Raw genomic sequence first — 139,838 nt, 5'->3', positions numbered from 1 at the left:
AATGATGTATACATGAAAGTGCCCCTCCCACTTCTTGTGTCCTCACATGCCGGCAGGGCAGTTGAAATAGCAGCCACAGGTCTGCAAGGTCACACAGGCATGCCTACAAGGTCACACAGGTCATGCAGGGGACCCCTCCGCAACAGCAACCTCTGCCTCCTAGGATTTGGGCCTGGGTGTAAGGCCATGCTTTCCGTGTGACTTGGACCTAAGGATTGCTTCATAATATAATGCAGTAGAGGATGAAATGTCACTTTCAAAATTAGGCTACAAACAGGTTGTGGCTTCTACTGGACTCTACCACAAACTTGTCCCTCACCCCATCCCTAGAAGTAAGCCTCCATGTTGTGGTGAAGCTATAAAGATATTCACATAGCAAAGAACAAATATATCTGCTAACAGTCTGCTAGGACCCAAGGAAAGCTTACCGACAATAAATATGCCAGCCCACTGCACACAGGGTATTCAATACATGGCCTTTTGTAGTGAACACACTGGATTTTGGAAGGTCTTTGAAAAATATCATGGGAATATGTTTTCATTTTAATCCAGGATATGAAGCTGCTTCAGATTGTTCACAGCAGACTATGATTTGCCTCATGCTCTAGCACGGGCATGATTTTGCCAGCTGCAGACAGTTTCTGCGATTGTGTGCTGTTTGGAATTCCAGGACTTCTTAGGGGGAATATAAATGTTGAGGCCCCTGAGAGGTGGGGGGTTGTTGTTGGTCTCAGTTAAGTAGTAGTAGTAGTGCATGAAGAAGAAACAAGAGGGAAGAAAAGGAGAAGAAACAATTAGATGACTACAAAGATCAAATTTGCCCAAAGGAACTCAATGCCCCTAATCAGCAGGGAGTAGTCTAAGGATGCCTTTGCCCCCTTTCCGATCCTGACTTTATTCAGGGATCTCTTTCCTTTCCTCTCAACCTCTTTTTTCTCTCTCTCTTTCCTATTTAGTGTTAGTGGATTGAAAGGGAGGAAGAAGAGGGGTAGAGAAGGGTGGAAGAAAGAAGAACCCACAAAGTAGCAAAAGACAGCCACAGTCTCTGCTTGGATACCGAGTGGAATCTATCAGCATTTGTAAAAGACAGTTTGGGGTGAATTAGGTACTGACTAAGAAAAGATAAAATTAAAATTAAAAAATGTAAAACATAATTGAATGAAAAAAGGCAAATTTCAAACAGCATTTCATTATGATCCCATTTTTCTTAAAAAAATTTTTGTCTAAGGGTATGAAAAGGGATACATCTTATCCTATAATTCCATTTCTAAGTATATACCCAGAAGAAACAAGTTCATTTGATTGCCAAAAGACATATTCAGAATGTTCATAGGAATTTTATTTATTATAGACAAAATTGGAATCATCCTTAGCAGAAGAATGAAGAGTGGAGAGATTAAATTGTGGGATAGTCTAAGAATAGTCTACTGCAGGGTAGTGGAAAACTCCAAAAAGCCAAGGAAGACCAGTGGAGAGAGGACTCAGCAGGTGGAGAGAGGACTCAGCAGGTGGAGAGAGGACTCAGCAGGTGGAGAGAGAACTCAGCAGGTGGAGAGAGGACTCAGCAGGTGGGAGCACTTGCTGCTCTTGCAGAGGGCCCATGTTCAGTGCCCAGCAGCCTTTGGGTGGCTCACAAACTGTAACTCCAGCTTCAGGAGATCCGACACCCTCTTCTGACCTCTGCAGATATCCATACATATATAGCATGTCCCCTCCCACCCGTGCATATATAAGTCATAAAAATGTAAACCTTAAAATAGAATCCTGTACAGTCTGGACATCCATCACTGTTATACAAAGTTCAAGTATGTGCAAGTGGAATCTGTAATGGTGTCTGCATCGTCATGCCCATGGTAGGACAGATGCCAACCAGGAAAGGAATAGAAGGAGGCTTTTCATGTGAGGTGGATGCCTAAATATTGACGTGGTTACACAGAGCTAGATCCGTATACATAAACGCAGAAAGCCATCCAATTGTAGATCTAGTATTTGTGGTTTCGGCAATTCGGTTATATCTCATTCCATACTTAAAAAAAAAAAAAAGAAAGAAAGAAAATCCAGAGGCCAGAGGTGTAGGTCAGCAGCGGATAGTTTAGTGTGTAGCATTGCAAGAAGAGAAAAAAAAAATCTAGCCAGAATGCAGACATATTAGCAGTCCTTGTTCTTAGGTGATGGGAGTATAATGTTTTGATTTGTTTTATTCCTGATCTTTCTTGTGTGTGTGTGTGTGTGTGTGTGTGTGTGTAACAAGATCCCACTCTAGCCCTGGCTGACCTGAAACCCATTATTTAGTCCAGGCCAGCCTTGGACTTGCGGGCAGCCACTAACTCAGCTTCCCATTGTCAATCCAGATTATGGCTATAAACTATCCCACCTAGCTTCTAAACTTTATTTTCCTTTTGTGACTTATAGGCAACACTTCTATAATAATAATCAAAGGTTATTTTGAGAACTGCATTCCAAATATTTGATTCATGCTGCCTCCGGGGAAGTCAAGAAACCCTACTGCACCAGTTTGAAGGAGAGGGGGGTGTGGCCTCACATACTAGGGATGGAAATGCTAAGCGCCCTGGTTTCTGGTTGGGGGTTGGGGGACAGGGACGGGGGTTGGGGGACGGGGACGGGGAGGGGGGATGGCGGCGTGGCTTTTCAGGGGAAGTCTCAAATGCTGGACGTGAGGAAAGTCCCAGTGGGCATGCGCAGTATGGAAACTAGCTGGGATCCCCACATGAGAAGATTCAACTATTGGTTAGCTGAGGCATTTAAAAGTCATTTAATCTCAGAAGTCCCTCGGTGGCTTAGGCACAGAGCAGGGCCTAAAAGCCCCAACTCTAACCCTGCACCGCTTCTTCCACTCTGTGCCGCTTTGCTGGTTTCTAGGATTCCGGGTCCTACCTCTGCCAGAGCAGTTTACACGTGGTGAACCACAGACTTTCCCGTTCTCACAGAGCTTTGTGACAAGAGGGTACTTCCTGTTCTTTCCTGTCTTTCTCCTTCTGTGGGCTGTTTCTTGTTTGGTTTTGAGACAAGGTCTCCCTCTGTTGCCTAGGCTGCCTTCCCACTCTCAAGCCGCCTGATCGGACTTCTTAACTGCTGGAGTAGCCGGTGTGTGCCATTGGGCCCAATTTTATTCTTTTCCTTTAATTTCCCCCTAGTTTTGTGTTTTGCCTACATATATGACTGTGAGCTTTGTGCACCTGGAGGGGAGTCAGATCCCCTAGAACTGGACTTAAAGATGGTTGAGAGCCACCATGTGGGTACTGAAAACCAAACTTCAGTCTTCAGAAGATCATCAGTTCTCTCTCTCTCTCTCTCTCTCTCTCTCTCTCTCTGTGTGTGTCTGTCTGTCTGATGGTTTATTTTTATTTTATGCGAGTTGGCGTTCTGTCTGCATATGTGTCCGTGTGCGGGTGTTGGATCTCTGGAAGCTGGAATTACAGTTGTGAGCTGCCACATGGTGCTGGGAACGGCACCCAGGACCTATGGAAGAACTCTGAACTGCTGTTCTTCTAACTGCTGAGCCATCTCTCCAGGCCCCCTTTCCTTTTTTATTTAAAAAAGTATTTATTTATTTGTTTATTATATGTAAGTACAGTGTCGCTGAAGAGGGATCAGATCTTGTTACAGATCTTGTTACAGATAGTTGAGAGCCACCATGTGGTTGCTGGGAATTGAACTCAGGACCTGTGGAAGAGCAGTCGGTGCTCTTAACCGCTGAGCCATCTCTCCAGGCCCCTTTTCCTTTTTCAGATAGGGTCTCCTGTGGGACAGACGGGCCTCCCTGTACAGCTGGTGATGGTTTTGACCTTCTGGTTATAGGCATGTGCCTCCCTGCTTGGATTATTCGGGGCTGAGAATTTACCCCAGGGCTTCAGGCTTCCTGTGCACTCTGCCAGCTGGGCTGCCCCCACCGTCAGCCCCTTTCGTCCCCTCCTCTTAAAAGATTTATTTTATGTGTCTGTGTGCTTTGTGTGAATATATATGTCTGTGTATCATGTACACACTTGGTACCGAAGAAGTCAAAAGGGGGTGCCACACCCCCTGAAACTGGAGTTACAGACAGGTGTGAGCTGCTGTTTGGGGGCCAGGAATCAAACCCAGATCCCCTGGAAGAGCAGACAGTGCTCCCAACCGTCTCTCTGCTTGGCCCTTCTTTCCTTTCCCTTAATAACAACAACCCTTTTTCCTTTTTCTTTCTTCTTCCTTTTTAAACATACACTGGTGTGTTGCTTGTCAGTGTGAGGATCCCCTGGAACTGGAATTACACACAGCTGAGTGTTGCCACATGGGTGCTGGAAATTGAACCCAGGACCTGGAAGAGCAGCCAGTGTGCTCTTAACCGCTGAACCCCAGCCCCCTTCTTTCTGTTTTTTTTTTTTAATATTTATTTATTTTTAGGTATATGAGTACACTGTAGCTGTACAGATGGTTGTGAGGCACCATGTGGTTGCTGGGACTTGAACTCAGGACCTTTGAAAGAGCAGTCAGTGCTCTTAACCAATGAGCTATCTCTCCCACCCACTTCTTTCTATTTTTAAACAGCAGTTTCTGAGGCAATAAATACTACACACAAGTAGTAACTCTGTAGAATCAGGCCCTCCCTCTGGTCTTCAGACTCCAAATGCTGCCTTCTTTCCAAGATTTTCTAGGTGACCTTTCAGAACCCCAAGGCTTACCTACCCATTCTCCACCCCTGCCCCCTACAGAGTCCTGTGTGTAGGGAGGTGCCAGGCTCACCCTCAATGTCCTCTCCCTGAGCTACTTTCATGTCATTCAAAAATCCAAACGTTTGCCTCTACAACCCCAGAGATCTAGAGGAATCCAAACCTGCAACTTCCAGCAGCTGCTTGGCGCAAGGGTCTTCCGTTCCCAGTCCCTGGTCTGCTTCAAAGGCGAGTGTCAGCTCTCTATCCTAAGAGCAGCCTCCACGCCCGCCCGGACATTCCGCTACCAGCCGCCCACCTCCTTTCTTTGCAGGAGGGTCCTCTCCAAACCCAGCAGCCCACCCTCCACCTCCATACAGGTGCAGCTCGCTCTCCCTAATATCCTTCCCAAGGCCACAAAGCCCCTCACAGCGGTGAGAACCTCAGAGTGACAGGCAATGCCTGGGCCCAGGAGCCAGCAGCCGTGAGCAGCCAGCACTACGCCCTCTTCAATAATTCATCTTCCAGCAGGCTGCAGGCACCATGCCCTCATTCTGAGCCAGAGATGGCTGCCACAGCTCTGTGGGTTCGGAGAGGGAGTCGGAGGTGCCCAACGTCCAAGCCTGCGCTGCACACAGCCCGGCCCGGCCCGGCCCGGCCCGGCCCGCTATTCCTTGTGAAAAGGGTTTCAGGCTGGCCTGATACTTGGGGCCCAGACCCGGAAGGATCTCAGCGCCTGCACTCAGCTCCCTGCCGTGCATATACCAGGCTCAGCCTCATGCCCTGGCCGAGCCTCTGCAGGCTACTTTCCTAATGATGTCCACAGCCCTCTGTCCCCTGACGCGTCCGTCTCAGCTGTCCCCGCTTCAGGAGTCCTGCTCTGCTGGAGCTCCCATCACTTAGACGACGTCCCCAAACCTCTTCTTGACTCTGCCGGTCCTGGTCCTCCCCTTCTCTTCAACCCCAGCCTCTCTGGGTAAGAGTTGATATTTATGGAGCTTGGAGACCGTGGGGGTGGAGGACCTGAACTGACCCCACGGGTGGCAAGAGGAGGGATTCAGAGTGTGCCAACCAGTTCTTTGTCTATAGTGTGGAGCAATGGTGGTAAAGTCTAAGCCATGTCAGGGACTTCGCCTTCTCAGTGTCCCAGCCTTCAGGAACAGCCTGAATCCTGTTCCTATGCTAGCCCTGTTCCTACTGAAATCCAGTCTTTGCATCTGGTACCCAATGGTTAGAGGGGAAACTGAGATGAAAGACTAAAGCAAACGCTTACAGAGCGCCTCGTCTGCACCGGGCTGCGCCGGGCTGCGCCAGGCTGACCAGCAGAAGCCCGAGAGCCGAGCATGTCTGGCTCCTCATTTTCCTCTTTCAAGTGAAGAGGGATTCCTCAAATGGTCAAAGCAGACCCACTGTCTGCCCCAGAGTGGGCAAGAAATCGCTGGTCTGGAAGCCGGAGTTGACGCCTCACTCCCTCTGGGGCCTGGCTTCCGCAGGGAAGGTGCTATCACTCTGGGCACTGTCAGCAAGAAACTCTTCAGACATATTTATAGCAAATGCTGCATCAGGGAGATGGAGCCTGAGAGAGACTCAAAGCATCAAATAATTCTATAGGCCCAGAGGTGGAGCCCAGGAAGAGAGTACTGATTGCAGCAGGAGAGACTGAAGTTTGATGTTGGAGGAACTTCCCAAAGTAACCTTTGGAGGTTGTTTTTTTTTTTTTTTAAGACAGGATTTCTCTGTGTAGCCCTGGCTGTCCTGGAACTCACTCTGTAGACCAGGCTGGCCTCCAACCAACTCAGAAATCCGCCTGCCTCTGCCTCCCAAGTGCTGGGATTAAAGGCGTGCGTCACCACTGCCTGGCTACATTTGGAGTTGACAATGGAAATTTCCTGAAGAAGTTACTTCCAAAGAATTTTCTCGGAGGGATAAAGCATCATGTTTTGGTCTAGTAGATTAAAAAAAAAAAGGATGTGGTGGGCCACAGATTATGTCCTGGTAATGCCCAGACTACCAAATACCAGGGCCGATAAACAGAGTTGTCCGGATTCTGACATTCTGAGGAGGCAAGTGCGGACTGAGGGGTGAGATAATGAAGCCTCTTGGCTCTCTTGGTGCTGTGTGGGAGCCTAGGGTTTGGTAGGTCTGCACAGACCCAGCTGGGGCAGAGCCCCCAAACAGGTATCCAGTAGGGGCCTCTCCTAAGTAACCTGGCCAGAGACTCAAGTCCCAAGTGCAAAGCAGGAACTGAAAGACCTTAAGTGGAGAGGCGGAGCGTAGGGGACCTGCCGATCACCTCGCTGGGGGGAGGGCCTTGGACAGGGAGTCCTGGGGTCCAGGACCCTGTCTGAAGTGGAGACCTGGTATGCAGTCCAGGTCACACAGCCTGAGTGAAAATGAACTAACCGGGATGTGGGCTCCCCCTTTGCATCCCAGATTCCCTCTGATAAACTCGGAGAACTGATAGTTATGTTTCAAAGGGGCGGAGATGGCTTCAGGGGTGCAGGCTCAGGGAGAGGGCGGAGGGAAGCCAGGGACAATCGCTTCTCCTGTGAAAACTGAAGCGCCCCAAGGCCCAGAGGAGCTAGTCCATTAGCTGTGGTCAGCAGGGGAGGCAGGGAGGGGGGAGGGGGATACAGCTCTCCCTCCAGGTCTTACTGCCTAGGCAAAACTTTAGCTCCCTCCATGACACCCCCCAACAAGACAAAAGGAAAAGAATTAATATCCTCCCTACTCCCCCACCCCGTCCGCAAGCCCGTGTCTCCTCTTCAGAGTTGAAGCTGGGTGTGTAGGGGTGGCAGAAAAGAAACCATCTCTGTGGCAGGAACAGACCACAGAGGAAGGGGGGCAGTGCCCTCCCCAGGCACTTTCCAGGTTAAAGCCAGCCCAGGAATGGAGCGTTCTGAGGATGGACGCTCTTCTACCTTAGCTCTCTCTGGAATGGGACCAGTGGAAAGTGAGCAGAGTAGAGACAGTCTCCGGAGACCTTCAGAGAACAGGGAGGTGGAGTGGAGGGGTTCCAAGCCCCCTCCACCCGGAGAAAGTGGGTTCGAAGAAGGGCTGAGAAAGGGAGTTTTCCCGTTGGGAAACCCGGAGGTGAAGTTGGAGGCTCGCCCAGGTCATTAGATCTCTCAGTTCCGTCTCCATGAGGGGGTCTGCTCCCACCTGCCCCAGGATCGGGAGCAGTCACTGCCTTAAGAACAGAAAAGGGTCCGGTTCGGTATGGAAGGACCAATGAGAGGTCAGTCCGCTTAGAAGGATGTAGGAAGCGAGCGGACTGGGATTACACCCTCGCTCCCCCCTCCCACGCCAGAACTTGGGCTTGTCCGCTTTGACGTGCCCGCCGGAGGGGACGAGAAGGGGTACTGACCCGAGAAGCGGTCCTGCGACTTTGTGCTCTCTGCTGCCCAGACAGAGCTGGGATGCAGTCCGGCTTGCCTGGGCTCGCCCTGAGACCGGGATGGAGGTAAGAGCGGTCTAGGGCTCTGGAGGGGACAAGCGTGCCTCTAAAGAACCCCCCATGGGTGGGGACAGAATGTGACCTGGGGTTCTCTCCTGGGGCTCTCGGAGGGGGAGAGGCTTCAGCAGGGTCTGGATCCAGGCTGCGCCCTCCCCGGCAGCGCCTCCTGCTGGCAGGAGACAGCAGTGCGGCCGATGCAGTCACCTGGAGGGTGGGTGCGGACACCCCGCCATAGGGGTGTCCTAGGGGGCACTACAGCAGGTAGGGAAGCGGCCGCCTCACCTCGCCTTGACCTTTCCTTTGGCGGATCTGAGACCTGCAGAGCCCTAGCGGACACAGGAAGCGTCCGTGCTGGGCTGTCTCCTAAAGAATTCCGCAGAAGTCACAGTACCGGGACCTGGACGGGGTGGGTGGTCGTGGCTTCCCCAGAACTCAGAGGGGCGGGCGTCTTGAGGCTTGGTCAAGCGGACTGAACATCCGATTCTTGAACCTTCTCGGTCTGTTACCCGGCTGAGGTGGGGACTCAGTAGGGCTTTTCTTCCTAGGGCGCTGGGGGTGAGATATTAGATGCGCTGAACTGGGGCCTGGGGGGAGCCGAACACAGCCTCCCCTGGAGCCTGCCTTTGAACCTTTCCCGCCCTCACCTGCGGTGGCAGAGCTCCACAGACCCTGTCTTTTCTGGAGACCTGGTGGAGGGGGAGGGGGAGGGGGGCTGGGTGGGAAAGAGGGGTGGGGATGGAAGGACAGTAGGAGACACTAGATGAATAGGGAACTAGGGTGGTAAAGAGGCAAGACTGAAGTGGAGGCACACTAGACTGAAAGACGAGGGAAGAGCGAGAGAAATTGAAGGAGGAGGCTAGAAAGGAAGGGAGGAGGGAGGAGGGAGGAGGAGGAAAAGGGGTGGAACCAGGAGCGAGGAGAGGGAGCGGGCGGCTGGAGCTGGGCGGGCGTGGGGCGAGGCCAGGCGTGCAGGCTGGAGCGGTGTGCAGAGCCGCGGCTGGGGCCCGCTCCCGCCTCGGAGCCCCTGGCCCGGGGGAGGGAGAGAGGCCGCTAACCCGGTCTATGTCTTTTTCTGACTCCAGTGCAACCTTCCTGCTGAACGAGGTAACCACTGGGGCCCCCTCCCCAGAAGGGTGGGAGGAAAGCAACGGCGTTTGGGGGAAACTGCAGCCTGGGGAGGGAGCGAAAACAGGAGTTGGGAGCTTTGGGTAAGAGGAAGGGAGGGCTGGACCTGGCACCTCCTGCAAAATATGCAGAGAGGTCTGACTGGGGAGCTGAGAAAGGGGCTCTATTGAAAGGAGGGCTGTGCCAGGCTCCCTCAGCGATCCTCTCTGAGTTCCGGGGAGGGGGCATCCTAATAGCTAGAATGTGAGGGGCCTCCATCTGGAGTAGAATTCCCAGTTCCTGCCTCAGTTTCCCCACTTGCTGCCCAGTTAGAGTTTTCTGGAGGGTTTCAGCTCCCAAACCTGGTCGTCTAAGGCTTTCCTCCTCTATCCTGCTTCCACAGCTGGATTAGCAGGAGAACTGGGCTAGGCAGGTGTGGCTGGAGTGAGAACTGGGGTGGCCACGCAGGGGCAGCTCGGAGGTACAGGAGGAGGGAGGGAGGGAGGGAGGATCAAGCGCCTCAGGACCCGGGGGATAACCTAACCGTAGGTATGAGGAACCGTCTCCTGGGGAGGTGGTTGGCATAGCAATGAATCTCTCAAAGGCAGACTTAGACACCATTGTCCCAGCTGGGGATGAAGACAACAAGGTGTGATCCGATCCGTGTGAGGCGGGTGGCAAATCTGCTGCCTCCTGTCCAGGGACCCCCGTGGGTGGACAGTCCCCAAATGAGAGGACATCCCAGATGGGACCCTCTTCCAGGAGAAGAGAGCCGGAAGGGTCTTACTCTTTGACACTTCTCCACCCTCTGGGAGGAGAGAGGACTAAAGAGACAAAGGAGCGGAAGCGCAGGGCAAGGCACACAGGATGCACCTTACTAACCCTAAACACGCAGGGTTGCAGCTGTGGAAGCCGCCTCCCCCAGTCGCCGCTAGTGTCCTCAGACACAAGGGCTCCGATAAAGTTTCCTGCCAATCCTTCAGTCAGAGGACAAACTAGGATGTCATAAGATGAGACCCTCACCATCTCTTTCTTATCAAGGGAACAGGGAGATGAGGCATAGCTGGGAAGCCAGTTGGCTTGGGTGGGTGGTCTTCCTGTCTCCCACACAGAACCTTCTATAGATCTGATGAACCCTTCCCAGTTGTGGCAGGAAGGGTCAAAGATGGACAGGGCCTTGAACGTCTCACACACACACACACACACACACACACACACACACACACACACACACACCGTCCCCCGGGTTTCAGGAGCTAGTAAGTGGCAAAGGGCTGACTTGAGAAAGCGAGACACCAGGCATGGCTGCCGTCTGCCTCACATCCTCTTGGGATGCCCAAGCAGGAGGTCAAAATGCAAAAGGAAAATTCTGGGGAGGGGGGATGTAAAAAGGGACGGAGCTTCAAATGATGAGAGCCGTTGGAAGATCTCTTCCGAGAGTAAGACTCTGCTCTTTCCTCGAATGGCAGGGTGGGGGTGGGGGCGCTGACTGGTGCGGGATGACTTAGTACCAGCACCCTGCACACCATAATCCTGGCCTTTTGCAAAGCGGTAGGCTTTACCCTTTTTCCTTCTCAACCTCAGCGTCAGGATCTCACCTTCTGCTCCCCCTACAGCCACCCCCTTGCCTCCATCCTTTTAGGCTCACCTAAAACAGCCCCTTTCTGCCCCAGTTGCCGCGGATGCCTTGCCAATGTCTGGCACAATCCTTGGCAGGGAAATGAGGAAGAGAATCTCCATTTCAGCTTAACTTGGATGAAATCTGCCGGTGCAACAGGTGTGGGAGGCCTAGCCAGCGTCCCCGAACTCCCCCCCCCCCCAAGGGTCGGCTCTTTACTGCAGCCCGGAACCGAGAGGGCCGGGCACCTGTTGGGGCAGGAGCTGCTGAAAACCATTCCTCTCCAGTACCACTGCGGGGTTTGCTCTGGGTGTCTCCAGGACTTGCAGGGAGCCAACATTGCCGGATCACCTGAGACCTCTCCCCATCTGCTGCCCGTCCTCCTTTAGGTCTCCATTTTCCTGTCTCCGCGTTCTCCCTGCCTCCAGTCCTCTGTTCTCTCCAGCCATCCTCCCCGCCGCCCGCACCCTCTCCATTCTCCACCGGGGTCGCGTCTTGTCGCCGCCGCGTCTCTCCCCTTCCCCTCCCCCGCGCCAGCCCTTTGTTTCCCGGCGGAGCAGTTCCTGGGTTGCGAGAGTCCCTGTCTCCGCATCTCTCCTCGCCCCGCCTCCTCCCCGCCGGGATCCGCCCCGCCTGCAGCCTCTCCGCCCTTCTTCCCCGCCGCCCCGGCCCCGGAGGTGCCGGGGACCCACCTTCCCGACTCGCGTGCGCCCGGTTCCGCGGCCCCGGCGGATCCCCCGGCCGCCGCGCCCCCCGCCGCCCGCGTCTTCCCGGGAGGGGGTCAGGTGGGCGGGCACTATTGTTGTGGGAGCCGGCGGCAGATTCCTCAGCCGCGCTGGCGCGCTCGGGGTGGGACCGGCTGGGCTGGGGGGTGGGGAGGGGAGCGGTGATCTGAGCTGCGAGCAGCTGGTCTTCGAGCAGCTGGTCTTCGCGGCTCGCTCCTTCCTTCGCGCTCGCGCTCTCCGCCGCCGCCCGCAGGGCTGCGCGGCTCGGTGGCATCTCGGGCGCGGCCCGCCGTCCTCGCCCCCGGCGCCGCTCGCTCCCCCCACCCCACCCCGGACTCCCCCATGTATGACGACTCCTACGTGCCCGGGTTTGAGGACTCGGAGGCGGTGAGTGCCCACGGGGGAGGGTGGGGGTGGGGGAGTTGGAATGACACCTCTCTCTTCAACCCTTCCCCCAGTTCTGCACTTTAAAAAACGTCTTGGCAGCGGGGCAGCGCGCGTAAGCTGGCGGGGGGCTCTCTAGGAAAGTGGGGAGATGGTCTCTCATAGCCAGGTATCCCAGGTACTCCGGTGTGTACACAGAGGGAGGGGGATGGCTCGAGCAGGTGGCCCCACAGCTCAGGTTGAGGACGGTAGGACAGAAGGCCCTGGCACCGAGGTCTTAGAGGGATCATGGAACGTTTGGAGTTCCATACCCCGGGTTCATGGGGTCTGAACACAACAGGGAAAGCTAAGCTCTGGGGGAGACACTCTGAACCTGTGTCTCAAATAAACGACAAATTAGGGAGCTGGAAGAACATTAGCGAGTGGGGTACCAGCCTCTGCAGACAGGAATTCTAGAACTTGAGGTCCTTTATTCCTCTCTGCCCACCCCCGTGCGCATGGCCTTGACTCCACCACGGCCTCTAGCCCAGCTTCTCGGAAAGGCCACCCACCACAGGGCTAAGCCTTCCAACAGAGTTCAGCCTAGCCCCCTGCTGAGGTTTCCTCTGAGCTCCTGCTCACCGCGGAGGGCTTGGAGGTGAGGGCGGAGGAGCTCAGGGCATGGGGCTGGCGAGGAAGCTCTTTGCTCAGAGAACCAGGCAACCAATAAATATTTAATTCTCCTCTTTGCTTTTATCTCCTGACCCACTGAGACAAATCAGCTCATTAGGCAGTGATTCCCGGAGCTCAAGAGCAGAGAGACTGCCTGGAAAGATGGGACAAGAGCTTCAGAGCCCCTTGGAGTCGCGGGTCTCCCCCAGACATCCCACACGAAGTACCACTAACAGGGCTTGAAAGGGGCCCCTGACAGGATCGGGTAGAGCCTTCTGTCTCAGGCCCAGGAAAGATATGTAGTGAACCTCAGAGCAAGCATGGTGTCAGTTGATTCTGGGACCAGGCTCCTTCTGGGCCCAATTTTCCATGGGGCACTGGGGCTAATTACATTGCAAGGGAGAGAAGAGAGATGGTTCTGAGGGCTCTGGTGGGCACCTCTTTCTGACAGTTGAAGGGACAGCTGGTGTAGCCCAGGGAGTCAGGAGGAGCTGGAGGAGAGACCTCTCTGCGGGGCTGCGGGGCTGCAGGGCCTGAGGCGCTTCCTTCTCATCCCTGGTGAGAAGTCGGGGCTGTTGCAGGAGACTGACGGATGTTATTCGAGGGCAGCCTGCTGACCCATCGCCCCCTCCTGACCCTTCCTGGTTCTTGGATCTCTTTCCCTTCCTCCACTAGTTCCCTGCTCTCCCTGAGGCCCCCTCTGAAGCAGTAGGAGGGAGATCAGGCTCTAAATAAATCCACTGGGCTCATCTCCCTCCTCTTCTTCCCCCGTGCCAGGCAAGAGAGGAGCTGCAGCCTGCCCACACACTCACCAGGCAAGGGGGGCACCACCGGGGCACTGTGCCAACTCCAGCAGCTCCAGAGTACTGAGACTCTGGCTTTTGGGGGCATAGTAGGTAGGGAAGTAAGACCCTATCATTCTTATTCCTTTTTTTTTTTTTGTTTTGTTTTGTTTGTTTGTTTTGAGACAGGGTTTCTCTGTGTAGAGAAGGCTGTCCTGGAACTCACTCTGTAGACCAGGCTGGCCTCTAACTCAGAAATCTGCCTGCCTCTTCCTCCCAAGTACTGGGATTAAAGGCGTGTGCCAACGCGGGCTAGACACCACCATTCTACGGAGTAGAATGTTATTGGTACCAGACTGAGCATAGGCAACCCCCAAGGCTTCCATTTGATCGCATTGAAGAATTTAGGGAGAGATCCTGCCATTCTCTAGGGTTAAGAGGTTACCTAGCTTTAAAGCCTGAATTAGGCTGAGAACTTGGATCAGGGGAGGTCAAAGCTACACTTCTCTAACACCCGCTGGGCACTAAGGAAGTGTGGGATAGATGCGCTGTAGGCTCGCAGTCGGTGGTCTTCCTGCCTGGCCTCCCTCCTGCCCTTTTCACCTGCTGGTCTCTATCCCTTCAGCCAGCCAGCACAGCGAGCACTTTCTCATCCTGGGAGTGAAGTCCCTCACCCCATGTCAAGGTTTTTTCTGGGTCTTAGCCTCGTTCTCCCTTGGCAGGAGGTGGGGGTGGGGGAGCAGACAGCTTCTACTTCTGCAAAACAAAAGGCTTCCTCCCTCCCTCCCCAGTTCTGGGGCTGCCTCGAGCCATTCGGTTTACAATAGACACAGCCTTTAGCTTAGATTCCAAGATGACCCTCTTGCTTATGCAGGGCTGTTCCCTAGGCCTGGTTGACCGCAGAGTGTCTGTTTGCTTTTTCCAAAGAGAGTCTGGCCTCTGCTGCTTGTAGGTAGGTAGGTAGCCTTAGCCAGTGGCTTTGAGAGTCTGTTCTTCAACCTCAACATTCTGAAACCTTTCCTCACACACATCCTTTTACCTAGCCTCTTAAGCTTTTCTGTGCTGCAGCTGACATCTCAAAATACAGGGAAGAATTTCTCCAGGCTCCTGCACACAAGAAGGAGAAACTGAGTCAGAAAAGATGTCTTTTTCCCTAATCCAGTTATCTTACCGCTGCTCGTCTCAAAGTTGAACTTCCCTTATTTGTCTAGCCCTGAAGGTGAACTCTGTAACCCTCCAAATGTCTGCCTCTGCCCCAAGACCCTACCGTGGGCTGGGCTCAGTGACTACCCCTTCACGTTACCAAAGGCATCCCCAAGGTCCTGTATCTTGGGCGGGTTGCCTGGCACCGGCACAGACTCCCTCCAGGCCCTGATCTCCCGTGGGCCCTAGGAGAGGATGGAGAGATGCAGGCCAGGTGGCAGGCGTGCCGGCCTCGCCTGTGCTCAGGGAGACAGCCGCAGAGTGCTTTCTCCATGTCTCCCTACTGCTTCCACCTGCCCTGCTCCCTGTCCTCACAGGGGTGGGAAGGAAAGAAAGTGGGTGCGGGGAGCAAAGGAGTGACTCCAGGAGTCCGGGCTTTGGCCCCCACTTCACACAAGGTGAAGTACTCGTCCACTGTACAGCTTTCAAAACTTGGAAGCCTGCTGTGCGAGTACACCTCACCTGGGAGACAGGCAGGCAACACACACTCTCTCTCTCCCCCTCCCTCCTCTCTCTTTCTCTCTCTCTTTCCCTCCCTCCTCACTCTCTCTCTCTCTCTCTTCTCTCTCTGTTTCTCCATCTGTCTCTCTCTCCCTCTCTCCCTCCCTCCTCTCTCTCTCTCTCTCTCTCTCTCTCTGTGTGTGTGTGTGTGTGTATGTGTGTGTTTGGTTTGGATTTCAAGACCAGTTTCTCTGTGTAGCCCTGGCTGTCCTGAAAATAACTCTGTAGGCCAGGCACTACCACAATCTAACTCGTGTGTGTGTGTGTGTGTGTGTGGTATGTGTGTGTGTAAGCTCAGACACACATGCCACGTTGTGTATGTTTTAATTTATTGTTTATACATGTGTGTGTGTAAGCTCAGACAACACATGCTGCTGCTGCTGTATGTGTATAAGCTCAGACACACACACATGCCACTGTGTATGTTGTGTATGTTTTAATTTACTGTTTATACATGTGTGTGTAAGCTCAGACACACACATGCTGCTGCTGCTGGTGTGTGTGTGTAGATCAGAGGACAACTTTCAGAGATGGGTTCTACCTCTGTTTGTTCCCCAGAGTAACCTAGGTCACCGTGTTTGAACAGCAAATGCCTTTACACCATCCTGCTTTTGGGGGGGCAGAGGGGGAGGTCTCATATAGCCCAGAAAGTCTTTAACTCTCCAGCTACTAACCTTGACCTCCGGGTGCTGAGTGCACTGCAACACCAACTCCCAGCTGCAGCCGGCACCTCTTACCTGGCTGTACTCTTTACAGTCATCTTAAAGGGATAACAATGTCCAGGCTGCTTTGGCTCTCGTGGAGCTAAGAGGGCATGTCCCCTGGATTTAACACCATCAGGGCTAGGAGGAGGCCTGTATGGCCCCTTTTACACAGCCTCTCCCGTCCCAGGGTTCAGCCGACTCCTACACCAGCCGCCCCTCTCTGGACTCTGACGTCTCCCTGGAGGAGGACCGGGAGAGTGCCCGACGGGAAGTGGAGAGTCAGGCTCAGCAGCAGCTGGAAAGAGCCAAGGTACGCCTGCTGGTGGGAGGCAGCTGGGTACAACTCTGTACGGGAGCTTAGGACCCCAGGGTCATGCCAGGCTGTACTTATGTCTGGAAAAGTGTATGCCTGTAGCAGGCAATAGCCTTCTCTGGGGTTTCTGCCTTCCCATGAGGCACGCTGAGGTGTTTTGTCTCTCACTGTCCTGATGATCAATTCCCCAGCACAAACCTGTGGCATTTGCTGTGAGGACCAATGTCAGCTACTGTGGAGTTCTGGATGAGGAGTGCCCAGTCCAGGGCTCTGGAGTCAACTTTGAGGCCAAAGATTTTCTGCACATTAAAGAGGTAATGAACCTTATTGTCCCCAGAAGCCTACTCTAACTAACACTTAACTCTCCTGTTTGCTGTCCCAGGTCCCAGTGGCTCTTCGGTTCTCTATCTAAAAGTAATTCCCAGATCCTCCCGTTTCATCTGTGTACACACCTGTATGCCCCTCACTCAGGACCTGACTCCAAGGTTCCCGCCATTCCCAGACCTGCCTTGGTCCTGAGTTTGGCTTCTAAGTGGGAGGGTAGAGTAACTAACTCAGCAGCGGCCTGGTCTCCCGTGACATCCGGGGTTCCGAAGTGCAACAGCTCGTGGCTTGAACCTGGCTGCCCTGCTCCGTGGTGCCATTCCACACCCCTTGGCCCTTCCTCTGTCTTCCTCTCACACGGCTCCTCCCCCTCACACGGCTCCTCCCTCTTCTCATTCCCTCCCAGAAGTACAGCAATGACTGGTGGATCGGGAGGCTAGTGAAAGAGGGCGGAGACATCGCCTTTATCCCCAGCCCCCAACGCCTGGAGAGCATCCGGCTCAAACAGGAACAGAAGGCCAGGTGCGAACTCTGCTGAGACTCAGTGCACACACACACACACACACACACACACACACACACACAAACACTTAACACTGCACCCACAGAACACAGCTACACATTTACATACACACGCTCAGCTGTCATAAATGTAGTTACTAATTTGTCAAATGTTAATGTATAGAACTGTATTGACCGTTTTACCATCCCCCTTTCTGTCAGGAGATCTGGGAACCCTTCGAGCCTGGGTGACATTGGCAACCGACGCTCTCCTCCTCCGTCTCTAGGTAGCCTCCCCTCAGCTTATCCACCCTGGGTAGGCGAATAAGGGGACGGGGCTCCTTTCCAGTGAACTGTGTGGGAGGGGCTGGAAGAGGGGTCAGAACCGCAGGGAGAGCCCGGCACCTCCCCTGGGAGGGACTCCCAAGCCTCCAGGGCATTTTCCCTTCACCAACTTTAATCTTCTATTTCCTTTTCCAAAAAGCCAAGCAGAAGCAAAAGCAGGTGAGTGAAAGGGACCTGGGCCGGGGGAGGGGGGGTGTCATCCATTTTTGGCTCTGGGGACCCTCTTGGTCAGCCACTTCTGACATCTACAGAACCAGAGGGGAGGGCGCCCAGAACTCTCCACTCTGCCCCCAGAGCAGTCAGGCCTAATGTAGGCACGGAGACCTAGATTTTGTCTGACCTCCTGGCGGTTCTGCAGGCGGAACATGTTCCCCCGTATGATGTGGTGCCCTCCATGCGGCCCGTGGTGCTGGTGGGACCCTCTCTGAAAGGTTATGAGGTGAGGAAGTTCCCAAGCCCAGAGTTACCCCTACCAAAGCTGCCACGGTGGTGCCGAGGGTGTGAACTCTACTCTGGGGCACTGTCCCTTTGCCTGGGGGCCCTCTGTCAGTGCCACGCTGTCCCCTCCAGGTCACAGACATGATGCAGAAGGCTCTCTTCGACTTCCTTAAGCACAGGTTTGATGGCAGGTAAGCTGCCCTGACCTGGAACGGGATGATAATCGGGAGGAAAGTAATTTCCCCCTCATGCATGCCCAGAGCTAATCTCTCAAGGAGAACTAGGGAGCGGGGTAAGGAACCCTTGGCTTAGACGGCGGTGTGCGATCCTCCTCCACACTAGGATCTCCATCACCCGTGTCACGGCCGACCTCTCACTGGCTAAGCGGTCTGTGCTCAACAATCCCGGCAAGAGGACCATCATCGAGCGCTCCTCTGCCCGCTCCAGCATCGGTGAGGAGCCCTTTGCCCCTGGTTCTCTGCCTACTTGATGCTAGTGAAAACCTTTAGCTCCTTGTCTTCTTGCCCAAGCCCGGCCACCTGCCCCAGTTACTGCCCTCCCTGCCTGTCCTTCCTGTCCATCCGCCATGTAGCGCTCTGGAAGCCGGCAATGGCCAGAGCCCCTGGTGAGCCGCTCCCCTTCCTTAGCTGAAGTACAGAGTGAGATTGAGCGCATATTCGAGCTGGCCAAATCCCTGCAGCTAGTGGTGTTGGACGCCGACACCATCAACCACCCGGCACAGCTCGCCAAGACCTCGCTCGCTCCCATCATCGTCTTCGTCAAGGTGTCCTCGCCGAAGGTAAGCGGACTGGGTCCCTGGGGTCCCCCAGAAGATGTCCCCCAGAATACAGTGCACCTCTGCTTGGGTCCTGCCTCGGGTGACCGACTCCTTTCCCTGCCATCCTTAACCCTCTGAGTCCTCCTCCCTTGGTACTAATGTCTATCACAAGTTGGGAATCGTGCCTAGTTCCTAGGCCTGGCTCTCACCAGAGCCGCGAGACGCCCACCTCTGCCCTTCCTTCTCTGTCAGGTTCTGCAGCGACTGATCCGCTCCAGGGGGAAGTCGCAGATGAAGCACCTCACTGTGCAGATGATGGCGTACGATAAGCTGGTTCAGTGCCCACCAGTGAGTGCTTGGGGTCAGGCCCAGCCATGCTATTCCCGGGTGCAGCAGCAGGGCTGCAGCACAAGCCAACCTCCCCGTGCCCCTCTCTCCCCAGGAGTCATTCGATGTGATTCTGGACGAGAACCAGTTGGATGACGCCTGTGAGCACCTGGCCGAATACTTGGAGGTTTACTGGCGAGCTACCCACCACCCAGCGCCTGGCCCTGGACTGCTGGGTCCACCCAGTGCCATCCCAGGACTTCAGGTAACTGCTTCTAGTGTGCAGGCTTCTCCAGTCAAGGCAGAGCTCCTGTCCCGACCGAGGACCGAGGACTGTTCTTGGTCTGTTTGTGACGCCAAGGGATTGCTGAGAGTATGCGCTCTGCCTGCTCCACAGACCTAGGGCACACAGGTCAAGGGACTTCCTGATTGGACAGCCACAGTAACGGAGATCAGAGAGGACCTAGGGTTAAAGGATACAGGCTCTCCACACCTTTCTCCCGGGCACTTTTTAAGGAAGCGCCTGAATTTGTTTTGTTTTGTTTTGTTTGTTTGTTTGGATTTGGTTTTTTTTTTTTTTCAAGACAGGGTTTCTCTGTGTAGCCTTGGCTGTCCTGGAGCTCACTCTGTAGACCAGGCTGGCCCCGCCTGCCTCTACCTCCTGAAGTGCTGGGATTACAGGCGTGCGCCACCCCCCTCCCCACCCCCGGCCAAGCCTGAATTTGTATGGAGCTAAAATTCTGCTTTCTTCATCTGGCCTGCAAAATGCCCCAGCTTACTGCTTCCTTGCACTGCTTGCTCTTTTAAAAACCCTGGACTTGAGAGTAGGAGAGGAAGAGCCCCTCCTGCCTGCCAGAGTCCTAGGAGGAACAAAGGCCAGCCTCCCCTTACCTTACTTAGAGCTGTTGTGTGGCCCCCAGAACCAGCAGCTGCTGGGAGAACGAGGGGAGGAGCATTCGCCCCTGGAGCGGGACAGCTTGATGCCCTCAGATGAGGCCAGCGAGAGCTCCCGCCAGGCCTGGACCGGATCTTCACAGCGCAGCTCCCGCCATCTGGAGGACGACTATGCAGATGCCTACCAGGACCTGTACCAGCCTCACCGCCAACACACCTCGGGGCTGCCCAGTGCTAACGGGCATGACCCCCAAGACCGGCTCCTAGCCCAGGACTCGGAGCACGACCACAATGACCGGAACTGGCAGCGTAACCGGCCTTGGCCTAAGGACAGCTACTGACCACCTCCTGCCCTACCCTGGCAGGCACAGGCACAGCAGCTGGGGTGTCCACCTCAGGCAGGCTGGAGTTAGATTGGCATTAGGCTGCCGTTAGGTTCAGCTCACACAACCCTCTGCCCAGCCCCAGGTCCAGGGCTGACTGTGGTCCCAAGGTTCTGAGAGAAGCAAGGGGCCCCCTCACCTCCTGGGCACAGTGACCCCGTAGGTTCTCATCCAGGTACTAGCCGTGTTCTGCATCCTTGGCGCCTTCCCCTGCATAAGAAGCTGCCTCAGTGGGCAATGACCTCAGGCCAGGATCACTTAGCGGGGGTGTCTTCCAGCTAGAATGGATACTCCTCTAAATAGCAAGAGGGAGTGAGTGCGGGCAACACAGCATGAGGAAGAAACGCTGTTCCTAAGCTGGCGTAAACCCTAAGCGAAGGGACTCCATTCATGTCACTGCCACACATCGGAAAGGAAGCATCAGTGCTCAGGGCGGCACTTCTGTTCCATCAGCTGAGGTGGGTGCTTACACCTAAGGCAGGAGCAGTACAGGTGAGGCAGGACAGACAGACAGGCTCACAGCTGTAGCTGTTAGAAAATGGCCCCCTCACCAAACCAGGAAGCTTAGCATCTGGCAAGACTAGGGAACTGGGGCACAGTGAAGCCAGAGCCAGCCTGGACCACAGGGGAGGCGGGACAGCTTCCTGCGTCCCCTGCTTTCCTCGCTCTTCGCCCTTGCATCTGTCATTTCTGTTCTTTCCTTCCATGCCTCCTGCAAGATAGGGGCTCCCTGACTCATAGCTGCCACTAAGTTAGGGTTAGACGAGAGGGAGGGACACAGTGAACAGTCCCCAGAGGCTGGCCGCCTGGCCGCCCTTGCCTTATGGCTCTAGCGCGCGACCTACAGAGCATGCTCCATGAAGAACCCGCCCCACCTCATTGTCATCTCCAATAAAACACCATGCACAGTCCCTCTGCTGCCTCTGGTCTGTCCGCTCGTGTGGCTCTTGGGAAGTCTGCAGAGGGGACGTATTCTGGCCCCTTCTCTCCAAGAGTTCACGACTGGGGATGGGAACCAGCAAGAGGCACGGTGTTTACGGGCACACCGCACCCCAGGCCTGACGACTGGAGGAGGCAGCTGGCAGTACACAAGGGATTTGCTCCGAGAATCGAGGAAGCTACAGGGTCAGACATAGTCAAAGCTTCCCACTGCCCACCTCTGGCTAGAGGGCTCCACAAGTGGCCGCAACTTGAATTCCCATACTTGCCTCCCTTTGTGCCTGGGACGGAGGACCCCACTCAGCTGAGCCCACCCCATGACTGAGGGAAGCCAGGATGGGGCGCTTGTTGGCTCAAGTGAGGTCCCAGCCTTTCTCACCTGTTACACAGAAAAGCAGGGGAGGAGAGATACACACTGCCGTCCCGCTGCCGTGTCCCATCTGCCCCCAAGTGCCACCTACAGATAAACAGCCTAGGTGAGAGGCTAGGCCTTCCGTGCAATGCTGCGGACCTGACTTCTGTGTCCCAGAGAGGAGATGGAGCTAGAGATGGACACAACTTTAATATTCATGTGTTTATTCTCAGAACATACAAACATCTCAGAGAATAGAAAACAGAAATTTCACTGACTTAATGATGGACACAGCCAGCTCCTCCTGTCCCCCCATCTAAAATAAAATTCCCTGGGGGGCGGGTCGCCTGAGTGCACAGCACCCGCGGCGTAGGGCTGCACAACTCCAAAGGCGCCAACCTGCTTGAAACTCCGAATGGGAAACCAGCTGTCAGAGTGACAGAGTCCAAGGTCCACAGTCCTCACAATCCAGATCCCCTGGGTCACTCAGGGCAACTACTGCAGTACAGTCACACACGTGCTAAGGAAGGAAGTGCCCTCCAGGTGACCAGGTGTTTGCTCAGGCTGGGGAGAGTGCTAGACAGCCGCCCCACAGCCAGGACAACGGCTGCAAGGGGCAGAGCTGAGCTGAACCTGAAGAGATTCTGTTCCTCCTGCCTCCTACACCTTCCTGTCCCCATGGACCCACCTCACGGGTGGGCTCCAGACCAGGGAATGTGACTGCTTCCTAAGCCCTAGGCCGGAACAGGAGCCTGCACAGGGACATGGGGGCTTGAGAGCAGGCACCGGCTTTAGAGCATGGCTTCAAATCCATTCAGGTGCTGCGTCAAGCAAAGATGGTCTCTTCCCTGCGTTTCTTGGTGAGGATGGTGCCCGGCTTGTGCTGGGCATCTGGGTGGTTTGCCAGCTCTGGAGGACAAGATGACACCGGGCTCTCCAGGATGGCTTGCTTCAGCTCATAGAACACGGCTGAGTCCTCTTTGGTGAGGAAGGTGATAGCTACACCACTCTTGCCCGCTCTTCCCGTGCGGCCAATTCGGTGAATGTAATCTGGGGAACAGAAGGATGTCACTCAGGACTGAGCCAGCTGTCCTGGTGAGTGGTACCCACTCTTACAGGAAGCCTCCACCCCACTGACCTCCATGGGCAAGCCACCCAACTCCTGCTGTCTACACCTGGTGAAGCCAGAGTTCTCTCCGCTCTGCCCACCCCTACCCCACTGCCAACTTGTCGCACAAAACAGGAAGACTCTCCTAGCCAGTGCCACTCTTCACACACCATCAAGTGTCATCTGAGACACTGGGATGTCACGCAGACTAAAGTGGAGGTTTTCTCTCCTAACCCTCACGTGAAGCCACCTTCGTGGGCACTCACCTTCAATGTTTTTGGCCATATCGTAGTTGACAACCATAGACACATCTTGGATATCAATACCACGACCAGCCACATCTGTAGCCACCAAAATATCCTTGGCTCCAGCCTTGAGGTTGGACAATGCAAATTCTCGCTGCTCCTGGCCTTTGCCGCCGTGCAGTGTACAGGCATTGTACTGCAGGGTAGAAAGCAACAGGCTCAGGCAGAGGAATGGGAACAGGAAGAGCTGGAGGGAGGGAGGGAGGGAGGGAGGGAGGGAGGGAGGGAGAGAGAGAGAGCACAGGAGCCAGAGAAGGGGTTCAGTGAAGGGAGGGAAGAACATGGAGACTAGAGCAGGAAAGGAAACACATTCTGTGGCGGGCAGGCGGGCGGGCGGGCAGGCGGGCCAGGGCCAGGGCCAGGGCCCAGTGTGCTGAGATAAAGAGCCAGCAGATGACAGGTCAGGGGAGGTAATGGGCTAGGAAGGCTAGGGATATCAGCAGCAGAGAGGAGAGGACAGTCCTCTACCTGAGAGCACTACAGACCTGGTCATCAGCCCCCCCTCCATCCTCACAGTGCTCATCTGAGCACACACTGCTGTCTACAGCCTCACACTCTGCCATGCCAGGGCCCGCCTCCCCGGCCACCTGTTAGCAGCCCTGTTAGACAGAGACTCGATCTGGACTGGAAGGGATTCCTAGCAGCTGATGAGTTCTCTTTTCTCTCTGGCCCTGGCTTGTTAGACGGTGTAGAGATTAACCATGAGTGGAGCCAACCCCCCACTCCATCCCTAGTTTCGGAGAACTTAGGGTTGGCTTTGCTCTGCCTGTCAGACGTACCCCCATCTTCTCCAGAGACTTGGCCAACACATCACAACCCTTCTTCTGGTTGACAAAAATGATGATGGGCGGATCAAAACCTTGTTCCAAGATTGCCAACAGCTTTTTCCTGGAGGCAGAGGGAGGAGAATGAGGTACACAATATCGCCCCCACCCCCTAGACTTAGTAAACCCAACACTCAACCCCAGCAATGAACAAACTCCAAGATCCTCAACAGAGACCTTGCAAAGAAGGAAACGGCAAAGCCACCACCTGACAGCCGCCCCACAAAGAAGGAAAAGTGTCAGACAAAAGCCTCAGGTTTCCCAGCTCGGCCGCCCCCATACCTCTTCTCTGATTCCGACATGAGGAAGACCTTCTGTTCCACCCGCTCATGAGGCTTGCCCGCAGAGCCAATGTACACCACAGCGGGTCGCCGAAGATAGCTCCTGGCTAGACGCTCCACTGCTGGGGGCATGGTAGCCGTGAACATGACGGTCTATAAAACACGAGGTTCAGCCCTGGGCCAGGCAAACGGAACTGCATACCCTACTGTCAGCACAAGCAGCCCAACTTAGGCTAAAAAACATTAAATGAGTCCTGCTATAAATCTAACAATCACCCTGGGGTCTCACGCTAGGAAGGACTGGGAGGTTTTACCCGCTCTGATCTGGGTAGCAGCATAATTCCTTACATCATCCTCACCATTACTATTATGACTGGTTTTTCAAAATCGGGTCTCTCTGCATAGGCTGTCCCTGAACTCGCTCTGCAGACTGGGCTCGCCAGCCTCGCATGAGCGCTCTCTGCATTACACCTACACAACAGAAGAGGGCACCAGATCCCTTTCTAGATGCTCTCGAGCCACCACGTAGTTGCTGGGAATTGAACTATGTAGATCTGACTGGCCGGGAACTCACATATAAGACAAGCTGGCCTCAGTCTCGGCAGTCTTTCTGCCTCCCCCAATGCAGGGCTTTAGGCAGAAGCCACGGTGCCCGGCACTTTTGCTTCCTCTTAAGTAGCATGGTTCTCTAGAATGGCTCTACACCGTGGACTGTCAGAGGACAGTACACAGGCACCGCTAGCACGCCAGACACATGTGCTCCCTGGGCAAGGAAGGTCTGAAAACAAGACTTATTCAGCTTCTCCCAAGAAAGCTGCCTTACTTGTCGGTACTTGTGTTTTCCTGATTCAAAGTTGGCCAACATCTTCTCCGGGTCCTCAGCCTCATCTGTGTCTGGCTTCTGGTTGCTGACAGGCATGTGTTCCAGGATCTTCTGCACATCTGGTTCAAAGCCCATGTCAATCATCCTATCTGCCTCATCCAGAACCACATAGGTACAACGACTCAGCACCAGGTAACGGTTCTCTAGCACATCAATCAGACGTCCTGGGGTGGCGATCACAATCTGGAAGACACAGAGTAATCATATATGGCCTTAGCAGACAACTCCCTTCTTTTTTTCTCCGTTGTGAATTATCTACCCACCTATACACCAGACCCTCAATGCTAAGGAATGTGGACCTCAACCTCCAGCCAGATTTGGTACTTAAGGTCCCATAGAATGGACATGAAACCATCTGGTACCTTCTGCTTCCTTCAGGAATGGATCGGGTTTCTAAATAAGATCCAGGGTTAGACAGTGAGAGAATCAGGAGGAACTACCTTAGATGGAAAAAAGGCTGGGGAACACCATGGAAGGAGAGAGGCTGGGGAGCACTGTGGAAGGAGAGGGGCTGGGGAGCACCGTGTAAGGAGAGAGGCTAGGGAGCACACTGGAAGGAGAGAAGCTGGGGAGCACTGTGGAAGGAGGGGCTGGGGAGCACCTTGGAAGGAGAGGGGCTGGGGAGCACTGTGGAAGGAGAGAGGCTGGGGAGCACCGTGGAAGGAGAGGGGCTGGGGAGCACTGTGGAAGGAGAGAGGCTGGGGAGCACCGTGGAAGGAGAGGGGCTAGGGATCCCTGTGGAAGGAGAGGGGCTGGGGAGTCCTGTGGAAGGAGAGAAGCTGGGGAGCACTGTGGAAGGAGAGGCTGGGGAGCACCATGGAAGGAGAGAGGCTACGGAGCACTGTGGAAGGAGAGGGGCTGGGGAGCCCTGTGGAAGGAGAGGGGCTGGGGAGCACCACGGAAGGAATGGGGCTGGGGAGCACCACGGAAGGAATGGGGCTGGGGAGCACCACGGAAGGAATGGGGCTGGGGAGCACCACGGAAGGAATGGGGCTGGGGAGCCCTGTGGAAGAAGCTGCATGCAGGGATTACATTGAGAGGTTTACACGAGAATACTCTCAGATCCTGACAGGATCTCTCCATGCATGCCAACAACATGTTTTAGTAAGAGCACAGGCTTTGGTATGAACTATTCCCTCCTTCACAGGGCCCACTGACAGCCTGACAGCCATGTTGACTGCAAACGAGTTATTAAGTTCCACCTCCATCTATAAAACGAGTTATTAAGTTCCACCTCCATCTATAAAACAGAGTGCACTCCCTATCACTAGCTGCTTCCATATGGCTGTTGTAATGCCCACTAATTATTAGCATTATTACCAGTATATATTAATGTAATTAACTAAAGCTCATTTGAGAAACACACCTCACAACCCATGCGCAGCCTGAAGCCTTGGTCTTCTCTGGAGATACCACCAATGACAGCCACGGTGCGGATTCCTAGTGGCTTCCCAAACTTAATGGTTTCTTCCTCAATCTGCTGAGCCAACTCACGGGTGGGAGCCAGGATGATGGCGTAAGGGCCCTGGTCTGACTCTTCGATCCTGTGGGAAACGGGGTATCCCACAACTCCATAAGCTGTGGTCTCATCAACCACAAGCAGGAAGAAGACAAAGTCACTCTTCAGAGCATCCGAGGGAATGGGCAGGTTGGTGAGCCCATGGAAAAATCAGACAAGATAACCAAGGGTACACAAGGCCTCTCTCAACAGACAACCAACTGGTTCTAGTCGGCCTCATCTGTTGTGCCCAGCACCCACCCACTGATAACCCGCTGAGCCTACCTGTCGATTTTGGGAAGTGTGGTGATCCAGACCAGTAACGGGATGAGGAAGGCCGCCGTCTTGCCACTGCCAGTCTCAGCTACACCAATGATGTCACGATTCTGTAGCCCAATGGGAATGGCCTGACGCTGGATAGGTGTTGGCTCCTATGGTGACCCAGAGCAAAAGTAATGGGTAGAGAGTCACATGATCTGGGACAGTGCTAACACAGTGGGTAAAACATATGGTAGTATGCCATACACCTGAGTCACATAGGAAAGGGGCCCAGGGAAAAACACAAGCCCTAAAGGCCCAGACTTCGACCACAGTGACAGGCATAGTTTGGTGCCGTGGGCAGAGAAGACACTAAATAGCGAAGGAACAAAGTTCTCCGGTCCTAACTACATTCCAGTCCTAGAATGTAGGAGCTGGCAGATGCTCTGGGCCGGTCTGCCCCCTTACCTTATAGCCACACTTATCAATGACTTCCAAGATATGTGGGGGCAGAGACGAGTCTTTCCAGGACCGGATGGGATTGGGGATCTTGCCACCTTTGGTGGTGATACTATAGTCTTCACGGAAGATCCGCCAGTCCCTGTCTGTCATCTCATCTAACTTCTTCTGGGACCAATGGCGATCATCCCAGCGTTGCTTGGCTTCCTTCTTACGAAGTTTGCGGAGTCTTGCTCTGAAGAAGACATGATGGAGGTTAAGCAGCATCAGTACACCCCTTTCGTAGACTCTGGGCTCCGCCCAACCACCCACAGCCAATCACTCACTCCTCCTGCTCCTTTTCTTCCAGGGTTCGCCTCTTTTCCATTAGGTCTCCATAGAAGCGCGACTGTTCCCGCTTCTGCTGCTTTAGGTCGATGCCTGCAATGAAGCCTCGGCCCAGCAGCTGCACCTGGTGCCGTTCTTTGTACCTGGGATGGAGACAGAGGGAGGTAAATGAGCTATTCAAGGCAAGGGCAGATGGCCAACACCACCAGTTCCCCAGCCAGCAGCTTCTCCTGCTCAGGAAGATGGCAGAGTGCTGCTCCATCACTTCCTCAAACTAGCCCTGGCTTTTTCTGTCGCCAGCTCTTCAGGACCACCCAGTGTCCAAGCCCCAGGACTCGGGCACAGAGCCACTCACAGCGGGTTGTAGTCAATGGAGGTGTCTTCAGACGCGTCCCACTCAAACACAAACTTTCGGTCATTGAGATGCCTTGTTCGGCGCCGTTTTTTGATGCCACCCAGGTAACGCTCCTGCCAAGGGAAGAGCACAAAGCCGTCAGCCTTGAGGCCCTGACCTGAGACCCGAGAAGTGACTCCGCCAGGCTGTGGCGTCTCAGCGCACCTTGATGGCGTGTAGCTCCTTGCTCTTGTCCTTTTCTTCCCGGATCTTCTGCCGCCCTTCCTCGTCCTCGTTTCCGTTGGTCTCCCGCTCCATCCTTTCCCTCCGTTCCCTCCGTTCCCTTTCCTGAGGATCTTCTGCAGACAAAGGAGGACAGCTGCAGAAAGCTCAGTGGGAGGAGGTCACGGGAGAAATGCGCTCAACGGGCACGAGTGAGGAAGGCGAGCGAGGGCGCGAGGTGGAAAGGGGCCTGACAGATATTTCCATGAGCTTTCACTATTCCAAACTCTGGAACCAACAAGTCCCACCCTCTGCCTCCCGTTCTTTCTGCGGTGGTTGGAGGTCAGGCCCAGGGCCTTCTGAGTGGCAAGCAGGTCCACCATGAGCTCCAGGCTAGGGTCTGCCTCTAAGTTCACCCCATCCTTTCTACACAGGACAGAAGACAAACCCAGCATCTTCCTGCCCAAATCCTGGAACTGTTTCCTTTTCTTCCTCTCTTCTTCGAGCATCTTCTGGCGCTCCTCCACCTCCTGCTGCCGCCGCTTCAGAGCTTCAGCCTCCCGCTCTGCTTTGGAGAGGAATTTGGGCTTCAAAACAGAAGGGAATGGTTAACAGCGTCCAGCCACATCACCTCTAGAGAGACCCGGGAAGGCCCTAAACACTCACTTAAGGTGTAAACATTCTGATAAAAACACATAGAGGCCTAGGACTCTGCTATGGACTAAAGCTTTTGCTCATCAGAAACAGGGCTGCAGGTATAGCCGGGCATCATGGTAGTAACACAGCAAGTCAGTCAGGTGTCATGGCGCTAACACAGCAGTAGCCCAGCATGGTAGTTCCATGAAAAAATAACAGATCAATACTCTGAAGAGATGAGTGCCCACAGAGGTGACTGTAAGGACAGTCTACCACTGGGAAAGGGGCCTCAGCAGACTGCTGCTGACACTGCAGCCAAGGCCTCACTCCTAGAACTAAGCGGTGAGGCCGCCCAGTCTGTGGCGTTGCTATGGCAGCCAGAGCGTATTAATCCCGACGCCATGGTCTTACCTTAGCTTCAGCTTCTTCCTCAGCCTTTTTCTTGGCCAGAAGTTCCTCCAGGGACAGTGGCTGGATCTGAGCATAAAACACAGGGACTTGGTGTATAAAGATTCTCCCTCGTGGAACTAGAGACATGGCTCAGAGGTTAAGAGCACTATCTGCTCTTCCAGAGGACCCAGAAAAATTCCCAGTACCCATATGGAAGCTTACGACTGTCTGTAACTCTAGTTCTAGGGGATCTGACACCCTCACACAGATATACATGCAAACAAAACATCAATGCATGTAAAAAAATATAAAGGAATCATTAAAAAAAAAAAAAGATTCTCTTCCTTAGCTGGACACTGGTAGTAGTGGCAGTGGCCCACACCTTTAAGCCCCGCACTGGGGAGGCAGAGGCAGGTGGATCATGAGGCAGAGGCAGAGGAACGTGCGTTCCAGGCCATCCTGGGCTTCAGAGAGACCCTGTCTTGGGCGGGGGCAGGGTGGACGTTATGTCCCTTGAAGGAGACAGACACATCAGCCTACCTTACCTTAGGTCTCTTGTCCCCATGCTCATCCTCGTCACCCTTCTTAGAATCTCTGTCCTTCCGAGACTTGAAATCTTTTCCTCGACCAGGAGACAAGCTTTAAGGATAAAGAAGAAAGGTCCGAGGCTGAGGCTGAGCCTCCCTCATAAAGAACAGACGTTTTCCTATTGCTCAAGACTAGCATGGTCATCCATCATGTCCTAGAGCGTTCTTCAGCAAGGCCTGGTCCCCTGCCTGCTCTGAACCCTAGTTATGCCCATCTTGGCCCCATTCTACCGGAACCTCCTCACTAACCCTTTCAGGAAAGTGGACCTTCACTACCATTATCAAAAGTCCCAAACAAGCCAGGGTGTGACGGCGCATACCTTTAGTTCTAGCACCTAGGAGGCAGACATAGCTCTGTGAGTTTGGGGCCAGTCTGGTCTACACAGTTTCAGGACATCCATGGCTACACAGAAAGTCTTTGTCTTAGGAAAGAAAAATGACACCCATCAAGTCTCACCAACATGCCGGGCGGTGGTGGCACATGCCTATAATCCCAGGAGGCAGAGGCAGGCGGATTTCTAAGTTCAAGGCCAGCCTGGTCTACAGAGTGAGTTCCAGGACAGCCAGGACTATACAGAGAAACCCTGTCTCTAAAAACCATATCCAAAACAAACAAACAAACAAACAAACAAACAAACAAACAAGTCTCACCAGCATGACCGCTTAAACATGGGTTGAGCGAGAGCCACACGGGACGTGCAGCCAGCCATGCACGGGGAAGCTGTCCTTAACCTTACACAAGAACTACAGGCAGCTCAGGAAGACTGAGCTCAAGAGAAATGGTGTTCTCCAGGAACAAGCACATCGACTAGTTATCAATACCAAGTGGCCAGTACTAAAAACATACACACAAGCCAGGCGGTGGTGACGCACACCTGTAATCCCAGCACTCTGGGAGGCAGAGGCAGGCGGACTTCTGAGTTTAAGGCCAGCCTGGTCTACAGAGTAAGTTCCAGGACAGCCAGGGCTATGCAGAGAAACCCTGTCTTGAAAACACCAAATCCAACCCCCTTTTCCCCTCCCCTCCAAAAAAGCAAAAACATACACACAAGTAGTAGTATATGTATGGAGCAGATTGTATTTCTGTATTTTAGAATACATAGGCACATACGCACAATACTTACATGAAAATGAAAGAGGAGATCATGAATTTGAGAGAGAGGGAGGGGAATACAAGAGGCTTTTGAGTGGGGAATAAAAGGGGAAATTATATGATCTCAAAATATAAAAGATACTTTTTTTTAAATTTAAAATTAAGACAAAACCCGGGCAGTGGTGGCACACACCTATAATCCCAGCACTCTAGGGGGCAGAGGCAGGCAGATTTCTGAGTTCGAGGCCAGCCTGGTCTACAGAGTGAATTCCAGGACAGCCAGAGCTACACAGAGAAACCCTGTCTGGAAAAAACCAAATCCGAAAAAACAAACAAACAAACAAACAAAAAACAAACAAACAAAAAAACAAAAACAAAAACAAAAAAAAGACAAAAAAAATCTAAACAGTAAGCACGACAGGCCCAACAGCTCAGCTCCCACATGTACCTCCAGCCTTTAGTCCACTGACTTTCATCGGGGGTGTGGGGATCTGAACCCCACTTTACTTTCTTTTCTTATTTTTCCTTTTCTTTTTCAAAAAAATGTATTTGCATTTATTTTATGCTGAATTAATTCCTGTCCCATAAATTCTTGTTTCCTGTATTTTTCTGAGATATCTTTTCCTTTTGTTCAGCCTTTCCTGGCTTAGAAAACAGTGTGTTCCTCTTCCATGAGGCCATCCTACGCGGAGGGAAGCTCACAGAGGAGCTGACCTGAGCACAGGCTCTGCAGTCACCTCCTCACCTGGCTGCTCGGTGACGAGACCCCTGGGGCAGCAGCACTCTGCATTTTTCAGCACAAGCACAGTTTTGGGACCACTGATGCTATGTGTAGCCCTGGTGGCTTGGCACACCTACAGACTCTATCATTTTCATTATACTGCTGGGGTGCTGCACGTTGCTTTTTTTAAAAGGACATTTTTCAGATACCTGGTGGCTTTTCAAATATGCCTACCTAATGACACAGGGGTTAAATGAGTGCAAAGACTTGACCTTCTTGATTTACTTCCTTTTGCAAGGTTTTCTGGGACAAGACAGGAGCTAATCATTTCACAGGTCACAGGCTGCTTTAAGGAAGAGGCACTTCACCCTCTGAGGAAGACACACACTGGGCTGAGCACAGAGGCTCACACCTGCAACCCCAGCACTTCCAAGGCTGAGGCAGGAGGAGCGAGCGCTCAAGGCCATCTGTAACTGGTCTGTCTACACAGGAAGTTGTGGGCCACCCAGGGCTACGTAAGAAGACACTGATTAATCAAACAAATGAATGGAAAAGGCATACACTTTCCAAGAAAAACGATTCTGTAGAAACTAATGGGTCTGCTGAGAGAAACCTCTTTCCTCCCATGAAGCCAGGCTGTGGAGCAGGCAAGCTGGACGCATCCCCTAAACCCCAGGCACTCCTCACCTGGATCTTTTGCGGTCCTTGTCCCGGCGGTGGCCATCCTTGTCCCGCTCCCTCTCTTTCTTACTCCGGTCCCGTTCCTTATCTCGCTCCCGCTCTTTGTGCCGTCGGTCCCTGAAAGGAAGAAAACTGAAGAAATCCTTGGCTGGTTCTAGAGTTTCTTACCTCACTGAGGCCTGGGAAGGTTCCCATGCCCCTTCTCCTTAAAGTAACGGTTATCAAATTGAAGAATGTACTTCTCAGGATAACTCTGAGGAAATTCTAGTAAGATCTGAGAGAGAGAGTGTGTGCGCGCGTGTGTGGGCACACATGCACGTGCGCACGTGTATGGTGCATGTGTGCACGGTGAATGCATGGTAATGTGCAGGTACAAGCAGGATGTCAGATGACTTCTATAGCTCTCAGCATTAGAGACAAGATCTCTACGACGGCTAACTTGGTTGTAAACTTGACTACGTCTAGAACTAAAACCTAAAAATGGAGGGTACATCTGTGAGGGATTTTTGCTTAGTCTGAAATAGGGAGAGCCACTTCTAATCTGAATCTCTGAGGCTGGAAGACATGCCTTTAATCCACACCTAATCTGACCACACCTCCTGCCGGAAGCTCACTCAAGGGCAAGTGAGAAGAGAGCCTCTGCTCTGCGCCCTCCCTCGCCTAGCTAAGTCCACTCCTTCACAGAGTCTAGAAAGCCGACTGACAGTCTCTTACTGAGCTGGAAGCTCACCACTGTGGCTAACTGGCCATGGATCTCGTGGAGTCTCCCTGTCTCCTGGGATTACAGGCAGTCATAGCCGTTTACTTGGGTGCTGGGGATTTGAATTTAGGTCCTTATGCTTACCACCAAGTGATCTCTCTACTCCTTCCACTTAAAAAAACTACAAACAAAAAAAAACCCCTTATATGTGTTTTCCCACATGTATGTCTGTTGCCTACAAGTACCACATCTGTGCCTACTTCCCAAAGAGGCCAGAGGGCACTGGATCCTCCTGAACTGGAGTCACAGACAGATGTGAGCCACCATGTGGGTGTTCAGATTCCTAGAAATTGAGCCTGGGTCCTAGAAGGGCAGTCAGTGCTCTGACTGTTCTGCCATCTCCGTCTTTCTTTTCTTTTCAACAGGATCACTCAGGGAGCCTGGAGCTTACGGGTTGGCTAGTATGGCTGCAGCTGAGGCAAGTTCCTCCACAGCTGGGACTGCAGCTACAGGCTACCACATACAACTTCTCACCTGTGTGCTCAGGCTCCTAACTCAGGTCCTCACTCACAGAGAGCGCTTTCCCACTGAGCCCAGGCTTGACCCTTAACAGCATAGATCCTGATCACAAGAGGATCTTCCAGAATGCTGTCGTCATACTATGTTTAAGTAGCAAGGGCAGATCAAGAGCTGTGAGAACAGGTGAGCCATCTGCAACTTCCCCTTACAAGCTCATTTTCAATCTTCAGGAACTGTTTACTCAGCAGGGTAACATGGGGTACCTGTAACCACAGCCTCAGGAGGTGGGGCAGAGGAACCATAACTTCTGGTCCACCTGGGCTACACAGCGAGATTGCACTCCAGAAAACCAGAGGAAAAAGGAAAGGAGGTCACCCCAGATGCAGGAGGCTCGTCTATGAAACGCTGTTGCTTAGCTTAACACTGCAGGTGTCAAAGTCCTCCCTCCCCTCGTGTAACAGACTACGAAGCCACTTTACCTCTCTGTGGACTTGGAACGGGACCGAGAGCGAGAACGGCTCCCTGCTCTACGCCTATCCCGTGAGCGATGCCGCTTCCTGTCTTTAGACGGGGAGGACTTCCGATCCCGGTCTCTATCGCGATCTCTCTCAGGAGTCCGTGATCGCTTCCTTTCCTCCTTGGGTGATGCGTCTCGGTCCTTTTTGTCAGCCAGTTCTCCGGCCATCTGGGTGAAAAAGACAAGTACTCATCATTGTGTACAGTTCAGCAAATCTCAGAGCTGGTATGTATATTAGTATACCCGCTTCACAGATGAAGAAACTGAGGCACAGGTACATACACACTAACTTGCTTGAGGTAACGTAAGTTCTAAATAGCAAAGCCCTGGTAGTTTATCTTGAAAAGCCCATCCTTATTCATTACACTACATTGTCTCCCTGAGTTGTTCTTACAGATGCACCATTCCACTGCTGAGATGGGGCTAGCTGGGATAATTATCTCAAAAACAAAAAGTAATCAACACCATTTAAAAAACAAAGTATCAGAGGAGAAACAAAATACTTTTACTCAGCTCTGGGGAAACAGCTCAGTCTGAACGGTGCCCACTGCACAAACATGCAGGCTACAGCCTGGACCCCAGTGCAGTGCATGCACCTGTAGCCTCAGTGCAACTTGGGCAGACAGATGCTCCCTGAAGCCCAGCGGCCAGCCTCACCAAGTTGCTCTGGATTCAGTGAAACTTTTGATTCAAAAGACAGTGCAGAGGGCCATTGCGAAGGTTATGTGGGTGAAGGCACTCGATGCCCAGTCTGAAGGACTGAGCCTGATTCCCAGAACTATGTGGTAGAAGGAAGAACTGACTCCTAAAACTCATCCTCTGACCTCCACACGAGCACCATAGCAAGTGAGTGTGCACGCACACACAAAATATGGTAGACAGTGAACCCTGTGTCAACTTCTGAACTACCTACCTATACAACACACACACACACAGATACATCGTACCTCTAATTAAGCAATGGAAAAAATGTGAAGGGTGCACAGGAGCTCCAAGCACATTTTTTTCAGGGGCCTGGGAAAGGACAATTATTTCAATAGAACAAATTAAGCAATGGGAAGTATCTCAACTAGAAGTCTCAGAGGTAACTGACAGGCTAACAATCTCTCCTCAGGTCTCACAGTCTGGTGGCCTGTCTTCTTCAGGCAGACAGGGCTATCTACTGTCCCAAGAAGTTTGAGTCGGATTCTGATCTATCCCCTTCCTCTCAGGGGTACACTCCTCAGCACACCACACTGCCAACTATTCTCGAACTATAAAAACTAATAATGATTTCATCCCCAAAGGACTCTGCTGGAATATCGGTGCCCTAAGCGTTTTGTTACAATCCTCCTCTTCCATGCCAGTAACTGCCAGATACCTAAGAAGGGAAAATGTTAAGGATGAAAAAACCAAAATGAATAGCATTTTCTGAAGGTGAAGACAACCTAATTTTATCTCACACTTAACTAAAAAAAATGAGAATAGTCTAAATCAGTATATCATGTATTTCACAGTATGTCTCTCCTACTTATAGGCCTAAGAGAAAGCCCAAAAGAAAAACATGCTTTCTCTATATATAGCATCTTGGGTTTTTTGGTTGGTTGGTTTTTTGTTTTGTTTTGTTTTGGAACATCACCTTTCTATGTGGCCCTTGGCTTTCCTGGAACTCACTATGTAGACAGACCAGGGTGGCCTCAAATTCACAAAGATCTGCCTCAATTTGGGATTAAAAGTGCACACACCACATCTGGCCTCATTCTTTCAACAAGTAGGTATTGAACACCCTCTAGTGCCAGGAGCTGTTCTGGGTCCTGGAGATCCAGACTGCAACTAACACAAATTCTCCAATTTCATGAAGCATGAATTCAGTGTGGCACATTAGTTCAGACGCTCAGAGTGAGCTCCAAAAGGGGAACCAGACAGAGTAATATGTTATGGAGAAATGAAGAAGCGGCTCCCAGGAAAAACTTCTTAGGTTGACATGTACACTGAGATCTGACGGTGGAGGAAACAGCCAGGGAATGATCAGGACAGAGAGCTTACAGATAGAGCGAGCAGGCACTGAGGGAACAGCCAGCTCAGCATGACGCTCTCCAGGAGACTTGTGGGGAAGCTGATTGTCAGTGGGAAACCATGCCTGCTACCTAGCAAACCTGACCATCAGAGATTGATCCCTGGGACCCACACCAAAGAGAGCCCACTGACCTCCACAAGTTGCACACACACCTCCTACAGCCAAACAATAAAATAAATAAGGAATGATTTTCTAAAATGACAAGGTCAGGGGCTGCAGAGATCGGTCCGTGGTTGAGAGCACTGGCTGCTCTACTAGAGGACCTGGGTTGGGAGCCCAGCACCCACATGATGGCTGGGAAGCAAGCACCTATAATTCCAGGGGACCCGAGGCCTTGCTCTGACCTCCCCAGACACCAGGCACTCAAGAGATGCACAGACATAAATGCGTGGAAAACACCCGTACATACCAAAAAGATAAAATAAAATAAATGCTAGAAAGCCAAGAGTAGGAACTAGAGATTTGGGGGGAAGTGGAAGTTACTGGTGGCTTTCACTACAGCTGTAGGGAAAAAAAGTAACTAGAGGGGCTGGTGAGATGGTTCAGTGGGTTAAGAACACTGACTGCTCTTCCAGAGAGGTTCTGAGTTCAATTCCCAGCAACCACACGGTGGCTCACAACCATCTGTAATGGGATCTGACACCCTCTGCTGGTGTGTCTAAAGACAACTACAATGTGTTCATATACATTAAACAAGAAAGGAAGGAAGAAGAGAGAGAGAGAGAGAGAGAGAGAGAGAGAGAGAGAGAGAGAGAGAGAGAAAGCCGTAAGTTTGAATGAACGTTTGTCTGGGAAAGAATGGGAAGTGGCAATAAAAGCAAAATACACTGTTAGGGGCCAGGGCAAGTCACCTGAATTTCAACTTAATTCAAAGAGAACATTAGAAGAACTTAATTAGAAGAGTATAATACAACCAAAAATTACATTAGAAAAGAATTACTCTGGTGACCTACAACAAAATATGTAGACTTTTTTTTAATTACGGAAAATGCTTAGTAGTTCACAACTGTAATCACAGCAGTAGGAAGGTGAAGGCAGTACTGAGGTCCGAAGACAGAAGACACTAAGCTGCGTACTGAATTCAAGGCCAGCACAAGCTACAAAAGACCTGGTCTCCAAAAGACCCTGCCCGTGCTTCCCAGTTCTCTGTAGGGCAAAGGCCAATTATTTTCATTTAATTGTTAATCAAGTGCTATTATATATGCAAGATTCAGCTGTAGGCCCTGTGGAAATTACAAAATGAAATTCTGTCCACAGGAAGCAGCAGAAGACACAAGACACACCAAGATAAGAACGCTCAGACTTAGAATCCAAAGTTGCCGTTTCTTTCCATTCGTAAAGAGGGTATGGAAGGATCCACAGAGAAGTGGCTCTTTTTAGAGTATGGGTAGAATTTGAAGATGTGCCACTGTGGGTTAGGGATAGAACTAATCTCCGGCAGAAGCAATAATACTGGCAACGCCGAGGCCGGAAGGCATGGAGTGGGTTCTCAGAGCACATCAGAGTTCCAGTCTGGCCGAAGTGAGGGAACAAGAATTAGGTCAGACTCGCGTATAGCAAGCGCGATGTCCACGGGCCAAAGTGTAGACTCATATACAGTCCTGGAGGTGGCCTGTGCCCTGGGCAGCCGACACTGCTCCCGGGGCCCGCGCCCCTTCGCTCTTGCCCGCCAGAGCTGCCCCTTGGCTCGTGCCCCTTCCCTGAGGCGTTCTTCCCCGTCCGGTCCCAGAGGATGAGGCTACGGCTATCTTCCCGCTCCTCACCCACTCTCCACACTCGTGGGAGCCGCCTCCACCGCCAAGACTCACCACCCCGCGCCTGAACCGCCTAACGCGGCCTCAACGTCGCTGAACAGTCGCCATCTTTCGCGTTTCCTGATCGCGGAGGAGCACCCAGGCCGCGCGGGAAGCCGGGAAAGGGAGTTCCTGGGCCTGCACCGCCCGAGCTGACGAATTAGGCCCTAGAACTACCAATCCCAGAATGCATGGCGCGAGGGCCGGCCAGACCGTGAGGTCGTCTGGGTAATGTGGTTCGCGAAGGTTCGGTGTCTGTAGGGGAAAGAATTTTCCAAGTGTCTTTCTACTTACAAGGTTCTTCACCAGCATAGTCTTTGTGGAATCTTCTAGTAGGTATTGCAGTTGATTTCAGGGGAAGCTGGCATATTTCAGCGAGAAAGTTTATACGGTAACAAATAATTTGCTTTTTTTTTGAAAAAGTGATTTTATAAAAATTGTGAGAGAGGGCTGGAGAGATGGCTCAGGGGGTAAGAGCACTGACTGCTCTTCCGAAGGTCATGAGTTCAAATCCCAGCACCCACATGATGGCTCACAACCATCTATAAAGAGATCTGACACCTTCTAGTGTCTGAAGACAGCTACAGTGTACTCACATATAATAAATAAATCTTTAAAAAAAAATTGTGAGAGAGATTATTGCCTCCATGGATGAATGAAAGATAATGAACTAAAGATTAGTTCACTGGAGTAGCTTAGTACTTCACAATGAAGGTAGTACAATTTTCACAGTAGAACTTCTCCAATCGTAGGAAGGTTATCTTAGCAAATTTGGAGCCCCAAAAGATGAATTCCTTAACATTCCTAAACTGTCCCCCTACTCCCAGTAAATAATAAGCTAACATTCCAGAGGTTTCCCTGGAAGAACTTTCCCCTAAAGTGTCTTACTATTTATTCGAACATTCCGTATGGGACCTTGGCTTCCTCGTTTTCTTGATCTTTAGGAACTACCCACTTAGGCTACTTGTTATTGCTGATTTCTTCCTTCAGGTTCTCCACACATCAGTCCACTGAATTTTTCTTCTAGTCATATAACCACTTCCTTTCTCTTTGATTCAAACTGTACCCACTGAAACAGAACGCAAATTGGGTGTGCTAGGATGGTTGAGATTAACCAGGTACCCACTGCTTCCTTTCAGTGTTTTCTATCCTTGGGTTTGCTTTAACCCCACCTAATTGTTGGTCTTTCTTCTTTAAATTTATTCTATTTTTATGTGCACTAGTGTTTTGCCTGCATGCATGTCTGTGTGAGGGTGTCAGATCCCTTGGAACTGGAATTACAGACAGCTGGGTGCTGGGAATATGAACCTGGGTCCTCTGGAAGAAAAAACAGCGTTCTTATCCACAGAGTCATCTATCTCTCTGCTGGGAACCAGCGAGCTTGGCTCAACGCCCCCAGCTGAGCTGTTTGCACAGGTTTCTTGAGAGCAAAACATCCCGCAGCTTAGCTTCCCGCCCTTTGTGGTAGGGTAATTGCTTTTTCCTGTTCCCTTCCCTGGCCTCTAGTATATATATTGTTGGTCTCTCAGTAAAGCCTGGGGCATTCTCCTTGCAGAATGACCCGTGTCTGTGTTTTCTGTCAATCCCCCAGGCCTATGCCGGATACTCGGTACTGTGGCGGAGTGGGTGCCGTCATCTCTCTAGCCCCAGGTCTGGTTTTTCACTCAGTATATTCTTTCAGTTCTCAAACATTGTCTCAGAATACACCCTAACTCAAAAACTCAGCTTCACTGACAGCGGCTCAATGTCCTATAATAGGAGACTAAGAGAGCCCTTGTAGCCTTTGATATTGCAACTTCTAGTGCAGGGAGGACTTGGTCAGGCTGAGTCTATTGAGTATAATGAACACTAGAGGGCTCTCCACTCACAGAATGAAACTCTATTTCCGCCCCCCTTACCTCCCACCCCCCACCCTCCCACCCCCCACTCCCGCAAAAGTAAGTAAAGAACAAGAAAAAAAAATGACAAACAAAACAAAAAATTGACCCACCAAAGATGGGTCAACTTTTAAAACCTGCTCTTGTTTGACTGTCTTCCCGGTGTTCCGCTCCAGGCTTGACACTTAGGCTAAGGCTTCTTATCCTACTGAGCCCTCATAAAACTATGAGCTGTGCATGCGTTCTGCGGCTTTGGTGATAAAGAACATGTAGCCTACCACATCTGCATTCCGAGTCCACAAAGCTAAAAAACAAAGGGGATCTGAAGGTCTGAGGTTCATTTGATCTCAGAGGCCTCACCTTTCCCTATTTCAGAATACTATTCTGGGTGTTTTGGTTTTGTTGTTGATGTTGTTTTGTTTTTCGAGATAGGGTTTCTCTGTGTAGCCCTGGCTGTCCTGGAACTCACTCTGTAGACCAGGCTGGCCTCGAACTAAGAAAACACCTGCCTCTGCCTCTGCCTCCCAAGTACTGGGATTAAAGGTGTGCACCACCACTGCCCGGCTAAATGAATGCTTTTTTAAAAGAATAAATTAAGACTCAGAAAGATGAAAAAGGCTTGTCTGAGTTCACAGTGACAGTCTCCTAACACATTGTACTTCTCAGGACATGGCTAAGAAAGACACCAAACTGCAAGATCCTTGTTGGTTTTTGCTCTTCTAGCTCTCTTACAAATTATTCTTATGATTATGAAGACTATTGTCACTATGTTGTTTGTGTTGGGTGTGATGTGTGATGTACGTTCATGAGTGTAGGCACAGGATTGTCACAGGCATGGAGATCACATGAAAACCCGCAGCCTCAGCCCTGGCGGCCATCTGGTCTCCACCTGTCTAACTGTGGAAGTGCTGGGGTTAGGGACATGTAGCACATGCAGCTTTACGTGGGCTCAGGGATTTGAACTCAGAGCCTCATGTTTGCAGGGCAAGCACTTTAAACACTGAGCCACTCTCCAGTCCTCAAGATTATATTTAGGAAGGATCAAAGTCAGTCTCCTGCTTAGCAACATGCTAACAATGAGGAGTACATGTAATATAGTTAACAGTGAGGCTTGGTTTGAATCCTGACTCAGTCACTAGCGGTATGATTTTCTGCATATTATATACTACATATAATATATAACATGCATATAATATATAGTATTTTTTATGTATCATTTATAAAACAAAAATAACAATACTCCTTATCTTACAGGATGGGCTAGCAAGGCAGTTAAAAGTGCATATGAAAGAATATAATTCATTTTTTTTTCTTTTACTTTTTGTTTTTGTTTTTTTTTTTGTTTTTTGTTTTTTGTTTTTCGGGACAGGGTTTCTCTGCGTAGCCCTGGTTATCCTGGAACTCTGTAGATCAGGCTGGCCTCGAACTCAGAAATCGCCTGCCTCCCAAGTGCTGGGATTAAAGGCGTGTGTGCCACCACTGCCCTGCCCAAAGTGCGTATTCTTCTTCTTTTTTTTTTTTTTTTGATTTGGTTTTTTCAAGACAGGGTTTCTGTGTAGCCCTGGCTGTCCTGGAACTCACTCTGTAGACCAGGCTGGCCTCGAGCTCAGAAATCTGCCTGCCTCTGCCTCCCATAGTGCAGAGATTACAGGTGTGCGCCACCACCGCCGGCTCAAAGTGCATATTCTCGATGCATGCCTGTAGAACCAGCACTTGTGAAGGTAGAAGTATCAGCCACTGGTTCAAGGTCACCCTCTACCAAGACGGGACGGTAGCAGTGCATGCCCTTAAACCCAGAAATGGATCTCTGCCCTTGAGGCCAGTGTGGTCCATAGAGTGAAGACAAAGAAACCTTGTCTCCAAAAACCAAGAAAACAAAGCAAAACAAAAACAAGACCCAGTCTCAACTCCTACCCTCTCCACAAAACACACACACATAAACAAATAAGAAAGCATATTATGTTGCCAAATATAGTGTCAAGTGCCAGCTACTCAGGAGGCTGGTATGAGAGGATCGTTGAGCCCAGAGTTAAGAGTCCATCCTGGGCAATTCAACCGGAGAAGAGAGAGTTGGGGAGAGTGAGACTGAAAGCAAGATGGGCAAGGAGGAGAAAAGACAAAAGAAAAAAGTTTTATTTATTATTTTATTTATTTATTTATTTATTTGGTTTTTCGAGACAAGGTTTCTCTGTGCTGCCCTGGCTGTACTGAAGCTCACTCTGTAGACCAGGCTGGCCTCCAACTCAGAAATCTGGCTGCTTCTGCCTCCCAAGTGCTGAGATTAAAGGCATGCACCACCACTGCCCTGTGAGGAAAACAAATTTTAAGTGCACATTTAAAAGCTAGGCTTGGTACCCAGGTGTGGTGGCACAGCTCTGGAGTCGCAGCACTTAGGAGGTAGAGACAGGAAGATCTGCTCAAGAAATCCCTCTGGTCCGTTGCAACTTGAAACCATTCTGGCCTGCAGCGGCTGGGCATAGTGGTGCACACCTTTGATACCAGTCCTCGGGAGGCAGAAGTAGGCAGGTTTTTGTGACTTCTGTGGTTATGTATAGTAAGACCCTGTCTCTAGAACAAGTTCCAGAGTTCTACACTCCCTGGCTTTGTATCCTTTTTTTCAATACTCCGTGGCTGCATGGTTTGGGCACACTAATCTCTCAGGACTTACTTGCCTGTATAGGTAATCGCTCAAAAGGTTATCACAGATATATAAAATGCTCTGACACACAGCAAAAATAAAACAAATATTAACTAGTTTTATTTTTGAGGTTAAGTTTGATTATTCGAAGCAGATGCATAAAACAGGGCTGAAGAGGTAGTTCAGCAGTTAATTTCAAGCACCTACTGCTCCTGCAGAGGACCTGAGTTCGATTCCTAGCACTCACATAGTAAGGCACCTAATAATAACCTGTTAACTCCAGCTCCTGGAGGTCTTATGCCTCTGGTATCTGAGGGCACCTGCAGTCACATGAGCATACGTGTGCGTGTATCTATAGACACGCATACACATACACACACACTAAAAATAAAATGTAATATTAAAGAACAGACATTAAAGATAACTTATTATGGATAATAAGTTATCTTTTGGAGACAAGATCTTGCTAGTAGACTGGCTCCTGCCTCAATTCTCCTGCCTCAGCCTATCAAATGCTGTGCTTCCAGACATATACTACCATACTTAATCATAGGAACGTAAGATTTTTTTTTTTTAATTTTGTGCATAGGGGTGTTTTGTCTGCATGGGCACCACATGCATGTGGTGACCACGGAGTCCAGAGAGGGCATAAAATGCTCTGGAGCTGAAGTTATAGATGTCAGCCACTGTGTGGATGCTGGGACCAGAACCTGAGTCCTCTTAAGAGTAAGAAGTGTTCTTACACCCTGGGCCATCTGCCCAGTCCCCATAATAACCTTTAATTAGTAATTAATTAGTAATTTCTATTACTGTTCTATGAACCTTTGAGAACAAGAGCTGTGAGTTGCTAAAGAAGAAATGGTAAAACTGAGCTACTGCCAGGCAGTGGTGGCGCATGCCTTTAATCCCAGCACTTGGAAGGCAGAGGCAGGTGGATTTCTGAGTCCAAGGCCAGCCTGGTCTACTGAGTGAGTTCCAGGAGAGCCAGGGTTACACAGAGAAAACCTGTCTCAAAAAACCAAAAAATAAAATAAAATAAAATAAAAAAATAAACCTGAGCTACTATCAATGGATACTAGAATTGGAACATCAACAACAAAAGTCCCCTCTACTTGAACTCAGGAAATGGGAATTCTAGGAACATCCCTTCCCCCCCCCCCTCCCCAGGCTTTGAACTGGTCAGTGCACCATCTACCCATCGATCCTCCATTTGAAGTGAGCTTTCTCTCTTCAGTCTCTATAGGACGGTGGTTTTCAACCTGTGGGTCTAAATCCCTTTGGGGTTGCATATCAGATACTTATATTACAATCCACAACAGTTGCAAAATTACAGTTATGAAGAAGCAACAAAAATAATTTTATGGCTGGGGGTCAGCACAGCATGAGGAACTGTGTTAAAGTGTGGAGGCACAGGAGGAAGGTTGAGAGGGCTGCTCTAGGGTCTAGGGCAGTGGTCTTCACAGGAAGTGACTTCATCCAGCAGACATTCAGCAGTATCTATAGACATTTTGGCTGTGACAATTGGAACATGCTACTCAAATCTAGAACCAGGGATGCCAGGGCTACTGCTGCACATCGTACCTAACTAGGACAGCGCCTTAGAAAGGCACTGTCCTCCATTCTCGCTGGGTAGTGGTGGTGCACGCCTATAATCCCAGCACTTGGGAGGCAGAGGCAGGTGGATTTCTGAGTTCAAGGCCAGCCTGGTCTACAGAGCGAGTTCCAGGACAGCCAGGGCTACACAGAGAAAAGGATTCAAAGATGGTCATAAAAACCAAAGAACAGGGGCTGGAGAGATGGCTCAGTGGGAAAGAGCACTGACTGCTCTTCCAAAGGTCATGAGTTCAAATCCCATCACCCACATGGTGGCTCACAACCATCCATAAAGAGATCTGATGCCCTTTTCTGGTGTCTGAAGACAGCTATAGTGTACTTACATATAATAAATAAATCTTTAAAAAAAAAACAAAGAACAACAAAACCCCACCAACTTCTTCATATGTTATATTTCATTAATAAATAGGTTTTCTTCTTTAAACACAGAACATAGATTGAAGCTCTCCCTCCCTCCCCCCAGTTCCAAAGACAAGAATCTATAAAACAAATGCCAACTGTACGGCCCTAGGGGCAGGACCCCCCCCCCATCAGTCCTACCCCCACAGCACCACCACCCCCACACTCTGCAAGAGGAGGGGGTCTGGGGCTTCCCCCTTGGGCCCTGGGGACTTCAGTGAGAAGCGTGTGAATGTATGATGCCACCTCTCCATGACACATGGGCTATGCAAAAATGAGAGTTCCTTCTTAGGTCTAGTCAGCCGTCGCCCTCCTGGTTTCAGTGATGAAGTATCTGGGTTAAGCCCCCAAGGGAACTGCCCCCAGGCTTCCCCATTCTCCAGTCCATTGCCACTTCTTAAAGGGGAGGAGAAGGGATCAAGCACCCCGCCCACCCCAAGCCTACATGGGAACACGGTGTGGAAGAGGTGTGATGTTGAAGGCGAGGCCAGCATGTCTCCACCTTCCGAATACCTGTCCTTCCTCTGGAGTAGGGGACGCAGGGGCAACGACCCCCTCCACAGCCTAGTGTCGGGCTTGGGGTGTGATGGTTTTTGCTTAATGTCAGGCCCTCCTGCCAAGCCTGGCATCTTCTTCAGTCTCGTTCCTGTCTCCTCCTAAAGCCCTCTGTGGCCATCTGAAAACATCACATCCGGTGTCTTAAGCCGTCTCATCCTCCCTCTCCCCGAGCCTCTGCACCCCAAGGGAGGAAATTGGGGGCTGTCTCCCCCACCTCCGGCTCCGACTTCACATGATGGAACAGCTTTTGGCCTTTTCCTTCTTGAATGTGGTCGAGATGAGTTCAGAACGACTGGGGAGGTGGAGCAGTCGCTTGGAGAGGCTCCGGACAGGGCTCTTCGGGGGCACTGGGCTGGGCTTGTTCAGACACACCATGGATGCGGTCCGGAAGAGGCTGTGGATGCTCGTCTCTGAAGTGAAAGCAGAGCCCTCCAGGTAGAGTTCTGCGCCCAGCTGCTTCGCTATCGCACAGCCCTATGGGAGGGGTGTGGTCATGAATGCAAAAGGCTTAAGACAGCATGGCATTCTTTCCAAAAAGCACGTGTCCTCTCAAGTTCTAGCTGCAGATGACACCCCACTACTGGTCTTCCCTGAGCCCCTGCCAGCATTCACAAAGATGAAGACTAACTGCACCTTAGAATCACCTACAAGGTTTTAAAAGGCATACAGATGCCAACCAGGTGCAGAGGATGTCTGGGGATGGCGCGAGCATTAGGTCTCAGCGATGGAACTGGGGGCTTCAAGCATGGTAACCAGAACGTTTTAAAAACATATTTCTTTCACGAGAGTGTCTGTATGTCCGTGTGCATACTCAACGCCACAGAGGTCAGCAGAGAACAGCTTGGGGAAGACAGTTCTCGCCTCCTGCCATGTGGGTCTCAGGGATCAAACTCAAGTCATCAACTTAGAGGCAAGTGCCCCTCCCCTTTAGCCATGTCACCAGCCACTCATGTCAGGGCGTTTAAGAGTTCTCCTAGGTGAGTCTAATAAGAAATATTAACAAACATTCTTACACTCTTGTGTGCATTAATATTATTCCGAGGGCTGGTGAGATGTCTCGGCAAAGAGAAGCAAAGAGTTCCCACCAAGCTTGACAACCCGTATTCAATCCCAGAAACCCATGCAGCGGAAGGAAGAGAACCAACTCTGAGAGTCCACGCAGGCAGTGGTGTGTACCACTCACACAATTAAACAAGTAATTAAAAAGGATCCTCCAGGCTTGTCATAGAAATACAGGTTTCCAGAGGTTCTCCCAGAGTTATTTTACTCAGAATTTGGAATTCAAAATTCTACTGGTTACTTCTTTTTGTTTGTTCGTTTTAATTTTGTTTTTCTTGTTTTTTGTTTTTTTGAGACTGCGCCTTATTATGTAGCCAGGCTGGCCTCAAACTTGGAATCCTTCTGCCACCGCCCCCTGAGTTCTGGGATTACAAACTATTACAAACTATACCCAGCTCTAACGAGCATCTTTAATGAGTCTGATACATATGGTTTCAGGAAAAAAAAAAAAAACCAACAACACCTTAATAATGCTGGCACCTACACATGGGAGAGGCTCACAGGCTAGCCTATGGTAGGACTCTAAGTAAGTAAGTTCCTGCTACCCCAACCCAGGTGACACTTTACAATTTATAGATATCCCCCCTAATACTAATTTTATCTTGCGGTAGCCTTTTCTATCCTACCTGCACACACACACACACACACACACACGCGCATGCGCACCCCCCTCTCCCCCGACACATACCTGCTCATAGGAGATGGGTGCCTGTTTCTGATGGGACAGTTCCATTAGAGTGCTCAGGTCTGTTCGAAGATCTGTCTTGCAGCCAATAAGCAAAACCCGTGTGCTGGGACAATAGTCTAGGATTTCTGTTCTCCACTGAGGGTCGGAACCAGAAGGGAGGTAGAGGGGAGGGGAAGGGAAGTCAGTGGTGGCCAGAGTCCAGAGTCCAGCTGGCACCGTCAGGTGCGTGGCTGAGATGACCAGGTCCCAGCCTTCCCTCTTAGTCACGGCATCCCTGCTGTACTAATGACATCATCTTCCTGCCCATGAGGCCTTTGGTGGCACCAGTGTGCCACCCACCCAGGATCCTAGCCCTTCAGTCAACAGCACAGCCACCAAAAGGAACACAGGGCAAGTCTCGTACTCCCTGCCACACAGAAAAGACAATGGATCTGTCTTCTTTCCCCAGTCAAAAGGCAAACACGTTCTGGATGCCTGTAGCTGGGAAGGAGGCGATCGCCCCCTCATGAAGCTAAACAAGTCCCACTGCGTTCCTTCAATGTCCCAGTGTGGGCGGATCCTGCCACTCGGACCCACTTCCACCCGCTAAGTGAGCCCTGACCTGCCTGACTCAGTGGGCCCAAGATCACAGTCCCAGAATCTGCTCGCAAAAGGCCTCCATCCACACATTACTAGAAGGTTCTCTGAGCCTTCAGGACCTCCCCTAGCCTGGGCTCTAGGATAGTAGGATAGGAGAAAGAAAAGGCAGAAAGCTGATGCCAAAGAGACCCAGGTTCAACCCAGAGCCACACAACTAAAGGTAAGGCCTCAAGTAAAACAAGTCTCTCCTGGCTGATGGACAGGAGGATTATGGGACAAGGGGTCTTCTTGGTCTTCTAGGTAGAAACTACATTTATCCTCCCCATCCACCCCCAAATCCTGGGTGCTGAGCCTAAGGCCTTGCTTACACTAGGGAAGCACTCCCTAACTGCAAATCATCCTGAGCTTTGTTTGACTTTTATTTGGAGACAGGGTCTCACCAAATTGTCTAATCCGGAGCTGGCTCCACAACCCAAGTGAACTTGAACTTCAGAGTCTCTGGCTTCGATGGCTGGGGGGGGCGGGGCAGTAGCTAAGCTCATCGGCGGACACCACCTCCTCCAGCTCAGCCTTACCTTCTTGAGCGCGCTATCCATGGTCTCTGGACGGCTGATGTCAAAGCACAGCAACACGGCATCTGCGTCACTGTAGCAGAGTGGACGGACATTGTCATAGTAAGGAGAGCCTGGTGTGAGGGGAGAAGGGCTGAGAGTGAGTGACTGCGTCTTCTCGGCTCTGGAGGCCTAAGCCCAGGGAATCCTGGGGAATACAATTCTTGATCCCTTCACGTCCAGCCATGTACCAGAGCACTGAGCTATTTCATAGAAGCTTGGGACCAAGCCCGGAACACCATTTCCCTTGGTCCTGAAAGAGGGGTAAGCAAAGGGGGTGGAGCCACTCTGGACATGTCTGGGCTTGCTACAGTGGTTTAAGATCTACTCATATTAGAGCTCCAGAAGATGGTGTCAGTACTTATGGAGAGACAAAGATTTGCTTCAGGGTCCCTTCACCTGAGCCTGCCCACTGCCCAACCTGCTTCTTTCTTTGCTCTAGGGTCTCCCGGTGAAGAAACAGTCCTGCTTGTTACATAACTGGCTGCCCTGATTCTTTACCTCAGGGGTCAGAACTTCAGGAGGTTGGTGGGGGGAAGGAAAAGCATCGGAATTAATTTGGTGTTCTACTCTGCATCCACCCCAGTCAGCTTATGCCGAAAAGGGCAAAGGGAATACAGTGGCCCCCACCCCTCAGACCTCAGGGAGGTGACCTCAAACACAAGACACACCAATAGCTGTGGCCTTAGAGGCCAGAGCAAAGATCCTTGGTAGAGGGGAAGAAGGCAGTGCAGACCCAGGGTCTAGTGGGGTGAACGCTAGGAGCTGAGCCTAGCCCCCTCCACCCAGGGGAAGGAACAGTAGCAGATTTGGAATCCAGACAATCCGTGCTTAGAATAGCAAGCAGCCCCTCTCCCTGAACTGCAATCACCATGGAAACTGGGGGGGGGATCCAAGCTGAGGTGGGGGTGTGGGTCATAAAAAAGAAAAAGTAAGGGGGAGTTGGATGGCTGCCTGCCCCTTCAGCAAACCACCCCCATCGCTTACTGAGGTGAGGTGGGGGCTGGACCACAGCAGCACTGAGGCAGGGATGTGCTGCGGTACTGCGGGAGGGGGAGGGGATCGAGTCTCCATTTTGGCTCCAAGCAATCCCCCTCCCCTAAGACCGGCAAGTGAATAACAGAAACAGGTTCAACCCTGGCCCAAATGTGGGAAAGCTCCTTCCTACACATGACTCTCATTTCCTCTGTCCTTACAGGGACCTCATTTAAAATAAGGATAACTGGTTGCCTTCCTCCTTTTGAAATGAGGGGGTGGGGTGTGACCTGAGGTAAAAAGACCATCCTGGCTGATTTTCCATTATCTGGGCTGGGATTGAAGAACTGTGGGGGTGAAGGGGGCGGGCATGGAGGTCGGTAATGAGAGATGAGTCGCAGCAAGGTTCAGGGAGGACTGGAAGGTGGGAGGATACAGCGGGAGAAAACCCATCCATCACGCAGCCACGCTGCATTCTGGTCCGATCCAGCCAGCACCGCACAGTCCAGGATAACCAGAACCGCTCCCGTTTCCTGCAACTGCAACATCGGAGGACCGGTACCGCCTCGGGAATTTTGGTTGTGGGGAGAGTATCTATCATTTCCTGTTTACCTGTTCCTTATCCCTAGCCTTCCCAGACCTCAGAACCAGAGGACAAGCGTAAGATTGCTTCATAGAAGCCGGGCGGCATACTTATCACACACGCAGGAAAGAAAGCCTTAGCATCTACAGATTCCCTGTAAACTCAGCTCGAGCATGTAGAAAATATCCTCTTTGGTAAAGCATGGGTTTTTCTTTTCTTTCTTGTATTTCTGGCTCTTGCTCTTTAAGGATATCTGAGACAGACTTAAAAAGAGGGGCTGAGGCAGAGAAAGTGGGAAGGGCTCAGAAGCCAAGCTGAGCTCTAAGGGTTTGGGGGCGGAGAGTGGGAAAAGCATTGCTTTCTACCTCCTCAAAAGACAGGGCATCTCCGACTCACCCCATCCCAGGGAGAAATGATGAGAACCAGACCCCATGCACCCTACTGGACGCCAACCCCAGCATGGACCTGCCCTACATTTACTGTCTCCCCCACCCTCCAAAACATCGATGATGCATTGCTTCCACTCAGAGCCGCAGCCTCTGACGGGAGGGCTGAGTTGCGGCAAACAGGCAGCACCGGCCTGAGACGGAGGGACGCAGGAGAGTGAAATTCCCTCCAAAGCCGGCCCCTCTCTGCCGCCACCCTACCTCTCATTTAACTTTGCTCTAGAGAACTAGAGGGGGAGGGGGAGAATGGGGGGAGAAAAAGAGAGAGACAGAGACAGTGTCTATGAGAGAGAGAGAGACAGAGACAGGAGACGTCTGGTGCTCCCAGGGAGTACTCAGGGGTCCCTTCACCTCACCATCCAGAGACCGGAGTGGCTCCCAGACCTGTTCACTACTCTGTAGGATCATCTAAAATCATCAATGCCCCAAGCAATTGTTTTTACATTCCTTCCTTCGATTTCCTGGGAAGCGCCTGTAAGCAGCAGCCTTGGCTAGCCAATGGCAGTAGGATGGGGCATTTGGGGGTACAGCCTTACCTGAGGTATCCCAGAGACTCAGCTCCACCCTCTGCTCCTCTGTCTCCAAACAGGCTGTGTAATTCTCAAACACGGTGGGCACATAGGTCTGCGAGGAGACACGAAGCACTCACACCCAGGCAGCGTGCCCTCAGAACCCCTCACCAAGCGTTGGCTAAACACTAAAGTCTCAGATGCTAAGCCAGGAGGGGGGCTGCATCGGGGACTGTAGAGGCGCTGGCCTTTCGCTCCCCAGCTTGGGACAATCCCCCCACATCCTGGCTGGTCTGAGACAGGTACAATTCGCATTTTCTTCTCATCTCTCAATGTGTGTCCCATTTTCCAGAGCCACAAGCCAGTTTTAACCTCTGTCTTCTGCCCTCTAGCCCCTTGGCACAGGTGAACAGGCGAAACAGCAGAAGCCTGCGGGGGTGGGGGGCACCCTCATAGAGCCTTACAGGGGGGCAGGCAGGTGCTGCGTCAAGAATGAAGCCAGGCTCTCGGGAGCCTCCAGGTCTGGGGATGACGGGGAGTGGGAGGGAATATGATGGGTAAAGAGGTGAGGAGGAGCCGACCGGGCGGCAGAAGTGGGTCAGGTCTCAGGGGAAGCGAGACAGGGCAGTCCTCCAGCCAAGGCAAGGCAGGGTGGGGTGGGGTGGGGCGGCCTGCGGGTGGAGGAGACCGCTGTCCCGGGCAGGAGGGGATGGACCCGGGATGGCATGGGAGCTCACCTCGGGATAGCAGTCTTTCGCTAGCACCTGTAACATCGCCGTCTTCCCACACTGCACGTCCCCCACCAGCACGAGCTTACATCTGACCACCACTGGCTGCAGTGCCCGTCTCTCCTTCATGGCTGCAGCCTCGAAGGGACGTGGACTGGGGTTCAGTGAGGAGGAGGTCGCTCCGCACTAGCACACTAGCGCCTAGATGCCGGTTCCCTGCCTGCCTCCGACTGAGGAGGAGGCCCGCGAGGCTCCGTTATATGCCTCAGACTGAGCCAATCACAAGAGGAGGCGGACTCTGCCGAGACCAATCCCTAAGGTGGGATCCCCTGCTGCAGCCAATAGTAGGAGACTCCGAGTCCGCGCCCTCTTCCTCCCTTCCCTTTCTGTTAAAGCTGCAGGGCGCTTCCTCCTGGAAGGGGGATTCCCACGCTTTTCGTGTTGCTATCAGGAGGTCAGGAGGGCACTGGAAGTAAAGCTAAGTGACCTCTGAGTGTCTAGGAGTTAGTGTCAAGACCCATAAAGAGCTATGGCATCAGGCTGTAGGGTCTGTCCCAGGAAGACAGCAGAACCTGCCTAAATAAACTGTGGACAGGTGGCATCTCTGGGGGAGAGGGTGACTCCTTAATTTTATATCGTTCCCATTTGCACTGGTTCCACTTCTGGAATCTCCTAATAGAAGCCCCTACTGTTCCTCTTTTACAGTCTGACTCCCTTCCTCAGGAATGGCCTTCACCAAAACAAATCAAGAAAACAAAACAACAACAAAAATCAACAACAACAAAAATACATCTCCTGACCCAGAGATGGGCAAAGGAAACAAGTGAGGGAGCCCTTGAGTAGGATCAGGAGAGAGAAAGGCCAACCGAGCTGCTTCCTGCTGGCCAGGAGGCTGCTCATGCCAGGCCTGGCGAGAGGCGTGTCAAGGTGTCTCTTTCTGCGGCCTGACTTCAGCGCAGGGATGAATCAGGGGCAGGTCTAGTTCCAGGCTGATAGCAGCAGACTCTGACGCACTGATTCCTGTTACCTAGTGAGAGTCCAGCCTGAATGCTAGGGCTGGGCCTCAGGGATTAGACATTGAAAACCAATTGTTTTAGACTGAGATAAACTACAAACTGCAGCCTGGCCCTGACCTGCAGAGCCTCCATGGCTTCTGCAGATCCCTCTACTAGACAGAGCTATGGGAGGTACATAGCACATATAAGCCACTAGCAACCAAAGAAGTCCTATAAGACGTCCAGAGAATTGAAGACCAATTTTGGGCAAACTTGAGAATAGCTTGGGTCCCCCCTCCCCTTCTCCCCCACCCTATTAAACGGTTTGGTTTCTTTTTTTTTTTTTTTTAAAGAGAATCTCTCACTGGAATTGGCTGCATATAGCTCAGAATCTTCCTGCCTCAGGCCTGAAATTACAGATGGACACACCAGCCCTAGCTCACGGTCGTCTTGAGGTCCCTTCTCGACAGGTCCAGCGCTTCTGGAATAAGCCTGGGTTTTGGTCTTCCCCACCCCCAAGCTTTGCCTATGAGCCAGTCACTGCTGCCTGCCCTCCCAAGGACATTCTCCCTGAAATAAGGGCCTTTCGAAGGCTTTCCAGGTTCTATGGGCAGATCTAAGAGAAAGACAGCCAGGCCCACCACGGCGGAGAACCGATGGACAGCCCTCTTGTCTACTCCTGTGCCTTCCAGGCTTCTCAGGAGGCTCACAGGCTGGGCGGGGCTGCCCTCTGTCCATCTGCCCGTCCATCTGCCCGTCATTTCCAGGAACCGAGTCACTGAGGGAACCAGTGGATTATCCGGGTTACCTTGAGTGATTGTCCCCTTCTTGAGGCCCTTCTTTACCTTATCTTCCCCAACACCTCATCCTCAACCTTCATGTAAATTTCAGTCTCTGGAATTCTTCCCCTTTGTCCTTTTTCAGCACCCTGGTGGCTTCTCTGAGCTAAGCGTGATTTGGACAGTTCCAGAACAGCTGGAAGACTTGTCTGTCTCAACCTGGAGACCTTTCCCTCAGCTTGACCACTCTCAGGATCTGCCCACCCCAACCCTCTGGCTCACCTAACATAGCTCTACAAATGTCGCTAGGGTTCCTGCATGTTCTCTTAACCCTTGAACCAGGTTTTCTCCAAGTATAAGGTGAAAAGGTTCAGCATTGTCTCCATGTTCTCTCCCAGCCTTACACACACACACACACACACACACAGAGAGAGAGAGAGAGGGGGGGGGATAGAGTTTAGTAGATAGAGTACTTGCCTCTAAGAATTCAGGCACAAAGCACTCAGCTCACGGTCCCTAGAGCTACATGAACTGACCCTAAACTAGGCAGAATGGCGAATATCTATAACGCAGTATGCAGAAGGTGGAGGCAGGAGGGTCAGGAAGGTCATCCTCAGGTTTTCCTCAGAGAGAGAGAGAGAGAGAGAGAGAGAGAGAGAGAGAGAGAGAGAGAGAGAGAGAGAGAGAGAGAGAGAGAGAGAGAGAGAGAGAGCAGTTTAGGAGCTGGAGAGATGGCTCAGCAGTTAAGAGCACTGACTGTTCTTCCAGAGGTCCTGAGTTCAAATCCCAACAACCACATGATGGCTCACAACCATCCATAATGAGATCTGACACCGTCTTCTGGTGTGTCTGAAGACAGCTACAGTGTACTTACATAAAATAAATCTTAAAAAAGAAAAAAAGAGTGTAGTTCATTTAAAAAGTATTTTTTGGTTTTTTTTTATTGTTTTGTTTTGTTTTGTTTTTTGGATTTGGTTTTTTTGAGACAGGGTTTCTCTGTATAGCCCTGGCTGTCCTGGAACTCACTCTGTAGACCAGGCTGGCCTCGAACTCAGAAATCTGCTTGCCTCTGCCTCTCAGAGTGCTGGGATTACAGGCGTGCGCCACCAATGCCCAGCTGTTTTTTTGTTTGTTTGTTTTTTTAAAGGTTTTGGGATCCTAGATGACTTTGAACTCCTAGTTTTCCGGCTTCTTTCTTGCAAATGCTGGGATCACGGGCATATGTTCCTGCTGTTGGTCCGTAGCTTTTCTTTTATAGCTTCTTTATTCGTTTCTCTCCTTGAAATTTTTGGTTTGCTTGTTGAGGCTTTGTTGTTGTTTGCTTTATTTTTTTGAGACATGGTTTCTCTGTGTAAAAACCCTGGCTGTCCTGGAACTCACTCTGTAGATCAGGCTGGGTTCAAACTCAGAGATCCATCTGCCTCTGCCTCCCAGACTCAGGGATTAAAGCTGTACACCACTATGGACAGGCAGAAAACTTATTTTTTTTAAGTTCTGATTTCCCATTTCTTTTTAAAGAATTTTTAAAATAAACTTTATGATAGAAAATGGCAAATAGATAATTTTACACTAAAATTAACCAGAGCAGGACTAGAGAGTTGGGTCAGCAGTTGTTGCTCTTACAGAGGACCCAGGTTTGATTGGCAGCACTTACCTGGTGGTTCGTCTGTAACTCTAGTTCCAGAGGATCCAATGCCCTCTTCTGACTGAGGTGCGCAGTAAAAAGATGTGCAGTGCGTTTACATACACGCAGGCAAAATGCTCTTACACATAAAACAAAATAAATTTTAAAACAAGCCAGCCCCAAAGTCTATATGAATCTCAGTGAACTTCTAAACAGAGTAGCATTTGGTACGGAAGCGGCGTGGTCCCATGTTGGATTTTACACTTTCACTACGGAATGTATTTTTAGACACTCTCCACTGAAAACGAAAAACCCATGACAGAGTTAGAACTAGAAAACCAATTTAGCTTTATATCCTTTCTCATAACTCATGTCTGTTATCTATACGCCGTCTCCTGAGTTTGATATTTAGCCTTCCCTGTTCTCTTTTCTACATGTTACGTCACACCCACACGTACATTTGTTTACTTATATATCACACTTACGGCTTCATTGTGCATGTGAGAGAGAACATGAGATTAAGTGACCTCACTTAATAGTATATACCCTAATTCCATCCATTTTCCTACAAATTTTGTGATTAAATAGTATTGGGGGGGGGGGCACAGCTACCTGTGGAGGTCAGAGGATAACTTGTGGGACTTGTGGGAATTGGTCCTCTCTCTCTCTCCATCATGTGGTCCTGGGTTGCGAACACAGATCACCGGGCTCAGCATCAAGCACCTCTATCTGCTGAGCCGACTCACAGCCTGTAACTTGTTTTAAGAAATCAGGTTGACTGATCCCCCAGCATTCGGAATTTTGCTGATCGTATCTCCGACCCTGTCATTTACAAGTTAAGGGAATCTTTACCCCAGCCCTGCTTTCTTCCCCACTTGAGCTCGCAAGATAATTCTCTAAAACAAATCTTACGAAGAGCCTTAGAACAGAAAGATGGAGATGAAACTGCTCTTAGCTGAGTTAGAATTGGATTTGCCTGCTTCAGGGCTCATAATCCTCCTCCTCCTCCTCTCAAAAGGACAAACCCCAGGGATGCGGTTTAAAGACACTAAACCTGAATAATATTTTCTACACAGAGACAGAGATAGAGAGACACACAGAGAAGCAGAGAGAGACAGCACCACGTGCACACACCTCACAACTACCTTTATCTCTTTCCTGGTTCTGATTACTCTGATAAGTTCCCGTTCTGGGACAGACACATAATACACAAAGATGTTCAGGACAATAGCAAATTAAAATTCACCCTGACTTTACCAAAGAGGTCACAAGCCCAGCATTTTCTCTGCCTCTAGGGACACTTGCAAAGACCCCAGGCACCTTGCCACCTGTGTCTTCCACGGGTCTGGAGAGTTATGTCCACTCTCCCTGTCTTTAGTGAATATTGATTCGCTCCACGGTGGGGACTCAGAACTTCTTCTGATCCCAGAAGTCTCTGCCTTTCAAAGATCAAAGCATGCAAATAGCCTGGAAGGTGATTGGACTATGAGAGGAGTGAGCATTGGGGATCTGGTTAGGGGATCATCCCACGGTTTTACCTGGGCCAGGGGGCAAGGAGGGGGATTTTGGATGTTCCAAGGTGCTTGAGCGTGGTTGAAGACCGAAGTCTCCTACCAGGAATAGACAACATGGGTAAAGAACAGAGAAGTTTGCCTGGAAACGTAAGTTGGAAGGGAAATCTGCTGCTTAAATACCATGAAATTCGTCCCAAAGGCAATGATATGGGAGTTTGCTCCCTAGAGAAATCTATAGAAGTATACACATTCTTTGTCATCTTCCTGCTTTTCAAAAACAACAATGAAAATTCATGCATGGGCATTTCACCTGCACGTGTTTCCCTGTGCCCCATGCATGCCTACTGACCACAGAGGCCATTAGAGGCCATCTGATCTGCTGGAATTAGACAACTGTGAGCTGCCTTGTGCATGCTGTGTATTGATGGGAATCGAACCTGGGTCTCTAGGAAAACAGACAGTACTCTAACCACTGGGAAATCTTTCCAGCCTTTTTATTGTTTTAGACAAAGCCTTATTATATACCCTAGCTGGATTAGAACTCACTATGTAGACCAGGCTAGCCTTGAATTCACAGAGATGTGCTGGAGTGCTGGGATTAAAGGCGTATGCTACCTTGCCTGGGTACAGCTCACTGTTCTATATTGTGAATGTTCTCCAGCCAAAGGCAAGCAGCAGACATCTGCAAAATGAGCAACAGGTTTACTGGTTCATCTCAACAAGGATACACACCACGGCAGATGCACACCACGGCAGATGCACACCACGGCAGCCGCATTAGCCTAAGGTTAGACTTGGGGATCGGCTTATTTTTGATTATCTGGGAGTGAAGTCTGGGCACTGGGGCTTCACTCTGACTGGATGCTGTCAGAAAGGGAAACATTGTCAGGAGAGATGATACAGGGCTAAAGTGGACTTGCAGGGGAGTGGCAGACATACTAGTCAGGGCAGGCAAGTGTGGTTTTTTGGGGGTAGGGGTGGGGGAGGTCCGAGACAGGGTTTTTCTGTGTAGCCCTGACTGTCCTGGAACTCACTCTATAGACCAGGCCTGGCCTCGAACTCACAAATCCTCCTGCCTCTGCCTCCCAAGTGCTAGGATTAAAGGCGTGTGCCACCACCGCCTGGCACTGAGTGTGTGTTCTTATTCTTGTGGCTTGGACAGGTTATTTTCATTTCCATTCAGATCTGATTACAGAGAGGATCTCTCTGTCTTCAGCTCTCACGGTCACAGAATGGCCTGGCCTGACCATAGTCGTGTGTGAAATGGCTTGTGTGCCGTGGGAGGAAAGCACAACAGTGCTCGGAGTGTCCCGCCCCACCCGGGGGCTCGGCTTGGGGGTGGGTGGGATGGGGGTAGGGGAGCTGTAATTTCCCCCTTGGCTACACCCCTGCTTCTCTTCCTGGTAGGCGGGCCTGTTCCCGACATCTGCTGAGTCAGCAGAAGGGAAACCAGACCTGAGGGACTCTCCCAAGAAAATAGTCAAGAAATAGTGCTGAGTTATGATGCAATCTGTGGCAGCTGGGAGCTGGGCAGTGTCAGGGATGCCCTAGACTCTAGAATCTACAGGTGTGGCCTGGCTTGGAAGTACAAGGTGTAGGTCCACGTGTACATGTGTGTGTGTGTGTGTTTGTGTGTGTAGGTAGGTATAGGAGGAGGAAAAGAAAAAAGAAAACAGCATGTGGTGGATTGTGCTTGTAATCCTGGCTACTCAAAAGACTGGGGGGGGGGGAGATAAACCCCCAAAGCGTGGGCAACAGGGTTCAAGACCAGCCTAGGCAAGAAAGCCGGACTCTGTCTCAGAAATACAAAAACACTCTTTTTTAGTGCTGAGGGTGTGCCTCAGAAGTAGAGTACTGGTTTAGCTGTGCAAGGCACTGCTTTCGATCCCTAATACCAGAGGTGAAGTGAGAAGGGAGGGGAGAGGAAGGGGGGAGGGGAGGGAAGGGGAAGAAGGGGAGGGGAGAGGGAGAGGAGGGGAGAGGAAGAGAAAGAGAGGAGAGGGAGGGGAGGGGAGGGGAGGGGAGGGAAAGGCAGTCACCTGAGGTTGAGCGAGAGTTAGCAGACATTCTAAGTGTTTGAGGAAGGGCTGGGGCAGCATCAGGAAGGAACTGAAGGGTGTGGCCATGAAATCCAATCGTTGTAGTCAGGATATCTCCAACCAGCAACCACCAAAAGCAGCAGCAGGGACCAGCAGGGACCACAGCCACCACAGCCACCACAGCCACCACAGCCACCACAGCCACCTCAGCCACCACAGCCACCTCAGCCACCACAGCCACCACAGCCACCTCAGCCACCACAGCCACCTCAGCCACCACAGCCACCTCAGCCTCCACAGCCACCACAGCCACCGCAGCCACCGCAGCCACCACAGCCACCACAGCCACCACAGCCACCACAGCCACCACAGCCACCTCAGCCACCGCAGCCACCGCAGCCACCGCAGCCACCGCAGCCACCACAGCCACCACAGCCACCACAGCCACCACAGCCACCTCAGCCACCACAGCCACCACAGCCACCACAGCCACCTCAGCCACCACAGCCACCTCAGCCACCGCAGCCACCTCAGCCACCACAGCCACCACAGCCACCACAGCCACCACAGCCACCACAGCCACCACAGCCACCTCAGCCACCACAGCCACCTCAGCCACCGCAGCCACCTCAGCCACCGCAGCCACCGCAGCCACCTCAGCCACCGCAGCCACCGCAGCCACCGCAGCCACCGCAGCCACCACAGCCACCTCAGCCACCGCAGCCACCTCAGCCACCACAGCCACCTCAGCCACCTCAGCCACCGCAGCCACCGCAGCCACCGCAGCCACCGCAGCCACCTCAGCCACCACAGCCACCTCAGCCACCGCAGCCACCGCAGCCACCGCAGCCACCGCAGCCACCTCAGCCACCGCAGCCACCGCAGCCACCGCAGCCACCTCAGCCACCGCAGCCACCGCAGCCACCGCAGCCACCGCAGCCACCGCAGCCACCTCAGCCACCGCAGCCACCGCAGCCACCGCAGCCACCGCAGCCACCGCAGCCACCTCAGCCACCGCAGCCACCGCAGCCACCGCAGCCACCGCAGCCACCGCAGCCACCGCAGCCACCTCAGCCACCGCAGCCACCGCAGCCACCGCAGCCACCGCAGCCACCTCAGCCACCACAGCCACCACAGCCACCACAGCCACCACAGCCACCTCAGCCACCTCAACCTTTCAGGGCTCTGGCATTTTGTACCCTCTCTCAAGAATACCCAGAATTCCAAATGTCACACAATCACAGAGACTATCTGCAGCTGGCAGAATCCCATCCCTGACAGAGCATGGGAGAAATCACAGTCAGCTGCTGAGGACAATCTGAAGCAGTCCCATGTCCCACACCTGAGACTAAAACAAAAGCATATTTAAATAACATAACTGGGTCCTTTTTTGTTTTGTTTTGTTTTGTTTTTAAGAAACCAAAATTCGGGCTGGAGAGATGGCTCAGCGATTAAGAGCACTGACTGCTCTTCTGAAGGTCCTGAGTGAAGGTCCTGAGTTCAAATCCCAGCAACCACATGGTGGCTCACAACCATCTGTAATTGAGATCTGACGCCCTCTTCTGGTGTGTCTTAAGACAGCTACAGTGTACTTACATATAATAAATAAATAACAATAACTAATAATAATCAATAACAACTATAATAATGATATTAATAATAATAATAAGAAGAAGGGTGAGTTTTGAAATCCCTCAGCCTCTGGAGAGCCGGACATGAAGCACTGCCCAGACCATCCCAGTGTGCCTGGACGCAGCTGCAGCCTTCCATCCTGAACAGCTCCTAATCTGGGGATGAAGCGCTCCTACTCATTTACTGAAAGCACACACTCTTTCTGTGGTGTGAGCACATATGTGAGTGTGCATGCAGAGGCCACGGCATAACTTGTGGAAACTGGCTCTCTCTCCCTTCCCCATATGGGAAGAGATCCCTCTGGGATCACGCTCAGGTTGAAGGCTTGCTGGCAAGCTCCTTGATCTGCTGAGCCATTTTGCTGGCCCTCTTCCTACCTTTTAAAAAAGATTCATTTTATGTGTATGGATATTTTGCCTGTGTATATATTTCTGCACCATATACATGTCTGGTGTCCTCCGGAAGTAAAAAAAAAAAAAAGGTGGGGCCTCTAGACACCCTGTAACTGGAGCTATAGTCAGTTGTGAGCCACCATGTGGGTGTTGGAAATTGAACCCAGGTCCTCTGCAAAAGCAACATGTGCTCGTAATCCCTGAGACATCTCTCTAACTCCTCTGCCAGCTTTTTAAAGTGCCATAGTTGCCGGAGATATGGTCCAGCATACACATATAAAACCCTGGGTCCTAATCCCGGCATTGCCAAAAAATAAAAATAAATACCCTAGTTGAGGCCAGAAGCAGGGCTGGACAGTGAATGGATGAAGCTGATTTTTATAGTCATGGACCCAGAGTTCAGAGCAGTTAACAACTTGGCAAGGCCACACAGCAAGTGAATGCAAGTAGACTGATGTATGCCCATAACTCCAGCCTTTAGAAAGCTGAGGCAACATATACCCAGAAGACTCCCCACCATGTAATAAGGATACATGTTCTACTATGTTCATAGCAGCCCTATTTGTAATTGCCAGATGCTGGAAAGAACCCAGGTATCCCTCAACAGAAGAGTGGATGCAAAAAATGTGGTATATCTACACAATGGAGTACTATTCAGCCATTAGAAACAATGAATTTATGAAATTCTTAGGCAAATGGATGGAGCTAGAGAATATCATACTAAGTGAGATAACCCAGACTCAAAAGGTGAATCATGGTATGCACTCACTAATAAGTGGATATTAACCTAGAAAACTGGAATACCCAAAACATAATCCACACATCAAATGAGGTACAAGAAGAAAGGAGGAGTGGCCCCTGGTTCTGGAAAGACTCAGTGAAGCAGTATTTGGCAAAACCAGAACGTGGAAGTGGGAAGGGGTGGGTGGGAGGACAGGGGAAGAGAAGGGGGTTTGCGGGACTTTCGGGGAGTGGGGGGGGGTCTAGAAAAGGGGAAATCATTTGAAATGTAAATAAATTATATCGAATAAAAAAAAAAAAAAAGAAAGCTGAAGCAGGAGGATATGTGGTCAGTCCGGACTGTGAAGTTCTCTCTCTCTCTCTCTCTCTCTCTCTCTCTCTCTCTCTCTCTCTCACACACACACACACACACACATACATACACAGACACCTCAAAAAAAGGGAAAACTTGGAACCTTTGACCCAAGACCTGTGAGAATTCTATCACCCATCCCTTCCTAAGGTAAAAGAACGTTTTGCTCCTAGAGGGATGCCAAAGGACCTCAAGAACTGCTGGGTCTGCGCAGCTGCTGTGAACCGCTGGGTCTGCGCAGCTGTTGTGAACCTCTGGGTCTGCGCAGCTGGTGTGAACCGCTGGGTCTGCACAGCTGGTGTGAACCACTGGGTCTGTGCAGCTGCTGTGAACTGCTGGGTCTGTGCAGCTGGTGTGAACCGCTGGGTCTGTGCAGCTGGTGTGAACTGCTGGGTCTGCACAGCTGGTGTGAACCGCTGGGTCTGTGCAGCTGCTGTGAACTGCTGGGTCTGTGCAGCTGGTGTGAACTGCTGGGTCTGCACAGCTGCTGTGAACCGCTGGGTCTGTGCAGCTGCTGTGAACCGCTGGGTCTCTGCAGCTGGTGTGAACCGCTGGGTCTGCACAGCTGGTGTGAACCACTGGGTCTGTGCAGCTGCTGTGAACTGCTGGGTCTGTGCAGCTGGTGGCTGGAGACCAAAGCTGAAAAGAACAAAGAGCTAAGAACTAAGATCAGGACTTTGGGCACCACAGGGTCTCTTCCTGTGAGGTCTAGCCCCATCTCCTTTCTCCTGACACTCTTCTTTCACTCAGCCTGGACTACCTAATGAATTCAGGGCTAGCCTGGAGCATACCCTATTTCAAAAAATTGTGTCCGCCCTCCACCAAAACCCCTCACACATAGTTGCACCTTTCTGTATCACTCGCTGTTCTGTCTGTCCTGTCGCTGTGATAAAACACTCTCCCCAGGGCAGCTCATAGGAGAAGGTACTCACCCCGTGCACTCCCAAGGTTGTGATGGCCGTAGGCGGCAGCCTCATCCTAACAGAGAAATCTCATGTCCTCTCTGTCCTGTCCAGCATGGCTTAGTCCTGCAATCCAGACTCGGGTGATAAAGGGATGAAGAAAGACATGGACAGAAAAGCTGGGCGATCAGGTAGACTATGGTCTCTCTGATGGAGTGGCTCAACACCTCAGAGCCTCAGTATGTTTACTGAGGTAGAGCGTGAGGAGGAGGGACCAGCCAGTTTCCTTGGGAGGCCTCTGCAGGGAGCTGTCTCAGGCTGCAGTCGTCCTGGAAGGAGAAAGCTGCAAGAGATGCTTCCTGTCAACATTCATGCCCTGACCCCACGGAGGAAGGTTTTCTCAGTTCCCATGGGTCTGGGGTATTGGCCCTTGTGTGTCTCAGTCACTGTTTTATTATTGTGATGACTTACCATGACCATGGTCATGCTTATAAAAGAAAGCATTTCATTGGGGCTGGCTTACAGTATTAGAGGTTTGGTCTATTGTCATCATGGCAGGGAAACATGGCGGCTCGCAGGCAGGCTTAGTGCTGGAGGAGTAGCTGAGAGTTCTAAATCTGGATCTGTAAGCAACAGGGAGAGAGGGAGAGAAAGGCGGAGGAGAGGAGGAAGGGGAGGAAGAGGAGGAAGTGGAGGGGGAGAGAGAGGGAGAGGGTGAGGGAGAGAGCAATCTGAGCGAGGAGAGAGAGAGAGAGAGAGAGAGAGAGAGAGAGAGAGAGAGAGAGAGAACACAATGCAAGCGAGCAAGCGCCATTGGATCTAGCTTGCGCATTTGTAACCTGAAAGCCCACCCCCAGTGACACTCTTTCCAGAAAGGCCAAACTTGCTCCAACAAGGCCACACCTACTAATCCCTTTCAAGTTATGCCACTTCCTGCTGACCAGGTGTTCAAATCTATGAGCCTGGGGGAGGGGCGTTCCTGTTCAAACCACGTGGTCCAGAGTGCACATCTACTCAGACTCCGCCCCTTCTTACCCTCCGCTCCTGCTTCCTCCCCCCCTCACAGGGGCAGACAGCTGTCCTGTGTGTGCTCGGCTTGCTCCACCACCCTGCAGGGTTTTTCAAGCCTGCCTATCAATTCTTTCAACTCTAGGACCTTAACCATTTTGTCCCCTGGTCCCTTCTTAAGAAACTTTCAAGCCAGGCAGTGGTGGTGCACATCTTTCGTCCCAGCACTCTGGGAGGCAGAAGCAGGCAGATTTCTGAGTTCGAGGCCAACCTGGTGTACAGAATGAGTTCCAGGACAGCCAGGGCTACACAGAGAAACCCTGTCTCGAAAAAACAAAAGAAAGAAAGAAAGAAAGAAAGAAAGAAAGAAAGAAAGAAAGAAAGAAAGAAAGAAAGAAAGAAAGAAAGAAAGAAAGAAAGAAAGAAAGAAAGAAAGAGAAAAGAAAAGAAACATTCACTGAGGTCGGTCCCACATTAAGATGTCTTCACACCCGCAGAAAGCACTCTACAGAGCTGGGAAGAGGTCCACAGAATGAGGGAGCAGAAAGGGTTTCTTTCTCACATGTAACCAGATGCCTTTCCCTCGGTATCATTTGAGGCTCCAGGACTCCTGAAATAGATGGACTACTGTCAGTATTCTGGGTCAAGTGGTCTTTCTGGGTCCATTTAACATTTTTCCCCACTGAGAAAAATGTGTTTTCCTTCCAAACTCTACATAAACTCCTTAAATAGCCAGCTTCGAGTTGGGAACTGCCTCTATAGAAGTATTTAGGTAACACTGAGTGGGAGCGTGCAGGGACCAGAACAGAGTGAGCCCACTCAGAAGTTTCCAAGAAGCTTCGGAAGCAAAGAAAGAAATGACCAGAGTCAGACAAACCTGGGTTTAAAGCCTGGCTTTGCCACTTCCTGGCTTGAGTGATGGCTTGACACACTTAATGTTCTCTCAGGCTCCTCTTCCTCATAATAAACAAGACAAAAGCGGGAACGAAATTCAGGAGCCCAGATGCAGTTCCGTCGATGGAGTGGTTGCCTAGCAACCATGTATCCCTGGGCTCTAATCCCGGTAGATAGGGCGGCTCACACAACTTCAGCACACAGGAGTTAGAGGCAGGAGGACCAGAGACTCAAGGTCATCCTCAGCTGCATACAGAATTTGAGGCCATCCTGGGCTACATGAGACCCTGGGTGAGGTAAGGGCAAGAGATGATTCAACACAGCCTTTCTATCGAGGATCCTAGGGATATCTTTGTTGGTGCCAGGACCTGTTTTCAAGACAATGGCCATCATATTCCCAGAATCCATTGGGCTCACCTTTACCTGTGACCATGTCACTGTGTGTGTGTGTGTGTGTGTGTGTGTGTAAGAGGAACGCCCCTCCCTCTCTCTCTCTTGTTTCCCTCTTCTCTTTCTGCCACCACCTTTGCCCTTTTCCCTCTCAATAAACCTCACGTGAAACTGTTTGGCCTGGTGTGGTCTTTCTGGAGCAGCCGCCACCCTACGATCCCAACAATCTTAGTCAGGGTTTCTATTGCTGCATGAAACACCATGACCAAGGAGCAAGTTGGGGAGGAAAGGGTTTATTGAGCTTACACTTCCACATTGCTGTTCATCACCAAAGGAAGTCAGAACTGGAACTCAAGCAGGTCAGGAAGCAGGAGCTGATGCAGAGGCCATGGAGGGATGTTTCTTACTGGCTTGCTTCCCCTGGCTTGCTCAGCTTGCTTTCTTGTAGAACCCAGGACCACCCACAGATTCAGATAGCACTGCCTGCCCTCCCCTAGAGATCACTGAGAAATGCCTTAGGGCTGGATCTCAGGAGGCATTTCCTTAACTGGGGCTCCTTCCTCTCTGCTGACTCTAGCGTGTGTCAAGTTGACACACAAACCAGCCAGTAAAGGAGCTCTTAAGAACCCCTCTCCAAGTTAAATATAAATTGTGTATATAAGTTCATCATAAAATAAGGACAAAAACGAAAAGCCACACGCTGTAACCTCGAAGAGCTGTCAGGCATCAGGTAAGAAGTTGGGCTCAGTGGGCGCTGTCCTGGCACAAAGGCACCCTAATGTTGTAATATTTCCAAAATGAGGCAAAAGTGCCCATGGCCCACTAAAGTCCTTGGAGGTCTGTCTGACAGTTCCCAGTGCTGGGGCTCAAACTTAGGGACCCCTCCACCTTTAAATAGAAACTCAAGAAGATACAGCGCAAAAAGGGATCCCAACAAGCAGAGGTGGGGAGAAAGTGGGGGCCTGAATGTCCCCAGAGACATTCTGTAGGGGAGTGTGTCTGTCAACAGTGGGTGCCCTGTATGCCTTGGTTGACTGTATGCAGAAATCGTGGTCCCTGGGACCTGGGAGAGCCTCCCTCCCTCAGCGGCCCGGCAGTCCCAGGCCTCTCCGCTGAGCCCGCTGCCCTCTGGCCTCCTCTCTTTGTTTACCGACTTGGCCAGCTTTCTCCTCTAGAAACAAAAAAAGGTGTTCAGCTCTGACTGGCGCTGGACTGTAGCTCCCAACCCCCAGCCTCCTTCCCCATCCTGAGTGGGTTAGACTAGACCCCTTCTTGCTTCTCAAAGGCTACCTCTTCCCATACTGAAAAAAATTTAAGTTGGCACCCCTTTTTTTCCCTAACAGTTTGCCCCCCCCTCTTGCCAATGCCCCCCACCCCCCACCCCAAGCTTCACTCGTCTAGGCTGAGACAGCTCCTCTCTGCATTGTCTGACCAGGATTTGGAAGCTGTGGTTTCCATAGCAACCCCTGGGCATTTAATTAAGGGAGGAGGCCCTTCATCTCTTCTAGGCTGGGCAATTCCAAATCTCAGCCTGAAAAGGATACCCTGAGGGGGTGAGGGAAGAGCCCCCGGTCTCCCCAGAGCCCACTGGGGTTTCCCGGCCCCCTCCCTCCCACCTGCCACTCCAATCCCGGTTTCACCCCAGCTGGGAGACCTCTCAAACCGACTTTCAAAGCCTTGTCCCAAGATGGCAGAGGTCACGAGGGGTCACAGGCTGGCTGGAAGACCCCTGACAGAAGGAAATACTGTTGCTAGTTTCCGCTGTGGGGTGAGATACCGGTGGGCAATAATTCAACACGCCATTCTCCAATGGGCTTAGGGGCACCCAAACCTTAGGCACTTTTTCAAAACAAACAAACAAACAAACAAACAAACAAAACAAAAACAAGTCTCTGAGCCTCTGTGTCAACAGTAAAGTGAAGATAATATTTCATCAGACTGTTGACCTTTGATGGCCCCGTGGTGGTGAGGGGTTGTGGTGGTAATGTCCATTGTTGCTGTAACACTTGCCTAAATGAAGGGCAGCACAGGGGATCCATCCCCACCGCCCGCCCAAGGTGACAGGGTTGGCCCTTGGCCACCTCTCCCACCTCCTGGTTCCTCCTCTGCCCTGCCCGGGCTGCTGGAAAGAACTCCTGATGGGAAGCCTCACTCATCACAGAGTGGAATTTCCAGGCTCAGGGCAGTGAGTTCCTGAAATTCCTGAATCCCCAGCTCACTTCTCAGTCCTTGCTGGGGCCGGCTTCTCTCCCCTTCTGGTCACATTGGCTCAGTGAGTGTGTGCGTGTGTTTCCTTTCCTTGTATTTTTAGACTTTGGAAAGAATAAACAACTCACACACAGTAGCACCTTCCTGATTCCCGCTTCTCAGGCGTGGGTGTTGGGCATTTCTTCCCCTGACCAGTCCTCACCACTGCGGCCCCGAGACACGTCATTACATTCTGTTGAACATTCCTCTGTTTATTCGGGTGTGCTGGCACAGGCCTGTAGTCCCGGCACATAGGAGGTGGAGGCAGGCAGGGCAGAAGTTTAAGGTCACCCTTAGGCTAGCGTGGCACTCATGAGAACCTGCCCCAAACAACAAAAACAAAAAAAGAAAGAAAAGAAACACAGAAAAGACAGAAAAATGAAATTAAATTCCTGGGGTTGGAGGGATGGCTCAGTGGTTACAAACACTGTTGCTCTTGCCTGAGTTCAGTTCCCAGCACCCACGTGACTTCTCACGACAGTCTGTAACTCCAGCTCCAGGGACCCAACACCCTCTTCTGATCTCCACAGGCGATAGGCAGGCAGCTGGTGCCGGTAACATACATAGGCAAGATACTCAAATGCATAAATACATCTTTTATAAAGGCCTGGCTGGGTGTAGGGGCACTCGGGGAGCAGAGGCAGCAGTCTCCAGGCCAGCCAGGACTGCCACACAGAAACACTGTCTTGAAAAACATAAAAAATAGGGCTGAAGAGATGGCTCCGTAGTTAAGAGCACTGAACTGCTTTTCCGAAGGTCTGAGTTCAAATCCCAGCAACCACATGCTGGCTCACAACCATCCATCATGAGATCTGACGCCCTCTACTGGTGAGAAGTTAAAAAGAGTTATATAAATAGAGTTTAAGAGGAGGTCTGGTTGGGCACAAAGTCACACATGACGGAGGCAGAGCAGGCAGATCTGAGTTCGAGGCCAGCCTGGTCTACACAGTGAGTTCCAGGACAGCCAGGGCTACACGGAGAAACCCTGTCTCCAAAAAAACAAAACAAAGAATGAGGTCTCCCTGAAGTCATTCCAGGAGAAGGTCTAGCCTGGACTTGCAGGGGATAAGAACTTGAAAATGAAATGTTATCATCCAAGTCTTAGGATCCTGAGGTCACAGGGATATTTCTCAAGTTTGTTGCTCAGTTCAGTTTAGCCTAGCTCATGGAGCTGAGCCCAGCAAAACTGTGTTAGGGGAAAGGGTGGGTGGGCTGAGCTCCTTGTGAAAGCACAAAACATAGAGGAAGCTGGACAGAGGGAAGAAAGCTCTCGAGGACCGAAGAGGACGTAGCTCAGACGGTAGATTGCCAGCCTGCCATGCGCCAGGGCCCTAACAGATTCCGCACTCTGGAACCGGGATGGCGGCAGCAGGGTCCAAAGCTTGAAGACACCTTTGGCTACTTAGTGCATTTGTAGCCAGCCTGGGCTATATGAAATGAAAAGGAAGAGAAAGCTTAAAAAAAGAAATCTCTTAATAATAATAGAGCTGTTAGCCGGGCAGTGGTGGCGCACGCCTGTAATCCCAGCATTCTGGGAGGCAGAGGCAGGCGGATTTCTGAGTTTGAGGCCAGCCTGGTCTACAGAGTGAGTTTCAGGGCAGCCAGGGCTACACAGAGAAACCCTGTCTCGAAAAAACCAAAAAAATCCCCCCCCCCAAAAAAAACAAAAAACAAAAAACAAAAAACAAAAAAACAAAATAGCTGTTAGGCTGGAGAGATGGCTCGGTAGTTTAGAGACAAATGGAGTTCAATTCCCAGAACCCACATGGTCGCTCAGAAGCGCCCATAACAAGTTCCAGAGAATCCAAAGCCCTCTTCTTTCATCCATGGACACCAGGCATGCACAAGGGTCACAGAGCAAAATACTCATGCATATAAAATAAAATAAAATAGAAAGAATAACAGAGTTAGGAAGGAGAGGGCTCAGTGGATAAAGGGCCTGCGACCACAGGAGTTGAGTTTGATTCCCAGAAACCACGTGACCTAGTCAGGGTCACTATTGCTACAAGGAGACACAATGATCAAAGCGACTCTGGGAGGGGAGGGTTTCTTTGGCTTACACTTCCACATCACTGTTCATGATCAAAGGAAGTCAGGACAGGAACTCAAGCAGGGTAAGAACCCGGAGGCAGGAGCTGATGCAGAGGCCATGGGGGGTGCTGCTTATCGGCTTGCTTCCCCTGGCTTGCTCAGCTTTCTTATAGAACCCAGAACCACCGGTCCAGAATGGGCTGGGCCCTCCCCCATCAATCGCTAATTATGAAAATGCCCTACAGGCCTGCCTATAGCCAGATTTTATTGAGGCAATTTCTCAATTGAGGCTCCCTCCTCTCTAGTAACTCCAGCTTGTGTCAAGCTGACATAAAACTAGATAACATCTCATTTAGAACTGTTATGCAGAGGCTGGAGAGATGGCTCAGCGGTTTAGAGCACTGACTGCTCTTCTGAAGGTTCTGAGTTCAAATGCCAGCAACCACATGGTGGCTCACAACCATCTGTAATGAGATCTGACGCCCTCTTCTGGGGTGTCTGAAGACAGCTACAGTGTACTTACAAATATAATAAATAAATAAATAAGAACTGTTATGCACATGTACCTGCACATCCTTGAACATGCATGTCCACTAACATGTGCATATACATACATAGATCACGGAGCTGGACACAGACCCTGGATTGGAGGCCCAGTGCACAAAACAAAGCGAACAAAGTTGGGGACTCTCAGGAGCAATGTTATGTCGTCTCCTGCAGGAGACAGGATCGGGTTGAAGAAGCTGTGGCTGGCCACCAGAACAGCATCCCTGTTCTGAATGCAACCCAGGCGGCAGCCACCCAGAGTGTAGCATGGCGGCGGTGGCAGCACACACTTTAATCCCAGCAAAGGCAGAGGCAGGTGGATCTCTGCCAGGTCGAGGGCAGCCCAGTCAACAGAGCGAGTTCCAGGACAGCCAGGGCTACCCAGAGAAACCCTGTCCCGAAATACAAATCAAAAAGCAAAGAAACAAACAAAAAGTCCAGAGGGTTTTGCTGAGAAAGTAGAGGAGCCCCAACTGTGGCTTGCCTACGGTCACAGTTTAGCCAGGCTTAGACCTCAGCCTGCTCAAAGCAGAGTCTTCTATCCCTAAACTCAGCTTAGCTCAGAGCTCTCAGGGTCAAGAGGAAAGGGAGCCAACGGGAGAGTCCCAGTTGGCTCCAGACTCCCGATTCCCAGGGAGGCTTCCTGGAGTCACACAGGGGAAAAATGAGGTAATTCAGTTATTGCCGTCCTCATCAGAGCTGTTAAAAAAAAAAAAAAAAAAAAAAAACAACAACTCAATGGCCAGTGGTGGCACACGCCTTTAATCGATTACCAGCACTTGGGAGGCAGATGCAGGTGGATTTCTGAGTTTGAGGCCAGCCTGGTCTACACAGTGAGTTCCAGGACAGCCAGGGCTAAACCTATAGAGAAATCCTATCTCGAAAAACAAAAACAAAAACAAAAAACAAAAACAACAACAACAAAAAACAAAAAACAACAACAAAAAAAACCCAACAACTCCAGGAGAGGTTGAGCCTTTTATCTAAAGTCACCGGTGCCGTTAGTGACTGAGAGGGGCAGGATCCCAAGCAGACAGGGCTGGCGCTGGCTCTCAACCTGCTTCTTTACAAGTTGAAAGGCTTTGAATGTAATCTGGCTACCTCACGAGTGAAGTCTGTCACTGTCCTCTGTACCATCCATTCTAATCCTCCAGAGTACTGAGGACTGGTGGACAATACGGGCAGGGCGTGCAGACCCAGAAAGTCCACCAGTGTGGTTGTCTTCATTGTGTCTGGTGGGACTCCAGTCAGACAACCCATTGTTTGTTCTCTGCCCTTTCCCAGGATCTGCTGCACAGGATTGTGGGTCACTAGCCTGACCTCTTTGTCCCTCTCGCTATGCTGACCCTAGGAGTCCGGAGTACATGCTATGGTGTCCAGACACTGGACTCTGTGTTGTTGGAGGGGCTCCCAGCGCTGTCCAGGCTGGCACATGGTAGATGGAACGCTGAGACCCAAGGAGGACAGACTCTAGTGAGCCTCACTCTTCACGCTACCAACCCCCCCAAGCTCCAAGCACTATTCTAGACATGATACTGATGGGTCCCTGTCCTGCGGAGCTCAGCATTTCATAGGGGGTAGAAAGACCACCCATTGGGTGGGAGAGAGGGCTCATCTTGTAAAGGTATCTGTTGCCAAGCAACGGCCTGATTCTGATCTCTAGAACCAGCTTAATGGAAGGACAGAACTGACTCTGGGAAGTTGTCCTCAAACCATCAGATGAGCACCGGGGCATGTGTGTGCCCTCACACATACATACATACATGCATGCATGCATGCATACATACATTCCGTTCATACATACATACACACAGGGTAATAAAGCACTTTAAAAACAGCAAAACAATAACAGAAAATATGTAAACAAAAATGTAAACCAGAAAAAACTGGTGACAGAGGCCATGTTGAGTACACTGAAGAGAAGAACCAGCGCGTGCTTTTAGTCTGGGCAGGTAATTAATACTCACTGAGAGCTGCAGAATATAAGGGGTTAACAGGAACATTCAAGGAAAAGGAACAGCCAGGTGTGTACCTCATGTGTCAGAATACACTGGCCTGGGGAATGTATTTAGTGTATCCTGATAGGATTTTTTAATTCAAATTTAATTAATTTTATTTGAATGGATGTTTTACATATCCTGACAACTTTTGTGTGTGTGTGTGTGTGTGTGTGGTTTTTTGGATTTGGTTTTTTCGAGACAGGGTTTCTCTGTATAGCCCTGGCTGTCCTAGAACTCACTCTGTAGACCAGGCTGGCCTTGAACTCAGAAATCTGCCTGCCTCTGCCTCCCAAGTGCTGGGATTACAGGCGTGCGCCACCACTGCCCGGCTTCCTGACAACTTTTTAAAATTTAATTTTAGGGCTGGAAGACGGCTCAGTGGTTAAGAGCACTGCACTATCTGCTCTTCCAGAGGTTCTGAGTTCAAATCCCAGCAACGACATAGTGGCTCACAAACATCTGTAATGGGATCTGATGCCCTTTTCTGGTGTGTCTGAAGACAGCTACAGTGTCCTTAGATATAAAAAATAAAATAAATCATTTAAAAAAAACTTAAAATTTAATTTTATGTGTACTGCCTGTGTGCCTCATGTCCACAGAAACCAGAAGGGACCCTGGATCCCTAGAAGCTGGAATTACAGATGGCTATGAGCTGCCAAGTGGGTGCTTGGAATTTAATCTGAGTCCTCTGCAAAAGCAGCAAGTGCTCCTGGCTGTTGAGCCATCTCTCAGCTCCTGACCTGTTTTGTTTTGTTTTTAATCAGAGTACATTGCACTTAGTGTTCCAAGGCACTGGAGAAGACAGATGCACATGTCTACATGTGTACATCTGTGTTTTAGCTGGGGCCAAGGGTGCTTTGGGTTGCAGTCTAACATGTATTCATGAACTGGGTTGGTAGCTCTTTTGGTAAAGTATTTGCTTACAGGCGTGAGAACCTGAGTTTGATCCTCCAGGAGCCTCCTGTTAGCCAGATGCAGATCCCTGGGACTCTGGCTGGGCAACCTAGCACCTTCCTGCAGATTCCTGGGACTCTCTGCAGGGAAGCCTTGTCTTCCTGCAGATCCCTGGGTCTCTGGCTGGGCAGCCTGGCCTTCCTGCAGATCCCTGGGACTCTGGCTGGGCAGCCTAGCCTTCCTGCAGATCCCTGGGACTATGGCTGGGCAGCCTGGCCTTCCTGCAGATCCCTGGGACTCTGGCTGGACAACCCAGCCTTGGGGCTAAGACACAGACCAATGTGAGACTGCCTAAAAAACAAGGTAGAAAGTGATGAAGGAGTGATAGCTGAGATTGTCTTCTAGTACACACACACACACACACACACACACACACACACATGAGTGCACAAGCGCACCTGACAAAGAATAGAAACATATACAACTTCTATACAACTTCCCTGTATTAGGGTTCTCTAGAAGGACAGAACTTATAGAATGAACATATACATATAATTATATAATAATCTATATTATATAATATATTATGTGTAACATATATTAATATACAATATACATTAGTTCATATATTGATACAATATTGATATAAAGTGATATATTGACATAAATATAAATATATAGTCATAAATATAAACACAAATGTGCATTAAATATGTATTAGTATATATTAACATTTAATATACATTAATATATACTATATAAATATAATTAGTATTAATATGTCAATAGATAATTATACAATGTATATTCATATAATTATAGAATATATCACATATAATATATATCATGTATAGTATATAGTTATATATAATATATAAAGGGATATTTTTTAGATGGCTTACGGATTATGGTCCAGGTAGTCCAATAGCGGCTGTCTACCAATGGAAGTCCAAAAATCCAGTCACTGTTCGGTCCATTAGGCTGGATGTCTGTAGAGGCCAGAATGCCCACGAAGTGGGCTCTAATGCTAGTCTAGTGGCAGCTAATGGACTTATCAGTGAGGCAAGAGCAAACAGGAAAAGGCAAAAGCTTCCCTGGCCTTTATATAGGCTACCACCAGGAGGTGCGGCCCAGATTCAAGATGGATCTTCACATCTCAAAAGGTCTGCATTAAAAGTGGGTCTTCACAGGGGCTAGAGAGATGGCTCAGTAGTTAAGAGCACTGACTGCTCTTCCAGAGGTCCTGAGTTCAATTCCCAGCAACCACATGGTGGCTCACGACCATCTGAAATGGGATCTGATGCCCTCTTCTGGAGTGTCTGAAGACAACTACGGTGTACTTACATATAATAAATAAATAAATCTTTTAAAAAAAAAGTGGGTCTTCACTTCAAGTAATTAAAAAAAAAAACAACAACAACAACAAAAAACACACACACAAAAAAACCAACTCTCACAGGTGTACCCAGCCACTTGGGTTTTAGTTAATTCCAGATGTAGTCAAGTTGACAACCAAAAATAACCATCACCCCCTCTCCCTCCAAAAGCAAGTATTCCTGTCTGCTGCTCCAGCGCAGCATGACGTATTTTTAATTTCATGGTACATTCTTTCTGGGGGAGAATCTACACATTTGTCATGATCCTAAAAGATCCCCAGGGTCCGGAGAGATGGTTCCCCAGCTACGAACACTGACTGCTCTCGCATGGTAGCAAGGTTCGATTCCCAGCACCCACATGGCAGCTCACCACCATCTATCTGTAACTCCGATGCCCTCCTAGGCATCCGAGGCACACAAGTCGTGCACAAACATACATGCAGACCACCCATATACATAAAAATCAGTTTTTAAAAAAGAGATAGGATACTTTCCCCTAAAAAAACCCTAAGAATCATCGTGCAGTTTATAAATATTTGTTCTGATAGTATCTGTGATAGTTGCATACTCAATAAACATTCACTGAATGAATAAGTCTCCCCCTCATTAGGATGTGTTTTCAATGGGGAAAAATAACAACAGTTAAAAAAAAAAACAACAAAAACAAAAAACCTCAAGAGAGGACTGTGGGAAATTAAGCGTTAATTACTCCAGCCGCCTATCCTGTGACCTTAAGTACCCCTCTTTCTCAGCGGGGCCCACCGCTTAAGACCCACATTTCGGTGGCTCCCAGCCCTCGCCAGCACCCATCTCCTGTCCTGAAATCCACCGACTGCGCCTTTGCAGCCTGTCAGCTGAAAATAACCTGAAGCCTGGGAGGCGAACCGTGAGCCTTGCACAGCTTCCGCGTGGGAGACACTGCCCCCTGCCGGCCGCTAGGCTCGCTCGGCCGGGGAGAGCCAGGCGGTTCCAGCGCGCACCCGTGGGATGCCAGGCAGAGGGGGTGTGGATGGGGCAGAACCCCCACTGGACAGGCTTCCCGCCAGAGACCTGACTTGAGTCTGGCGTAGCTGTGCTTGCTTCCCAGGGTTCAAGTCCCCCAGGTTAGCGGGGCACGGGCGAGGCGGCTGTGGAAGCGCAGCTGGAGCTCCAGGGAGGTCCGGTCTCTCAGACTTGGCTTTCTCAAGGGCCCTGCTGCGACACCTTTCAATTCTGAGACAATTCTCTCCAGCGCCTACACTTGGCGAGCGGCGTCCTAGCCTCTCCATCACCATGGAAACAGGAGCCTCTGCATCCATCCTAGAGCTATCAGGAAGCTATAGGAAGAATTTGGATTTGAGAAAGAGCTATATATATATTAAAAAAAAAAACGCGGAGAGAAGGCCATTACGATCACTGTGGAGCATGTGCTTTGTGAAGATGTTGAGAAGACGCTAATGCGTTATAAAGATACCGTGCACCTTTGTACAGAAATGGGAGAAGTCGTCAATGCGTCTCTCAGACCATCCAAACTGACCACCTTCTCCTGACATAACCCCCTAATCATCGCTTTCCTCATCTGTTAAATAAAAATAATAGCAGCACTTACTTCACAGGACTGTTGTAAGAATCCCATTAGGTAACGCACACATAACACTTAAGTCAGTGCTTGGCACATAAGAAATGCTCAACGATGTGGTTATTGGGCATGTTTTTGCATATTTATTATTTAGGTATTTATTCTTCCCGCTGCTAAATCGCTAGTCCCTTGATAATAATGCCTTTTGGGTCAGGCATGGTGGCACACAACTGCAATCCCAGCACTTGGGAGGTGAAGGCAGGAGTATCAGGAGAGGAGGAGGAAGAGGAGGAGAAGGAGGAGGAGGAGGAGGAGGAGGAGGAGGAGGAGGAGGAGGAGGAGGAGGATGGTGTTGCTTGCACCCCTTTAAGCTGCTCTCTGAGGAAGCAGAGGCAGGTGGATCTCTGAGTTTGTCTGCCCGGTCCAATGGTGTATTCCAGGCCAACCAGATTTACATAGTGACACCTTGTCTCAAAACAAAAACTAAATGGACTTTACACAGGATACGCACATTTATTTACACATTTGTTTGTTTGTTTTAAGGCAGGGTAATACGTAGCTCAGGATAGCTTTAAGCTTTGTATGTGTTTTGTGTTGACCTTGAACTGAAAACTCTCCAGCCTCCACCTCCCAAGTGCTGGGCTTAAAGATGTGTTCCACTGCCCCAGACTTAGGTGACAATATTCAGAAGAATTAAGGGAGATCCAAGTAGAAGAATGTCTAATGATCTTAAATTGGAAGACTCATTCTCACAAAGCTCCTCAAATTTACTCAGACATTTACTGTGATGCCCTTCCAACTCCAACAGATTGGAGAGACAAGCTGCTGAAGGAATCTGTGTAGAAAGCAAATTCCAGGGATAAGCATGGCGCTCTTCTGAAGGAACAGGACTGAGTTCTTGGTCTAGCGTGCCTCGGTGACTATAATAAATCGCCCGTAATGGGGACAGTGTGCTGCTGGTTCAATAATGCACAAATAACTTCACGGAGCAGAAGAAAGAACTGAAACCCAACCCCAGTGGCGAATGGATTCTCGACTCCTGGTCAGAAGACAGCAGAGCACAGGGAAATGTCTCCAAGGCACAGAGCAGACCCCAGGATCAGACATCAAGGGTGAGTGAGATGCACACATAAAAGGCAGAGCAACAGAGCTTCCAGAAAATAGGGTGAAAAAAAGCAAAAACAAAAACAAAAAACTTCCCTCAAAGGCTATGCGGAAGAGGGCATGGCTGAAGTTGTGGCATTCCCCTGGCAGATGTCAGACAACCCTGGGCTCCATCCGCAGGACAGGAGAACAAGAAGGAGAGAACAGAGGAAGGCTAATAGGACATGCACATTTTAAAATGTCAGTTAGGGCTGGAGAGATGGCTCGGCGGTTAAGAGCACTGGCTGCTCTTCCAGAGGTCCTGAGTTCAAATCCCAGCAACCACATGGTGGCTTACAACCTTCCATAATGAATTCTGATGCCCTCTTCTGGTGTGTCTGAAGATAGCTACAGTGTAGTTACATATAATAAATAAACAAATCTTAAAAAAAGAAAAGTGGGCAAAAGGCGTGGACAAACACAGCACAGATGTCTGAACAGCAAACAGAAAGGGAGAGAGCTGTGCTTCTGCCAAGACCACACCTGTGTCTTACAGGGCCACAATGTCACAATGTCTGATCAGGAAATTTGTTTCATAGCAACCAAGGTATGGCGATGGACCAATGCTTACGATATTAACTGGTCTTACAATGTTCCTTAACAATCTGAAGTTGCTGGCACCATAAAACCTTTCTGGTCTTTTGAGGACACCATTATAATGCTAGGGAAGTGTCAATACCTTGAAGAGCGAGGCAAAACTCCCCAGCATGCTGTGTGTATGTGCTGGGTATCAGTGTGTGTGTGTGTGTGTGTGTGTGTGTGTGTGTGTCAGCATACATGTGCTGGTTCTCTGAAAGCCAAGATTGATGGTTCAAGAAATCAAGAGCTGGCTGGGTGGTAGTGGCACACGCCTGTAATCCCAGTACTCTGGGAGGCAGAGGCAGGTGGATTTCTGAGTTCGAGGCCAACCTGGTCTACAGAGTGAGTTCCAGGGCAGTCAGGGCTATACAGAGAAACCCTGTCTCGAACAAACCAAATAAAAAAAAAAAAAATCAAGAGCTAATCCGGGCAGTGGTGGCACACAGCACTTGGGAGGCAGAGGCAGGCAGACTTCTGAGTTCGAAGCCAGCCTGATCTACAGAGTGAGTTCCAGGACAGTCAGCGTCAGTCAGGGCTACACAGAGAAACCCTGGAGAGAGAGAGAGAGAGAGAGAGAGAGAGAGAGAGAGAGAGAGAGAGAGAGAGAGGAGGGAGAGGGAGAGGGAGAGGGAGAGGGAGAGGGAGAGGGAGGCAGGAGTATCTCTGTGAGTTCAAGACCAGCCTTGACTATAGAGAGCAAGTTCAAAGATAGCCTGGGCTATACAGAGAAACCCAGGCTTGGAAAGGAAGGGAAGGGGGAAGGGGAGGAGGAGGGGAAGGGAGGGGGAAGGGGGGAGGAAGAAGGGAGGGAAGGGGAGGGGAGGGAAGGGGGGAAAGGAAAGGAAAGGAAAGGAAAGGAAAGGAAAGGAAAGGAAAGGAAAGGAAAGGAAAGGAAAGGAAAGGAAAGGAAAGGAGTTAACACTAGAGGCAGAAAGACCAGGAGTTCAAGGACATCCTTGGCTACATAGTGAAGCTGGTCTGGGTTACAGGAGAGCCCATTTCAAAAAAGAAAATAAAAGAAATGATGCAGGAGGGAAGAGAGGGAAAGAAGGCAGGAAAGAGAAGACAGTCTGAGGATCTGGGATTGGGAGGAGCAGCATGGCTCACTGATTTCCTAGCAAACATTTTCTTGTTCCCATGTTCTGCTTGACTGGCCTGGCTCTCTCCGGGGAGGAAAGCCTCCCTTGGGAAATACACGGTGATTTTACAGAACCAGAAGGTGAGACTGAGCCTTCGCCACTTTGAGTTCTTTATGACTTTGAATCAACAGACCGAAAACAGTTATGGTATCGTTGGAAATATTTCATCTCCACTACCAAGGAGAAACTGGAACACTGCTGCGTGATGAAGGTAGGTAAGAGATCTGAATACAGGAGGTTTCTTAGAGCCTCCCCTAAGCCTGCCTTGTCTGTGACAAAGGCAAGTGGGAATATGACAACGGTATAGTCAGGACAAAGAATAGCCCAGATGCTTCAGAAATCCCAGCAGATAAGAAAGCATGGCCTGGAGCTACCCCATATTCCCAGAGCTCCCAGGGACAAAACTATCAGCCAAAGAGTACACATGGAGTTACCCATGGCTCCAGACGCATAGGCAGCAGAGGATGGCCTTGTTAGACACCAAAGGAAGGAGAGGCCCTTAGTCCTGGAAAGGCTCGATACCTCAGTGTAGAGGAATATCAGGACAGGGAAGCAGGAGAGGGCTGATGGGGAACAGGGGGAGGGGAGATGGCTTATGGGATTTTGGGGGGGGGGTACTAGGAAAGGGGACAACATTTGAAATGTAAATAAAGAATATATCTAATAAAAAAGAAGGCGTGGCCTGCATAGATGCTTACTGTGTGTGAGAGCACTGCACAATGCACAGTCTAGGTGTACAGTTTTTGGAACCTACTTTTTTTTTGTTTTTTGTTTTGTTTTGTTTTTTGATTTTCTAGACAGGGTTTCTCTGTATAGCCCTGGCTGTCCTGGAACTCACTCTGTAGACCAGGCTGGCCTCAGAACTCAGAAATCCACCTGCCTCTGCCTCCCAGAGTGCTGGGATTACAGGTGTGCGCCACCACCGCCCAGCTTTGTAACCTACTTTTAATTAGGGTCCAGTTTCTCCTCTAGCCCACCACCCAGCAGAGGCAGTGGAAGAGAAAAGTTGTTAGGATGTGAGGGAAGTGGAGCTGCTCAGCAATAGTTCCTTGGGGTTGAGCTCCATCTTCTTTGGCAGCAGTTCAGTCCCGTAGCAAACACCAAATACAACTCAGCAGCTGCAGACCAGTCCTCCAGGCAAGCAGACACCAGACATGATCCAGCGGCTGTAGTTCAGTTCTGACAACCACAAGGCTTGCCAACTGGCCTGAGGTGAGGCCGTGGGAGTGACGAGCTGCCACAGGAACCTCACAAGCAGTTTTTGGGTGAGTTTCCCTCAACAGCAATGTTACTACAAGTTGAGCTCAACGACGCTATGTAAGGCGAACCAATACACATGTGTCATTAGCAAAGCAAAGAATGGCAAAGCAAACCAAATTAATGTTCAGTGCTCATGTCCCACTGTCTGTGGGGCCACATTAATACCCCTTCATCAAGCATCCTTTCCTGTGTCTGGTATAACCAAACATCCTTTCACCTGTGTGCCCCAGCGAAACATTATTTAACAAAACTACCTTTCTAAAGAAGCTAGAAGTTTCCACTTGAGGACAGGAGAAGGCATTTATACCAAGTATGATCCTAAGACCTGGTAGAGAACAGAGTAAGCATTGCTGTCATGTATTGCTATAAATGTTTGTGCATAAGAAAAGTCAGCTGGGGCCAGGCGTGGTGGCACATGCCTGTAATCCCAGCACTTGGGAGGCAGAGGCAGGTGGATTTTGGAGTTCAAGGCTAGCCTGGTCTACAGAGTGAGTTCCAGGACAGCCAGGGCTACACAGAGAAACCCTGTCTCAAAAAACAAAACAAAAAACAAACAAAAAAAACAAGGAATAGTCAGCCTGGGCTGGAGAGATGGCTCAGCGGTTAAGAGCACTGACTGCTCTCCCAAAGGTCCTGAGTTCGAATCCCAGCAACCACATGGTGGCTCACAACCATCTGTAATGAGATCTGAGGCCCTCTTCTGGTGTGTTTGAAAACAGCTACAGTGTATTTACATATAATAATAAATAAATCTTTTTTAAAAATAAAAGAAAGTAAGAATAGTCAGCCGGGCATGATGGTGCGTACCTTTGATCCCAGCACTTGGGAGAGAGAGGCAGGCTGATCTCTGTGAGTCCATGGCTAGCCTGGTCTACATAGCAAGCTCCAGGCCATCTCAAACTACATAAAGACCCTTCAAATAAATAAGCAAAATGATACTGATGGTGTTGATAAAGTGAAGTGGTTACCTATGGGAGTGCTCTTCCTATGCGAACAACACTTGCATGTGTTGCTGGACGGAGCCAGAAAGGGACGTCAGATTCCGTGGACCTGGACTGATGCTTGTGAGCGGCCATGGGGACCCAGCCAGCCTCCCTGCAAGAGCTGCACATGGCCACTAGCCGCGGCTTCAGGGCCCCTGACCTATGTTTTGTTGTTGTTGTTTGTTTGTTGAGACTGAGTATCTCTATGTAGTCCTGGAACTTCTAATAGAGACCAACCTGGCTGTGAACTCTCAGAGACCCACCTGCCTCTGCCTCTGCCTCTTGAGTGCTGAGGCTAAAAACTGGCGCCGCGCCACCACACACATCTTCAATGACTTCTCAAACCAAATTTATCAGGCTGGAGAGATGGCTCAGCTGCTGAGAGGATCAGTTTAGCTGTCCGCATCCACAGGTGGCTCACAACCATTGATAACTCCAGCTACAAGGGATTCGATGCCTTCTTCTGGCCTCTGCAGGCACCTGCAGATACCTACACACACACACACACACACACACACACACACACACACACTAAATATTTTTTAAATTTTATTTTATATATTTTTTATTTTATGTATGTGTGCTCTACCTGATGTACACTTGCATGCCGCAAGAGGGCAGTAGATCATATGATGATTGTGAGCCACCACGTGGTTACTGGGAGTTGAGCTCAGGACCTCTCCGAATGCGCTCTTAACTGCTGAGCCATCTCTCCAGCCCACCATAGAAATCTTATTTTAAAGTCCACTAAAGACAGCAGGCCGTGCAACATGACCCTTTGTGCACCATTAGTCCCCTCCCCCGATAGGGAGACTTATCTTAGTTTACAGAATAACTTGTACAGCCTGGCTTAGACAGCAAGCACTTCTTACAGTCTAGAGACCAAGACGTCTAAGACTACAGAGCTGAGAGATCTGGAGTCAGGGAAGGACACCCCTGGTCTGGGAAGGTTGTCTTCTGGTATATTCAAAAGCCCAAAGGGACAACACTTGTCTCTGTCTTTTATTCCTCTTCTTCCTCCTCTTCCTCCTCCTCCTCCTCCTTTTCTTCTCCTTCCCCTTCTCCTTTCTCCTTGAATTTAGTTGTTTTGGTTTTTTTTATGTATAAGTGCCTACATTTATGTCTGTGTATCACAAACATGTGTGGTACCTGAGGAGGCCTGAAGAAGATGTCAGCTGACTGTTAGCAGCCCTGTGGGTGCTGAGAATTGAGCCTGGTACTCCAGAAAGCAGCCAGTGCTTGCTCTTAAGTCCTGAACTTTATGTCCCAGTCTGGCCTCTTTCTCTTCTAAGGACACTAATCCAATCAAGGGAGCCCAGTTTCACAGCAGTCTAAACTCCATCACTTCCCAAGGGCCCTACCTCTACTCTTTTCAAGACAGGGTTTCTCTGTGTAGCCCTGGCTGTCCTGAATCTCACTCTGTAGACCAGGCAGTTCTCGAACTCAGAGATCCTCCTGCCTCTGCCTCTTGAGCACTGGGATTAAATCTATGCGGTCACTACCACCCAGGTACCTGTTAGTAGAGGTTGGGGCTGCAACAGGTCCCTACTTTCTGTCTTTGTAGCTTTGTTTCCTCAATGTCTCATATAATGCTCACAATAAGACTGTCACTGCCAACAGCAAATACAGCTCGGTGATGTCATCAGAGAAGCCTGAGGAGTCTCCGAGGAAGCCGTGGGGACTTCTAACTCAGGTCCTCTTGGCTACATCTACCACAGACAAGAGTTCCAGGAGGAGTCAGAGTGAAGCAAAGTTAGTTTACTGATGAAACAGAAAAACAAGATACTTGAAGACTCAAGCGTAAGCTCGAGGAAAAGCGCGCAGCTGGCCGCCTGGACAGTCACGGTGTGTGATCTGGGGGCTTGGATGCTACTTCAGGTGCAGATGTCCCTAGAAGGGAGAGCATGTACTTCTCTTAAAAAAAAAAAAAAAGATTTAAGTACACTGTAGCTGTCTTCAGACACACCAGAAGAGGCAGAAGAGGGCATCCCATCTCATTTCAGATGGCTGTGAGCCACCATGTGGGTGCTGGGATTTGAACTCAGGCCCTCTGGAAGAGCAGTCAGTGCTCTTAACCGCTGAGCCATCTCTCCAGCCCCAAGCATGCACTTCTTTTTGTTATACACAGAATTTTGCCCTTGAAAAGTAGGGTTTAGTTTTTATTTTTTGTTATTTTTTCTATATTCTTTGTTTACATTCCAAATGATTTTCCCTTTCCTGGTTCCCCCCTCCCCATAAGTCCCATAAGCCCTCTTCCCCCCCCCTTTCTCAATCAACCCCCTCCCACTTCTCTGTCCTGGCAATCCCCTACAATGCTGCATCAAGCCTTTCCAGGACCAGGGCCCTCTCCTTCCTTCTTCTTGGGCATCATTTAATATGTGAAATGTGTCTTGGGTATTCAGAGCTTCTGGGCTAATATCCACTTATCAGTGACTGCATTCCATGTGTGTTCTTTTGTGATTGGGTTACCTCACTAAGGATGATATTTTCCAGTTCCAACCATTTGCCTAAGAACTTCATGAATTCATTGTCTTTAGTTGCTGGGTAGTAATATTCCATTGTGTAAATATATCACATTTTCTGTATCCATTCCTCCATTGAGGGACATCTGGGTTCTTTCCAGCTTCTGGCTATTATAAATAAAACTGCTATGAACATAGTGGAGCATGTGTCCTTATTGTATGCTGGGGAATCCTCTGGGTATATGCCCAGGAGTGGTATAGCAGGGTCCTCCGGAAGTGTTATGCCCAGTTTTCTGAGGAACGGCCAGACTGATTTCCAGAGTGATTGTACCATCATACAGCCCCACCAGCAGTGGAGGAGTGTTCCTCTTTCTCCACATCCTAGTCAACACCTGCTGACTCCTGAGTTTTTAATCTTAGCCATTCTGACTGGTGTGAGGTGAAATCTCAGGGTTGTTTTGATTTGCATTTCCCTAATGACTAATGACGTTGAACATTTCTTAAGGTACTTCTCAGCCATTCGAAGTTCTTCAGGTGAAAATTCTTTGTTTAGCTCTGTACACCCCCCCCTTTTTTTTTTCTTTCTTTTTTTCTTTTTGGATTTGTTTTCTTCGAGACAGGGTTTCTCTGTGTAGTCCTGGCTGTCCTGGAACTCACTCTGTAGACCAGGCTGGCCTCGAACTCAGAAATCTGCCTGCCTCTGCCTCCCAGAGTGCTGGGATTACAGGCGCGTGCCACCACCGCCCGGCTCTGTACCCCATTTTTAATAGGGTTATTTGGTTCTCTGGAGTCTAACTTCTTGAGTTCTTTGTATATATTGGATATTAGCCCTCTGTCGGATGTAGGGTTGGTGAAGATCTTTTCCCAGTTTGTTGGTTGCCGTTTTGTCCTTTTGACAGTGTCCTTTGCCTTACAGAAACTTTTTAATTTTATGAGGTCCCATTTGTCAATTCTTGATCTTAGAGCATAAGATCTAGATAGCAATAAGCTATTGGTGTTCTGTTCAGGAACTTTTCCCCTGTACCCACGTCCTCAAGGGTCTTTCCCAGTTTCTTTTCTATTATTTTCAGTGTGTCTGGTTTTATGTGGAGGTCCTTGATCCACTTGGAGTTAAGCTTAGTACAAGGAGATAAGAATGGTTCATCGGTTAAGAGCACTGGCTGCTCTTCCAGAGGGCCCGAGGTCACTTCCCAGCACCCACAAGGTGGCTCACAGCCATCTGTAATGGGATCCGATGCGCTCTTCTAGGGTGTATCTGAAGACAGTTACAGTGTGCTCATATAACTAAATTTAAAATTCTTTAAGGGGCTGAAGAGATGGCTCAGGGTTAAGAGCACTGACTGCTCTTCCAGAGATCCCAAGTTCAATTCCTAGCAACCACAGGTGGCTCACAACCATCTGTAATTGGATCTGACGCCCTCTTCTGGCAAGCAGGTATTCATGCAAATGGAGCACTCATACATATTAAAAAAAAAAAAAGGAAAAAAGGAAAAACAAATTCAGGCTGGAAGTGATGGTTGGTTCATACATTTTTATCCCAGCACTGCGGGTGGGGGTGCGGTGGGGACAGAAGTGGATGGATTTCTATGAGTTTGAGGCCAACCTTATGTATATAGTGAGTTTCTGGCCCTCCAGGACTACACTGAAACACTCTTATTTTTTGGTCAGATTTATTTGTGTGTGTTTGCGTTTTGCTTGCATGTATATATGTGTCCACAGAGGTCGGACTAGCGAATCAGAGCCCCTGGAACTGGGGTCGTGAGCTGCCGAACCATAAAGATGCCAGGAACCAAACCCAGGTCTTCTGCGGAAGCAGCGAGTGCTCTTTACCTCTGAGCCATCTATCTCCAAGGAGACCATTTTTAAAATTATTTTTCAATATTTTATGTGTACGCGTGTGTTCATCCACCGAGGTCAGAAGGAGGGATTCTGTCTCCTGAAGCTGGGACTGCAGGTGGTTGTGACCTCAGACCATCAGGCTTGGCGATGCCTCCCTTACCCAGTGAACCACCTCATTATGTGAATATGTGTGTGTAAGCGGTTTCGCCCGGTTCTACGGTCCTCCGCAGAGGTCCGTACGGTCCAGTGCTGTCCTCTGGCCTCCGCAGGCGCCAGGCGTGCACGCGCTGCTCACACATACACCCGGGCAAAACACGCATGCACCAAACAAAAAAGTAAAATAGAAATTTGAGCCGGGCGGTGGTGGAGCATGCCTGTAATCCCAGCACTCTGGGAGGCAGAGGCAGGTGGATTTCTGAGTTCGAGCCCAGCCTCGTCTACAGAGTGAACTCCAGGACAGCCAGGGCTATACAGGGAAACCCTGTCTCGAAAAAACCAAATCCAAAAAACCAAAAAACCAAAAAACCAATCAATCAATCAAATTAAAAGAATAAAAAATAAAATAAAATAAAATAAATACAAAATAAAAAAGAAAGAAAGAAATCTGAAGTCTCTCTCTCTCTTTCTCTCTCTGCTGAGTCTAGGATTCTTAATGATAAAAAGCCCACTTACAAGAACTAAGTGCGGTCCTCCAGCGTGCAGGGGGCGCTTTGAAACAGGGCTGCTTCCCAATTCCTCGCTCCGCGGTCTTAGCGAAGGTTCTTGTTGCTAGGAGACAAGAAGCGTCTTTCTGCTCTCCAGCCCGGTGTCGCCTGAGCACTGCTGGCGGAGGACCGAGGTCTCAGGCCCCATTACCTTAGCTCTAGAAGGTTCCTGTCTATGGGGACTTTTCCCTTCTAATTCTTCACAAGCGGGTCGTAGCAGCAGGCAGAGGCTCCTTGCCCGGACCCAGTCCGCAGCCCAGCCATGCCTAAAAAAGGAAAGAAACTCAAGTTGCCCGTAACGGACGAAGAGCAGCTGCTTCTATTTCAGCAGAAGTTGCTGGCCGACGAGGAGGCAGCCAAGAAGAAGGAGAGGCTCCTCACCCAGTTCTTGAAGGTGATGCTTGTCTGCAGTGTGTCCTGCCCAAACCCACCGCCCATGCCGGGGGTCGCGTCACTGCGGCAGGCTCATTTTCATCCTCCCCTGTCCCTCTGAAGTCCTTGGTCCCCAAATACAAGGGCTTCAGACGACCTCGGTTTCTGCCCAGGGCATTCTCTGTGAAACGTGGTGAGCGGAGAATTGAGTTTGGCAGTCAGGATCAGCTGAGCCTCCGGAATCAGGACAGTGGACGCTGTCAGGTGTCCAAATTCAGCGGTCTTGGATTCTGGTCTCCGGCCTGAAGTGGGGTCGTTAGAAACTCTTCTTCTCTGATGCCTCACCCTGAAGGGAATGCATCGGAAACCACAAACAGGAGCCCTGGGTGCTGGCTGCCAAGGGCTTTGTACTTGAGAATGCACAGGGGCTGGTGTTTTTCAGTGGGATCGCTCGCACTGCCGTAGGCCTCGGCTCAAACACGTGTTTACCCCTCACTCAGGACAAGCTGGCCAAAGAGGAACACAACAGCGCTCTGAACCTTCATAAGATCAACACGCAGTGGAGAACCGTCCTCAGGGAGGTCAAGACCAAAGAGCTTCACAAGGACATCGAGATCCTCAGCCAGACCTTTGAGCGAGTGGTGGACTGCAAGGACAGCGTCATTAAGGTACGCGCTCTCCCCGGAGAGCACCGGGGGTGACTTCCTGGCCTTCCCCCCCGCAGAGTGGGCCTAGTGAATTATTATCGTTTATGGTTGTCATTGCTGCTGCTGCTGCTGCTATTTATTCCTGTTAGTATTATTTTATTTTGAGACAAAGCCATGTATTATTATTGTTATTATTATTATTATTATTAACCTGGGTTTCTTTGGGTTTTTTTTTTTAAGATTTATTTAATGTTATATATGAGTACACTGTAGCTGTTCAGACACCCCAGAAGAGGGTATCCGATCTCATTACAGATGGTTGTGAGTCACCGCGTGGTTATTTGAACTCAGGACCTTCAGAAGAGCAGTCAGTGCTCTTAACCGCTGAGCCATCTCACTAGCCCCTATTATTATGATTATGATTATTTTGAGACAAAGGCTTGCATTCCTATTATGGTCTCAGACTCACATATAACGGAGGACTGAGCGCCTCATCCTCCAACCCCAACCTCTGAGGCATCTCGTGGGCTGCACAGCTGGATCTACCTAATTGGCCTTCAAGGCTTCATGGAGCTGTGACAAACGAAGCCTACTGGTTCTAATCATTGTCACTCACTGAGACAAGAAAGGAAATCCTCCCCTTCCTTAGAGGACCCATGTCCCTGGCCATCTGTGCCCCCAGTGTGTACCACAGAGCAGCACTCTGTAACTCTGGCTGTCCTGAAACTTGCTATGTAGCCAAGGCTGGCCTCAAACTTATAGAGGTCCACCTGCCTCTGCCTCCCAGGAGCTGGGATTAAGGGGGAGAGCCACGGCAGCTGGCAAGGCGGAGGCGCTCTGGCCCAGTCCACTGCCTCATTCAACCAGTTTGGGCTCCGTTTTTGTTGTTGCTTTTTTGTTTTTGTTTTGTTTTAAGATTTATTTATTATTATATGTAAGTACACTGTAGCTGTTCAGACACTCCAGAAGAGGGAGTCAGATCTCATTACAGATGGTTGTGAGCCATCATGTGGTTGCTGGGATTTGAACTCAGGACCTTTGGAAGAGCAGTCGGTGCTCTTAACCACTGAGCCATCTCTCCAGCCCCTGTTTCTGTTTTGGTTTTGGTTTTTTGGTTTTGGGAGACAGGGTTTCTCTGTGTAGCCCTGGCTGTCCTGGAACTCACTCTGTAGACCAGGCTGGCCTCGAACTCAGAAATCCTCCTGCCTCTGCCTCCCAGATGCATCCATTTCTTAAAACCTCTGTGCATGGGGGCTGGAGAGATGGCTCAGAGGTTACCGGCAACCACAGGGTGGCTCACAACCATCTATAATGAGATCTGGCGCCCTCTTCTGGCCTGAAGTCATACATGCAGGCAGAATGCTGTATAAATATAAAAAAATCTCTAAAAACCTGGAATGTGCGTGGGCGGTACATGCCGTGGAGGTCAGAGCGAGCCGTGTGGGGTCAGTTCCTTCCTTCTACCTCCCCAGGTTTAACTGTCTCCTTGGCTCTGTATGTCTCCGCCTCCCACTTTTAAAGTTTTTGTGGTTTAAGCAGAAATGAAGCGTGTATACAGGCCTTCTATTCATTGTATTCCCTGCACAGCCTAGCTTTGGGGTTGGTGACCTTGATGGCCACCATGCTGCCCTTTCCGCGGCAGCTTTGGGATTCTGGGAGGAAACCTCGGTGAGGTTTGTCAGGTGGCACTTCTGGCTCCTGGATGTAAATCCGGAGGTTTGCAGAGTGCCGGGCAGCAGGTACTTGCTTTCCTTGCTGTTCTCCTGACCAGGGCTGAGCACCAGACTCCTCTCTGCGACCCGCTGGTGGCTCTGAGCTTCTGGTCAGTCCTGACTTATCGGTCAGACTTGCGCCGGAGGAAATTCTTGGTCCTCTTTTTCACTGAGTGGAACCACAATCCACGCAGGCGGCCGACTTGAAGGTGGCACCCAGGAAGAGGGGGGTGTGGCCCCTTTTGTTTGTTTTTCTTTTTGTTTTGTGTTTAGTTTTGGTTTGTTTGGGATAGGCTTGGAACTCGCTGTGTAGACCAGGCTAGCCTCAAACTCAGAGAGATCTGCTAACTTGTGTCTCCTGAGTGCTGGGATTAAAGACATGTGCCATCAATCCCAGTTTGTCTGTCTTTCTTTCTTCCTTTCTTTCTTTCTTTCTTTCTTTCTTTCTTTCTTTCTTTCTTTCTTTCTTTCTTTCTTTCTTTCTTTCTTCCTTCCTTCCTTCCTTCCTTCCTTCCTTCCTTCCTTCCTTCCTTCCTTCCTTCCTTTCTTTCTTTCTTTCTTTCTTTCTTTCTTTCTTTCTTTCTTTCTTTCTTTCTTTCTTTCTTTCTTTCTTTCTTTCTTTCTTTCTAAGATTTGTTTAGGCCGGGCAGTGGTGCTGCACTTGGGAGGCAGAGGCAGGTGGATTTCTGAGTTCGAGGCCAGCCTGGTCTACTGAGTGAGTTCCAGGACAGCCAGGGCTACACAGAGAAACCCTGTCTCAAAAACCCAAAAGGAAAAAAAAGATTTATTTATTTACTTTATGTATATGAGTCCACTGTAGCTGTACAGATGGTTGTGAGCCATCATGTGGTTGCTGGGAATTGAATTCAGGACCTCTGCTTGCTCCAGCCCAAAGATTTATTTATTTATTATATGTAAGTACACTGTAGCTGTCTTCAAACATACCAGAAGAGGGCCATATGGTTGTGAACTACCATGTGGTTGCTGGGATTTGAACTCAGGACCTTCAGAAGAGCAGTAAGTGCTCTTACCTGCTGAGCCGTCTCACCAGTCAGTTTGTCCCCTTTTCAATCCTACCTTTTACAGACTAACGGTTCACCAATTCCTCTTAATCTTTTCTTCTCGAACAAACCTCCACAGTGACAGCAAATGTTCACTGTACATCTTTGCTTTTGCCTAAGCCTTGCAGAGGTGAGGATCCTGTAGGCCCCAGTACAACTCAAGTAAAGCTGTTTTTTCTTTTTCTTTTTCTTTTTTTGTTTTTTTTTTTGTTTGTTTGTTTTTGTTTGTTTGTTTGGTGTTTTTTTTTTTTTTTTTTTTTTTTTTTTTTTTTTTTTTTTGGATTTGGTTTTTTGAGACAGGGTTTCTCTGTGTAGCCCTGGCTGTCCTGGAACTCACTCTGTAGACCAGGTTGGCCTCGAACTCAGAAATCTGCCTGCCTCTGCCTCCCAAAGTGCTGGGATTACAGGCGTGCACCACCACTGCCCGGCTTGTTTTTTTCTTTTTTAAAAAATTATTTATTTTTATTTTATGTGCATTGCTGTTTGTCTGCATATGTCTGTGTGAGAGTGTCGAGTCCCCTGGAACCGGAGTTACAGACAGTTGTGAGCTGCCATGTGGTTCCTGGGAATCAAACCCAGGTCCTCGCAGCCACTGTTGTTAACCTCTGAGTCATCTTTCCAGTCCCAGGCTCCCCACCTCTCCAGTGCTGGGGAGCAAACCCAGAGCCTGGTACAAGCTAGATGGACGTTCTTTCAGTAAGAACACACCCAGCCCTGGGAGGTGTTAGACTTGGGGTGTGTGTGTGTGTGTGTGTAGGTGTGTTGTATGGGCACATGGTCTAGAGGTTGCTCCCATGTGTTTTTCCATCTTTTTGTTTGTTTTTAGGACATGGTACACTGGGGCCATCCGTAGAGAAGCCTCAGCAGTTGAGAGCAGTTGTTGTTCCTGTAGAGGAACCAGGTTAGATTTCCAGCATTCCTGTGGTGTATAACCACCTGTAACTCCAGGAGATCTGATGCCCTCTTCTGACCTCCGAGGGCAGGCACCAGGCACACACATGGCACACACACACATACATGTAGACAACACTCATACACATGAAATAAAGTAAATCTAAAGCAGCCACTTAAAAAAAATATGCCTAGTGTCACATGCCTTCAATCCAAGCAGAGGCTGAAGGGTTTCTGAATCTAGGGCCAGCCTGGTCTTCATAGCAAGACCCATGCTAGATAGAGCTACACAGTAGTGAGACGGTGCCATGCCAGACCAAACACTTCACAGATCTGCGCATGCTCAGGTCACGATGATCTTTGATGCATTATCCCCTGTCTGGTACATGTGCTGCCCACGTGAGCCCTTTCTTTGCTGAATCTAAAGCTCGTCCACTGGGCTTGGCTGGCTGGCCAGTGGCTTCAGCCTTTCTCTGTGAATGAGTGATAGCTCGGGGCTATGAGCACCACCAGGCCTGGGTCTTTATGCGGATTGTGGGGCAGGTTCCACATCCAGGGCCTGGGCCTGAACTAGGTCAGCTCAGCCATTACTCTGCCTTTCTTTTTCTCTTTGAGTCCAGACTGGCCTTGAATCTGTGACAATATTCCTGCCTCAGCCTCCTAAGTATTAAGATTATTCTAGGGAGCCAGCTGTGGTGGTGCACACTTTAGTTCCAGTACTGGTGAAACTGAGTTTGAGGCCTGCCTGGGCTAGAGTGAGTTCCAGGACAGCCGAGGCTATACAAAGAAACCTTATCTCAAACAAACAAATAACCAAACAAACAATGATTGTACTTGTGAACCACCACATTCAGCTACGTTATAACTAAAAAAAAAAAGGGTGGTCTAGAGAGATGGCTCAGTGGTTTAGAGCACTGACTGCTCTTCCAGGGGTCCTGAGTTCAATTCCCAGCAACCACATAGTGGCTCACAACCATCTGAAATGAAATCTGATGCCCTCTTCTGGTATGTCTGAATGCAGCTACAGTGTACTCATATATATAGAATAAACAAATACACCTTTAGCCAGGTGTGGTAGCATACACCTTTAAGCCAGGACTCTGGATGCAAAGACCAGCTTGGTTTACATATTTCCAGAACAGTCAAGAGCTACATAATGAGACCCTGTCTTGGAAAAAAAACAAAAAACAAAAAAACCAGCAACCAAAAAACAAATTAAGATAGCGTGGAAAGGAGCTAGCATTTGAAATGTAAATAAAGCAAATATCTAATTTAAAATGCTTATTAAAAACCCACAAAATTGAACTCTGTGTGTGTGTGTGTGTGTGTGCTTGCACAGTGACATGTGAGTGTGCACACACAGGTGACTTCTGTGCATGTGCTTCAGAGTGTGTGTGGAGGTCAGAGAACGACTTTGTGGAGTCAGTTCTCCACTACCTTTAACTCGGGGTTGAACCCAAGTCTCTGAAACTGTGCAGCAAGCTCTCCACCCACTGAACCATCTTGCCTGACCCGGTGCTTCTCCAGACTCTGCAAGTCAGCAAATAAGAATAAGATCCTTTTGATTTGAGTAGGGTCTCTCTATGTAGACCTGATAGCCCTGGAGCTCACTATGTGAACCTGGCTGAGCCAACCTCACAGAGATCCCCCTGCCTCTGTCCCCTGAGTGCTGGGATTAGAGGCATACACTGCTATGCCAGGCAGATGCTTATTTTCCTTGATCTTTGCTGGTGCTCAAACTTTCTGGGTTTTGTTTTGTTTTGTTTTGTGTTTTTAAATTCCCTGAGCATCTTTTTCCCTAGTGATAGTGTTCCAGTTACCTTAAAAAAAATAAAAGATTTCCTTATTATTATATGTGAGTACACTGTAGCTGTCTTCAGACACACCAGAAGAAGGCGTCAGATCTTATTACAGATGGTTGTGAGCCACCATGTGGTTGCTGGGATTTGAACTCGGGACCTTTAGAAGAGCAGTCAGTGCTCTTAATCACTGAGCCATCTCACCAGCCCCTCTAGTTACCTTTTGGTAATAATAAACCACCCTGAGTTAGTAGCCTACAGCGGTTTCATCATACACTTTGTGGTTTTGTGGATAGACTGAGTTGTGTAGCTCTGCATGCTAGGGACTAGCGAAGGGCTCAGAGCACACTAGACAAACAGGCAACCACTCAACCACTGGGCTCTATCCTGCTGTGGAGCAGTTCCCACCAAGGCAGCGGGAAGTTCCTGAAACAGAAGAGTCACATGGCCCCTCTCCAAGGTTATGCAAACAGAAATACTAGGGAGAAGGAACCCTCAGAGCGGCTGAGCCTCGGAGCTCCGGGTGGCTGTTGTCAGCCATCCCAGTCATCCCCCTGTGCTCCTGTAAGTGAGGCCAATAAACTAAATGATTCACCAAGGTGGACTTTGGTGCAGTCTCTCTCCTATGGTGTAAGTAGATATTTGTTCCTATTTCTCCAGGAAAACTACACAACATATCCCCTTGGGCCCACGAAAGACAAAGGCAGTTGTCTTTCACAAGCAGGAGTGCTGTCAGTCTGTTGGTTGCCCTACAGGCACCTCAGCCTGACTGGCCTGGCATAGGCTCAGCTGCCAGCCAGGAGAGCTGTTGACCAGAAGTCCCATGATCTCTCCATATGCTTTGGCTCTCCCACAGCTCGCTGCTTCCATTCCTGGAGGAAGCATTTCCAAGAAAGGGCATTCCCCGAGGCAGGGAGTGGTAGCAGGCAGGCCAGATTTGGGGCTGTGTTGGAAGTGTCACAGTGCCACAGTCTTCACCTTGTCTGCGGAGTCCCACAATCAAAGACAAGAGGACTCCATCTTCAGTCCCCACTTCTTCCTGCCCTCCCTTCTTCCTTTCTTTCTCTTGAGACGAGTCTCACTGGCTTCACTGGCTTCAAACTAATGATCTTTTTTTTTTTTTGGATTTGGTTTTTTTCAAGACAGGGTTTCTCTGTGTAGCCCTGGCACTCACTCTGTAAACCAGCCTGGCCTCAAACTCAGAAATCCGCCTGCCTCTGCCTCCCAGAGTGCTGGGATTACAGGTGTGCTACTAACGATCTTTTAAAAAAAATATGTTATTTTTTAAAGTGTGTGTGTGTGTGTGTGTGTGTGTGTGTGTGTGTGTATGCGCGCGCACATAAATGACCCCAGAAACCAGAAGGCATCAGATTCCTTGGAGCTAGAGTTGCAGGTAGCTATGAGACACCGGACTCCAGTGCTGGGAACCGAACTCAGATCTTTGTGAAAAGAAGCAAGTGCTTTTAGCTCTAAGCCACCTCTACAGCTTCCAAACTCACGGGCCTCCTGCCTCCCAAATGCTGGGAGAGTAGGCATCTGTCACTATATGCAAATGCAACTCCACCTTTGTGGAAGAATGACAAAGTCACATTTTGGAAAACTGCAGGAGGGGAAGTAAGGAAGCCACTTCCCCTTGGCCTCTGAATCACTCCGACAAGGCCTGATGGCTCTGTGACAGCTTCTTTGCTTTTCGTTTTGTGCTTGGAGTACTGGGGCTCAAACCCAAGCCCTCATGTATCCTAGGCAAACATTCTACCACTGAGCTACACCCCTAACCCTGTAGCCCTGCACACCTTTAATCCTAGCACTAGGGAGGCAGAGGTGGGTGGATCTCTGTGAGCTGAAGGCCAGCTTGGCTTACAGAGTGAGACAGTGAGTCAGTATAGAGATACATGTGCATTATATATACATACATATCACACATACATATCACACATTCATATCACACATATACACACACATACATCTTGTTAAGTTACCAAAGCAAGCTTCGAACTCATTATATAGCCCAGAGAATCTGCAATGCTCCTCAGTACCCTGGTTTCCCAGATGTGCAGCACCATGGCCATCTTCCTAATCTGTATAAGAAGATAAACATAGGCTCCCGTCATTTTCTGCCCTCCAAGGACCCCTGGCTCTTTTGGATGGCAGCTCCATCCATTTAAATGTTTGTTACCCAGGAGACATTGCTCATTTCACACTGCTGTGGGAAAAAATTACTTTCATTTTACCTGTGTGAGTGTCTGCATATATGTTAAATGCACCATATGCATGCAGTGCCCATGAAAAAATGCATTGGATCCTCTGGAACTGAAGCTACAAATGGTTGAGAGCTGCCATGTGGGTGCTGGGAATCCAAACCTCTGGGCGAGCAGCCAGTGCTCTTAAATGCAGAGCCATCTCTCCAGCCTTCATCATCATCACCTTCTCCTCATCCTCTTCCTTCCTTCCTTCTTCTTCTTTTTCTTTTTTTCCTTCTCCTCCTTCTCCTCCTCTTCCTCTTCTTCCTCCCTTTTTTTTATTTAATAAAGACAGGACTTATGATACAGCCCTGCTGGCTTAGAACTCCCAATTCGACCAAGCTAAGATTGAACTCACTGGTATCCACCTGCCTCCACCTCTTGAGCCACTGGGGCGAGTCCCTGCACTTCTAGATATCATTCTTGGCTTGCAAGGGCTGAAGAGATGGCTCAGTGGTTACAAGCTTTTGCGCTCCTCTCAGAGGACCCAGGTTTGAGTTCTAACACCCACATAAGGAACTCATAACTGCTTGCAGTTCTTATATCAAGAAATTTGGCCTCCGGAAGCACCTGAAGTGTACTTAGACATGCATCCATACATACAAATACTAATCAAATCTTCATTTTTAAAGACTGAATGGAGCCGGGCGGTGGTGGTGCATGCCTGTAAATCCCAGCACTCTGGGAGGCAGAGGCAGGTGGATTTCTGAGTTCGAGGCCAGCCTGGAACTACAGAGTGAGTTCCAGGACAGCCAGGGCTATACAGAGAAACCCTGTCTCGAAAAAAACAAATCCAAAATACCAAAAAAAAAAAAAAAAAAAAAAAGACTGAATGGGAAGAACCGGCATCCCTAAAACCATTAGGAAATAAGAGGAAAATGCCAGATACCTAAATCTGCGCGTGCGTGCGTGCGTGCGTGCGTGTGTGCCCAAGGTTGACACCGAGTGTCTTCCTCACTTACTGTCTGCCTCTGCCTTAGACTTTGTGACTGGGGCTCACTCATCAATTTGGGTAGACTGGCCGGGTCCTCAGCACCCACAGAAGTGGGCGGTGGCACCCCTGTAATCTCAGGCTTGGGGGAGTGGAGATGGGAGGGATGCTGAGGACCCGGCTGCTACACCTTCCCGGCCTCCTGAATCCATTTCTATTTCCTCACGGATGCTACGTGATTCTCTTCCTCCCGCCCAGTCTTTGGCTAAGGACCTGACGGAAGCAGAGGAGCAGTATGCGCATGCGCTGCGGAGCCACCTGCACAACGTGGACCAGCTCCTGACCCTGCAACGGCGCCGGCTCAGCCTCCTGGAGGAAAATTACAACATGGAGCTAGAGGTCCTCACCAAAGAGTTTGAGACAGAAAGGTATGGGGCCAGAGAGTGGAGAGGCATGACTCGGGGGAGTTCCCAGAGTCTTTGCCTGTTTCCAGATACTCAGTACTGTGGAGCCTCTTTCCTGAACCACAATTTCTATGCACACAGGGTCCCAAGATCCTTGTAAATGGATCTGGGTTTACTTACAGCCTTAGCCTACCTTTGTCCCCGCCAGGTTCCTGGCTATACCTCCTACTTCCAACTCAGAATTCTATCCATCTCGCAGTAGACAGGGTTGGGAGAGTGATTTCACTGTAAACATAGTTAGATTTTTGGTTTTGTATTATATGAAGGCAGTATCTATTCAAAAATCAAATTATTCTTATTCATTCGGGGTTTGTTTATTTGTTTGTTTGTTTGAGACAGGGTTTCTTGTGTAGCCCTGGCTGTCCTGGAACTCACTCTGTAGACCAGGCTGGCCTTGAACTCAGAAATCCGCCTGTCTCTGCCTCTCTTATTCCCAGTCCCTCCCAAGTGCCGGGAATAAAGGTGTGCGCCCCCACTGCCTGACTCTTCTTATTCATTCTTAATGGGGAAAGAAACTACACACACACACACACACACACACACACACACACACACACCAAACCTTTTCCTCTCTCCCAGCCAGAGCCTAAAAGTTTGTACCATTTAGTTTCATTTTGTTGTTGTTGTTGGTTTGTTTTGTTTGTTTGTTTGTTTGTTTGTTTGTTTTTGAGACAGAGTTTCTCTGTGTAATAGTTCTGGTTGCCCTGGACTCAATTTGTAGACCAGGCTGGCCTCAAACTCACAGAAATCCACCTGCCTCTGCCTCCCAAATGCTGGGGCAAAGGGCGTGCCTCACCATACCTGCCCCGCCCCTCCGTAGCTATGCTATGCATTTCTCTGTCATTTTCGGTCCTCGTGCTTTATCCACCATGTCTCCTCTAGGAAATCAATCATTGACCATCACGAGAAGGAAATTCACTACCTACAGGATGTCTTCATGGCCATGGAGCAGAACTATTTAGATTCCGAGTATGAGAGCAAGCTGGAGTTCCAGAGCATGTGGGATGACCTGAAAAACAAGGTACTGGGGAGATGGGGGCGGAGCCTGAGGGAGATGGGGGCGGAGCCGGAGGGAGATGGGGGGCGGAACCTGAGGGAGATGGGGGCGGAGCCGGAGGGAGATGGGCGCCGGATTCCGAGAGACACAAGAACTGCTCAGGGCAACTGGAGCTAACCGAGAGCCCCGGAACCCACAGTCAATAAAAGTCCTCTGCCACCGAGGCACCCGGTGCTTGTGAGCTTGTGAAACTCCTCCGTTTCCATTCAGAAAAGAGCAGGCCTCCCAGGGATATCAACCGAACACCGCATATCGAGATACAATAAGACCTTCATATCAAGGCTTGGTGAGGCAGCCCAGTAGGAGGAAAAGGGTCCCGAGAGCAGGTGACAGATCAGAGACACCCCCACTCCCACTGTCAGGAGTCCCACAAGACTCGCCGATCTAACAATGCACTTTAAGTCTAAAAGAAAACCAAACAGAGAAGAGATCACCTTATGGGTTATAGATGAAGAAAGAGAGGCCCAGACCAGAGGAGCCGATGAGCGGCTGAGTCCCAGTGCTGCGCTGGGTTCTCTCCAGCACGGTCCAGGTCTGCAGCGTCTCTGCAAACATACATGCAGAAGTTTGGGTATAAAGTCCTTGTTTTACTTTAACCAATCACTTAACTTACTTTCTTTGAGACAGCAGCTTGCTTTGCGCAGGCTGGCCTTGAACTTGCTATATAGTAGAGAATGACCCGGAACTGCTGCTTTGTTTTTACCTTAACCCCCTGGTCCTCCTGCCTCCACTTCCCCAGTGTGGTAACAGGTGGGTGTGTGTGCACCATCACACCCAACCTTATCCAGGGCTAGGTAAGCGCCCTGCCCCCTAAGCTCCACCCACAGCTTTTACCTCAGCCCGCGTTTTACTCCACGATTTGTAAAAACTGAGGCTTTCATGTGATCCTTTAACCCCAGCACTCAGAGGCAGAAGCAGGCGGATCTCTGAATCTGAGGCCAGCCTGGTCTACAGAGTGAGTTCCAGGACAGTCTTGGAAAATCAAAAAGATAGTAAAGAGAGAGAGAGAGGGAGAGAGAGAGAGAGAGAGAGAGAGAGAGAGAGAGAGAGAGAGAGAGAGGAGAGAGAGATCTAGAACACTGGGCCTCATCCTGTCTCACGGAGCTGGTCCCAAGCCAACCCCCATGCTCTCTGTCCTGGTCTCCATGGACTAGCCTACACTCCAGACGATTCCTAAGGGTCCGGCTAATTGCAGGCGTGGACGGGCACTAGTGGGTAACTAAGCATTTGGTACTCGGGATACACTTCCTAGAATTTAGAAGAGAAGCACTTTCTTCGCCTACAACTGGAGAACATAGTGGAAGATCTATGGAAGAGGTTCCAGGATGCACTCAAGAATTACACCGATGCCACGGAGGACCGGAAGATTGCCTTTGAGACCCTGAAGGTGAAGGATGAGAAAAGTTCCAAAGAGATTGAGGTGCAGATGAAAAAGATCCAGAGGCTGCAGGTCAGTGCGTGCGCATGCGCATGCGCGCACGGGGGACGCCCGGTCGGCTGACACCTTTGTCCATCTTTCCCAGATTCTTTTGGGGCTCTCACCGGGTGGGTCAAGATGACAGACTGTGCTCCTCGTCCCCGATCAGTCGGTCTCCCCTTTGACCTGTCTCCCTCCGTCAGTTGCTTCTCCTGCCCCTCTAGGAGGCCATAAGTGCCCTGAAAGGGAAGATCACAGCCCACAGCCGCGAAGGCGAATGGCAGAATCAGTGTATCCGAAATGACAAGGAACTGGTCCACGTGCAGCTTCGAAAACTTAAGGTCCAGAGGACGCAGGCTCGGACCACATCCCAGGAGAACTTGGTCAAACTCACCCTGGAAAGTAATGCCACCCTCAAGGCCCTGAAGAAGGCTGTGGAGAAGGTAAGGGATCGAGAGCGGGTAATGAGACAAAACCAAGAAACTTGGCCGCAGGCTTCCTTCCTCCCTCATAAGGTGCACGCGGGCATCATCTTTTTTACGCCAACCTCTCTTTTTTGTTGTTGTTTTTTGTTTGTTCGTTCGTTTTGACACAGGGTTTCTCTGTGTAGCCCTGGCTGTCCTGGAACTTACTCTGTAGACCAGGCTGGCCTCGAACTCAGAAATCTGCCTGCCTCTGCCTCCCAGAGTGCTGGGACTAAAGGCGTGCACCACCACCGCCTGGCGCCTTTTAATTCTTTAACTGGCAGAGGAAACAAACTCAACCAAGCCCCCTAGGCTGTATTATTTCCAGACTGCATCATTTTGGGGGTTTGACCCTGGATTTCTTCTGAAGACAGTATCGTTTTGGGGCCTCATCCTGGGATTTCTTTTGAGAACTACTGACTCATCAAGATGCTACTTGTCACTCGTACGACAAGCCAGAGACCGGCGCTGTCCAAATGGCCGTCTTGCGCTCTGGATCGCTACCACTGGTTAGGTTTTGTGGCGGCCCCTTAGACAGGCCTCCTCTGAGGCCCTTCGGCTGCGGAACAGCAAGCCCTCGAAGAGCAGTTAGGGTGGCCGCTGAGATGAGGACAGGGAGGCGGGGATGACAGACCCGGACTTGGACAGGCCCCTGGTAAGTCAGACAGGGAGGGAGAGAAGGAGCCACGCTGGGTGATGGGGTGGCAGATTTCCAGGATGGCCGCTTCCGCTTCCGCCTCGGCCTCGCACCAGCAGCTGACGGACGGGCTCAGCAAATTCAAAAACCGATCAGGACGTGTCACAGAACAATCAAGGACCAAATCTGACTTCAAATTGGTCAACCCTAAATAAAGTAGGGGAGGAGAGGTCTTCAGAGCTTTAACCCCACCCACGCGCACTCTAAAGAAAGACTGGACGTCCGGCTACCCTGTTTCCCCTCTGCTTTGCAGACAGCCTCTTCCTCCGTGTGTCTATTACAGTTCTCCCCATCCCCAATTAACGCCTTTCCTAACTGCAAAAAAAGAGGAAAAAAGTAATACTGAGTTGTTTGTGGTAAGAATATGAAATTCCGGGGTCGCGCTTGGCACACAGCACGCATGCGCCGCATCTGATGCGTTTCCCACGGAGCAGCTTTCCTGGGCTGGAGCACCGAGACTCTCTTGTTTTCCCTAAACCACCTCTTCATAACTCCCAACAGGGTGAAAAGATCCTTAAGCTTGCTGAAATATGTAGGAAATTTGAAACAGAGGAAGAAAAAGTACTGCCTTTCTATTCTTCAGTACTGACTCCCGAGGAGCAGGAGGAGGCCGATTCCCAGAACCCAGAGGACCTCACAGAGGACCTTGCCAAGGTAAACAGGGAGGGTGTGAGCTGGGCAGCACCGGCTAGCGGGCGAGCAGCGGGGCAGCACCGGCTAGCGGGCGATCAGCCGGGCAGCACCGGGGCAGCACCGGCTAACGGGCGAGCAGCGGGGCAGCACCGGCCAGCGGGCGAGCAGCGGGGCAGCACCGGCCAGCGGGCGATCAGCCGGGCAGCACCGGCTAGCGGGCGATCAGCCGGGCAGCACCGGCTAGCGGGTACCGTCGCACACCTGTTTCCTCTGGCTCCACTCTCAGATTATGATGGACTACGCGGGAATGGAGAACTTCTGGAAGAGATACAACAAGGTGAAACTGGAGGTCCTGAGTCTGCAGCACAGGCGGCTGCAGCTGCTGGACATCAGCAGCAAGCTGCGGGAGATGCTCAAACAGTACTTGGACGGCATCTCGGTGAGCGACGAAGTTCTGAGCCACCTCAACCCGCTCTTCATTGTAAACTACAGAAGCAACCTGCCCCAGCTGCCCCCACCTGCAGCCCAGCCCGCTGGTGACGCGAGGCCTGTTTACAACGTCATCGAGGCCGCCCACATCGCCTCCCGCATCCTGTGACCCGAGGAGGAGACTTCTTCCCGACCCAGAGGCTCTCTTCCTTTTCTTTTCTTTTTGAAACCCAGTAACGGCATGGAATAGTGGCAGTAACTCTCTTTTTTTCAAAAAGAGAGAAATAAATAAAAGTAAAAGAGGAAAAACTTCTGTGTAGTCTGGAAGTTCCTTTAAAAAACAAAAAACAAACAAACAAAAAAAAAACCCCAAGGTCATGGGCCTTTAATCCCAGCACTTGGGAGGCAGAGGCAGGCAAATTTCTGAGTTCGAGGCCAGCCTGGTCTTCAGAGTGAGTTCCAGGACAGCCAGAGAAACCCTGTCTCAAAAAACAAACAAACAAACAAACAAAAACAAAAAACAAAACAAAACAAAACCCAACCAAGGTCACCAGGAGGTGTTGGCAGCAGAGCACACCGTGGATCCCAGCAATAGAGAGGGGCAGAGGCAGGCGAATCTCTGTGAATTCCAGGCCAGCCTGGTCTACACAGTGAGGCAGCCAGGGCTACACAGAGAAACCCTGTCTTGAAAAATAACAACAGCAGCAACAAAACCAGGCAAGCAAACCCAGGGCCTCGACCCAGGGCCTCGCGCAGGCCTCAGAGTCCCTGTGCAGCAGACTGGGCTTCAGCCCCTGCTGCCTCCTCTGGGATGTCCCGGGTGTGCAGCACAGGGGTTCATCGGTGCTGCGGATCGACCTCAGGGTTTTCTGCAACCTAATAAGTATCCTGCCAATGGAGTCTTGTAAGATCTTGATTGTCATTGCTGTGTTTACTTTAAGGCTAGGAGGAACATGGCCCCGGGGAGAGGATGCCTAGACTCCCACTGGGAGATGGAAGGTAACTCCCTCCACCACATCTCGGCACCTGTCGGCCTTACAGGCTGATCCAAGACCAGTTCCTCTGGGTAAATGAGGACAGCAAGAGCAGGCAAGAGGAAGGCGCTCCAGGGGCTCCCGCCACTCCGCCACTGCCCCACTCCACCACACGCAAGCTCCAGCGTGTTCTTTTTTCCTACCCACGAAGGCAGCCTCGGAGGCTCGGGTTAGCAGGGTAAGGTATGGTTACATAGCTGAGGCTGTAGTACTTGGGCACAGGGCCAGGGGGCTCCGGAGTCTGAGGCCAGCGTGGGCCGCAGGACAAATGCAAGACCCTGACTTAGAAGAAAAGGGGAGCAGAGACACTCACTGGGGAAAACACCAGTCTGACGACCTCCGTTCAACCCCTGGAACCCACCCGCAGCTGGGAGGGGAGAACCAGCTTTATAGTGCTTTATAGTCCACTCCCCATAGTCAAGGCAGCTCACACAATAGTAGTAAGTTGGAAACAAAGAGAGGGGTTGGGGGTGGGTGGCAGGATCAAGTGACCACTACAACATTTTGTTAAAAACCACTATTTATTTCTTCTTACTCTTGTTTCGTTTCTCTTCTTTCAGCTTCTTTTTGGAGACTTTGGGGCTGCTGGCCTTTTTGTACAGGTGATACCCAATCAGACCCAGGAGCGCGGGCACAGTAGCTATGCCTACCAGAGGCAGAAGGCCCTTCAGCAGCTTCTGCCAGTAGTTGGCTCGTATCAATGCGATCAGCTCCACATCATACTGCACCACTGCATCGGCTGGAGAGGGGGTGGGGTGGGGTGGGAGGGTTAGGATCTGCACCCCTGCATCGGCTAGGTGGGGTGGGGTGTCTGTTAGAATCACTGTGATTTATTCAGAGCTCTGACTTGGGATTGAAACAGGGAGTCGGGGCCACTGAAGACAACAGTGATGCTGGCAGTTTGAAATATGGGCTTGGGTTCCCTCCAAAAAGGCAGAAGAGGGCAGGATCAGGCTAAGGACATTCATGTTGACCTTAACTCCAACCAAGCATGTGGCTTAGAAGCAGTGACATCTCTGACAGCACACAAAGTGTGGGGACGGGACACATGCAAGTTTCCCCACATTTACAAGCATAAGTCATCGTTCTTGCCCACTGTATGTCTGTGCCAACACTGTGCCTGGTATCCTTGGGGTAAGGACAGGGTGTTGGGTTCCCCCTGGAGCTGGAGTTACCAATGACGGTGAGCCACCATGTGGCTGCTGGGAACTGAACCTGGGTAATCTCAACTGCTCAGCCATCTGTCTAGCCCTGCAAGTACGCATCTATATGTGTGTGAATCCTCTATACCAAATGAGCCTCAGTTCCAAACAGCCACATGGATAGAATTTGCGTAGGGCTAAAATGAACTGGAATCAAAGCAGACATCCTTAAAAATCCCACCAACCAATGCGCATGAGCAACGCAGTTCTTGGCAGATTCCGATTAAGGGCTAGAGAAGAGGAAAGGTGTGTGTGAGGGAGCAGGTAGGCAGGAGATCAGAAGCAGGGAAGCAGCAGTGGGAAGGGCAGGATTCTGCTAAGAGTTTCTTGTTCTGTTTTACTTTTGAGACAGGGTCTCAAGACTCAGTGGCCCTGACTGTCCTGAGACTCACTATGTAGACCAGGCTGGCCTTGAACTCACAGAGTTGGACCTGCCTCTGCCTCCCAAGTGTACCACCCACCACTCCCAGCTTGTTAAGAGAGATCTGGCTAGGTCCTCCCTACCGTTCCAGGGCTCCCTAAGGTCATGCTAGTATAAGAATCCTGTGTGATGGTGAAGTCTAGGAACCGAGGTCCAGCAGTCAGGGCGTCACCTTGCTGGCTATGCTTTGGTGCTCTGGGATAAGTAGTGTAGGTGGCAGGGCCCATGTGGCTCAAGCGGGCGCCAAAAAGTCACCAGCTGTCTGAGGACAGGCCAGGAGCCCTTCACAGTGCTCTCTCACTCTCCCGGAGGAAGAGTGGCCTCGAAGGAGAAGCCCCAGCTCAATTCTTTCCTCGGGTTTGATCTGGACTCTTTCAAGTTCTAGCAGAGCAGAGGTTCTTGGGAGTCTGTTGTGATGGACAGGGGAAGGCCTGGTCAGGTTACCTGGGATGGACGGCGGGTACCCTCGCTTTCCATACGCCAAGTGAGAAGGGATGACGGCTCTTCGCTTCTCTCTGAGGGAAGGGATGAGAATTGCCGGCAGGAGGGAGGTGAGCTGTCAGCCTCAGCCCCTTACTCCCCACCTCAGACACTGACACAAAAACGTGAGTTTCTCCACCTGACAGGTTGACCAGCAAAGCTGTTACCCATCTTCCTACAACAACACCTCAACTGCCCCAACAAAACTGACAGCCAGAGAGGTACCCTGGGCTTTGGGTCCTCAGGGGCCCCATTAACTGGCAGCTTTCCAGTGTGGTCAGGGCCCCTATCCTACAAGGCCCAGCCTACTGCAGGAAGGAGGGCAGAGGAACCTTCTACCCAGGCACAGGGGCAGTCAGGCTGCAGCTACAGATACTCACCCCACACACATGTCCAGAAGGCTCTGCTCCAGACCTTGAGAAAGAAGACACAACTGCACTAAGCTACATATATCCCCCACAGTACCCAAGAGGAAAACCAAAGGCTTCCCAGTGGCCTTCATCGAAGGAGCTTAGCTCCACTTCTCAAACTCTCTGCCCCAGGGATGTGTGGGACAAGAAGAGTATTAGAAGTGGAATTTGAACACGAGGTCCTTATCATTCTAGCAGGCTGTTCCAGGGCAATGGAGCCGGCCAAGACGCTAAGCAAGGGCTTAGGCTAGGAGGACGACAGAGGCCCGGATCACATACCTGGAATCACCTGCTTTTGGCCGAGTTCTATGACCAGCGGATCTCTGGTCAGAGAAGTGTCAATAATGCGTCCATCTACCAAGCTGCCCTGAAGACAGAAAGCAAGATCTAACTTCACCATTCTTCCCACAAGACAGGTCACGCACATTTCGGACCACCCGGAAGGAAACAACCGCTTTAACAAACTTGCGTCCTCCCACCCCTACCCCCACCCCCATGGGCAAAAAGGAGCAGGAAGCCCCGCGGGGCTGGCATTTCTTGGAGATCTCTCTATCCTCTTTTTCTCAGTGCTGGAGAGGAACCGGCAGAAAACAGGGAGGAAAAAGAAGCAGGCGAGAGGACGCCCCCACGTGCTAGCAGATCCTAGGACTCAAGTTCTCTAGCACAGCTTGCCACGTGTCCAAGCCAAAGCTGACGTGTTTCAGCCGGGCGCCGCCCCTCCCAGGCCACACCCCGGCCCCCCAAGCCCCTCACCGTGTAGTGTATGTGGAGCGTGTCTCCAATGGCAGCGGATTCCGTGCACGATTCAGGGGGCTGCACCTATGATCAGACTACAAGGGTCAAGGCTGCTCCTCCTAAGATTCTGTTACCGTCTGGAGACCCAGCACCTTCTCCCCCAACTCAGTTCCTGCACGTCCTTTCCTCTTCGGGCACAGGACCATTTAGAGTCCCAGGCTCCCCCGCGATCCCTGGCCTTAAAGAGTAGCGGCGGGGCAGGAGGTGGGGGGAGGGGAGTGGCAGGCACCACAGTCTCCTCACCAGGGTCTCCACTTGGAGGGTCCGGACAGGACTTTCGTTTTCTACCTCAGCCTCAGCCCGGCACACCGCCCCACTGATCAGCAGCAGCAGCAACAGCCGGAGCGGCAGGAGCAAAGGGCGCAGGGTCATGATTGGACCGCTTCAGAGCACTGGGGTACCAGGGCAGGCTGTTCGGGTGCACGCGACCAGGACGGGTTCCCTCTCTCCAGGCCAGACTGGTATGGTATGGGCGGGTTTCAAGGAACTAGCTCCTCCTCCTCCCCCTGCAGCCCTCCCTCCACTTTGTCCCCACCTCCTAGAGGGGGAGAGGCTGCAGAATTCCCTACCCTGAGATCGAAGTCGCAGATTGTGACCTATCTAACAGCCTTTCTGTCCCATGGCGAGGGCTGGGCCTTGTAATAGCATGTATTTGCTATTTCCCACTGTAAAGAGGGGCGTTAGTTGCTTCCTTCCAATGACCAGGAAAGGAAGGCACACTTGTTCCCATTTCACAGCTAGGGAACTTGCCCAAGGTCATCATGGCAACTGGTGACAGGAATCAAACATTTGTTCTCTGTTCGGTTCTTCTAAGACATGCTCCTCCCCACCAAGGCCCCAGGACAGCGGTTGTCCAGGACAGCCGGCCCGATCTGCTCCGGGTTATGTCCAGAAAGGGCTGGCAGCTTTTCTGCCCTCCTGTCTTGGACAGCATTCCGGGGTATCTTCCTGTAAAAAGTGATCAATCACAGATCTTTTCCTACCAATGCTGGAGTTTCCTTCCTGTTTGCCTCAAATCCTTTTCACAATAGCAGCAGAGACATCAGCCTTGTGTTTTTACCAGGGCTTCAGTTGTTGTTTTTTTTTTTTTTTAAAGATTATTTTATTTATATGAGTACACTGTAGCTGTCCTGATGTTTGTGAGTCATCATGTGGCTGCTGGGAAATGAACTCAGGACCTCTGCCTGCTCAGGCCCTTCTCCCTCGGGCCCAAAGGTTTATTTATTCTATGTACGTACACTGTAGCTGTCTTCACACACCAGAAGAGGGCGTCAGATCTCATTTTGGATTGTTGTGAGCCACCATGTGGTTGCTTGGATTTGAACTCTGGACCTTCAGAAGATCAGTCTGTGTTCTTACCCGCTGAGCCATCTCTCCAGTCCTGACTTCAGTTTTTAAAAGGGGCTCAGGTAATTTTAGGCAGCCTTACCAGTTTCACATTTCATGATCTGAACACTCACTGACGACCTTATCTCCTGGGCACTCAAAGGCTGTCATGGTGCCCTTCCATACCATGATATTCTTCGGCTATGTCTTGGTCCACTGTCCTTTTTAGCACTGAGACTGTCTGTAAACACAATCCCACCTGGGTGTCTGGCCAGCAACTCAGACTACACACACACACACCCAACACACACTTTCTTTTATTTGGAACAGCCTGACCTCCCTGACCTGGCCTCTCTGATGGCTCTCCTTCCACTTCCCCAGCCAGCTTCCTTTGGGGCTTCCTCCCCAGCCCCTTCAGCGTCTCCATATCTAGGGCTACCAGTCTAATCAAGCTCTCATTTCCTCCGGAGGTTGCTTTGTGCTATTAGGGAATCCAGTCCGGGCAGGGCTCTGCTCATACCAGGCAAGCACCTGGTTAACATCCCTACCCTAGGAATTATTTCTTAAATGCACATTGTCAGAGGCTAGATAGAAGGCTGAGTGCTTGAGAGTATTTGCTGCTCTTCCGCAGACCAGAGTTCAATTCCCTGCACACATATCAGATGGTTCAAACATGCCTGTAACCCCAGCTCCTGCACACACATCAGATGGTTCAAACATGCCTGTAACCCCAGCTCCTGCACACACATCAGATGGTTCAAACATGCCTGTAACCCCAGCTCCTGCACACACATCAGATGGTTCAAACATGCCTGTAACCCCAGTTCCTGCACACATATCAGATGGTTCAAACATGCCTGTAACCCCAGCTCCTGCACACACATCAGATGGTTCAAACATGCCTGTAACCCCAGCTCCACGGGCTCCGACACCCTTGTCTAGCCTCCACAGACATAAGAAAACAAATCTTTAAAAAATAACTGCCTGTCAGATGTTGTGGTACATCACTCTAATTCCAACACTCAGGAAGTAGAGACAGGCAAATTCCTCTGCGTTTCAGGCCATGTAGGACTACATAGTCAAACTCTCTTTAAAGAAACAACAGAAACAACCCTGACCGGTACAGTGAGGATATGGTGATGCATACCTAGAAACCCAGTGTGGCTACATAAAACCCTCCCTCAAAAATTAACCAAAGCCATGGGCAGCAGAAACTCCTGGGGTTGGGGCATGCTGTGTCTTGGGGATATGGGGTTATATAGGGGCATATTTTAAAACCTGTCAAATGTAAGGCTAACAACTGTGTGTGTGGCTAGGGAGGCAGCTCAGGGGGAGAATGCTTGTTTTGTTTAGGTTGGCTGGCTTTGGTTTTTTGACACAGGGTTTCTGTGGGTAAACCTGGCTGTCTTGGACCTTGCTCTATAGTCCAGGCTGAACTCAAATTTGTCTGCCTCTGCTTCCTGAGTGCTGGGATTAAAGGTGTGTGCCACTAACACCAGGTGCTTTTCTAGAGTTTAATCCTCAAGCACCAAAAATAGATAAATATAAATAAATAAATTAAAATGTGTACCTCACGATATGAATATACAGCTGAGCAAATACAAAACTACTTCAAATCTTTCTTTGAAACTAGAAAGTTATGGCTAATAGACATAGACATAAGTGTTGAAAGCACTGTTTTAGACTGTCTTGAAAAAGCTCCTTAAAGGGCACCGACATATCCAGGAAGCCTGTCCATTCATGCTCCGCTGTGTCCAGTGGGCATGCCTCCCTCCCGTACCCGGAAAGCACAGGAGTTAAGATGAGTTGTGCTCTAGCCGTCACCTGACGGAGGAGGGAAGGCAGGTTCTGCTCGGATTGTGAACCACAAAGATGGGAGCCTAAATAAGCGGGGACCTGGCACGCTGGCCCCGGGCCACCTGCCTCCCAACACCTTCTAACAGGAAGAAAGGGCTGTCTCCCTTCTGACCCCGAGCGTCTCTCTTCAGATCACTCTGTGCACTACTCTGTGCACGTCTCTAAAAGCTAGTATCGCTTCATACAGACCGGTAAATAGAATCGACTCCTTGACAATTAAATCTTGCCATCCAGCCCTAATCTCCGTTGCCGAATCGTCATTTATTAAACTGACGCCTTTTTTTTTTTTTAAAGAAGTCTAGGCTGGTTTTGAACTTGGGATCCTCCTGCCTCAGTCTCATAAGTGCTGGGATAACAGGTGAGTCCTATCGCTTCTTGGCTCTGAAAACCATTTTAGAGATAGAGCTTTGTGTGCTCTCATTTTTGTATCTTCAGTGTTCATGCCTGACGTGAAAATACTTGCTGAGTCAGCTCCCCGTGCTCCTGCACTGTGCTCCTGCACTGTGCTCTGCCTGTGTTCTCGGCTGTGTCCTAGCCCCTCCCTTCACCTCTCAGCTCCCTCCACGGCAGCTAACTGCCCTCCTTTTCACGCCCCAACTGTCTTAGCTAACGGCTACTTTCCCGCCTCTGAACAGAAGCACACTATACTCTTTTCCCTTGTTTAGTTGCTGTGTGTCCCTCAGAGTCAGCTGGCTCAATGGACAAGGACAACATGTGTGACATGCCTGGATACTAGCTGCATGATAATGGTGGCTCATGCCTTTAATCCCAGCACTCAGGAGGCAGAGGTGGGGGTGGCTCTGAGTTTGAGGTCAGCTTGGTCTGTGTAGTGAATTCAATGTTAGCCACAGAGACACTAAGAAACAGTGTCTTGAAAAATAAAACAGTGTGGAATCAGAAGACAAGAGGGCTGCTCCACCATGTGTCCCACACAGAACTGAGGCAGTCTGGCTTGGTGGCAGGCACCCCTGTGGGACATCTCACTAGCTCAGCCTTGAACAGGCTCCTCCTCCTCCCTCCCATGTGCTGGAACTATAAGCATTCAAACTGCATCCAGCCAAATGTTTTATTTTGAACAAATTGTTGAACTGTTGTATGAGAAACCATTTAAATATCTAACTATACTGCACGGAAATCTCTTATGACAGATATATAAACTTCATTTTAGCTGAAATAATATCTATGATGTGAACTTACTGCATTTTAACCCCTTCCCAAATGCATATATTCAGAAAGCAAGGGCTGCACTGAGGGCTGGGGATGCAGCTCAGTTGCCTAACATGCCTAAAGCCCGGTCCACCCACAGCACTGCAGTGTGCTGAGCACATCCGCCATCCCAGCCCGCTGGAGGTGGAAGCGAGTGGATCACAAATCCAAGGCTTCCTCAGCTACATAACAAATGAGTCCCTCTCCCTCTGCCCACCCTAGCCTGAGGCAGGCAGGGAGCATGAGCCTGGTGACTGTGGCAGCTCTGAGGACATCACTGGTTACCTGCACCTGCCAAGCAGCAGCAATTTCAGTTCTGATGTCTTTTTTTTTCCCCCCCAGACAGGTCTCTATGTAGCCCTGGCTGGCCTGGAACTCAAGCTAGGTCGGCTAGGCTGGTCTTGAACTCACAGAAACTTACCTGCCTCTGCCTAATGAGTGCTGAAATTAAAAAGTCATATGCCACTCCACCTGGCTGAGACTCACTTTCCCCAAGTGTGTAAGGACGGTTAGGTTTGGGGTGGGGGTGGGGAGCCAGGGAAGAGGTAGAACATGCTGTTGTGCATCCTTATGCGTTGTGTGGACCACTGGCGACAAAGGCTGCTTGGCTACAGAAACAAAATGTGTGACTGAATTGATGCATTGACAGGTTCTCAACCTTCCTAAAGCTGTGACCCTGTAACAGTTCCTCATGCTGTGCTGACCCCCGACCATAAAATTATCTCATTGCTACTTCATAACTATAATTTTCCCACTGTTACAAACAGTAATGTAAATATCTGATATGCAGGGTATCGGATATGAAACCCCAAGGGGGTCTTGACACACAGGTTGGGAACTGCTGATCTGAGAGCCTCTGCCCAAGGTACTTAGTGAGTGTGCCATCAGAGCCAGTGGCGCCTTGGCAAGCCGACCTGTGAAATCCAGGGACTCTGTGGAAGAGCTGAGGTCAGAGCTACATCTTATGTGGCACTTTGTTTTGTTGTTTTAGAGTTTCATATATCCCAGGCTAGCCTCAAATTTGTTATATAGCCAAGGCTGGCCTTGAACTCCAGATCCTCTGACTTAACCTCACTCCCAAGCACTGAGATTATAGCATCTGTTTTTATGCAGTGCTAAGTAATGAACCCAGGGCTGAACGCGCACTAAGCAAGCAAGCACTCCGCCTCCCAAGCTACAGCCCCAGCCCCTAAAGGTGGTGTTTTTTTTTTTGTTTTTTGTTGTTTTTTTTTTTGGTTGTTGTTGTTGTTTGAGATAGGGCCTCTCTAGTCCTGCCTGTCTCACTCTGTAGACCAGGCTAGCCTTGAACGCACAGACATCTACGGGCCTCTGCTTACTGCATGCTAGGATCAAAGGCGCATGCCATGCCTGGCCTCCTTAATGTGGGATCTTTGTCCAAGTGAGAAAGGAAGGGTCAAAGGCAAAGGGCCAGATGCCTGGAGATCACGGGCCAGCATGGTTAATACAAGAGCAAAGAGAGGCCAATGGAGGGGAAGACAGGAGCCGGGCGCAGACAACTGCGAGTCTCTAAGACCATGGGGCTCACGCACGGCCCTACAGCAGTGGCTGACTGGAGTGGTGGCACACAGAGCGACAGACGCTGACCAGGCTCCGAAGCTCTGTGAGGCACAGCAAGTGGGCAGGAGGAAAAGGGCGAGACCATCGCCAGCAGTAGCCCCCGAGAGGCTGGGCAAGGTGGGGTGCCTTTCACTTCAAAAGAGTGGCAGAGGTGGGCATACTGTGTAACAAGTTCTAGGTCAGCAGACTCCGCCTCAAAAATAACATACAAAAGAGACCCAACCTATCCAGGTCAATTTACTGAATGCTCCAGTGTAGGTCAAGGAAGAATCATTTCTGGTGAACTAGAGAGAAATTTGATTTTTGTTTTTATTTTTTTATTTTTATTTATTTTATTTTATTTTTCGAGACAGGGTTTCTCTGTGTAGCCCTGGCTGTCCTGGAACTCACTCTGTAGACCAAGCTGGCCTCGAACTCAGAAATCCGCCTGCCTCTGCCTCCTAGAGTGCTGGGATTACAGGCAAGCGCCACCACGCCCAGCTTTCTTTTTGGTTTTTGTTTTTATTTTGTTTTAGAGAGAAATTTGAAACGTGATTCAGAGAAAGACAAGAAAGCTGGCCCAGCCCAGGACACAAGTGGACAAGCACATCCACGAAGCCCTGAGCCTTTTGGAAGTGTCGGGACTCCAGCAGCATTCTCAGTTAGCCACACTACAGCCAGGTGTCAGCAGAGGACTGCTTCCCACAACCCCCTCTGCCACTGGGGACTCAATCAGGGCCTTACTGTTTGTTGTTTTTCTTGTACTGCGTGGAATCCAGAACTAGAACTCATGAAGTCCATGCTCCCCAAACCGGCCTTTTAGGTGTGACTTATACACTCAATCATCCGAAAATGAAGCAGTTTGCTCCCAAACCCTGAGGCTGCTCTAGTCGAGAGCATCATCACGACCAGCGCAGGGCGTGGCACACAGCTCTCGCTGCGCCATCTATAAGCTGCAGCAGTGAGCTCTTTTTGCTGTATTTGGAAACCAGAGTGAATTCCTGTGGTCCAGAGCCACAAGCTAAGCCTATCCCTTGTAAGTCTCAGTGTTGAACTCTGTCCTAGGATGGCCCTCACCAAGATAGTGGCTTTGTGTATCTGCATTATCAAGGAGCCAAACCCAGAGCCTCCTACCAAGCGATCTACCAGCAAGCTGCACTCCAGGAGAGAGGCACATGGTGAAAGCCTTAGTCTAAAATCTTCTGCCTTGTCTGCCGGCCAGCTAGCTCTCAGGAAGGTGGTCTCTGAGCCGAGTTGGTGGGGGAAAGCCTGTGTAGAGAACTGTCCAGTGTGTGCCCTGTTCATATCCACATGCAGCTTAGAGCACACTGGCTCTAGCTGGAGCCCAGCTGCTCCCCGACAGCTGGCAGCTGAAGTGATCCCCACACAGCAGACCTGAACTTTAGCTGACAGTCAACAGTCTGACCCCTCCCTTGCTTCTAGACTCTCACCACCTTCACCAACTTTGCTCTTTACGTTCTCAAGGCTTCCACTTCCTTGGCCCTAACCGTCTGCACCTTTCTCAAGAACTCAGGGTCATTCTTACCAATTCCAACAATTAGGGTTAGGAAACCCAATTAGAAAACCTGCAGAGGAAGGAAGGCATTTGGATTCCATCACTCCCCAGTGACCAACAGGATACGCTACTGGGTTAGAGGGTGGGGCAAAGATGGTGCCCAAGGGATCTCATTCCCTGTACTGACCAGAAGGAAGGGAAGGGCATCCTCCTTGGTCATTTCCAAGATTTCAAAAGATTCCACAGCGCCCTGAGACGGGTGCCTAGCTCCCTGAATACAGTGGCTTAACCCATCTCAAAGAAATGCCTAGACACAGAGAAGGTAGTTGTGCTCCCTTTCTGCTCTGACTGAACGTGTCTGAGCTGGTAGGGGAAACGCAGGAGGTCCCAGCAGCTTGGCCTGCTGCCTCTCAAAGATGAGAAACACAACCTTACAAAGGAGACAGCTCTGCCTTTCATCCCACCTGGGTGGATCCAAGCCTGCTCAGGTGCTACAGGGACATTCTGGAAGCTGCCTTACTAGATTATTCAAGGATACACTTGGATCTGGGTCCTTCGTCAAATCACAATGAGCCGTGGGAAGCCGTTTGCTTCAGGGACCAGGTGCACAAACTCATCTTTAGGTTCATTCCCTTTATCCTATATCCCCTCAAAGCCACAGAGGGACCCCCTACTGCCCTTGAATCTAAGCAACTAAGAGACAGGCAATAACCAATCACCTGCTTCTCCAGGTTGTTCTATGGTCAAGACTCACCCACTAGCCTTGTCATTCAGGTACGTTGTTTATTATTTATTTTAGTTTTTAGAAAATGGTTTATGTATATGAGTGTCCTATCCACATGTACACCAGAAGAGGGCATTGGATCCCATTACAGATGGTTGTGAGCCACCTCGTCATTGCTGGGAATTAAACTCAGGACCTCTGCTCTTAACGGCTGAGCCGTCACTCTGGCCCCCAATGACTTTTGAGGAGGAAGCTGAGGCACCAGACAGACATGGAGCAGGCTGGCCTCGCACTTTCAGAGATCGTCCTGCCTCTGCTTCCTGAGTGCTGGTATCCCAGGCGTGTGCCGCCATGCCCGGCTTCTCATACTATTGTGTTACCGTTGTGTTACTGTATTACAGCCGAGGCTATACCTGCTGGCATGGCCTGTAATCCCTCTCCAAGGCGTCAAAGGCGGAGGACAGTTACAAGTTTGAGGTCAGCAAGCAGGTGGTGGCCGGGGCTGTGGCCCCTGCCTTTATCCCAGAACTCAGGAAGCAGAAGCAGGTGGATCTGAGGATAAGGACAACATGGTCTATAAAGAGAGTTCCAGGACAGCCAGGGCTACACAGAAAACATGTCTCAAAAAACAGCAACAAACAAACAAGTGTGAAGTCAGTTTGGGCTACACTGAGACCTTATCTCAAAACAACAACAAAGCAACAAAATACAGCTCAGAGAGTGAAATATTTATTAACAAGCAATGCACTAGAGAAAGATATTCCTAACTTATTAGCTCTAAAGTCTAGAGGAGCCAGAGGAGGCAAAGCGTCCTCAGGGAAAGTAATGTTAAAGAAAGACACAGGGTTGGTGATGGGTCGAGGTTTGGCAGTCAGAGAAAAGGACAAAAAGCAATGGTTCTTGAGAGGCTGACAGTAACTGGAGGAAAAGAAAAACTGTCAGAAAAGAAAGGGAGAGGCAATGAATGCAGACGAAACACTTCATAGCAGGATATGAGACTCGAGCTCTGGACGAAGGGAAGGTTTGCCTGCTTACCAAGGGCGGCAGGACGCCTTTCCTTCGTGTGTGGAGTGGTGTCTTCAGTGACAGCAGAAGGCACCAGAGCAATGAGAAAAGCAGGGATGTAAGCGTTACCAAAGATGTACCCTCAAGACATCCTGTTAGGTTTCCGGATGAGAGTTAGCTGCCTGGCAATGGGACCCGTACACACCAAGTACAGCGAACCGCTGTATGCTGAGGAAGGCACCAGGTCTATTGTGCTGCCCAGATGTTTACCCTGTATCTACTGCCCAGCCCAGATGTTCACCCTATGTTTACCATAGTGACCAGATGTTTATCCTGTTTACTATATTGCTCAGAAGTTTACCCTCTGTTTACTATACCGCCCAGATGTTTACCTTGTGTTTACTATAAGTTTGCTACTGTTACGGATCATAATGTAAATATTTGAGATACAGGATATCTGATATCTGACCCTCAAAGGTGTCACCTCTACAGGTTGAGAACTACTGCCCCGAAGTCTATCAACAGGTGGTAAACACAGGTAAACTGAGGCCGGAGTTCTTTAGGAGTTGATCAGTCATAGAGCCCCACACGCTAGCACTTGGTTGGTTTAGACTTCCTTCGGGTGTGACGGGAAGAAGGAACCATAGCCAGTGTTCCCAATAAACCTACACTCCTCCATGACTTACTCTCCATGCGCTGAGGCGTTTCCTCCCACCTCTGCAGGGAAAGGCACACTGTGGAGAGGACACACACAGTGGCAGCTTCCCACTGCCACACAGTGCCACCAAGGACGAGGACTGCTCCAGAGCTGCGTAAAACAAGTTTAATTTCCAACCAGGGCACAGTCATTGCATTATCCCACACTTTTGAGCAAGAATAGAGAAGGCAAGTTATTAAACATGTACAGTCCACATTCCAGAGAAAGCAAAAAGAAAAAACCCACTTCAGAACTGCAGATACCACTGGAACACCACAAATTTTGGAGGTGGAGGGAAGGGGGAGGAGTCTCCAAAAAGAAAGGGAGAACAAGATCAAAAATTAAACCAACTTGAAAAAGGCAAGAGAGGGAGTTCACAGAAATGGGATGAAACACCCAACCCCTAAAGACCAACCGGGAGTGCAGAAAGACCCCCACCTCCCACAAAGCCAGAGGCATCACCAGGATGTTGCTGCCCCCTGCTGGACATGTCTGGAGCAGCACCAAGGAAACATTCAAGGCTGCCTCAGTCCGCTCAGCCTCAGGTTGGTCCCAGGAGGTGGGAAAAATAAGAAGCTGTGGTAAGGGGCGCAGGAATGGAATGAAGTCTGCAATGTACAAAACCTATCTGGAACTAGCATCTAAGTGGGAGGTCAGAGAGCGTGGCAGAGAAAGAGGCAAAGTCCTCACCAATCTCAAAGCAAAGGTAGAGTAGAAAATCAAATAGAAGACAAAAATAAAACCAAACAGGCAAAGTGGTGAGTGAACTGAGAAGGCAAACAGGCGCTCACAGCAGCAACGGGGGGGGGGGGGGGGGGGGGGGGGGGCTTGGAAATGGCAGAGAGAGTGAGGGCGACAGGAGGACAGGAACAATAAAGAGAGGAACCCGGGAAATGGAAGGAACCCATTTAAAATGAAACAGAACCCCTGGCACCCCCATGTAGAGATCTCACACACACACACACACACACACACACCAGGTCTAGAGCACACACCCACGTGGTGTCTGGGGTATCACAGAGCACACTGAGAGACATCCTGGGACCTCACACAGCTCAGCTGACGGTAGGCTGGGGAACCTATCTGCTGCTATAGACAAAGGTAGCAGGAAACCTGGCCACCAAGTGAGATCAGAACAGCCCTCTGGGAAGGGTCCCTCGGCCATACTGCAGAGAGCCCAGGGTCCTGACCTTAGCAGAGGTTATGGGTAACTGTTTTGGAGCTCAGGGCGCAGCCAGCACACACAGGAGCCCACAGAACAGCCACAGCTTCAGTGCAGCGACAAGTCAGGACCCAGGTCAGCGCTTCTGGAACAGGCGCCCTCTACAGACCTGCAGCAGCAACTGAACAAGTAGACAATGGAGGGAGGGCCCTGAAGATGGATCACAGTTCCAGCCTCAGCAGGACCCATGCAGGGCCCTAGGTATCTACTCCAACCCCACAGACCTCTTCAGGGACAGGGAGGACTGGGGAAAGCTGCCAGAATGGAGGGGGATGGGACATCGAGGCTAACAGAAACTTATCTTTCCTGGTCCTGCACTAGACAGAGAACTGGAGAACAGGGGTTGATACTGAGACGGGCTATGTCACCCCCCCAACCCATGGCTTCTCATTATTAGACCTGGTCAGTCCTCACCAGGCCAGCAGAACTACTAAGGGGAAAATATCTCTGACAGATAGACCCACCCGGCCCCCAAGACCAGAAGGCAGGAACATGACTGCTCCATGCCTTACCTTCTCCTCCTCATGAGAGTAAGATGGAAGATCGAGGCCTTCCCCAGACCACTGTCCACCCTCTACATGCAGGTCCCACTAACCCACCTCCCTCTGAGTCCCTGGGGAGCAGATCTGAGGGCAGTGGGGAAGATCAATACAACACTCTAGACTGAATGCGTGACAGGGCTCCTTTCCTTCCTACTAATGAGGCAGAGTAGGATGGCAGCTCCTTGGGAACAGTCACCCAGAGATCAATGCCATTTCATGTGCTCGTAATAGTGGAGAAGGAAAGATAAAGACAGATGGCTGTAGGAGCCCATCATGTACCCTAACATCCAGGAACGCCACCTGTGGGACCTACCCACATCCCCTTATCTCGCCAACATGGAAGGACAGGTGACAAGTCCTCGTGCGCAGTGTTCTGGCTGCAAGCCCTGAGCTGCGCTCTGCTCCCTCCCCTGACCCGACATATATATCTCTCTATACACGTATATACAGGCGCACACATGCACGCACACAGGGAGGCCCGTGCAATGTCCATGTAGATTGGAGAGGGTGTCAAAGGAAAGGACGACAGGGAAGAGAGTGGCCAGGGACACAGGGAAGGGACTCAGATGCCAGGAGCACAGCAACCAGTGCCAAACAGCAAACAGAGAACACCCCAGTCTTCCTCCTGAAACCCAGGGGGACCACCCCACGAAACCATACAGCTTCATTCTGTCTTAAATCCAGGAAGCAGGAATGACTCATCATCAGGACAGCAGGTGGGGGCAGACCATGTCTGCACAGGGAAGGAGGAGGGAGGCTTGGGAGGCAAGGTGCCTGTGGGCATGTGGACATGATACCCAGGGCCTTGGCCACACTTTCAAGAGGAAGAAAGGGGGAAGTGGGGTAAGGAGACAACAGGTATGTGTCAGGAGTGGGTGGGGTAGTCAAGAGAGGGCTGCCTGGCTCTCACTTCTTGTTTTTGAGCTGATTGGCCAGCCAGTCCAAGCCTTCATACAGCCCGTCCCCGCTGGTGGCACAGGTGGCCTGGATGTACCAATTGCGGTGACGCAGAGAATGCAGTCCCAGCTTGTCTGTGATCTCAGCAGCGTTCATGGCATTGGGCAAATCCTGCAGTGCAAGGGGACACACACAGAGACACCTCAGGATCTTTCAAAGGCTTCTACAGCACCCACTGCCAAAGGCACACATATGGCTACCTTCTCCTTATCTCAGGAAACCCAGATCAAGATCTGAAGGAACTGCTCCAGGCCCAGTAGTCCCAGACCTGCAGAGCCAAGGAACTAGATAGAGAAGTGTGTGTGATTCAGATACCAAACAAGTCTGACAGCAGGAGCAAGGCCAGCTCTACTAAATACAGTGCACGGAACTACAGGGAGGATAAAGACCCTGAACAGACAGACTACCACATTCATCCTGAGGACTAACATGCTGCTAGACACAGCTGGGCTGGGGAACAAGGAAAGGGGCACGAAGAAGCCAAGTGCGTCTTCTCTCACACTGCACATTGACAGCAGTAGTCCCAGGCCTTTCATCCACGCGCCCGAGGCCCCATGACTCCTAGCCAGGATGCAGGCAAAGGCGAAGGCTCACCTGTTTGTTTGCAAACACAAGGAGAACAGCATCCCGGAGCTCATCCTCCGCCAGCATCCTCATCAGCTCCTCCCGGGCCTCATTCACTCGCTCCCGGTCATTGCTGTCAACCACAAATATCAAGCCTGGAGAGCAGAGAGAGCGTGGGACACACAGAGACAGCAGATGTCTCCTGTCCTACCTCGCCACACCCTTCAGACACATGTTCCCTTTTCTCCACTTCCAGGAGCTGCATCAGGGCAAGGGTGTGGCCATAACTAAGAGAACAGCCACGCCCTATACCTATACAAGCCCAGCAATGCCCACGCCAGAAACTGTCATACCTTGGGTGTTCTGGAAGTAGTGTCTCCAGAGGGGCCGAATCTTGTCCTGGCCACCGACATCCCATACTGTAAAGCTGATATTCTTATATTCCACTGTCTCCACATTAAATCCTTTGCAGGTAAAAAAAAAAAAGTCAATGGACACTGGCCTCAAACACCAGACCTACAAATAATAACCTGATAAGCTTACTCCATTTCTTCTCAGCTTTAGATGTGACACTAACAGCAGAAAACTTAAGGGATACTGGGACCTTGTAGTCTTTGACCTGGGTAGCCCAAGAGGAAATTTAAAAGGGCTGGAGAGATGGTTCAGTCATTAAGACCACTTGTTCTCCCAAAGGCCGAAGTTCAAGTCCCAGTACCCACAGAGTGGTTCGCAACCATCCGTAACTCCAGTTCCATGGGTTCTGACAGCTGTCCTGACCTCCATGTTCACTAGACATGCATACATATGGCACACACACACACACACAGGCAAAACACAAACACACATAAAAGTAAGTGTATGTTATATATTATTATAATGTATGTATTTTTTAGGAAGGAAAACTGAAGAAGTCAACAACAGCAAGCTCTGATCAGAAGCTCACAGCTGCCTGGAAAATACAAGCCACCGCTCCCCTGTTCACTCAGACTCTGGTCCCCATTCTACAAAGAAAGGACTTTATTCTGTCCCTTGACCAATAAGAGACTTCTAAGCTAAGATGTGGGGTAGAGAGGCAATGGAAAGTCTCAACAGGAGCCCCAGCTAGAGCCCCCTCAGGGTGATGACCCCCAGCTCCGTGTTTGTAGCAAATGTTCTCCCGTGAACAGGCAGGTCTTAACCAAGATTGCCACTGAAGATCTAAACCAAAGCAATTCCAGGCCTCTGGCAGGAACATCAAAGCCTTTCACCTGCTTTCCAAACAACACAGAGAACAAACCAACCCTAACGCCCGAGGGCAACTGCCAAGTGCCAGGCTGCGGAAGTTCCCGCATCAGGGAGGGCCAGGGCAGGTGGGCAAACGGCAGCTCCAGCACCTGCCAAAGTTAAACAGACACTCTCTCTGAAGCCCACGAAGTGCATGGACTTGCCTGGGGAGAACAGGCCAGGTGGGGGATCGTGGAGCAGGCCCCCAGCTTGCCTCCCCGCAGCCACAGCCAAGCTCGTCCTTACCGATGGTCGGGATGGTGGTGACGATCTCCCCGAGTTTCAGCTTGTACAGGATGGTGGTCTTCCCTGCAGCATCCAAGCCCACCATTAGGATGCGCATCTCCTTCTTCCCGATGAGGCTCTTCAGAAGGTTCCCGAAGATATTGCCCATGATTACAGTGGCCGCTTGAAGTCAATGGGGCCCAGGTAGGGGCAGTGGTGATCTGGCTTTAGCCTGGTCCCTGGTATGGAGGGCTTGATCCTAGACAAAGGAAACACAAACTCCTCACCATCAATTCTTTGTAAGGACTTCACATTCATGGAATTTGCCAACATCATAGCTGGAGTTCATTTACTACTGGCTAAACACCAGAAGGGACTATGAATACCAAGGCCCACTCACACACAAACTGAAAGTCTGAGAGCAGAGGCAAAGCAGGAGGCATGTAGGACCCTTGCAATGCCAGTATCCACTGAGGTGAGCAGGTGTTTACTCCATCTGCAGATCTGCACCTAAAACTGGAGAGGGCTCTAGTTGGAGATTTCTCTGCTACACCAGAGCACTGCAACCCCATGCACTTCTCCCTCCACCAACCTTACCCGGAGACTTCTGAGAAGGCGGAAGAGTGGAACAAGGCCCTGTGACTCTTCACAAGGCTCAGGCCTGCCAGGCTCCTGAGGTTTACCCTCTGCTCTAGTCAAGAGAATGTTCCTTCCTCTCCTGAATTTCTATTTTCCTTCCACCCGTGTAACTGAGGAAGTAAGACAGCAGGCAGGCAGGACCCCTAAAGGCAGCTGGGTATCTCCACTCTGCACTGCTGTCACTTGCCCTGCCTATACAACTGCATCCAGAGCTGGGAGGGTGGGAAGGCTCGAGCTCTCGCAGGCTCGCCCAGGAAGAGCTGTCCCACAAGGTCACCTACAAGGAGGTAAGCAATCATCTTGTCGCTCTGTCTTCCCTAACCCTTCAGCCTGTTCTCCACAAAACAGCCAAAGTGATTTTAAAGCCCAAACCAGGTCCTTTGGTTCAAAACCTTTGGTTGCTTCAAGCTCCCATAGCAAAACCAAGAGGCACTGCAGCACTGTGTTCCCAAAACCTAAGCAATGCTTGGTGCAGTTCAACAGTCAAATGAACTCTGAAGATCTCGCTCAACCTTACCTCCAGCTCAAGCAAACTAAGTGTTCACCAGTTCACAGCAGCACTGACAGCCCTCCAAACAGGCGAGGAGAGCGCTGAGCCACTGTGAGGCTGTGGGACACCACTGCTCTCAGCAGACACACACACTATGCATCGTTTCCTCTCCAGGGACAGAGAGCCACAGACTCCATAGCCAGACGGATGTGCTAGTGCTCACTCACAAGCTACTCAATCGGGAAGCGGCTCCAGAAGGATCTGAAGCTCCAAGCCAGTTCCGAAGCAAGACCGCCTCCCACAGCACCCCACCCACCTAAACAAACAAAGAAGCATTTAAAAACATGTTTCACTGCTTTTATATCTACGTATCTTACTTTAGGCATGAGGATTTTACATATTTCTGTACCATGTGCATCCTTGTGCCCGCAGAAGGCTTAGATTCCACTGGAGGTATGAATGGCTATGAGGGGAGCTACACAGATGGCTCAGTGGCTAAGAGCACTGGCTGCTCTCTTCCAGAGGTCAATTCTCAGGAACCACATGGTGGCTCACAACCATCTATAACGGGATCCAATGCCCTCGTCTGGTGTGCAGATGTACAGACAGACAAAGCACTCGTGTACATAAGATACATAAATAAACAAACCTCTTTTTAAAAAATGACTGACTGTAAGCTGCTATGTGGGTGCTGAGAACTGAACTCAGGTGTTCTGCAAGAACAAGCACTCTTACCTAAAGTCATCTCTTCATCCACCTGAAAATGTTTGCACTAAGGTCCCTATTATCCAGGCTGACCCCAAATTCACTATGTAGCCAAGGATAAACTTGAACTTCTGATCTTCTTACCTCCACCTCTTAAGCGCTAGGATTACAGGTGTGCACTATACCTGGCCTAGAAATGCACCTGTGAAACTGTCATGCACGGGGGGCGCAGAGCACCCACACCAGCCAGCTCTGTCCTCGGGAGGCATGTGTCAGCGGGATCAGTGACACATGTGTGCTCAGTGATCACCATATGCCAGCTGCTGGCACTCCCGAGGATCTGGAAAGCAGTGACACCCCCCTCTCACAAACCCAGAAGGCAAAGGAGCAGGTCAGGACAGAGCGCATTTAAATCCTGGAATGTGAGAGGTGGACAGGCAAGGATCCTCGTTACGAGGTGAATCGGGAAGTCTGCTGGGAGTTTAGACACTTTTTTGAAAACTTCTTCAGGCTTGTTTTTGTCATTTTTGTTTCTCTTGTTCCTCTGTAGCAAATTCCAGACTAGTGCCTAGAAGTCAGAGCAACAGCCCCTAAGGACTTAGTACTAGGCTGTCTAATAAAGAAGAACTGAGTGGAGCAGGACTTAGTACTAGGCTGTCTAATAAAGAAGAACTGAGTGGAGCAGTGTTCCCTCCTCAGACATCCCCAGACTCCCACTAAGGAGCCAGGTGGGGCTCTCCCAGAAGAGCCCTTTCTCTGCCCACAAGGCTCACACCCTAGCCACGGGGCTTGCTGGACTTTAGGTCTCAACCTCAGCCCTGCTGCCCCCTCGCCAGCCCTGCTGTCCTTCCAGCCTCAAGTCATCCAGTCGGGGCCAAGGCTCTTGCACAGTCCTACAGTGAGGGCAGGAAGGGGAGGGAGGAGTAGTAACAGGATACTTGTCCAGATACTAAGATCAGGTCACCCCACCCTCGGCAACCTATGGCAGTGGGGTTTCTGGTACCATGACCTCCACAAGGAAAACTTGTGCCATGTTCCTTGGGATGGAGCAGAGAGATGGTATTTGTTGATGATTTGTTATTAGGCTTACATCACACACTTCTCACCGCTTCATAACCAAGCTAGCACTCATTACACGATTACAGTGAGACCGGCAGCTGAAAGAGAATCAGCAGTCAATACTCCTGGCTCATAACCTCTAAAGAACCCTCTGCTCCACTTCTCTGCTCAACTGTCATGCTGAAGTTACAATTCAAAGTTGGTCCTAACCTGACAACAGAGACACAGGCTCTAGTGAAGCACCAAGAGGAAGAAGCAGGAAGGCCAGGGAGAAAGAGAGGCTGGCCGCACAGCTGCCCTGCAAAGTCCCTGAAAGACGTGAGCCTCTCATGCAGCACACATTATCCTTGACTTGCTTTCTTATTAACTGGTCCATAGTTATCTCCCTAATTAAAACGCCATGTCCTCTGCAAGGTCTACATCCTGTCTCCGTGGGCCTGTCTTCACTCCATGACTACCATCACTGTGGATGGTCCGTCATGCATACTGACTTGAGCTTCAACCAGAGACATCCCTGCATCATTTCTTGTGCTCAGCAGGATTCGTATCTATAAACTAAGGTTAGTTATCAACGTGCTGTAACGCTGGGCATGGTGATACACCTGTGATCCCAACACAAGACCGGAGGCAAAAGGAACAGAAGTCCAAAGCTACCCACAGCTATCTATCGAGTTGATACCAGTTTGAGTTAATGTGGAATTGGGCAGGGGGGATGTGGGGAGTCATTGAGAATGGACTTCGTACCAAAGCTGCAGGCACTATATCTCCATGTTCACTGCCTACTGTCATTGTCACCACATACCCAAAATAAAGGCTGGGAGGGGGGACATTAATGGAAATAAATCTGAGATGATGGACAGGCCACAGACAAAAGCCACAAAGCTGTCTGATAAACCTGCTTCTCCAAAGCTAGCCCGAACCTCTTTCTAAAAGCCCTACCAGGCAGGAAGTAAGACACCGGAAGGAAGGGAGGGAGGAGACTGGTTACGGCAAGGATGGAGACAGACCTGGAGAAAACTGAGGGAGCCAATAGACCAGGCATAGAGCACAGATGACAACTGAAATGTGTGCATTTAAAAAAAAAATAGTGTTTTAGACTGGGATGTGTGTGTGCCTATGTTATGTATGTACACTGTGTATATGCCTGAGGATGCCAGAGGGCATCGGATCCCACGAAAGTGGAGTTACTGATGGCTCTGAGTCACCATGTGGGTGCTGAGAACCAAACGCTTGTCTTGTTCAAGAATAACACATGCTCTTAACCACCACCTCTCTAGGCCTGTGTGTACGTTCTTTATAGCTGTATCTCTAGTGACCACACAGTATCCTTTTATCCAGCATGGACATTTGTTTTAGTTTTCAGTTACACTGCTAGCACACACACATTTGTGAGCCAGCGAGACGACTCACCTGCGCCTTCTCACCTGAGCCAGATCCCAGAACCCACAGCAAGGAAAGCACAACTCCTCAGGGTTGTGCTCTGACCACCTCACACACGTGTGGTAGTGTGAGGACACTATATACACACACAGTAAATGTAATTTTAAAAGGGGGGGGGGACGTACTTCATTGTTTTGGGGGAAACAAGTCATTAACAGAATGTCTCCCAGGCTGCACTGACACAGGAGACAACGCCTTTGTGTGATGAGCCCCTCTTGGCTCCCAGGGAGGAGATACCTGAGGCTGACACACGGACCAGCCACCTTGGCTTTGTCCTATGGGAACACTCAAAACAATTTTATTTCTCCTTCACTTATGCGTATATGCACATCTGGCATGCTACGCACACACACAGGTCAGAAGACACGAAGGGAGCTGGCTCTCTCCTCACCACAAGGGTTCCAGGAACCAAGCTCAGGCTTCACACTTGGTAGCAAGCACCTTGACCTGCTAGCTCAATGACCCCTAAAAAGTCATTTTTATGTCCTCTTCCCTGTCCACTATCACCACAGACTTAATTCTCTCTTTTTTTTTAAAGATTTATTTATTTATTAAATGTAAGTACACTGTAGCTGTCTTCAGACACAACAGAAGAGGGCGTCAGATCTCATTACGGATGGTTGTGAGCCACCATGTGGTTGCTGGGATTTGAACTCAGAACCCCTGGAAGAGCAGTCAGGGCTGTTAACTGCTGAGCCATCTCTCCAGCCCCACAGACTTAATTCTTTAAAGCCAGAGGTCTGGTGGACTGTGACCCAGTAAAAATGGCTTTTGCCATTTCAGGAGATCTTCCAAAGATCCAGCCTTCAGCCTGACAGCTCTGCCCTCTGCATCTCACCTCCTGAACAATCACACTGGCTTACCGATGCTTAACCCCATACTTAACAAGAAGCAGCAATCCTCACTGCAAACTTTCTCTACTCTTGGGATAGAGAAACAGAGTAACAGAGATGCTTTTAGAAAGATCAGCCAGGGATGACCTGTGATCCTCTTGTCTCCATCCTCCCCAGAGCAGAGATTATATATATATATGTGCTTGGACTAGCGCACTCAGTTCTAGGGGCCAGTAAAGCACTCTCCCAACTGATATCTAAACCCTACCCTTTCTTGAATTTGTAGTGTCTTTAGGAATTTAAAAATTCTGTACAGTTGATGACTGTCCCTCCCGTAATACTATGACTATTTATTAAATATCTTTATCTATCTTTAATAAACCCAGATACAATTTAGCTTGGGTAGGAGGAGCTGACAAATCCTGGCAATTTTCCACACACAGCTGACCCTAGAACTAGTTCAGGAACATCCTTAAAGGACTAGAGCACAACTGGTGAAACTTCCCCTTTGTTAATATGCAAATGAAGCTAACGGAGATCTAATTAATACCTGGTAGCCACTAAGCTGGAGCAACCAGGGTATATGACTCCCTTTTAGCATAATCAAGAGCTTGACTTAGCATTCCAGAGGAGACTCATTTCTGACTTTCTCTATTCCTCTCTTCCTATTAAGACACAGCACTCTGTCCTTGCCACTAGGACAGTGGCAGCTTTTAGCAGTGCCAGGAACACCAACCCCTGCCTATACAGACAACCATGATCTCTCTCGTTGGAAGCCTTGGCCTTTTACAGCTGAGCTATTGCTCCAACCCTATGCATTTCCTTGTACCTGAATGCATTCCTAAAACAACAACAATGGCAACAATAAACAACAACAAATAGCAGCTAAACTGGCCAGGCAGCTCACTTGGAAAAGTATCTTCCTATATGCATGAACCTCTTGAGTCTGATTCCCAGGACTTAATAAAAATAATATTATTTTCAGCCACCTTGACTTGTGTGTTTAGCCTCAGGGTGCTGTGATGGTCAACAGCCCTGTCAGCCAGACACGGTCCTCCCATCTGATTGCAATGCTGGATCAAGCATGTGTCCTGAAATGCTTCCGAGGGGAAGATGCTGGATCTGGCTCAACCATGCTCTTCAGAGTCCAGAGGAAGGCAGAAGAACCTTCTGACCCTCCACGGCCTGGCAAGTCAGGAAGAGCAATGGTGTCCCAGGTCGTTTTCAAATCGAGCACTCTATCACCAAGAGGAATGGAACCTGAAACACTGATAACCACCAGACCAAGCGTTCAGGGCTCAGTGAGTCTCCATTAATGTCCTGGATTAGTTATTGGCTAGTCATAGCTGTAATGTATGTGTGTAATATGTGTGTAATAATTTCAGCTGTGTCTGTCTGTCTGTTTATTGAGACAGGGTCTATGTAGTCCTGCATGTCCTAGAGCTCACTATGTGGCCCAGGTTGGCCTTGAACTCACAGAGATTGCCTGGTCTCTGGGAACATAGGAGTAGGTCACCACATCCAGCTGTTGCTGCTGTGTCCTCCACCTTCTCTTTTTTTTTCTCTTGGAGTCAGGATTTTACTCTATAACCCTGGCTGGCTAGACAGAGATCTGCCTGCCTCTGCCTCAAGTGCTGGGGCTGAAGTCTGTACCAGCCATGTCTGAAGACATCTATACATCTTACGTTTCTTCTCAAAAACACTTAAGTCAGAACATAGGAACTTGTTATCTCAGTAAACTGTACAATTTTCAAAGCCAAGGAAGCATTTCTTTTGTCTGTGTGTCCCTGGCTCAGCAAAGGGTACACTGACAAGGAAGAGGGGACCAAGCGAGGACTGAGGACTCTGCTCTAGAGCTTACCGAGTACACAGAAAGTGCTGGCTCCATCCCAGGACTGCCCACGCATGCACGCACACACGCACACACAGTGCAGCAGCACACAGCTATAGTCTCAGCTCTGTAAAGGAGGCAGAAATACAACTGTCTGGGAACTCTAGGTCCGGAGGACCCAGCGCCCTCTTCTGGCTCCCACAGGCATTGCACACACAGGATACACCACAAAGATGCAGGCAAAATGCGCATCTTTATGGAAAACAAGTTAAATCTTTTTTTTTAAGTTCCTGGTAGCAAGAGGTAGCAGCAGAAGACAAGAGAGATTTGAAACACCAATACAGTAGGATTCACTGGGCATAGGACTTGAAAGCAGAGGCTGGAGGATCTCTCCGAGTTCAAAGCCAGGCTGGTCAGTCTAGACAGCAAGACAGCCAGGGTCAAATAGAGAGACCCTGTCTCAGAAAAAAATAGAACTCACAGGGTCTAATAATGGACTAAATGTAAGAGGAAGAATAGAAAAGTCAATGACAACTTGGAACTGGATGACAACTCTTCAGTCAGAAAAAAGTGAGGGCAGGAGAGATATCTCAGCGGGTAAGAGCACTGACTGCTCTTCCAGAGGTCCTGAGTTCAAATCCCAGTAACCACAAGGTGGCTCACAGCCATTTGTAATGGGATCTGATGCCCTTTTCTGGTGTGTCTGAAGACAGCTACCATGTACTTACATATAAAATAAATAAATCTTTAAAAAAAAAGAAGAAGAAGAAGCGAGGAATACATCTAGTAAGGATAAGGATGTTTGCTTTAAAACTTAATACAGATTTCTTTGGTTTTTTAATCTATTTCCATGGTACAGGTATATGTATGTGAGTGACAGGGCAGTGGCCGGAAGAGACCATCAGATCCCCAGAGCTGGAGCTACAAGCTGTTTTAAGTTGTCTGACTTTATTGCTCTAAGTTTGGGTCTTCTACAAGAGCAATTTGTTCTTCTATTTTTGTGCAAAAAATATGAAGTCCAATGGATGGGGTGGGGGTGGGGATCCTAGAACCTGGAAATCACCGATGCAAACAGTAACTGAACCTTTAAAAAAGTAAGATAGCCTCAGATGACAGAAATTACTGATGCCTCTACCACGGCCTTTTTTCACTTTCTTCTAGGCAAATCCCCATCTTGTTTAAAATTGGGGAGACAGAGACTTTAAAGTACATTTCAGCAAAGAGTCTTCCTCAGCCTCAGCCTGTCAATGAATGACCTGTCTGGGCTGTGACAGGTGCTCCCTTCTCTCATCAGCACCTGGCTCACTGACGGGCCGTGGGAAAGCTCCCCGGGAGCGTCAGGACGGCTTCTGTAAGAACACCAGTGTTTTCTTGTCCAGCCTTCATTTGATTACACTAAGATGAGATGCTAAGCCTGGGGTGGCAGCTCACACCTGCAATCTTAGCACCCCAGAGGCCGGAATGGCGGAATGGAGGAACAGCCCGGACCTCAAAGACCCTGTCTCAAAGAAACAACAAAACCAGCATGGGGGATGGCTCAGTCACTGAAGTGCTTGCCCTGAAAAGCACAAGACCAGAGTTCAAGCCCCAGAGCCCACCTAAAAATAGCCAGCTATGGTGGTACACACTTGTGACGCTGATGGTAAGAAAGCAGAGACAAGACTCTTTGGAGTCAGTGCCCTTAACAACTGAGCCATCTCCAGCCAAACAGATGTCACTGTTAAGGATACCCACAGTTGTTCAGCACGCACACACACATACACATACACACACAGAATGGTGCTCCCACACACGCCACACTCCCACACACAAAGGAACGGGTATGAAGCAGAAAGATGGTTCAGCAGGTCAACACGCTTGCCACTAAATATGGTGACCTGAGTTTGATCCCAAAGGTTATCCTCTAGCCTTCCTGTGTGTGCTGTGACAGTTGCCTTCTCACACATACACAAATAAATGTCAGTTTGAAAATTTGAAAAAAATGTTAGCTGGGACACTGGAACGACGGTTCAGAGGCTAAGAGCTGGGACGTAGTGAGACCCTATCTGAAATCAAAACAAACCCCGACTCCTGGGGGTCAGAAAGAGGACTCAGCAGTTAAGAGGACATGAGTTCAGTCAGAGTCCACGGGGTAGCTCACAACTGCCTGAGACCCCTCCTTCTGATCTTCATGGGCACCAGGCACACATGCTGTACACACATACACACAGGCAAAACACTAATCACAGAAAATAAAGACCACACATAAAAGCTCTAGTTGTTGTGAGGCTGAGACAGGAGGGTCACAATGTATACCAGCCTAGGCTCCACAGAGAGTCTCACAACAGCCTCCCACCCAACAAATAATAAAAACAAACTAAATAGAGCAGAGAAATGGGAGAAAATAGACCGTTTAAGGACAAGCCAGTGGATTAAAAGTATTCTAGCCATATACTCTGGTTACGAATGACATACAAAGCTTACCATCATAACTGCTCTCAGGTTCAGGGAGGTCAACACATCACACTGCTGTGCAAATGCCACCACTACTCATCCCCAGACTCTCAACTCTCCAGAGACCGCACCTGTGAAAGGAGCCTCGCGCACGGGCTGGGGGTGGACAGGAGCCCCTCCCTCCACCCAGCCACTGCAGCTGCTGCTCCTCTCTGGTGTGTGCACGCACTGTGGAACGTGTGTGGAGGTCAGAGAACAATTTTTAAGAATTGCTTCTCTTCTTCTGCCTCATAGATTCCAAGGATCAGACTCAGGTTGTCAGGCCTGGTGACAAGTACCTTTATCCAATAAGCAATCTCACTGTTCCCCTTCTATACTGATTGGTCTGTCAACTTGACACAACCTGCAATCATCTCTGAAGAGGGAAACTCCACTGATAAGAGGCTTCCATCAGACTGGCCTGTAGGCAAGTCTGTGAGACAGGTCTCGATTGGTGAGTAAGAGGTTCTAGCCCACTGCAGGCAGCATCACCTCCGCACAGGCGGTCCTGGGTTATATAGAAAGCAGGCTGGGAGAACAGGCCAGTAACACGGTCCTCCAAGGTCTCTGTATTAGCCCCCACCTCCAGGTTCCTGCCATGAATTCCCTTCATGATCAAGTACAAGCTGTGAGGTGAAACAGCCCTTTTCTCTCCAGGCTGCGTTCTGTTGGGTCTTTATCCTGGCACATAAGCTGCAGCAGCTTTCCTTGCCTGCATTTACTGCCTTAACACCCGGTCACGAGCCGCGTCTGCCTGTGATACTGGGCTTATCTCACTCGCAGCTCTTGCTACTTTCATAAACTCAAGAACATCCACAGCTACATATCAAGTTCAAGGCTCCCTGAGCTAAATCCTCTCTCTGGAAAAAATAAATAAATTCTAGCTGGGTGTAGTGTGGTGGGCTATGTCTTTAACCCCAGAACTCAGGAGGCAAGGCAAGAAGATCTTTGTGAGTTTCAAGTCCAGCCTAGTCCATGTAGTAAGTTCCAAAGTGAGATCCTGTCTAAAAAAAAAAAAAAAAAACAACAAAGAAAAACAAAATAAAACCTCGGAGCCAGAGAGAAGGCTCCGTGGGTAACTGTGCTGTTTTAAGCTGGTTATAGTGGCACCTGCCTTATTTTATGTGTATGGTGTATGTCTGCATGTGTGACTATGCACCATGATGGTGTCCCGCACCTGCAAAGGACAGAAGAGGCTCTGGAGGTACAAGCAGTCGAGAGTTGTTATGTGGGTGCTGGGGACCTGGATCCTCTTAATGCTAAGCCATCTCACCAACCCCTGCTCAGTTTTCTATTTCTTAAAATCTGCACTGCTTACAGCTGCTCCAAATGCAGCTATTCTGTGGCTGCTGTTACCTCCAGCTGTGGAAAGCCTAAACACTATGCTTTCCTTGCTACAAAATAAATAAATAAATAAATAAATAAATAAAAATAAAAATAAAAATAAAATCACTGAATGCCTTAGACCCCTCAGCTGTCCAATGACTGGTCCAACTTGAGGCCCACAACCACAAGGGTGAGTCCAGGCCTGACACTGCCTGGATGGCTAAGAACCAGAGGATGGATCAGAATCAAACACAAATGGGAAAAAAAAGTTAATGAACTGATTCCTAATGACATTCTGCTGTCCTCATAGATCGGTGCCCAGCAACTGCTGGGAGCAAATGCAAAATCCCACAGCCAAACATTAGGCAGAGCTCCAGGAACCCTGAAGAAGGGAGGGAGGACTGTAGGAGCCAGAGGGGTCTGGACACCATGAGAACACAGCCCACAGAATAAACTAAGAGGGTTCGTGGGGTCTCACGGGGACTAGAGCGATACCCAAGTGCCGGCATGGGGCTGAGCCAGGTCCTCTGCATCTGTGTCATTGTTGTTAGCTTAAGTTTTGTGGGAATCCTAACAGCGGGAGTGGGCGTTGTCTCTAAGTCGTTCACCTGCTCTGGGGACCCTTTCCTCCTACTGGGTTGCCTCATCCAGCTCTGATATGAAAGGTTGTGCTTAGTCTTAGTGCAACTTGTCACACCATGTTCAGTTGATGTCTCTGGGAGAACCACTCTTCTCTAAAGGGAAATGGATGAATGGATCTGGGAGAGGGGAGTGGGAGGAGGACTGGAAGGAGTGGAGGGAGGGAGAGAGGGACACTGTGGCTGGGATATAAGAGAAAGAATAACAAAAAAGAAAAGAAAAAAAAAACACTGAAAATACATCAGTGACCATGGACAGAGAGTGGACAGTCTTACACTCTCTGACCCCTGGACAAGATGGCACTCACAGTGCACAAGATCAAGATGGCATTCACAGTGCACAAGTCAAACAGAAAGCCAGAATCTGGCCAAGGCCAACCACTACAGCAGAAACTAAGGGGGGCTGGAGAGACGGCTCACTGGTGGGGAGCACTGGCAGCTCTCAGGACCCAGGTTCAATTCTCTGCACCAATATGGCAGCTTACAACTGTGCTACCCCAGCCGGGCGTGGTGGTGCATCCCAGCACTTGGGAGGCAGAGGGAGGCGGATTTCTGAGTTCGAGGCCAGCCTGGTCTACAGAGTGAGTTCCAGGTTAGCCAGGGCTACACAGAGAAACCCTGTCTCAAAAAAACAAAACAAAACAAAACAAAAAAAAAAAACAACAACTGTGCTTGCTACCCCATCCCAGGAGATCAGACGCGTTCTGACCTGCACATGCACTGCAGGCATGTGGTGCAGAAGTGCATGCAACCAAAACACCCATAAACTACATTTTTCTTCTTTTTAAAGAGCCTAACGAAACAGAAAAGTGTGGTTTATTCAACTTGTCTGGTTCGCTTTCCAGAGGGAAAGCTTCCCAAAGGAAGTTTCCGAGGCACTGCACGTCAGCTGGAGACAGGGATCACAAAGCCCGTGGATGCCTAGGCAGGACTTCTGGTGACTGAGCCTTAGACCCAACCATCCATCGGCTCAGGATTCTAGCCTCTGTCCTAGTAGCACTTTCTGTGCACACTGCAGCAGAGGAAAAGGCTGGGATCCCTACACTGACTGAGCCCTTTATCTGCAGAGGCTGCTGCATGCTTCATGTCCCTGCACAAGGCACCAGGACTGACCTGGACTGAGTGACTGGCTCTCTGTAAATAGCTCCACTGAGGATGACAGGACATTTGCAGTGTCAAGGAGAACTTTATCCACCTGTGGCCCCCAGCCCTCTTCTGAACTTGACAAACTAGAAAAGTGGTTCCCATGTTCTCAGACTCTCAAGTTCCTGAGGACGGAGAACCTGCTGAGGCACGGGGATGGTGTACACCTGTAATCACAGCACATGGGAGGCGGACCCAGGCTGCCGTGGGCTGCATAACAAACTTAGGACAGTCTAGAATGCGCATGTCTCTCAAAAAGATGGCTCATCGGGCAAAGGCGCTTACTGCCGAGACTGAAAATCTGAGTCCAATACCCAGGAGTCACACAGAGGAAGGAGAAAAAGGACAATTGTCACCGTTCTCCCTCTCTCTCTCTCACACACACACACACACTCTCACACACATACACACACACAGTCATGCACCTCCCCCCACACACAGTGGCATGCATTTTCTTTCTCTCTCTCTCTCTCTCTCTCTCTCTCTCTCTCTCTCTCTCTCTCTCACACACACACACACACACACACACACACACACACAGTCATGCACCTCCCCACCCCACACAGTGGCATGCATTCTCTCACACACACACAGAGCCATACATATGCGCACGCACACAACTATTTTTTTAAAAAAGTGAAAGTAAATAAAACATTTTTTTTTAAAAAAAAAAGTGGTGCTAGAGGCAGCTGGTTACGTTAGGAGCGCGGACTGCTCTTGTGGCGGACCCAGGTTAGGGTCTCGCACGCGTGTGGCAGCTCACAGCCATCTCTAACTCCAGTCCCAGGAGATGTGACAGCTTTGTCCAACCTCCACACGCACGGTGCACATCTATAGACATGTAAGCAAAATACGCACATAAAAATAAGTCTTTTTCAAGACAGGGTTTCTCTGTGTAGCCCTGGCTGCTTTGGAACTCTCTCTGTAGACCAGGGTGGCCTTGAACTCAGAGATTCAACTGCCTCTGCCTCCTGAGTGTTGGGATTAAAATGGGCCACCACCACCTGGCAAATCTTTAAAACAAAAAACAAAAACAAAAACAAAAACAAAAACAAGAAAAGGTCCAATTATACTTGAAGAAGAAAGAGGAAAGCGGGCAGGCAGGCATCTGGGAAGAAGAGAGAACAAAAAGAGAAAACAAAGGTTCTCATTATGTCCCCTACTCTCCCCAACACCGTGACCGCCCCACTTCCTCAATAAAACATTTTATGTATTAAAGATTATAGTTCTATTTAAGGTGAAGTCTAAATGCTTTATTCGAAAAGAGAAAACATAGCTTGGTTGGCGGAGTGCTTGGCTGGCGTGCACAAGGCCCAGGGCTCAGTCCCCAGCACTGATAAACCAGGGGTGGTTACATATACCTGTAATCCTAACACCACCGAGTTAGAGGCAGAAGGATCATTCGTTCAAAGACATCTTCAACTGCATGGCTAGTTTGAGGCTAGCCTAGGCTACATAAAAAACCATCTTACACACAAAACTTTTTTCAATAGAAAGCAAATATTCTCTTGCATCCTAAACTCATTTTAGACATTCATAATGGAAGCACACAGATACAGAAATAAAGGTGTATATGCTGGACTCCAATCAGCAATGGGAGAGCTAAAAGGCACCAAGAGACCTGCCACACTGTTACATGACCCTTCTTGGGGACGGACGGACAACCCTCAAGTCTTAAGCCATTTCTTTCTAACAGGTCCTTCCTCTCTAGAACTGTTAAAAAAAATCTAGAACATTCACACAAAAGGTCACACCAGCCAGTCGGTGGTGACGCACGCCTGTAATCCCAGCACTCTGGGAGGCAGAGGCAGGCAGATTTCTTAGTTTCAGGCCAGCCTGGTCTACAGAGTGAGTTCCAGGACAGCCAAGGCTACACAGAGAAACCCTGTCTTGAAAAACAAAAATAAAATAAAAAAAAAATAATAATAAAGGTCACACCCTGGACAATACTTTCCCAAACTAGAATATGAACCTTCCACTTTTTTTAAAAAAAAGAAAAAAAAAAAAAGAAACTTACACAAATGTTTGTAGCTGGCAGTGGTGGCATGTGCCTTTAATCCCAGCACTGAGAAGGGAGGGGAGGGCTGGAGATGGCTGCACATTGAATACAGGCTGCTGTTCCAGAGGAGACAAGACCAACTCCAGCACTGACACAGCAGCCATCAGTATCTGTAACTTCTGCCCCAGGGGATGTGACAGCTCTCCTGACCTCCTCCAGCCCTACACGTGTGTGGTACAAAGGCACACATGTAGCCAAGCCCCAAGACACAGGAAACTGTTAGAAATACTAAAAGATCGATTAATCAATTGACTGATCATCCATCCATCCATCCATCCATCCATCCATCCATCCATCCATCCATCCATCCATCCATCCAAAGATGGAGTCTCATTATGTAGCTCTGGCTGGCCTGGAACGAATTCTTGAACTCCGCCTGCCTCCGAGTCCCTAGCACTGGATTAAAGGTGGGCCCGGTAATCCTGGAGAGTGGGGAGTGCACACGTGAGTGCAGGTGGCTACAGGGGAACCTTGGGTCACCTGGAGCTCAAGTTAAGAGACAGAAAATGCCCAATATGGATGCCAGGTAGGACCAGCTACTGAACTCTCTAGTTTAGTCACGCTTTAATTTCATGTGTATGTGGTATATGTAGGCAGGTGTGCGCCATGTCCCACGTGGAGGTTAAAGAACAATGTCCGAGCACAGGTTCTCTCCACTGTATGGGCTCCAGGTCTTCAGGCTTTGGGTGCCTTACCTAAGCCAAGCCAGTGGGTCACAACCTTCCTAACACTGACCTTTAATATAGCTTGACAGGTCGTGCTGACCCCAACCATGAAATTATTCGCTGATACTTCATAACTGTAATTTTGCAACTGTTATAAATTGTAAATATCTGATATTTCCTATGGTTTTAGGTGGCCCACAGGCTGAGAACCACTGTATTAAGCCCAAAGCCTCACTGACCCCTGGAGCCTTCATTTCATTTGGTTGGTTGGTTGGTTGGTATTTAAGGATAGGGTCTCTGTGGCAAGAACCCGCTCAGCTGTTCAGCGCACTGGCTGTTCTTCCAGATGACCTGAATTCAACTCCCAGCACCAACATGGCAGCTTACAACGTCTGTAACTCCAGTTCCAGGGGGTTCTGACGCTCTTACTCATATAAAAGCAGATAAGCCGGGCGGTGGTGGCGCACGCCTGTAATCCCAGCACTCTGGGAAGCAGAGACAGGTGGATTTCTGAGTTCGAGGCCAGCCTGGTCTGCAGAGTAAAATCCAGGACAGCCAGGGCTACATAGGAACTCAGCTCAGAGGTCCATTGGCCTCTGCCTGCAGAGTGCTGGGACCAAAGGTGGCACCCTGTCCAAGGAAGTCCTCACTTTTCTGGGAACTCTTTCCAAATGTTTTCTGACTCTTTTTATTATGGAAGTGTTTCATTAGCTCTCCACCCCATTCACCACAGATCTCACAATGGAGAGGCTTGACAGAAAATTAAGGACAGCATAATCTCCAGACATTAACACAATATATGCAAGACAGACACACAACACTTAATGTTTTGGTCTCCCCCCCCCCCCCTTGTTTTTTCGAGACAGGGTTTCTCTGTGTAGCCCTGGCTGTTCTGGAACTCACTCTGTAGACCAGGCTGGCCTTGAACTCAGAGTTCTGCCTGCCTCTGCCTCCCAGAGTGCTGGGATTAAAGGCACGTGCCACCACTGCCCAGCTGAGCTTAACGTTTTCAATGGACAGAACTGAAAAGTTAGTCAGCAGAGACCCTGAATTCCCAGCAAACAGAACGTCTAAATTCTACCAGGATGTTCAGTCACCACCATTTCAGATTTTTTTGTTTTGTAACACAGGGTCTCATTTATCCCAGGCTGGTCTCAAACTCAACGTCTAGCTGAAAATGACTAATTTTTTTTAAAAGAACTATTTATTTTATGACTTCTGGTGTTTTGCTTACATAGACGCCTGTGTTCCCCTGGTGTCCCCTTTGTGTCTGGGGAGTGCAGAGGCCATGTGAATGTTGGACATCAAGTCCAGGTTCTCTAGAAGAACAGTCTTACTGCTAACTACTGAGGCATCTTTGCAACCCCAATCTTTAGCTTCCGACCCTCCTACCTCTGACCCCCCCAAGGGTAGCGGCACCATACCCGCTGGACACAGAACACAGCAGGGTTATGCTTAACAAGAAAGCACTCTGCCAACCCAGCCCCACCCTCGCCATTCCTACAAGATTTATTTGCTATATTCATGTGCACCTATGCTTTGTCGTCACGTACAGGTATCATGTACCTGACTGCTGCCCACTAAGCCGGAAGACAGCGGGTCCCTGAAGTTAAGGAGCTGTGAGCCTCCAGGTGGGGCTGAAGGAATGTGGAGCCTACGGCAAGAGCAAGTGCTCTAAACTGACAAGCCATCTCTTCCTTTACCAACAGGGCCCCGGGCCAACAGGATTTGTTGGGTCTTCTAGAGCTGAGCTCTGGAAGTGGGTGCTGGGAACTGAACTCCAGGCCTCTGTACAAGAACCAACCAAGCTCTAGCACTGAGCCCGTTGGGGAGAGGAGGCTTTTTGTTATCCACACAAGGTCTCACATAGCCTCTGCTGGCCTCTACCTCCTACTCTTCTAGCCTCTACCTTTTCTTGATTTGTTTTTTCCTTTTCACATCATTTTTGTTGTCTGGAAGCCAGAAAGTAGCTATGAAAGAATCAGTCCTCTCCTTCTACCATGTGGGCCTGGGGCAGGAGCATGGAATCAAACTCAGGTCTTCAAGCTTGCTGGCAGGAGCTTTTATCCGCCGAATCAACTGCCCAGCCCTACAGCGACCTTTCTGACCAGCACTACTCAGGACCACCCCGCCCTTAAGCCCAAGATGGCTCGCTCCAGCTTCACCTCTTGCTGAAGCATCAAGAGCTACACTAGAAGTGACAGATAAGAACAAAACATTACCACTCAGCAGGCACTGAGTAAAGTCACTGTAACAATGTCCCTTTACACAGGCCCAGCTGCCCTTCCACTAGCCTGCTCTCCTACCGCAGCCCTGCCTGAGGGTTGGGGTCATGCTACAATACGGCAGCTACTAACTGCAGTTAACACTCACACACAGGTGTTTGCCCTAGGCAGCACTCGGGACTTTGCACTTATCATCTCATTTAACTAGACAGCCCACTCTTTACGCACAAGGAAAAGCAACACTTAAGTGCAAACAAGTTACCAAATGTGTAAAAGGTACAGCTCCAACAGGAGAGCCTGCCCCCATCTTGTCTGCTCCCATGGCTCAGCTTCAATCCTGCCTCTAAACACATCAGCAGCCACACGCACGCACACACGCACTCACTCATGTGCTCTGACTCGAGGGCCTCTTGGTATCTACTTCCAAAGTTACATGAAGATTCCAGTTTCCCTGGTTTGAAAGTTTTCCTTCTCGTCAATAGAGAAAGCCTCTGTCCTTGAACTCCATCCTCCTCACAGTAAGCGCTGAAAGGCTTCAGATGAGCACACCCTTCAGACTTCTAATTGTTCAACTATCTCCAAATGTGTCAGGGTTTCGCTGGGTCTTATTTATTTTGTTTTTGAGACAGTTTTGCTATGTGATCCAGGCTGGCCTATGTCTACCTGCTGTCTACATCTTCCAGCACTGAGATTACAGACCTGTCACCATAGCCAGCCCTCCTTACTTCTTTACGCAGGAGCCACAAACCCTGCAGAGTTCTGCACATTGCCATCCTGTGTTCTTATAAAAAGTTCAAACCCAGCCTGTCTCAAAAAAGGAAGTAAGGGTCTGTTGCGGCTCCCAGGTCGACCTCAGCACTCAGAGACAGAGGCAGGCAGCTGTTAGGCTGAGCGGGGCAAAGGGACTGACTACGCAGAGAGACCTCATCTCAAACAAACGAAGAGAAGGAGAAGGAAGGAGAAAAAGAAGAAAACTGCATGGCTTCAGGAGCGACTGTGTGACACCTGGGAACTGCCTCCAAGGTCAGTGCCTTGTTTTGTGAAAAGCTGAACCCAAGTGGATCCGCCTTTAACAATGTATTCAAGCGCAGGTCCAATATGCAAAAGGCCAACCCAATGGCCACTGTATGCAGCACACAGTGGAGATACTATCCCCAAACAACAGCAAAGACAGTCCCCATCTACCTGACTAGGGACAGAGATGGAGATATGCAGAGACTAGATTCCATCCTGTTGCAATGACTCAAGCAATCAGACTCCTGCAGCAGATCTCCTCCCAATAAAACTTTCATGCCATAGACCCAAGGGTGACCCAATCCAACAGCAACAGAGACAGGTTTTACATTACCAGTCTCCCTCACCCTAATGACCTCACTATTTTCTTCTTACTCCTAACCACATAACCCTCCACCACATTCTTCCTGGCCCAGAAACCAGCAGCAATATAACCCCCAAAAGGCACAAGTCTCTCCAAAAGAGTCACGACTTAACTACACGACCCTGAGTTTTTAACAGGGAACTTTCCCTCCCCACCTCCCCCTCCTTCCTTCAAAGGACTGGGGTTAAGCAATGGCTTCGTTTTCTGTTCCGGGAATCCTGGTACTTCCTAGAGAAAGAAAGCGGATTGGAAGACACAAACTCAGGGCCAGTGACAAGATGCTCCCTCCTTCGGTGAGACCGCCCCCGCTCCGCCTGGGGGAGGAAGGCCCCACCTCTCTCCTCCAAGCTAGCTCAGGTCCCCCTCCCCCTTCTCCAGCCTCCTCTCCACCCTCTCCCCACCTGCTGCCCTCTTCCCAACCTGCCCTTCCCAACACCCCAAAGCAGAGCGCAACCTCCTCCGTGAGACCCGCGAGCAGCCGTGCCCCACCAGTAGGCCCTGATGCTACGCCCCGGCCCCCCACGCCTCGCGCGCGATGGGTGAGGGCGAATAACCACGGCGAGGCTTTTCTTTGGTCCCAACAGCTCAGGCGGGGGAGGGAGAGAGAAAAGGCAGCAATTCCTCACAGCCCTTAAACACAAGGAAAAGATCCAAACAGCCACACCGCCCCCGCGTCACCTCTCACTGGTCAGCTTGCCTCCCCATCGCCCCCGACCCTCCAAAGCTTCACCTCTGCAGCCCAGGTCGCCCCCTCGGGCGAGGCGGAGGACAAATCCGTGTGCGCCCCCGCCCCCACCCCAGCTCGGTGTCCTTCAGCTGCGGGGGCAGGAGTGGGGCTGGGGTCCCCGGCTCTGCGAGGATCACCCCCCCTCCCGCACCTCGCCAGGCGGTGCGAGCCGGACCGCGGCGGGGAGGGCCTCGGGCTCCCACTCCGACCCAGCCTCTCCCCTGCCCGGACCCGCCTTCCCTCTCCGGCTCCGAACCTGTTCCTGCTCCCTGCGCCGCGGCTGCCACCGCCGCCCCCGCCCCCGCAGGTTCCGCCTGGCTCTCCGGCCGCCGCCTCCCGCTCCGCAAGCCGACCGCGGCGAAGCTGGTCCGCTGGCCCGCTCCCCGGCTCCCTCCTGCCCTCCCTCCACCTAGCACCGGAAGCCGCGACGGCGACAGGAGCTGTGCGGCGAACACCCACCCCAGCCCGGGATACTTCCCACCTCCACGATCGCGCGAGAAGTGCGCGGTAGCGAGCGACGGTTCTCGCGAGACCCATCACCATGGCAGCGGCTGCAGCAAAAGCAGCCGGTGCAGAAGCTGAGCCTAGGCGGGGGCCTGTGTGGGGGCTGGAGGATCCGAAGGCACCGAAGTGGAGGCTCCCGAGCGAGCCCCGGGGGCCTTGCCACATTCTGGCTGCGCTGGCCACGGTGCTCGGGCCAGGGAGTCTCTGGGGTTTCTTAAGCAGAGCCTAAGAAGAGTATGGATAGCGGAAACGGATGCTGTAACCTGCCCTGGTCCGGTCTTACTCCTAATAAACAGCGCTTCACACGCCGCTCCACCTGCTAATCAGCCCAGCTCCCTAATTCCTAAGGAATACTTTCTCTGAGATCCTTTCTCATAAAGAAAGAGGAGAAAGAACGATGCATTGAAGATACTAGAGGAAACACCTGATCAGGGTCATCTAGGAGGTTGAAAGACTGAGGGCAGAAACTCAGAGGCGGCTCTCATGAAGTCTCTCTAGATGAGTCTGGATTTTAGTATCCCAGGGAAAGAGCACCCAGGTCCCCGCCTTCCTTCCCTGACACTCATCTTTGGACATGATGGAGACACTGCCTGGGACTAGCCACAGCTATGTTAGAATCTGCACTAGAAGGGACCTCGCCAGAAACACCAAACACCAAGTCTAAGAGCCTGCCTGGTGCAACATTATAACTCTTGTCTCCTTCCAAATCATAGGCAGGAAAGTGGCCACTCAGTGTCTATCCCCTGCCACATCCATCTCAGGTTTATACCTTTATACCAGTTTGTCTTCTCCTGTTTACCTCAAAAATCACACAACTGGCTGGGCGGTTGTGGCACAGGGTTTTAGTCCTAGCACTGGAGACTGAGGGGGCAGAGACAGGTGGAGTTAAAGAGTCTCCGGGAGTTCAAGGCCAGCCTGGTTTACAGAGCAGGCTTCAGAGCAGCCAGAGAAGGTGAAGGAAGAGACGGGGAACTAGGAGCTTATTGATAACGAAGAGAATTATACTTGTCCCCACTCAGAACCCTCTGCGGTTGAGGACCTT

At 50.2% G+C, this 139,838-nt stretch overlaps 6 protein-coding genes across 10 annotated transcripts; 2 read left to right on the top strand and 4 right to left on the bottom strand.

The window, feature by feature from the left end:
• The first annotated feature begins 9,059 nt into the window (after nt 1-9,059).
• Nucleotides 9,060-20,986, top strand: Cacnb3 (calcium voltage-gated channel auxiliary subunit beta 3). 2 transcript variants are annotated; one of them, XM_052161345.1, is made up of 13 exons: nt 9,060-9,204; nt 15,960-16,082; nt 16,277-16,399; nt 16,816-16,931; nt 17,133-17,197; nt 17,395-17,414; nt 17,614-17,694; nt 17,826-17,884; nt 18,036-18,145; nt 18,341-18,492; nt 18,724-18,819; nt 18,914-19,063; nt 19,719-20,986. In XM_052161345.1, the coding sequence occupies exons 1-13, from the start codon at nt 9,163-9,165 to the stop codon at nt 20,031-20,033; spliced, it is 1,452 nt and encodes a 483-aa protein (XP_052017305.1). In that variant the 5' UTR covers nt 9,060-9,162; the 3' UTR covers nt 20,034-20,986. The 2 variants fall into 2 exon arrangements, with proteins under 2 accessions (XP_052017305.1, XP_052017304.1); XM_052161344.1 differs by lacking the exon at nt 9,060-9,204 and adding an exon at nt 11,735-11,934.
• A 587-nt stretch (nt 20,987-21,573) lies between these two features.
• On the bottom strand, nt 21,574-37,688 carry Ddx23 (DEAD-box helicase 23). Of its 3 annotated transcripts, XM_052160721.1 has the most exons (18): nt 37,574-37,665; nt 34,657-34,723; nt 33,672-33,877; nt 31,980-32,090; nt 29,437-29,530; nt 28,913-28,978; nt 28,314-28,452; nt 27,869-28,002; nt 27,665-27,777; nt 27,309-27,452; nt 26,992-27,217; nt 26,551-26,696; nt 26,134-26,311; nt 24,708-24,950; nt 23,886-24,037; nt 23,559-23,667; nt 22,741-22,915; nt 21,574-22,416 (listed from the first exon to the last, which is right to left on the bottom strand). In XM_052160721.1, exons 3-18 carry the CDS (start codon nt 33,875-33,877, stop codon nt 22,193-22,195), a joined length of 2,460 nt encoding a protein of 819 aa, XP_052016681.1. In that variant the 5' UTR covers nt 34,657-34,723; nt 37,574-37,665; the 3' UTR covers nt 21,574-22,192. The 3 variants fall into 3 exon arrangements, with proteins under 3 accessions (XP_052016681.1, XP_052016680.1, XP_052016682.1); XM_052160720.1 differs by lacking the exon at nt 34,657-34,723 and having other exon boundaries at nt 37,574-37,688; XM_052160722.1 differs by lacking the exon at nt 34,657-34,723 and having other exon boundaries at nt 37,529-37,663.
• A 6,548-nt stretch (nt 37,689-44,236) lies between these two features.
• On the bottom strand, nt 44,237-51,039 carry Rnd1 (Rho family GTPase 1). Of its 2 annotated transcripts, XM_052160727.1 has the most exons (6): nt 50,832-51,039; nt 50,122-50,209; nt 47,546-47,655; nt 46,392-46,526; nt 44,859-45,118; nt 44,237-44,762 (listed from the first exon to the last, which is right to left on the bottom strand). In XM_052160727.1, the coding sequence occupies exons 1-5, from the start codon at nt 50,949-50,951 to the stop codon at nt 44,873-44,875; spliced, it is 699 nt and encodes a 232-aa protein (XP_052016687.1). In that variant the 5' UTR covers nt 50,952-51,039; the 3' UTR covers nt 44,237-44,762; nt 44,859-44,872. The 2 variants fall into 2 exon arrangements, with proteins under 2 accessions (XP_052016687.1, XP_052016686.1); XM_052160726.1 differs by having other exon boundaries at nt 44,237-45,118.
• Nucleotides 51,040-84,934: 33,895 nt separating this feature from the next.
• Ccdc65 (coiled-coil domain containing 65) lies at nt 84,935-99,956 on the top strand. Its single transcript, XM_052160791.1, has 8 exons — nt 84,935-85,239; nt 85,718-85,885; nt 94,757-94,926; nt 95,845-95,983; nt 97,272-97,469; nt 97,661-97,879; nt 99,099-99,251; nt 99,517-99,956. The coding sequence occupies exons 1-8, from the start codon at nt 85,108-85,110 to the stop codon at nt 99,826-99,828; spliced, it is 1,491 nt and encodes a 496-aa protein (XP_052016751.1). The 5' UTR covers nt 84,935-85,107; the 3' UTR covers nt 99,829-99,956.
• Nucleotides 99,957-101,195: 1,239 nt separating this feature from the next.
• Fkbp11 (FKBP prolyl isomerase 11) lies at nt 101,196-104,481 on the bottom strand. The gene is made up of 6 exons (XM_052161386.1): nt 104,245-104,481; nt 103,960-104,025; nt 103,486-103,573; nt 103,177-103,210; nt 102,761-102,831; nt 101,196-101,432 (listed from the first exon to the last, which is right to left on the bottom strand). The coding sequence occupies exons 1-6, from the start codon at nt 104,371-104,373 to the stop codon at nt 101,215-101,217; spliced, it is 606 nt and encodes a 201-aa protein (XP_052017346.1). The 5' UTR covers nt 104,374-104,481; the 3' UTR covers nt 101,196-101,214.
• A 9,520-nt stretch (nt 104,482-114,001) lies between these two features.
• Nucleotides 114,002-138,741, bottom strand: Arf3 (ADP ribosylation factor 3). The gene is made up of 5 exons (XM_052160590.1): nt 138,549-138,741; nt 118,684-118,921; nt 117,528-117,638; nt 117,205-117,329; nt 114,002-116,721 (listed from the first exon to the last, which is right to left on the bottom strand). The coding sequence occupies exons 2-5, from the start codon at nt 118,829-118,831 to the stop codon at nt 116,560-116,562; spliced, it is 546 nt and encodes a 181-aa protein (XP_052016550.1). The 5' UTR covers nt 118,832-118,921; nt 138,549-138,741; the 3' UTR covers nt 114,002-116,559.
• Nucleotides 138,742-139,838: the final 1,097 nt, after the last annotated feature.

Source organism: Apodemus sylvaticus, chromosome 17 (genome assembly GCF_947179515.1).
Source record: "Apodemus sylvaticus chromosome 17, mApoSyl1.1, whole genome shotgun sequence".
Classification (NCBI taxonomy): Eukaryota; Metazoa; Chordata; class Mammalia; order Rodentia; family Muridae; genus Apodemus; species Apodemus sylvaticus.
Note: the sequence above shows the minus strand (reverse complement) of the source record. Positions and strands in the feature narration are given on the sequence as shown.

Excerpts from the sequence above, each read along its gene's own strand:
- Cacnb3 (XM_052161344.1), top strand. The coding sequence starts at position 11,890 with ATGTATGACGACTCCTACGTGCCCGGGTTTGAGGACTCGGAGGCG. Across the intron at positions 17,415-17,613 it reads CCAAGCAGAAGCAAAAGCAG|GCGGAACATGTTCCCCCGTA; the intron begins GTGAGTGAAAGG and ends GCGGTTCTGCAG. Across the intron at positions 18,493-18,723 it reads TCAAGGTGTCCTCGCCGAAG|GTTCTGCAGCGACTGATCCG; the intron begins GTAAGCGGACTG and ends CTTCTCTGTCAG.
- Ddx23 (XM_052160720.1), bottom strand. The coding sequence starts at position 33,877 with ATGGCCGGAGAACTGGCTGACAAAAAGGACCGAGACGCATCACCCAAG. Across the intron at positions 28,453-28,912 it reads AGGAAGAAGCTGAAGCTAAG|CCCAAATTCCTCTCCAAAGC; the intron begins GTAAGACCATGG and ends TCTGTTTTGAAG. Across the intron at positions 28,003-28,313 it reads TTTGGGCAGGAAGATGCTGG|AAGATCCTCAGGAAAGGGAA; the intron begins GTTTGTCTTCTG and ends CTTTGTCTGCAG.
- Rnd1 (XM_052160726.1), bottom strand. The coding sequence starts at position 50,951 with ATGAAGGAGAGACGGGCACTGCAGCCAGTGGTGGTCAGATGTAAGCTC. Across the intron at positions 47,656-50,121 it reads GAGTCTCTGGGATACCTCAG|GCTCTCCTTACTATGACAAT; the intron begins GTAAGGCTGTAC and ends CCCTCACACCAG. Across the intron at positions 46,527-47,545 it reads TGGATAGCGCGCTCAAGAAG|TGGAGAACAGAAATCCTAGA; the intron begins GTAAGGCTGAGC and ends TCCGACCCTCAG.
- Ccdc65 (XM_052160791.1), top strand. The coding sequence starts at position 85,108 with ATGCCTAAAAAAGGAAAGAAACTCAAGTTGCCCGTAACGGACGAAGAG. Across the intron at positions 85,240-85,717 it reads TCCTCACCCAGTTCTTGAAG|GACAAGCTGGCCAAAGAGGA; the intron begins GTGATGCTTGTC and ends CCCCTCACTCAG. Across the intron at positions 97,470-97,660 it reads AAAAGATCCAGAGGCTGCAG|GAGGCCATAAGTGCCCTGAA; the intron begins GTCAGTGCGTGC and ends CTGCCCCTCTAG.
- Fkbp11 (XM_052161386.1), bottom strand. The coding sequence starts at position 104,373 with ATGACCCTGCGCCCTTTGCTCCTGCCGCTCCGGCTGTTGCTGCTGCTG. Across the intron at positions 103,211-103,485 it reads CCAAAAGCAGGTGATTCCAG|GTCTGGAGCAGAGCCTTCTG; the intron begins GTATGTGATCCG and ends TTCTTTCTCAAG. Across the intron at positions 102,832-103,176 it reads CTTCTGGACATGTGTGTGGG|AGAGAAGCGAAGAGCCGTCA; the intron begins GTGAGTATCTGT and ends CCCTTCCCTCAG.
- Arf3 (XM_052160590.1), bottom strand. The coding sequence starts at position 118,831 with ATGGGCAATATCTTCGGGAACCTTCTGAAGAGCCTCATCGGGAAGAAG. Across the intron at positions 117,639-118,683 it reads CACCACCATCCCGACCATCG|GATTTAATGTGGAGACAGTG; the intron begins GTAAGGACGAGC and ends TTACCTGCAAAG. Across the intron at positions 117,330-117,527 it reads CTACTTCCAGAACACCCAAG|GCTTGATATTTGTGGTTGAC; the intron begins GTATGACAGTTT and ends TCTGCTCTCCAG.